This window comes from Muscardinus avellanarius (genome assembly GCF_963383645.1).
Source record: "Muscardinus avellanarius genome assembly, chromosome: 16".
NCBI classification, from domain to species: Eukaryota; Metazoa; Chordata; class Mammalia; order Rodentia; family Gliridae; genus Muscardinus; species Muscardinus avellanarius.
The window spans coordinates 54,508,974-54,621,384 of record NC_137802.1 but is presented as its reverse complement, the minus strand read 5'-3'; the positions used below and the strand labels follow the sequence as shown (position 1 = coordinate 54,621,384).

General features: G+C 46.0%; 3 protein-coding genes across 3 annotated transcripts; 2 read left to right on the top strand and 1 right to left on the bottom strand.

Annotated features, from left to right (window-relative positions):
* Nucleotides 1-5,812: 5,812 nt before the first annotated feature.
* Nucleotides 5,813-50,948, top strand: EFTUD2 (elongation factor Tu GTP binding domain containing 2; the record flags this gene model as incomplete). The annotated part of the gene is given in 27 exon segments (XM_080713548.1): nt 5,813-5,917; nt 13,656-13,821; nt 14,917-14,995; nt 16,780-16,855; nt 17,338-17,403; nt 18,155-18,190; nt 22,338-22,428; nt 24,383-24,465; nt 28,929-29,095; nt 32,949-33,073; nt 37,773-37,836; nt 38,425-38,515; nt 40,818-40,953; nt 42,431-42,558; nt 43,115-43,308; nt 44,222-44,333; nt 44,982-45,125; nt 46,126-46,221; nt 46,828-46,910; nt 47,848-47,934; nt 48,149-48,275; nt 48,702-48,789; nt 49,348-49,466; nt 49,593-49,687; nt 50,103-50,256; nt 50,408-50,515; nt 50,853-50,948. Coding segments are annotated over 27 exon segments (2,916 nt in total).
* Nucleotides 50,949-51,701: 753 nt separating this feature from the next.
* Nucleotides 51,702-53,425, bottom strand: HIGD1B (HIG1 hypoxia inducible domain family member 1B; the record flags this gene model as incomplete). The annotated part of the gene is made up of 3 exons (XM_080712723.1): nt 53,313-53,425; nt 52,657-52,791; nt 51,702-51,766 (listed from the first exon to the last, which is right to left on the bottom strand). The coding sequence occupies exons 1-3, from the start codon at nt 53,410-53,412 to the stop codon at nt 51,702-51,704; spliced, it is 300 nt and encodes a 99-aa protein (XP_080568849.1). The 5' UTR covers nt 53,413-53,425.
* Nucleotides 53,426-73,375: 19,950 nt separating this feature from the next.
* Nucleotides 73,376-104,016, top strand: GJC1 (gap junction protein gamma 1; the record flags this gene model as incomplete). Its single annotated transcript, XM_080714249.1, has 2 exons — nt 73,376-73,448; nt 102,806-104,016. 2 exons carry the CDS (start codon nt 73,376-73,378, stop codon nt 104,014-104,016), a joined length of 1,284 nt encoding a protein of 427 aa, XP_080570375.1.
* Nucleotides 104,017-112,411: the final 8,395 nt, after the last annotated feature.

Below are 112,411 nucleotides of genomic sequence, written 5' to 3'. Positions count from 1 at the left end.
TAATTTTGTTCCTTCATTTGAGGAGGTACTTGGGTCTCAGAATTCAGGCTTTTCCGTTTTCTACACAGGATTGCTCTACAGCACAATGTCGCCACAGAGGACCTTACACAAAAGCAGGACTCGTGTTAGCTTGAACCCAGGCACAACATTTCACTCTTCTTTAGATGGCTTTAATGGGAAAGAAAACTTTTCACTCAAGCCACAGGCAATGATGGAGCAGGAAATTAACAAATGGCAGAGGAAGGAGCTCAATGATGCCCATCCCCAAAGCGCCCTGTCTAGCCTAGTGCTGGGCATCGGTCTGTAGGTGTGTGGGCAGTCCTAGTGTGGGCTCTGGCATTTACTATGTGTGTGTGTGTGTGTGTGTGTGTGTGTGTGTGTGTGTGTGTGTGAGAGAGAGAGAGAGAGAGAGAGAGAGACAGAGAGACAGAGAGACAGAGAGACAAACAGACAGACAGACAGACAGACAAACTGGCAGACTAAGGATTGGACCTAAGGGTATTTTACTTCTGAACTACATCCCCAGCTCTATTTATGTATGTATGTATGTATGTATGTATGTATGTATGTATTTATTTATTTATTTATTTATTTATTTTTGGTACTAGGGGTGGAACCCAGTGGCTTTTATACCTCCAGGCTATACTCCCAGACCTATTTTATACTTTATTTGGAAACAGGGTCTCACTAAGTTGCTGAGATCCTCACTAAGTAGCTGAGGCTGGCTTCAAATCTGTGTGATCCTCCTGTCTCAGCCTCCCAAGTGCTGGGATTACAAGCATGCGCCAACCACGCCCGGATTTTTGTTTTGTTTTGTTTTGAAAGAGGGTCTCATTAAGTTGCTAAGAGTCTTGCTAAATTGATGAGGCTGACCTCAAACTTGCAATCCTCCTGTCTCATCCTCCCAAGTACTGGGATTGCAGGTGGGCCACCATGCCCAGCTTTGGCATTTACTCGTGAGATCTCACTGAATCTCAGATTCCTGGGAGGTTGAGCTAAATTTGATTCAATCATGAACAGCCCTAGGGCAGTAAAGCAGGAGGTCTGTAACCAAACCCATTTCCACCCCTATTCACACCCCCACTTCAACGTGGAGAACCTGAATGAGTCGGCTGGGTGGTGCACACCTGTAATCACAGTACTTGTGAGGCTGAGAAAAAGAGATCGCAAGTTTGAGGCCAGCTGGAGGCAAATCGGTGAGACTCTGTTTAAAATAAACAACAAAAAGCGCTAAGGGGTGTACAGGGGTAGAATAACTCTGGGTCCAATCTCCAGTACTACAAAAAAGGGAGAGGAGCCGGGTGTGGTGGCGCACGCTTATAATCCCAGCATTTGGGAGGCCGAGACAGGGGAATCGCGGTTCGAGGACAGTCTCAGCTACTACTTAGTGAGGCCCTTTGCAACTCAGTGAGACCCTGTTTCAAGATAAAGAATAAAAAATAGGGCTGGGGTATAGCTCAGAGGTAGAATGCCCCTGGGTTTCGTCCCCAGTACCTCAATAAATAAATTAAAAACAATTAAAAAGGGAGGGAGGCTGGATTGGTCAGGAACTGAACTCAGGTGTCCTGGTTTCTGTCTTTTTTTTTTTTTTTTTTTTTTTTTGGCAGCGTCTGGCTATGATACCCAGGCTCCCAGACTCTTGATCCTCCGGCTGAGCCTCCCGAGCGGTTGAGACCACACTCGTGCGTAACCGCTCCTGGCCTCCAGCTCAATTCTGAGCCCTCTCCCAAGCATCGCATGAATAAAACAACCTTTCCGTCCCCCTTACTCAGTCTCCAAAACCTCATCGGCCTTGGTCCCCTTCTTTTCTTTAGGGATTCCCTAATACGCTAGAAACTAGATGATAGCTCAGCGCGTTCCAGGCTAAACAGCCGTGGTTGCCTAGCAACGCCATCAACAGCCGACCCACGTGGCCGTCCCGAAGGCCCCTTCCAGGGCGGTCCCGAGGCGCCTGATCAGAGTCAGGCGTCCTCAGACCTCACTTTCCTTGGGGCAGCCCGCGCCTTGGTTTGGGAACCCACAACTCCACTTTGCCGGGTCCGGTCTCCGCCGCCGTCAGCCCGGGGAGCCGGCGCGCAGGCAGGGGGCTGTCCTCCGAGGCGGCGACGCGACCGCGGCGTCCGCGGGGTCCTTGCTGGCGGCCGGCGCAGGCGGTGACGCGGCGTGGGGCGGAAGCGCGGTCTCTGCGGCGGGCTGGAGGCTCAAGACTGAACCCGCGGCAGGTGAGCTGGCTCGGGCCGCGGCCCCGGGAGGTTGCTCCGGGTGGGAGGGGACGTTAAGGGACGTCAGGTCTGGAAGAGGCCTTATATGCCATCTGCCCCTTTCGTTTCACGGATAGGTAAATTGAGGCTTGAAGTGGAAAAGGGAAATGAAAGACCCCCGCCCCCAACACACGCACACCGATCCCGTGGGTTCCTCGAAATCTTCCCTGGGTAACAACCTGTCCAGAGCAGAGGCTCTGCTCTGACTGTTCAGTTCACGTTCTGACGCTTCCATACGTACCGCCATCACCCCTTCTCTGCCAAACGCTCTCCTTTCAGAGATTCGGCATCCTTTTGAGAGCCTGCGTTATAGCGGGGAAGTGCAGGTTTAGTACCAAGACTCACTAGTTTTGTGCTCGTACGGGCACGGCTTTATGTGTCGTGGTAGCTTATTGATACTTATTTGTAGCTTGTTTACTTGATAGCTTATTGATTCGTTAAACAAATACTTATTGATTGCTTGTTTTGTGCCAGCCACTGTTCTAAGTATGTAAAACAAAGCCCTTGCTTTAATCGTAGTTGGGGAAATGGGCACTAACAAATGAGTAGACTTATATCGGCTGCTGATAAATGTCAGTAACAATAAAATAGTGCAAGTGAGAGTTGGGGAGTGTTTGGGATACTTCTTTGAGTGATAGAAAAGGTGATATTTAGCCGGGCGTGGTGGCGCACACTTGTAATTCCAGCGCTTTGAAGCTGAGACAGGAGGATCGCACAGGTTCGAAGCCAGCCTCAGCTACTTGGTGAGGCTCTCAGCAACTTAGTGAGACCCTGTTTCCAAATAAAGTACAAAATAGGTCAGGGACTATAGCCCGGAGGTAGAAAAGCCCTTGGGTTCCACCCCCAGTAACAAAACAACAACAAAAATAAATAAATAGTAGCTGCAAGTGGTTGCGTTGGCTTGTAATCCCAGTACTTGGGAGGCTGAGACAGGAGGACGTGCCAGTTCACGGCCAGCCTCAGCTACTTAGTGAGGTTGTCCACAACTTAGTGAGACCCTGTTTCAAAATAAATTAATAAAGGGCTGGAGGTGTAGTTTGGAGGTAGAATGTCACAGGGTTCAATTCCCAGTATGGCAAACAAAACAAACAAAAAAATTAACATCACCACTAATGGGCCAGATTGAAACCATGTACTACATGATAGAAAAGATACCAAGAAGAACACAGTATCATGTCTGATTTTTTTGGTGGTACTGGAGGTGGAACCCAGAGGCTTTCTACTTATGGGCTATACTCCCAGACATTTTATATTTTATTTGGAAACAATCTCACTAAGTTGCTGAGAGCCTCACTAAGTAGCTGAGGCTGGTTTAGAACCTGTGCAATCCTCCTGTCTCAGCCTCCCAAGTGCTGGGATTACAAGGATGGGCCACCATGCCTGGCTTGCTTGTAATCTTCAAATGTCATGAAAGGAACACTAAGGAACGGCTCTAAATGGAGAGAATTAAAAACATGACAAGTGTAAGCCATGACCTTGGATTAGATTCTTGGGCATGCAGAATATTATTGAAACAATTTGCAAAACTTGAAGGCGGCATATTTGGTGGTAATAAAAAGCCAGTATTAATTTTCTGATTTTGATGGTTGTATTTTAATCATGTTGGTATTTAAAAAAAAAAACAAAACGTTGGAGCCAGGCGTGGTGGCTTATGCTTGTAATCCCAGCATTTGGGAGGCTGAGACTGTAGGATCGCGGTTCGCGGACAGCCTCAGCTACTTAGTGAGGCCCTCTGCAACTCAGTGAGACCTGTTTCAAAATAAAGAATAAAATACAGGGCAGGAGGTGTAGCTCAGAGGTTGAATGCCCCTGGTTCCATCCCCAGATCCGCAAAAAATAAAAATAAAAAAAAGTTGGTATTAAAAAAAAAAAAAGAAAGCCGGTCCTGGTGGCCCATGCTTGTAATCTCAGCATTCAGGAGGCTGAGACAGGAGGATCATGGTTCACCGACATCCTCAAATACTTAGTGAGGCCATCCACAACTTAGTGAGACTCTTTTTCAAAATAAAGAATAAAAAATAGTGCAGGGGGTATAGCTCGGAGGTCAAATGCCCCTGGGTTCCACCCCTAGACCCGCCAAAAAAAAATGAGCCTGGATGCAGTGATACATGCTTGTAATCCCAAACTTGGGAGGCCAAGACAGGAGAATTATAGCCAGCCTTAGCAATTTAGTGAGGCCTTACTTCAAATTAAAAAGTAAAAAATTGGCTGGGGGTGTAACTCAGAGGTAGAATGTCCCTGGGTTTAATGTCCCAGTACTACAAAAATAAGTGGAAACCTAGCATGATGACACATGCTTGTAATCACAGACAGGAGGATCACAGTTCAAAACCAGCCTCAGCAACCTTTTTTTCTTTTTGGCTAGAGGGGGAATTGAACCCAGGGGCATTCTCCCTCTGAGCTACACCCCCAGCCCTATTTTTTATTCTTTATTTTGAAACCGAGTCTCAATAAGTTGCAGAAGGCCTCACTAAGTAGCTGAGGCTGGCTGTGAACCCATGATTCTCCTGTCTCAGCCTCTGTACTGGGATTGCCAGTGTGAGCCACCATGCCTGACTTTTTTTTAAATGGTACTGGGGATTGATTGAACCCAGGGGTATTCTACCTCTGAGCTACTACACCTCATACCTATTTTATTTAATTAATTAATTTATTTATTTATTTTGCAGTACTGGGGATGAAACCCAGGGGCATTGTACCTCTGAGCTACACTTCCAGCCCTATGTTTTATTTTTTGAAACAAGTCTCACTGAGTTGCAAAGGGCCTTGCTTCTTAGCTGAGGCTGTTCATGAACCACAATCCTCCAGTCTCCACCTCCTGAATGCTGGGATTACAAGCATGTGCCACTACGTCCAACGTTATTTGTTATTTTGAAACAGGGTTTCACTAAGTTGTGGGGGACCTCAGTACATAGTTGAGGCTGGGCACGAACCTGCAATTCTCCTGTCTCAGCCTTCCTTGTACTGGGATTACAGGCATGCGCATCATGCCTGGCTTCAACCTCGGCAACTCAGCTACCTAGTGAGACCATATTTCAAAGTAAAAAATAGGATGGCACCGCATAGTAGAAAGCCTCTGGTTTCAATCCCGAATGTCACACACACACACAGAAAAGTGGAGGCTGAGCGTGGTGGCGCAAGTTTGTAATCCCAGGATTCGGGAGGTGGAGACCAGAGGATCGCAGTTTGTGGACAGCCTCAGCTACTTAGTGAGGCCCTTTGCAATTCAGACCCTGTTTCAAAAAATTAAAAAAGACGAAAAAATAGGGTTGGGGGGGTATAGCTCAGAGGTAGAATGCCCCTGGGTTCCATTCCCAGTACTGAAAAAAAAGTGGAGGGGAAAGTATGTAAATAGAGACAGTGAATAGGGCAGAGAGGAAGGGGAAGTGCTGGGCTTTGGGGGGACAATGAATAGGTTGATCAGTCAGTAGTTATGTCTGGATAAGGAGTCTGTGAGGGATATAGTCAATCATAAAGCTTGTAAGATGAGGATATCACTGAGTCTGTGCTGACCTTGCCAGAACCTAACTCTTTTACTGAATTTTAGCATCATGGATACTGATTTATATGATGAATTTGGGAATTATATTGGACCAGAGCTTGATTCTGATGAAGATGATGATGAATTGGGCAGAGAAACCAAAGATCTTGATGAGGTAAAACAAATATATTACTTTTTTCATCTCTTTCTCTCTATGTTTGTGTGTATTTGTGTGTTTGTGTGTTTTATTGGGTATTGAACCCAGGGATTCTACCACTGAGCCACACCCCCAGCCCTATCTTTATTTTTATTTTGAGATAGGGACTGCCTGGTGTGGTGGCGCACGTTTGTAATCCCAGCATTTGGGAGGCTGAGACCGGAGGATCACAGTTCGCAGACAGCCTCAGCTACTTAGCGAGGCCCTTCACAACTCAGTGAAACCCTGTTTCATAAATAAAAGGACTAAAAAATAGGGCTGGGGGTGTAGCTTGGCGGTACAATGCCCCTGGTTTCCATCCTCAGTACCGCCAAAAAAAAAAAAAAAAAAAATAGGGACTCACTAAGTTAATACAAGCTGGCCTTGAACCTGTGATCCATTGTCTCTACCGTCCAGGCAATGTGTATGTGTGTATGTGCTGCTGGGGATTGAAACCAGGGTTATTCTACCTCTGAGCTACACCCCAGGTGTATTTTTTTTTTTTTTTGTGATACCGGGGATGGCACCCAGGGGCGTTCTACCTCTGAACTATACCCCCAGCCCTATTTTATTCTTTTGTTTTGAAGTAGAGTGTCACTGAGTTTCTGAGAGTCTCACTAAGTTGCTGAGAGTGGCTTCAAGTCTTCGGTCCTGTGGGATGTGGTAACACATGCTGGTCATCCTAGTACTTGGCTGGCTAACACAGGAGGAAGGCAGATTCACGGCCAGCCTCAGCAACTTAGTGAGACCTTGTTTCAAAATAAAGAATAAAATAGGCTGGGCGTGGTGGCGCACGCTTGTAATCTCCGCGCTTGGGAGGCAGAGACAGGAGGATTGCGCAGGTTCGAAGCTAGCCGCGCGCGCTGGCTTAGGAGACCCTGTTTCCAAATAAAAATGTAAAAATAGGTCTGGGAGTGTAGCCCGGAGATAGAAGGGCTTCCAGGAACCCCAGTACCACCAAAAAAAAAAAAAAAAAAAAAAGAATAAAATAGAATTGGGGGAGCTCGGTGCGGTGGCACACGCTTGTGATCCCAGTACTTAGGAGGCTGAGCCAGAGAATACGGGTTCACAGCCAGGGTTGGTGGGGTGTAGCTTGGAGGTAAAGTGCCTCTGGATTCAATCCCCAATACTAAAAAAAGCAAGAAACAAAACTGTTTTCCAGTCTCTGCTAAGTATTGGGATTATAGGCATACACCACCATGCCTTGCTATATTTGTAATTTTTAAAGTATTTCTTTTTTTATGTGTGGCACCAGGGATTGAACCTAGGGGCATTCTACCTCTGAGCTACACCCCTAGCCCTATTTTATTCTTTATTTTTTGAAATAGGGTCTCACTAAATTGAGGAGGGCCTCACTAAATAGCTGAGGCTGGCCAAGAATCTTCGATCTTGCTTTCTCAGCCTCTCAAATGCTGAGATTACAAGTGTACACAACTGTATCTGGCTCTGGCTTTTTTTTTGTGTGTGTGTGTGTGTGTGTGTGTGTGTGTGTGTGTGGTTCTGGGGGTAGAACCCAGGGGCTTTTCTACCTCCAGGCTATACTCCCAGACCTATTTTATACTTTATTTGAGAACAGAGTCTCACTAAGTTGCTGAGAGCCTCATTCAGTAGCTAAGGCTGGCTTTGAACCTATGTGATCCTCCTGTCTCCGCCTCCCAAGTGCTGGGATTACAAACGTGCACCACCACTCCCAGCTTAGTCTTTTTATTTTGAAACAGGGTCTCACTGAATTTCAAAGGGCATTACTAAATAGCCGAGGCTGTTTTCGAACTGTGGTCCTCCTGTCTCAGCCTCCCAAATGCTGGGATCAAGCCAAGTGTGCACCGCCACGCTTGGCCACGCCTGGCTTTTAATGTGCTTCTACGTAGTTAACGTTTTCATATTAAATACTGTCAGATTGCTACTTAAAATGGTCAAACTTACATATACACCTTCTAGCAGAATAAAGGTTCTGTAGTCTAGTTCACATGAGATTCATAGAATTATTTAAAAAATTTTTTGAGGAGCTGGGCATGGTGGGGCATGTCTGTCATCCTAGTATTTGGGAGGATGAGGCGAGAGGATCACAGGTTCTAGGCCAACCTCAGCAACTTAGCAAGACCCCAATTCAGGATCAAAATAAAATAAAAAGCCCAGGTGTGGTAGTGCATCCTTGTAATCCCAGTACTTGGGATGCTGAGACAAGAGGATCGCAAGTCCTCGGCCAGCCTCAGTTACTTAGGCCCGCTGCAACTTAGTCAGACCCTGTTTTAAAGTAAAGATAAAAATAGGACTGAGAATATAGCTCGGAAGTAGAATACCCCTGGGTTCAATCTCGAATACTGCAAATCAGTAACTATAAAAAGGCTGAGGATGTAGCTTGGGTAGAATACCCCTGGATTTAATCCCCAGTACCAAAAGAAAAAAAAAAATTTGGAGTATTTGTCAGTAAATAGATGCACAGAATTCTAATAATGTAAACAGGAAAGAAGGGAATCCATTCTAGAGGGAAGGAATATAGTGAACGGGGCCAGAGGTAGGTGGTATGTAAAGGTGGACCGATTTTTAATTTAGATCACCAAAGCATAGTCCCAGATCACTAGCGGTAGGTGTTATGCAGAGGAGGTGCAGCCAGACAGTAGAAGGGCTTGAATAGACCTGAGAGTAAGGGTGACGTGGTCAAAGCAAGAGGCTGGGATCCCTCCAGTAGTGAAAGAGGGTGGGGAGGCCTGGAGACTAGCCTGTAATTCAGTACTGTGATCCCAGCAAGCACGAGATGGAGAGTCAGTCCACTGTTTGAATGCAAGGAGAGAAAAAGACTGAGGGATGCTGGGGTGTCTAGAGGAACACTGGTTATCAACAGCAAAGGGAAGTGGCTAAAAGATGCTTGTTTACTTTTACTTTATTTATTTTTGTGGTACTGGGGATGGAATCCAGGGGCTTTCTATTCCCAGGATACACTCCCAGATCTATTTTATATTTTATTTGGAAACAGGGCCTCACTAAGTTGCTGAGAGCCTCACTAAGTAGCTGAGGCTGGCCTCGAACCTGTGCTATCCTCCTGTCTCAGCCTCCCAAGTACTGGGATTACAAGCATGCGCCACCATGCCCAGCTGTAGTTTTACTTTAGATGTGTCAAATTTGAGCTATTGTCAGGATACTCAGATAGAGAAGATTATAGGCAATCAAAAGTCATTATGTATGCGGGCGTGGTGGTACACACTTGTAATCCCAGCATTTGGGAGGCTAAGACAGGAGGATTGTGGTTTGAGGCCAGCCCCAGCTATTTAGTGAGGCCCTTTGCAACTCAGTGAGACCCTGTTTCAAAATAAAGAATAAAAAATAGGGCTGGGGTATAGCTCAGAGGTAGAATGCCCCTGGGGTCTATCCCCAATACCACACACACAAAAAAAAAGAACAAGAAAATCATGACATAAGCCGGGCATGGTGGTCCATGCTTGTAATTCCAGTACTTGGGAGGCTGAGACAGGAGGATCGCAGGTTCAAGGCCAGCCTCAGCTACTTAGTGAGGCCCTCTGCAACTCTGTGAGATCCTATTTCAAAAAATAAAGAATAGCCAGGCATGGTGACACACACTTGTAATCCCAGCATTTGGGAGGCTGAGACAGGACAATCACAGTTCTCAGATTGCCTCATATACTTAGTGAGGCTCTTTGCAACTCAGATCCTGTTTCAAAATAAAGAATAAAAAATAGGGCTGGGGTTGTAGCTTGGAGGTAGAATGCCCTTGGATTCCATCCCAGTACTAAATAAATAAATAAATAGAAATCGACACTGAGTGTGGTGGTCCATGCTTCTAATTCCAGCATTTGGGAGGCTGAATCAGGATCACGGTTCATGGACAGCCTCACCTACTTAGTGAGGCTTTTTGTAACTCAGTGAGACCCTGCTTCAAAAAAAAAAAAAAATGGGTCTGGGAGTGTAGCTCAGAGATAAAATGCCCCTGGGTTCAATCCCCAGTTCAACAACAAAAAAAATTATTACATAAAATTCTATCGTTAGATTCATAATGTATTCAGCAGTACAGAGCAAGAGAAAGCTGGCTCGATGGCTGTTTTTGAGCCGCCATCAGTGGAATGTGTGTGGCTGCCAAAACGTCTCCGTCCACTTTACAGAAATGGAGTGTACAGATGGTAGGAGGCAGCCAGTTGGCTTACCACTGAAGGGTTTGTGTTCTTTTTAAGTAAGAGTTTAACATGCTAGAATTTGTGTGAAGGAAAACAAGTGCCCACAACTACATCTACCCACCTCCCTGCATCTGTAACCTTGATGCAGCGCCTTCTCTCTCGTTCCTACGGATAAGTTATTCGTGTTTCTATCTACTGGGTGGTGCACATCCCTCTTAACCACTCAAGACCTTCACCTACCACTTCTCCCGCCCTTGCCTGCGTTATCAGTTTTTCTCTCTGTAGGGTCATTCCTGTCAGCATACGCACGGTTCATCTTTTCTTTCTTTCTTTTTTTTTTTTTTTTTTGTGGTACCTAGGATAGAACCCAGGGGCATTCTGCCTCTGAGCTTCACTCCCAGCCCGGTTGTTGTTGTTGTTATTATTGTTATTATTTTGTGGTACTGGGGCTGGAACCCAGGAGCATTCTACCTTTGAGCTACACCTTCAGCCCTATTTGATTTCTTTATTCTGAAACAGAGTCTCACTAGGTTGATGACAGTCTCCCTACTAGCTAAGGCTGTCCTCGAACCTGTGATCCTCCTGTCTCAACCTCCCAAGTACTGGGATTACAAGCGTGTGCCATCATGCCCAGCTTCCAGCACCCCCCCCCCTTTTTTTTTTGGTACTGGAGATTGAATCCAGGGGCATTCTACCTCCAAGCTACACCCTCAGCCCTATTTTTTATTCTTTATTTTTGAAACAGGTTCTCACTGAGTTGCAAAGGTCCTCACTAAGTAGCTGAGGTTGGCCTTGAACCACGATTCTCCTGTCTCAGCCTCCCAAATGCTGGGATTACAAGAGTACTTTACCATACCTGGCTCCAGCCCCCTCCCTCCCTCCCTCCCTCCTCTTCTTTCTTTCTTTCTTTCTTTCTTTCTTTCTTTCTTTCTTTCTTTCTTTCTTTCTTTCTTTCTTTCTTTCTTTCTTTCCTTTTGGTGGTATTGGGGTTCCTGGAAACCCTTCTACCTCCGGGCTACACTCCCAGACCTATTTTATACTTTTTTTTTAAATTTGGAAACAGAGTCTCTTAAGCCAGCAGGGCTGGCTTCGAACTTGCATGATCCTCCTGTCTCTGCCTCCCAAGCGCGAGGATTATAAGCGTGCGCCACCACGCCCGGCTATTCTTTATTTTAAAACAGTCTGTCACCGAGTTATGGAGGGCTTCACTAAGTAGCTGAGGCTGGCTGAGAACCTGTGATCCTCCTGTCTCGGCCTCCCAAGTACTGGGATTACATGCGTGCGCCTCCATGCCTGGCCGACATGTTTCACATCTTAAAACCCTCTCTTGACTCCATATCCTGCTTCAGTCACCTCCCCATTTTCCTGTTTTCCAATACAGCACATCTCAAACAACCGTTTACCCAAGCTGTCTCCAAATCCTCTCCTCTCGTTTTCTCCCTAACCGTCTTCCATCCTTTTGCTTCTCCTGGTCCTCAGGCTGCTCAAGTAGCAGTGTCTGATCCAGCTGATCATTCCCTCCTTAAACACTTTCAGAAAATCCCTGGCTCTCCTGCCCACAGCCATTTCTTCTTGTCTTTGCTGCTTGTTCCTCTTCTCTGGTCCTCCAGACATCAGCAGGCCCCAGGGCGCCATTCCTTATATATCTTCTCTGCATACACTCACTGCACTAGGAGCTCTGAGATTTGTAACTCCAGCTTTTGTCTTGAACTTCAGGTCTGTATGTTCAGCCTTCTATTTGGCATCTCTGTTTGAAGTCTAATAAGACTCTCAAACTTAAAATATCTAAAACCTAACTTCTGAGCTCTTTCCCTTAGTCTGCTCTGGCAGACCTTCTCACCTTAGTAAAGACAAGGTCGTTCTCCAGTGGCTTAGGGCAAAAACCTTTCCTTGTCAGGCACGCTGGCACACGTCTTTAATCCCAGAACTCCGGAGACTGAGCAGGAGCATCTCAGGTTGGAGTTCAGTTCAAAAACTTAAAGGCCCTCAGCAATTTAGTGAGACCCTGTTTCAAAAAAAAAAAAAAAAAAAAATTGCCCTTGCCTCCTTTTCTTTTTTTTTTTTTTTTTTTTGTATATGGTAGTGGAGATTGAATTTAGAGGCATTCTATTCCTGAACTATACCCCCAGCCCTATTTTGTTTTTTAACTTGGAAACCGACCTCATTAAGTTGCTGAGACTGGCTGCGAATCTGAGGTCCTGCTGTCTCAGCCTCTCCACTACTGGGATTATAGACATGTACTCCATACCCAGTAAGCATTCTTTTTCTTTCCTTTCTTTCTTCCTTGCTCCCTACTTCCTTCCCTTCCTCTTTCTTTTCTTTGTTTGTTTGTTTGTTTCAGCTTGGTACTACAGAGAGAACCTGGAGTTCTACATCTGGCTCCTGCTTTTTGCCATTAGAGAAAGTTATTATTTTTTTCCATCCCTTAAAAAAGAGATGTGCTGTGATGAGCCTTCGTTTTTTTCCAGTTTCAGTCTACTGTGGCCAGGGGCCCACATTCATAAAGGGGTAAGTTTGAATCAGAAGAGTGCAGGCATGTAATCCCAGTACTTGAGAGGCTGAGACAAAAGGATCACAGGTTCAGGGACAGACTCAGCAAGTAGTGAGACTTTCATCAACCTGGTGAGACCTTGTTTCCAAATAAATTAAAAAAAAAATAGGACTGAGGTTGTAGATTGGAGGTAGAATACCCCTGGGTTCAATCCCCAGTACAAATAAATAAATAAATAGATAAAAAATGAAGCAGGAGAGCTATGGCTCAGAACTTGAAATAAGAAGCCAAGCCAGCCTACCTCTGAGCCACACACCCCCCAGCCCTATTTTTCTTTCTTTTTTTTTAATTTTATTTCTTTTTTTGGTGGTGCTGGGGGCGGAACCCAGGGGCTTTCTACCTCCAGGCTATACTCCCAGACCTTTTTTATATTTTTATTTGGAAACAGGGTCTCAATACGTTGCTGAGAGCCTCACTAACTAAGTAGCTGAGGCTGGCTTCGAACCCGTGTGATCCTCCTGTTTCAGCCTCCCAAGCGCGCAGATTACAAGCGTGCGCCACCACGCCCGGCTTATTCTTTAGTTTTTAAACAGGATCTCACTGTTGCAAAGGGCCTCACTAAGTAGCTGAGGCTGGCCTCGAACCACGATTCTCCTGTCTCAGCCTTCCAAATGCTGGGATTACCTTGTGCTATCATGCCTGGCTGCAGTCAGTGCTCTTACTTGGGTGGTATAGTCAGTCGATTTTTTTTTTTTTTTTTTGCGGTACTGGGGATGGAACCCAGGGCCATTCTACCTCCGAGCTACACCCCCAGCCGTATTCTTTATTTTGAAACGGAGTCTCACTGAATTGCAGAAGGCCTCACAAAGTAGCTGAGGCTGTCCATGAACCATGATCCTGTCTCAGCCTCCCAAATGCTGGGATTACAAATATGTGCCACCATACCTGGTATCAGTCGACTCTTTTTTTTCAGTGCTGGGCATGGAACCTAGGACCTCATGTGTGCTAGGCTAGTGCTCGACTGCCAGCCCGCACCCCCAGAGGCAGCCTGTCACTGAGCAGGAGCAGCTGTGCCTGTCTGTCCTCATCTGTCTTTCAGATGGATGATGACGAAGATGAGGACGATATCGGCGAGCACGATGACGATCACCCTGGCATGGAGGTGGTGCTGCACGAGGACAAGAAGTACTACCCCACCGCCGAGGAGGTGTACGGGCCTGAGGTAGAGACCATCGTGCAGGAGGAAGACACCCAGCCTCTCACAGGTGTGTGTCAGAAGGCGCTGGATATGAGAGCGAAATCGAACCTTGAAGTTTTGTTTCATAGCCATCAGCAAACATGAAAAGTCCAGTGAATAAACTGATTGGTTTTTTTTTTTTATTACTTTCAGATACTGTGTCTGAATTTCAGTTGACTCTATTTGAATGTTAAGTAAAACTTGTATAGTTTGTTATTAAGCAAACAGGAGTTATTTCTTTAATTCCTGTTTTGGTGCCTAAAGACCATTATTAAGTTCTCTCTTTTTCCATCCAAATAATCCCAACCCTTTTTTATCATCCTCACAATGCTTATTGGTCCACCTCTTTGTGTTTATTGGTCTCCTGAAAAGTTACTGAATTTTGTAAAATAGGAGGAGGATTTTGAACCGACATTGACCTCGGTGTATATTTATTCTTTTCCCCATTCTCCCACCAAATAAGTCTGGATTCCTCAGTCCATGCTTTAGGATCATTCACTGTTGCGGGCCAAACACTATTCCCAGAACTTCCTCAATATATGGGTGATCCTTGAGAATAAAATAAATGGATGTTGCCAGGTGTGGTGGCGCACGCCTGTAGTCCTAGTACTTGGGAGGCTGAGATTGAGGATCACAGGTTCGAGGACAGCCTAAGCAAGTAGTGAAACTCTCATCAAGCTAGAGACCTTGTTTTAAAATAAAAATAAACGCCAAGCATGGTGGCACACACTTGTAATCCCAGCTCTTGGGAGGCTGAGACAGGATGATTGCGGTTTGCAGCCAGCCTCAGCTACTTAGTGAGGCCCTTTGCAACTCAGTGAGACCCTGCTTCAAAATAAAGAATAAAAAATAGGGCTGAGGGTGTAGCTTGGTGGTAGAATGCACCTGGGTTCCATCCCCAGTACCCCCCCCCACACACACACACAAATAATAATAGATAAAATAGGGCTGGGGGTGTAGCATGGAGATAGAATGCCCCTGGGTATTCAGTCCCCAGCAGCACACACACAAATCGATGCTACATAGCATAATACATTTTGAAAACTCAGTCCAATGGAATAAAGCACTGTCTTTTAATGGTTTATGACTATCTGCTCATTGCTCTTTTTTGTTTCCTCCCCAGAGCCCATTATTAAGCCAGTAAAAACCAAGAAATTCACCCTGATGGAACAGACATTACCTGTCACCGTGTATGAAATGGAGTAAGTTACAGCTTCTCTGCAGCTATAATGTAGGTTGTTTGGGGTTGAAGTAGCCAGATGATTCTGGCAGTAATTCTCTGCAGTTTGCCAAAATTTCTCTTCAGCTTATTTGGCTACTGGAATATTTAAGCTCAATCCTAACTTTCCTCTTGGCTCATTCAGTCTTCATCGGCTTCCTCTTCTTCCACACCCTAGTTTAGTCTTAAAAGCCTGAAGTGAGACCCTGTTTCAAAGTAAAGAATAAAAAATAGGGCTGGGGCCAGGCGAGGTGATGCAAGCTTGTAGTCCCAGCATTGGGAGGCTGAGACAGGAGGATCGCTGTTCACGGACAGCCTCAGCTACTTTGTGAAGCCCTTTGCAAGTCAGTGAGACCCTGTTTCAAAATAAAAAAATAGGGCAGGGGATATAGCTCAGAGGTTGAATGCTCCTGGGTTCCACCCCTAGACCCTCAAAAAAAGAATAAAAAATAGGGCTGGGAATGTAGCTCGGAGGTGGAATGCCCCTGTTCCATTCTCAATACCACCAAATTAAATAAATAAATAAATAATAAAAATAAGGCTGAGAAGCCAGGCTTTGAGACAGAATAAGAATGTTTGTTTGTTTGGGGTGGTACTGGGGACTGAACTTAGAGGTGTTCTACCTCCAGGCTACAATCTCAGCCCTATGTTATTTTATTTTTTATTTTAAACAGAGTCTTGCGAACCAGGCATGGTGGCGCAAGCTTGTAATCCTAGTACTTGGAAAGCTGAGACAGGAGGATTGCAGGTTTGCGGCCAGCCTCAGCTACTTAGTGGGCCCTTTTATAACTTAGTGAGACCCTGTTTCAAATTAAAGAATAAAAAATAGGGCCGGCAGGCCGTGCGTGGTGGTGCACGCTTGTAATCCTGCGCTTGGGAGGCTGAGACAGGAGGATCACGCAGGTTCGAAGCCAGCCTCAGCTACTTAGTGAGGCTCTCAGCCACTTAGTGAGGCCCTGTTTCCAAGTAAAATATAAAATGGGTCTGGGAGTATAGCCTGGAGGTAGAAAGCCTCTGGGTTCCACCCCCAGTACCACCAAAAAAAAAATAGGGCTGGGGATGTAGTTTGGAGGTAGAATGCCCCTGGGTTTAATCCCTGGTACCACAAAATAAAGAGTCTTGCTAAGTTGCTGAGGGCCTCTAAGTTGCTAATGTTGGCCTTGAACCTGCAATCCTCCTATCTCAGCCTTCCAAGTACTAGGATTACAGGTGTAATTGAGCCTCAGAACAAGGTATTATAATTATCGGTGTTGGGTGAGCTGGGTGGGGTGACGCATGCTTGTTATCCCAGCACTTGGGAGGCTGAGACAGGAAGATGGATTATAGATTCAAAGTCAGCCTCAGCAACTTAGCAAGACCCTGTTTCCAAATAAAAATAAAATAGGGCTGGGGGTATAGCTCGAAGATATAATGGCCTGGGTTCAATCTCTAGTATCACATTAAAAAAAAAAAAAACCAAAATAAATAATTACCAGTGTTGGGACCACCAGAGCCAAAATTGATTCAGTAAGACCAGTGAGTATTTTGGGACTATATTAACTCTTTTTTTTTAAGCATAATTTTATTGGTGCACTGTAGTCTCACATGAAAATATATCAACTCTTTACTTTGAAAAGGAGTGTTACCAGTGGGTAGATGTTTATGTAGTTATCTAGTCTCTTTTTACTTCAAACTGTTCCTGGCCCAAAATACCTGAAACACCTTTGCACCATCCCTACTTGAAAACTTTTGCCAAAATCTCTTTTGCTGTTTTCTTTCTCCTTCCAGCTTCTTGGCAGATCTAATGGATAACTCGGAGCTCATCAGAAATGTGACCCTTTGCGGCCACCTCCACCACGGCAAGGTTAGAGAACTTGAGCATTTTGGGGTCAGGATTTCTCTTCGTACCTGCTCATCTTTTGAGCTCTCAGTCATAGAGGTGGAGGTTTGGGTTCATAGGGCTGGCTGTCCTGACTTGGGGGTCTCCATGCTTCTGATAAAATTACTGTAAAATTCTAGCTTTTCCTGAGCTGTGGGTGGAGCCTGTTTCTAAGCCTCTTGCATGCCTGAGCCCTGTGTCTACATCTGGACAGAAAAAGGGAAAATGAGCCTTATTCTGATTTATAAGTTTTCATTTCCTGGGGGATGCCTGTCCAAGAAAGATTTCATCTTTCATTTAAAAATAATCCTATGGCTTCTGTGTTAATCCTTTGCTGTCCCATAATCCTTCTTGCTCCCTTCTTCCTCTTCTCATCCCTAAATTACATGGTGTATTGAGAGCTCTGGGGAGGGCACAGTAGATTTTCTTCTGCAGCTGGGAGGTCTTAACCATGTCTTTCCTTTTAGACATGTTTTGTGGATTGTTTAATAGAGCAGACCCACCCAGAAATCCGAAAACGTGATGACCAAGATGTAAGTAGCACTTCTATTGAGGTTTTAAGATGAATCATTCAGAATACAGAGGGATGTGTCTCTTCCCCTGTCTTTACTCTTCCAACTCTTTATAAACAGTGACACCTACAGAGTACTGCTTTATAATTATAATCTCTATTAATAGGTTATAAGAAGAAAATTTTAATTTTTTCAGGAGCATAGAAAATATTAACCTGTAGTATTTTTAGATGATCTGTTCTGCACTTGGAATCCCTTCTCAGTTATGATCTATCCTGACTTTTGTAGTCTGTTCTTTCCTGTCATAGTATTAATAGCCTGCTCTATAAATACACAATTGGACCTTCTTGTTTTTGTGGTAAATTTAAATGCCTGTGAATGAGGCCAACTGTGGCAGCAAGTCTCAGTGCAATAAATGTTCAGTCTCTGCCAGATTGACTGTTTTGACGTGTGGGGCCCTTGGAGGCTGGCATGCGTCTGCCTTTACCACTCTTAAGATTCATTGTATTAGATACAGTTTAGCTCTCTAGCCATACCTGGTCTTCAGTGACCCCCAGTCCCCGAAAAAACCAACTCCGCACAGCCTGGCCCATTTTCCAGCTTGGAGGGTATGGGTCTCATTGTCAGAATTGCTGAGTGGCACCTGCAGTTTTCATCTCCTCTCCTGAGACAGAGACCCCTGAGCTGGGAGGTGGTGAGGAAAGGTGACTGATGGTTGGTGTGTGGGAGAGGAGTCTGAGTTCAGGTGGTAATAACACTTAATTTTTTTCAGCTGTGCTATACTGACATCCTCTTCACAGAGCAGGAGGTAAGTGTATCTTGGGAAATCAGATTGTTGGTCCCACAAGACCCACCAGTAATGCTTTTGTAGGGAATGTAGAGAGGCCCTTATTTTATTTATTCATTCATTCATTTATTTATTTACTTATTTTGTGGAACTGGGGATTAAACCCAGGCATTCTACTCTCCTATTCTTAACTAGATTTAACTTGGCCTACTAAGGCAAATACAAAGAGGAGATATCTACATTTGTGAAGCTCAGCATGAGTGTGTGTGTGTGTGTGTGTGTGTGTGTATTAAATTGCACCCAGGGGTGTTCTACTACTGAGCTATAACCCAGCTCTCTTTTTAAATTTTTTTAAATTAAAATTTATTTATTTATTTATTTTTGTGTGTGTATGTGTGATACTGGAGATTGAACCCCGGGGGGTTCTATCTCTGATATACACCCACCCCAGCCCCGGTTTTTTTTTTTTTTTTTTTTTTTTTTTTTTTTTTTTTTTTTTTTTTGTGGTACTGGGGATGGAACCCAGAGGCTTTCTGCCTCCAGGCTATACTCCCAGACCTATTTTATATTTTATTTGGAAACAGGGTCTCACTAAGCTGCTGAGTGCTGCCTCACTAAGTAGCTGAGGCTGGCTTTGAACCTACGTAATCCTCCTGTTTCAGCCTCCTAAGTACTGGGATTACTAGCATGTGCCACCACACCCAGCTCCCAACCCTAATTTTTATTATTTGTTTATTTATTTATTTATTTATTGTGGAACTTGGGATTGAACCCAATGACATTCTACTTCTGAGTGAACCCCCAGCCCTATTTTTTACTCTTTATTTTGAAACAGGCTCTCGCTAAGTTGTGGAGTGCCTCCCTAAGTAGATGAGGCTGACCATGAACCTGCGAGTCTCCTGTCTCAGCCTTCCAAGTACTGGGATTACAAGTATGTGCCACCACACCTGGCTTTATTCTTTATTTTGAGAGAGGGTCTCACTAAGTTGTAGAGGGCCTCACTAAGTAGTTGAGGCTGGCTGTGAACCTGCAGTCCTCCTGTTTTAGCCTCCCAAGTACTGGGATTACAAGCATGTACCACTATGCCTGGCTTTCTTTTTTTTATTTTATTTGCTAAATTGCTGAGATTGGCCTTGAAGTTAATATCCTCTCTCAGACTCCTAAGTACTGGGATTATAGGTGTGCATCACTGCACCTAGCCCTATTATAGCTTTTATTTATTTTTTGTAATCAGATACTAAACTCAGGAACATTCTACTTCTGAGCTATACTACTAGCTCTATTTTATCTTAGTTTTTTCATTTTCTTTTTTTTTTTTTTTTTTTTTTTTTTTTTTTTTTTTTTTCAGTACTGGGGATGGAACCCAGGGGCATTCTGCCTCCAAGCTACAGACGCAGCCCTCTTTTTTATTCTTTATTTTGAAACAGGGTCTCACTGAGTAGCAAAGAACCTCACTAAGAAGCTGAGGCTGGCCGCAAACTGCGATCCTCCTGTCTCAGCCTCCCGAATGCTGGGATTATAAGCCTGTGCCACTATGCCCGGCTCTTATTTTTATTTTTATTTTTTTTATTTCCACAAGGTTTTTTTTTATTTTTTAATATCATAGCAATTTATCCAAAATTAACAGTGATAATCTTACATAACAGATTCATTTGTCTGATATCAAACTTTTGATGACTTAGAGATAACATTTCAATATTTCTTTCTTGTTTTCTTTCTTACCAGAGGATATTTTTTTCTCTTTTTTTAAGATGAAACTATTATACATTTTTCCCAGAAAAAAATTTAGCCTAATATGAAATATGAACTCTAAATACCCAAAACAATCTCAAAAAATAACACAGGAGATGTACATTTTCTGATTTCAAACCTTATAAAGCTATAATAATCGAAACAGTGTAGTACTGCTATAAAGGCAGATATATAAACCAGTGGAGTAAAATAAAAACCCTAGAAATAAATTCTTTCGTATATGGTCAAGTTATTTTTGACAAGGTTTCCAAAAACATTTGGTGAAGGAAATAATAATCTTTTCACTAAATATTGTTAAAAAAATGATTACATGAAAAAGAATAAAATTGGACCCTTACCTAACACCATATACAAATATTAACTCAAAATAGATAAAAGACCTAAATGTAAATCTTAAGACTATGAACTTTTAGAAGAAAACCTGGGTCATAAAACTTCATAACATTGAAATAGGCAGTGATTTCTTGGATATGATTCCAAAGGCACAGGCAACAAAAGAATAAACAAACTTCATAAAAAATAAAAACATATTGTACATCCAAAGACAATGTAAACAGAATTAAAAGTTACTGATAGACTGGAATAAAATATTTCCAAATGCTATATCTGAAGGTATATTGATATTCCAAATAAAAATCCTAAAAATTAGCAACAATAAAAGCAAACAATACAAGTTAGATATAGGTAAAAGACTAAAATAGATAATGACTCTTCAAAGATTTTTATATGACCAATAAACACATGAATATCACTCATCATTATTCTTATTTTTAAACAGGATCTCACTAGGTACATGAGCATCTCACTACTTGTTAAGACTGTCCTTGCTGGGCGTGGTGGTACAAGCTTGTAATCCCAGTACATAGGAGGTTGAGAGGAGGATCACAAGTTTGCACACAGCCTCAGCTACTTAGTGAGCCCCTCTGTAATTTAGTGAGACCATGTTTCAAAATAAAGAAAAAAAAGTAGTAGCTTGGAGGTAGAATGACCCTAGGTTCAATCACCAGTACCATACACACACACACACACAAAAAGACTGTCCTCAAATTCTTCTGTCTCAGTCTCTTAAGCACTCGGGTTATAAGCATGCATCACCATGCCAGGCTTCTATTACAGCTTTTATAACAGCTATATTTCTTTTTTTTTTTTTTTTTTTTTTTTTTTTGCCGCCCTGGGGATGGAACCCAAAGGCGTTTGACCTCCAAGCTACATTCCCTGCCCTATTTTTTTATTCTTTATTTTTTGAAAGCATCTCACTAAGTTGCAGAGGGCCTCACTAAGTAGCTGAGGCTGTCCGCAAACCGCGATCCTCCAGTCTCAGTCTCCTAAATGCTGTGCGCCACCACACCTGGTTTATATTTCTTTTAAAAAAGGGGGAAAAAAGAGCTGGGCTTGGTGGGGCATGTTTATAATCCCAGCATTTGAGAGGCTGAGACAGGAGGATCACGGTTTGTTGACAGCCTCAGCTACTTAGGGAGGCCCTCTGCAACTTAGTGAGACCCTGTTTCAAAATAAAGAATAAGCCAGGTGTGGTGGCACACACTTGTAATCCCAGTGTTTGGGAGGCTGTGACAGGAGGATCACACAAGTTCAAAGCCAGCCTCAGCTGCTTAATGAGGCCCTGTTTCCAAATAAAGTATAAAATAGATCTGGGAGTATAGGCCAGAGGTAGAAAAGCCCCTGAGTTCCACCCCCAGTACCACCAAAAAAAAAAAAAAAAGAAAAGAAAAGAAAAGGAATGAAGGAAAAAACAAAGAAAAAAAATAGGCCAGGGGATGTAGTTCAGAGGTTGAATGCCCCTGAGTTCCATCCTCAGATCCACAAAAAAAAAAAAAAAAAAACAAAAGAAAAAAAAAAACTAAAATGCCCAGATTGTGTATTTTTATTTTTAAGGCACCAGTTATCTTTGTTTCCAATGTATGAAGAGGATAAGATTTCAGAACCTAGATTCTCTGTTAAGATTTAATACTTGCTGTTTTATTTTTTACATTTAAAGTAATGCCCAAGCCAGGTGTGGTGACGCACGCTTGTAATCCCCGTGCTTGGGAGGTGGAGACAGGAGGATCGCGCTGGTTCGAAGCCAGCTGTGAGCGCCGGCTTGAGACCGTGTTTCAAAAAAAAAAAAAAAAGTATAAAAAATAGGTCTGGGAGTGTAGCCCAGAGGTAGAAGGGCTTCCAGGAACCCCAGTACCACCTAAATAAATAAATAAATAAATAAAGTAATGCCCACACACACACCAAGAAAATGCTGTTTAAGATAGTTCCATCTTCAAGGTCATGCGAGTTAGAGGCTTAGATAAGAATCACACCCACTGTAAGGAGAGTCATCAGTGTAATTTGCTGGCAAGCCCCAGAGCAGAGGGAGCCTCTCCGGCACTGGACAAAGTCTTGACCATTCTCCCTTTGTGACTTTCAGAGAGGTGTTGGCATTAAGAGCACTCCTGTGACAGTGGTCTTGCCAGATACCAAAGGAAAATCTTACCTCTTCAATATCATGGACACTCCAGGTAGGACTTTTTACTGTTAGAACCTTGTCCATTTGGGATTTTGCATTCCTTCTTACCTGAGCTACAGAGTAGTACATAATTGTCTTTACATTCTTTTCACCTTCATTGAGAGTTTTTGTTTTGATTTTTTGTTTATGTGTTTGTTTGTTTCTTTTGTGGTACTGGAGATTGAACCCAGGGACGTTGTACCTCCGAGCTACACCACCAGCCCTTCTTTATTTTGAAACAGGGTTTTGCAAGGTTACTAAGGGTCTTGCTAAGTTGCTGAGGCTGACCTCCAACCTGTGATCCTCTTGTCTCCACCTCCCAAGAACAGGATACAAGCCTGTGGCATCATGCCCAGTGAGAGTTTCTTTCTTTCTTTCTTTCTTTTTCTTTTTTTTTTTTTTTTTTAAGGAAATTCTTGGCTTCTTACTAACTAGTAGCACTGTGTTCTAGGGCTTCTATTTCATACTACTCTTTATTCTCCTGTAGAGAATTTAAATTTTAGGGAACTTGGTACATTTATTGACTTCAGCCTGTGTCAGGCCCCATGCTAGCTGCTGGAAAAATAAAGGTGAACCAGAAATGGCCCCTGGCCCCTGGCACTCTCCGTCTTTTTTTTTGGGGGGGGGGGGGGCTGGTACTGGGATTCCTGGAAGCCCTTCTACCTCTGGGCTACACTCCCAGACCTATTTTTACATTTTTATTTGGAAACAGGGTCTCCTAAGCCAGTGCGTGCGGCTGGCTTTGAACCTGCGTGATCCTCCTGTCTCTGCCTCCCAAGCGCAGGGATTACAAGCGTGCGCCACCACACCCAGCACCACCATGCCCGGCACTCTCCGTCTTTTCAAGGAGACTAGTGAGCAGAGTCTACCCAAGAGCAGTGCATCTTCCCCTGCGGCTGACTCTTGCGGAAAGACCAACTTGCTTTCATCCCCAGTACCACTAAAGAAAAAAGAGAAAGAAAAAGAGCTAGGCATGGTACACACGGCTGTAATTCCAGTACTTGGGGACCTGAGACAGGAGGATTGCAGGTTCAAAGCCAGCCTCAGCAACCTAGCAAGACCCTGTTTCAAGCCAGGCATGGTGGCACATGTTTGTAATCCCAGTATTTGGGAGGCTGAGACAGGACAGCCTCAGCTACTTAGTGAGGCCCTTTGCAACTCAGTAAGACCCTGTTTCAAAATAAAGAATAAAAATAGAGCCGGGCGTGGTGGTGCACGCTTGTAATCCCAGCATTCGGGAGGATGAGACAGGAGGATCACGGTTCGAAGATAGCCTCAGCTACTTAGTGAGGCCCTTTGTGACTTAGTGAGACCCTGTTTCAAAATAAAGAATAAAAAAACGGGTGGGATGTGGCTCAGAGGTAGAATGCCCCTGGGTTCTATACCCAGTACTGCAAAAAAGAAAAAAGAAAAAATAGGTCTAGGGGAGTCGGGCGTGGTGGCAAACACTTGTAATCCCAGCATTTGGGAGGCTGAGATAGGATTGCAGTTCAAGGACAGCTTCATCTACTTAGTGAAGCCCTTTTGCAACTCAGTGAGACCCTGTTTCAAAACTAAAGGCTAAAAAATAGGGCTGGGGGTGTAGCTTGGAGATAGAATGCCTCTGGGTTCCATCCCCAGTACCGGGCGCCCCCAAAAAAAAAATCCTTGGGGGTATAGCTTGAAGGTAGAATGAATAAAATGAATGCCCCTGGGTTCTTCCCCCAGTACTACAAAAAAAAAAAAAAAAGCTGGGGTTGTAGTGGAGGTAGAATGTCCTGTGTTCAATCCCTGGTACTACAAAAAACAGAAAAGCTTAATCAAGGGTGTGACTGATGCGAGATGTTTATATATACCCTGCTAGGAGCACTAGGGAGAAGGGAAAGGGGATATTTGGAGGCTGACAAGCGTGGCATGCCACTCAGAACCCTGAAGTTATTGTGCTTCATCCTGCACCAGGTGTGACTGACTTGGAATTTGCCTTTCAGGACATGTGAATTTTTCTGATGAGGTCACAGCTGGTTTGCGCATCTCAGATGGAGTGGTCCTTTTCATCGATGCCGCAGAAGGGGTAAGTCAGGCTCTGCTCGGTTAGAATCTCTTCCCCTTTTGTGCCTTCACACAGCCCAAAGGACCACCTGAGCTGGGAGTAAGGATTTGGGATTAAGGCTCAGATTTACTCTAAAATTAGGACAGCAATGAAGTTTTTTTGTTTCTGTATTTTTTTTTTTTTAATTGCATTATTGGGGATAGAACCCAGTGCCATTCTACCTCTGAGTGATACCCCCAGCCCTATTTTTTATTTATTTATTTTTTTTCGGTACTGAGGATGTAACCCAGAGGCATTCTACCTCTCATTCTTTATTATGAAACAGGGTCTCACTGAGTTGCAAAGGGCCGTGTCACTAAGTAGCTGAGGCTGAACGCGAACTGTGATCCTTTTGTCTCAGCCGCCCAAATGCTGGGATTACAAGCCTGCACCACCATGCCCAGTTTATTTTTTATTTCTTTATTTTTTGGGGGTGGCGGGTCTGGGAATGGGACCCAGGGGCATTTGACCTCCGAGCTATACCCCCTGTCCTATTTTTTTATTCTTTATTTTGAAACAGGGTCTCACTAAGTTACGGAGTGCCTCACTAAGTAGCTGAGGCTGTCTGCGAACTGCAATCCTCTGGTCTCAGCCTCCCAAATGCTGGTATTACAAGCGTGCACCACCACGCCAGGGTTATTCTTTTTTGGTGGTACTGGGGCTCCTGGAAACCCTTCTACCTCCAGGTTACACTTCCAGACCTATTTTTATGCTTTTTAAATTTGGAAACAGGGTCTCTTAAGCCAGTACGGCTGGCTTCGAACCTTCACAATCCTCCTGTCTCCGCCTCCCAAGTGCGGGGATTACAAGCGTGCGCCACCACGCCCGGCCACGATATCTTTTTAATATTTCTAAATTGAAACACTGGATAATTTGGCTATTTGACTAATCTCATTCCTATTGTTAGTGGTTAACCAGCAGAGGGAGCCAGAGTGGGTTGGTGTTTTGTTTTGTTTTTGGTGGTATTGGGGATTGAATCCAGGGGTGCTCTACCACTGAGCCTCATTCCCACCCATTTTTTATTTTTTGAGACAGGATCTTGCTAAATTATTGAGGCTAGCTTCAAACTTGTGATCCTCCTGCCTTAGCCTCCCAAGTAGCTGGGAATACCAAGAGCCACCATACTCTGATCATAGTGCGTGTGTGTGTATATGTCTGTGTGTCTATGTGTCTATCTGTCTGGGGATTGAACCCAGGAACATTCTACCTCCAAGTTACATCCCCATCCCTTTTTATTTTTTGTTTTGAAATAGAGTCTCATTATGTTGATGAGTCTAAGTTGCTGAGGCTGGTCGCAAACCTGCAACCCTCCTCCAAGTGCTGGGATTACTGGTGCATACCACCTCACCTGGCTCTTTAGTGAGTGTGTCTGTCTGTCTGTCTCTTTCTCTCTATTTTTCTCTCTCTCTTTTTACAGTACTGGGAATGGAACCCAGGGGCATTCTGCCTCTGAGCTATACCCCCAGCCCTATCTTTTTTTATATTCTTCATTTTGAAACAGGATCTCACTGAGTTGCAAAGGGGCTCACTAAGTAGCTGAGGCTGTCTGTGAACTGCAATTCTTCTGTCTCACTAGTCTTTTTTTTTTTTCTTCTCGTGTCTGGGGATGGAATTCGGGCATTCAACCTCTGAGCTATACCCCCTGCCCTATTTTTTATTCTTTATTTTGAAAAAGGGTCTCACTAAGTTACAGAGGGCCTCACTAAGTAGCTGAGGCTTTCAGCGAACTGTGATCCTCCAGTCTCAGCCCCGAATGCTGGGATTACAACAAGTGTGTGCCACCACGCCTGGCTCACTCAGTCCTTTTTTTTTTTTTTTTTTCCGGGTCTGGGGATGGAACCCAGGGGCATTTGACCTCCGAGTTACACCCCCTGCCCTATTTTTTATTCTTTATTTTGAAACCGGGTCTCACTGAGTTGCAAAGGGCACCACCATGCCTGGCTCTACTCAGTCTTTTTTTGATACTGGGTATTGAAACCCAGGGCAGTTAGCCTCTGAGCCCACCACCCCCCACCCCGCCCCCCTTCTTTTTCTTCTGCGGTATTGAGGATAAAACCCAGGGGCATTCTAACTCTGAGCTATACCTCTAGCCCTATTTTTTATGCTTTATTTTGAAATAGGGTCTCACTAAGTAGCAGAGGGCCTCACTATAGCTGAGGCTGACCATGAACCTGCAGTCCTCCTGTCTCAGCCTCCCAGGTACTGGGATTACAAGCATAAGCCACCATGTCTGGCCCAGCCTCCCTTTTTTTTAAACTTTTTATTTTGACACTAAATTCACTAAGTTGTTAAGACTGGCCTTGAGCCTTTGATCTTACTGTCTCAGCTGCCCAACTATGGGGATTATAGATGTATGCCATTGGCATTTCTTTAAGTGTATAGGGTATTTATTTTGTAGAATTATATCTCAATTTGTATTTGTCTAATGTTTTCTCAGGAGTAGTTTCAGGTTTTTTGTTTATTTGTTTGTTTATGTTTTGGGTTTTTTTTGTGTCTGTCTTACTGAAGATGGAACCCAGGGACTTTCTGCCTCCGGGCTATACTCCCAGACCTATTTTATATTTTATTTGGAAATAAGTTGCGAAGAGCCTCAATAAGTAGCTGAGGCTGGCTTTGAAACTGCGCAGTCCTTTTGTCTCAGCCTCCCAAGTGGGATTACAATCGTGCGCCACCACGCCCAGCAAAGGTTATTTTTTAAATTCTATAGAAATAATTAGTCCATCATATCAGGAGGTACATGGTATTACCTCATCCCATCATTGATGGTGCTAACTTTGAACACTTGGTTAAGGTGGGTTGGCCAGGTTTCTCCAGTGTGAAGTTCCTATTTTGTGGGAGATACATTGAGTGTTCTATTCCTTATCAACTTTACCTAATTGTTCTGTCATCCATTGATAGTTCTTGGCATTTATTTATTTATTTATTTATTTTGCATTACCAGGGATGGGACCCAAGAGCATTGTATCTCTGAACTACACCCCCAGCCCTATTTTTTTTTCTTTTTTTGGTGGTACTGGGGGTGAAACCCAGGGGCTTTCTACCTCCGGGCTATACTCCCAGACCTATTTTATATTTTATTTGGAAACAGGGTCTCATTAAGTTGCCGAGAGCCTCACTAAGTAGCTGAGGCTGGTTTCGAACCTGTGTACTCCTCCTGTCTCAGCCTCCCAAGCGTGGGGATTGCAGGCATGAGCTACCACGCCCAGCATTATTATTTTATTTATTTATTTTTATTTTATTTATTTTGTGTGTGTGTGTGTGTGTGTGTGTGGAACTGGGGTTCCTGGAAGCCCTTCTCCCTCCGGGCTACACTCCGAGACCTATTTTATACTTTTTTTTTTTTTTTTTAAACAGGGTCTCTTTAAGCCAGCGTGGCTGGCTTCGAACCTGTGCAATCCTCCTGTCTCCACCTCCCAAGCGCGGGGATTACAAGTGTGCGCCACCACACCCGGCTATTCTTTTATCTTTGAAACAGGGTCTTACTGAGTTGTGAAGGGCTTTAATAAGCAGCTGAGGTTGTCCGTGAACCACGATCCTCAGTCTTCACCTCCCAAATGCTGGGATTATAAGTGTGTGCTACCACGCCTGGCTTCTTGGCTTTTATTTTTATGATAGTTGCAAATGATGATTTTTCCAACTCTTTATTTCTTTGGTAGTTATTGGTTGGACTTTTTAAAAAGAGGCCCCCCATACACCATTTGCTTATTTATTATCAGCAGGAAGGAATATCTGGGTTTCATTTAGTTACTGGGTTTTAACTCATTACTATCCATAAATGTATATGTGTATGCATTTGTAATTTTTTTTTATGCTCCTGTCCTGGCGATTCAACCTAGAAGCATTTAACGTCTGAACTACACCCTAGCTCCCAGAATTATCAGTGATTGCGCATTTCTCAGTCCGCAGGGTACCTTCTTAAAACTCCTACATCTTGCTGGGCATGATGTAGCACACACTTACAGTCCCAGCGCTCAGGACGTGGAGACTGGAGGATCACGGTTCATGGACAACTTCATTACTTAGTGAGGCCCTTTGCAACTCTGTGAGACCTTGTTTCAGAAATAAAAAGACTAGCCGAGCCTGGTGACGCATGCTTGTAATCCCAGCATTTGGGAGGCTGAGACAGGAGGATCCAGGTTTGTGGCCAGCCTTCACTACTTAGTGAGGCCTTCCATAACTTAGTGAGACCCTGTTTCAAAATAAAGAATAAAAAAAATAGGGCTGGGGTGTATTTTAGAGGTACAGTGCGCCTGGGTTCCATCTCTGATACCAAAAAACAGAACACTCCTGCATCTCTCTTTGGTAGCGTTCACTCGCTTTTACCCAGCAGTCTTTCCCCATGCTCTCTTCTCCCTGTGCTTCATGTTTTGAAAGTTTAGTGCCGTCTTTGGCTCTGGACGTTCTGCTCTCTGCGCCTGTCACCACCTGCGCCTTGTGTTTCTCAGGTGATGCTGAACACGGAGCGGCTGATCAAGCACGCAGTGCAGGAGAGGCTGGCAGTCACCGTGTGCATCAACAAGATCGACCGGCTGATCCTGGAGCTCAAACTGCCGCCAACTGATGCTTATTACAAGCTGCGCCACATTGTGGATGAGGTCAATGGATTAATAAGGTAAAAGACTCCTGGAAGTGGATTTACTGTCCTTGGAGACTTTCTCTCTCTCTCTCTCTCTTTCTCTGTGTGTGTGTGTGTGTGTGTGTGTGTGTGTGTGTGTGTGTGTGTGTGTGTGAGAGAGAGAGAGAGAGAGAGAGAGAGAGAGAGAGAGAGAGAGAGAGATGGAACCCCAGGGGCAGTCTACCTCCGAAGTACACCTCTAGTGTGTGTGTGTGTGTGTGTGTGTGTGTGTGTGTGTGTGTGTGTGTGTGTGTGTGAGATGGAACCCTTAGGGGCAGTCTACCTCCGAAGTACACCTCCAGTCCTATTTTTTATTCTTTTTTTAAATTATTATTCTTTTTTTTTTTTTTTTTTTTTGCGCAGTACTGAGGATAAAACTCAGGGGTATTCCATCTCCAAGCTATACCACCAGCTCTATTTTTTATTCTTTGTCTTGAAACAGGGTCTCACTGTGTTTCAAAGGGCCTCACTAAATAGTTGAGGCTGTCCATGAATTGCGATCTTCTTGTCTCAGACTCCCAAATGCTGGGATTACAAGCGTGGGCCACCATGCCTGGCTCTGTTTTTATAAATCTTAATTTTACCCTCCAATACCTCTGGAAGCAACTCTGGTTTATTTATTGACACATATTAATGAGCTGGTTGGATAAGACCCATGACATATTTCATGTCTCCCCAAGGATTGACACCACAATTTAGCCTCATTAACCTTGTGTCTTAACCAGTTGTGCAACTTCACGTGTCTGTAAAATCATGATCAGAACCTTGGAATATAGATCAGTCTTCACTGCATACCAACCATGTAAAATTGAGGTGTGTGTGTGTTAGTGAGGATGGAACCCAGGGAGACATTCTACCTACAAACTATACTCCCAGCCTTGTTTTTTATTTTGAAACAGGGTCTCACTAAGTTGCAGAGGGCCTCAGTAAGTTGCTGAGGCTAGCTGAGAACCTGTTGCGATCCTTCTGTCTGAGCCTCCCAAGTACTGGGATTACAAGCATGTGCCACCACACCTCTGACCGGGGAAATTATTTAAGCTTAGTTTGCTCCTAGATAAATAAGTAATAATGCCAGTTGTGGTGGTGCACATCTGTAATCCCTGTACTTGGAGGCTGAACAGGAGGATCGCAGATTTAAGGACTGCCTCAGCAGGTAGTGAGACTTGCATCAACCCAGCAAGATCCCATTTCCAAATAAAACATAATATCAGGCTAGGGGTGCAGATTGAAGTTAGAATGCCTCTGGGCTCAATCCCCAGTATGACAAAAAAAAAAAAAAAAAGTAGTAATATTTGCTTATTGAGGTGTTACAAGAAGTTGAATAATTATTTGATGTCTACTTAACATGGTGCTCACTGTATGGGAACTAATTACTGAGTAATATTGGCTGTTAATGTGTGTGTGTGTGTGTGTGTGTGTGTGTGTGTGTGTGTGTGTGTGTTTCTGGAGATTAACCTAGGGGCTCATTCTATCTCCTATTGGCTGTTAATATCTTTTTTGCGTGTGTGTGTGTGTGTGTGTGTGTGTGTGTGTGTGTGTGCGTGCGGTTCTGGAGATTAAACCTAGGAGCTCATTCTGTCTCCTATTGGCTGTTAATATCTTTGTGTGTGTGTGTGTGTGTGTGTGTGTGGTTCTGGAAATTAAACCTAGGGGCTCATTCTATCTCCAAGCTACACCCCCAGCCCTATTTTTTATTATTTTGAAGCAGGGTCTCACTAAATTGCGAAGGGCCTCACTAAGTAACTGAGGCTGTCCATGAACTGTCAATCTTCCTGTCTCAGCCTCCCAAGTACTAGGATTACAAGTGTGGGCCATCACTCCTCGCTTGTTATTATTAACACAAATTAAGTAAATTAAGGAGCCGTTTACTGTGTTTCATTGGTTTTGTTTTGGTACTGAGGATTGAAGCTAGGGCATTCTGCCTCCGAGCTGCATCTCCAGCCTTATTTTCTTTCTTTGATAATAGGGTCTTGCTACATTGCTGAGGCCTTCCCTAAATTGTTGAGGCTGGCCTTGAACCTGCATTCCTCTTGCCTCCGCCTTCCAAGTACTGGGATTACAGGCATATATCACCATTCCTGGCTTGATAAACTTTCAGTACTGGGGATGGAACCCAGGGGCATTATACCTCTGAGCTACACCTCCGGCCCTATTTTTTATTCTTTATTTTGAAACAGTCTCATTAAGTTACAAAGGGCCTAAGTTGCTGAGGCCGTCGGTGAGCCACGACCCTCCTGTCTCAGCCTCCCAAATCAAAATGCTGGGATTATAAGCATGTGCCTATAACCTAGGTTATATCTAGGTGCCATTACACCTAGCTTGATAAACTTTTTTTTTTTTTTTTTTTTTTTTTTTTTTTTTTCAGTACCAGGGATGAAACCCAGGGGCATTCTACCTCCAAGTGACACCCCAGCCTTATTTTTTATTCTTTATTTTTTGAAATAGGGTCTCATTAAGTTTCATAGGGCCTCACTAAGTAGGTGAGGCTGTCCACGAACTGCAGTCCTCCCGTCTCAGCCTCCCAAATACTGGGATTACAAGTGTGTGCCACCACACCTGGCTCAATAAACTTCTTTAAAAAAAAAAAAAAGTCAAGCATAGTGGGCACCCCTATAATTCCAGCAGTTTGGAAGGCTGAAACAGGAAGATGGCAAATTCAAGGCCAATCTGGACAATTTAGCAAGACCCAGCATCTAAATAAATAAATAGCCAAGTATATTGGTACACATCCATAATCGTAGTACTTGAGAGGCTGAGACAGGGGAATCACAGGTTTGAGGCCGGCTTCAGCAACCTAGCAAGACTCTTAGCAACTTAGTGAGAGCCTTGTTTCAATATAAAAAATGTGTGGCTAGAGGTGTAGCTTTGAGGTAGGAGGTCCCAGGGTTCAACCTCTAGTACCAAAAATCAAAACAAACAAACAGTAAATAAGAGCAGGGAATAGAGCTCAGTAGTTGAATGCCCATAGGTTCAATTCCTAGTAAAAAAAAAAAAAAAAAAAAAAGTTTGGTGCTGGGGATATAGCTAGGTAATAGAGCACTTGCCTAGCATGTGCACCTGCCTGGATTTGATTTCCCAGCATCTACAAAATGTAAACAAATGAATAGTAAATAATAAAATACAATTTAACATGAAGTTGTAAAACAAAGCCAAACAAAACAGAATAAAGAGTAGCCAGGAGGCCGGGCATAGTGACACATGCTTGTAATCTCAGTACTTGAGAGGCTAAAACAGGAGGATCACAGGTTCACAGCCAGCCTCAGCAACTTGTGAGGCCCTGTTTCAAAATAAAGAATAAAAAATAGAGCCAGGCGTGGCGGCGCACACTTGTAGTCCCAGGATTTGGGAGGTTGAGACAGGAAGATCCAGGTTTGCGGACAGCCTCAGCTACTTAGGCCCTTTGCAACTCATTGAGACCCTGTTTCAAAATAAAGAATTAAAAATAGGGCTGGGGATGTAGCTCAGAGGTAAAATGCCCCTGAGTTCAATCCCAGCACTACCAAAAAAAAAAAAAAAAAAAAATGTGCTTCTCTCTGTATTAAGTTTCTTTTTCGTGTTCCGAGGTCTTTGCCTCTGTCCTCCAGGTTTCTCCTTGCCTGTCCTGTGTGGTCAGCTTTTCTAAGATTGTGCGGAATGTTCCCAGCTCTGAGAATTCAGCTTGTTACTGCGAGTTAGGGAACAAGTCCATCATGTCACTTTCTTGGACCAGGCTGTTGGCAGAGCTGAGAGTCTTATGCAAACCCCTCCTGAGGGCTGGAGATGGCTGTGATGGAGTTCCCGCCGTCCCCCTTGGCAGTGCGTCTGGGCTGCTGCACAGCCTGGCGTTGGCTCACCCTGCTCTCTCTTTCAGCATGTATTCCACCGATGAGAACCTGATCCTGTCTCCGCTTCTGGGCAACGTCTGTTTCTCCAGCTCCCAGTACAGCATCTGCTTCACGCTGGGCTCCTTTGCCAAGATCTATGCCGACACCTTTGGTAAGCGCTGGCTGGCTCTGTCTCTCCCATCTCCCCAGAGTCCGGCGTGCATTTCCCACTGAATGGCTCAGAACTTGGCTTCTTGTCACAGTACCCTGCTGAAGGGGGAGCATTTCATCACTTATGTTGTCACATCTGGGACTCTCTGGCCTCCAGACCTCTTTTTCATTTTAAGTAGTTTCTAATGATAAGAAAATTAAAATGAAGCTGGGCGTGGTGGCGCACGCTTGTAATCCCTGTGCTTGGGAGGCTGAGACAGGAGGATCGCACGGGTTCGAAGCCAGCCTCAGCTACTGAGTGAGGCTCTCAGCAACTTAGCGAGACCCTGTTTCCAAATAAAGTATAAAATAGGTCTGGGAGTATAGCCCGGAGGTAGAAAGCCTCTGGGTTCCACCCCCAGTACCACCAAAAATTAAAAAAAGAAAGAAAGAAAAGAAAAATGACTTGGAAGAAATGGAAGAGAAAGTTCATTTTAGAAATAAAAATCTCTCCTAACGTGAGACAGTTTATAAAATGGGAATTATCTATGCCCACAAAGCACTTTCAGACTTCCTTCTTTTCTTTCTTAATGCCCCTGGGGATTGAATGCAGGAGCATTCTACAGCCAAGCTAAATCTCTAGCCCTTTTTTATTTTATTTTGAAGCAGGGTCTCGCTACTTGCAAGGCTGTCCTCTAACCTGCAGTCCTCCTTTCTCAGCCTCTCAAGTACTGGGATCGTAAGCATGCTCCACCATGCTCAGCAGCAGACTTCCTTCTTAAAGGTAGAATCTTCTCACTATTAGTGTTGATAGGCCTAATTGAGAACCCATATTGAACTCAGACTTAGCAGTACAAGCCATTGTTGGCAGATCCAGTTGAAAGATTTATGGGTATCTAGGGCCTCAACACCAGATCCTTGGGGCTGGCTTCCCTTCCCAAGGGGCTCCCCAGCCTCCATCTCTGTACCTCACCAGTTACTCCTGTTGCCATAGGAACCATATCCTGCTGATAGCCGCCTATGTGTCAACAGAGTACATACTTAAAAGAGAGTTATTACCCTATGTTTAGAACTAAGGAGATAGGCCCTATGAGAGGCCTCATGACAGAAAGGCATGGAGCACCAGCACGTCTGTGCTCACTATTGGTTACCTCACCTCACTCTGTGGTGGGAAGGATGCCTTTTAACTAAGTCCTTAGAGCCGGGTATGGTGGTACATACCTGTAGTCCCAGCACTAGGGATGCTAAGACAAGAGGATCACAGGTTCGAGAACAGCCTCAGCAAATAGTGACACTTTCATCAACCTAGCAAGACCCTGTTTAAAAATAAGAAATAAAAAATTAGGCTGGGGGTGTAGCTAGAAGGTAGAATATTGAATACTCTGGGTTCAATCTCTAGTATCCCCCCGCCCCCAAAATAAAACTTGATTCTAGCCCAGTGTGGTGGTGCATCCCTATGATCCCAGTATGTGGGAGGCTGAGACAGGAGGACAACATCAGCATCATAACAAGACTCTCGGTAACCTAGTAAGACCGTCTTAAAACAAAAAAAATAGCCTGGCATAATGGCACATGCTCGTAATCCCAGGATTTTTTTTTTTTTTTTCTCCATACCAGGGATTGAACCTGGGGGCATTCTACCTGTGAGCTATACCCCTAGCCCTATTTTTTATTCTTTATTCTTTATTTTGAAACAAGGTCTTACTGAGTTGCAGAGGGTCTCACTAAGTAGCTGCAGGTGGCTGTGAATCTGTGATCCCCCTATCTCGGCCTCCCAAATGCTGGGATTACAAGCATGCACCATCACGCCTGGCCCCCAGCCCTATTTTTTTATTCTTTATTTTGAAACAGGGTCTCAGTGAGTTGCAAACGGCCTCACTAAGTAGTAGCTGAGGCTGTCTGTGAACCACAATCCTCCTCCTGTCTCAGCCTTAATGCCTGTATTACAAGCATGCGCCACCATGCCTGGTTTATATTTTTTATTTGTTTATTTATTTACTTACTACTTACTTTGTGGTACTGGGAATCGAACTCTGGGGCATTCTACCTCTGAGCTACATAATCAGCCTTGTTTTATTTTTGTTTTTGAAACAGGATCTCACTAGGTTGATGAGAGTTTCACTACTTGCTGAGGCTGTCCTCAGACCTGCCATCCTCCTGTCACCGCCTCCTAACTACTGGGATTACAAATATGTGCCGCCATGCGTGATTGAAGATCTTGAATTTTAAATGCCACAATTGCTTAGTTCAGTCTGACCGGGTTTGACAGTTGCAGTCAAACTAAAAATATTGATGGGTAAGAGACAAAGGCTGCTGGGCACGATGGCGCACGCTTGTAATGCCTGTGCTTGGGAGGCGGAGACAGGAGGATCACGCAGGTTTGAAGCCAGCCACACTGGCTTAAGAGACCCTGTTTGCAAATAAAAATATAAAAAATAGGTCTGGGAGCGTAGCCCAGAGGTAGAAGGGCTTCCAGGAACTCCAGTACCACAAAAAAAAAAAAAAAAAGAGAGAGAGAGAGAGAGACAAAGGTCGGCTTTGGTGTTTTCTCTCGAGGGCTTGGAGCTCGTTAGCTCTATGCTGACACTGTACCTGGAAGGTGGCCTATACCAGCAATAGAGTAGAACTTCTAGATAGGTCAAAAAAGAAAAAATGATGCACCAGGCATGGTGGCGCACGCTTGTAATCCCAGCATTTGGGAGGCTGAGACAGGAGGATTACGGTTCACGGACTTAGTGAGGCCCTTTGCAAGTCAATGAGACCCTGTTTCAAAATAAAGAGTAAAAAAATAGGGTTGAGGGTGTAGCTCTAGAGATAGAATTTGCCTGGGTTCCATCCCCAGTACCGCAAAAAGAGAAAGAAGAAAGAAAGAATTGTTTTATTGTGATAGGGTCTTACTTGGTTGGTGAGCCTTACTACTTGCTGACAGTGTCCTCAAACCTGTGATCCTCCTGTCAGCCTCCCACGCACTGGGATTATAAGAGTATGACACCGTGTTCTGCTCCAAGCCCTTTATTTCTTATTTTTGTGTGTGGGGTTTGAACCCACTGGCGTTCTACCTCCACACCTGTTTTATTTTTCAGTTTGAAACAAAATCTTGCTAAATTGCTAAGACTGGCTTCAAATCCACAATCCTCCCATCTCAGCCTCACAAGTACTGAGATTACAGGCAGGTGCCACCATGCCCAGCTTTTCGATTCTTTTTTTCCCAGTACTGGGGCATTACCTCCGAGTTATAACCCCAGCCCTGCTTTTTTTTTTTTTTTTTTACGGTTCTGGGGGTGGAAGCCAGGGGCATTCTACCTCTGTGCTACACCCTAAGCCCTATTTTTTATTCTTTATTTTGAAACAGGGTCTCACTGAGTTGCAAAGGGCCTCACGAAGTAGTAGCTGAGGCTGTCTGCAAACCGTAATCCTCCTGTCTCAGCCTCCCAAATGCTGGGGTTACAAGCATGTGCCACCACGCCTGGCTCTATTTTTTATTCTTTATTTTGAAAAAAAGGTCTCTCTGGGTGTGGTGGGAGTACAATCCAAGTGCTGGGATTACAAGTGTGGGCCATTACACCCAGCGAAAATTTTCTTTTAAAAAGAAAATTAGGCCGGGCGTGGTGGTGCATGCTTGTAATCCCCGCGCTTGGGAGGCAGAGACAGCAGGTTCGAAGCCAGCTGTGCTGGCTTAAGAGACCCTGTTTCCATATAAAAAAGTATAAAAATAGGTCTGGGAATGTAGCCCGTGGGAGTGTAGCCGGAGGTAGAAGGGCTTCCAGGAACCCCAGTACCACCAATAAATAAATAAGTAAATAAATAAATAAATAAATTAGGGCTGGGAATGTAGCTCAGAGGTAAACCCAGAATGCCCCTGGGTTCAATCCTTAGTACCACAAAAAAATAAAAAATAAAAAAAGAATAAAAGGCCATAGATATAGTTCAGTGTCAGAGCATTTGCCTAGCACGTGGCTCAGCAACACACACACACACACACATACACACACACACACACACACACACACACACACACACAGAGAGAAAAAGAAGGAAAGAACCATTAAGCTTTGCTTTTAGAAATGATGGGGTTTAGATCCAGACAGAGGATGTGTATAGGCACTTGAGCCTGTTCCTTCTGGAAAAGACACACACCATGCCTCAGCCCATTTCTAGTGCTTGCCGGAAGGGAGATTCACGGGTTCTCGCTTTGGCTTTAGCACAGCCTTGTCAGCTTTGTGCCTTTCTGCCTGTCAGTTAGAAGGAAATGCCTAGCAGGGTGTGGTGGTGCACACCTACAATCCCAGTGCTTGGAAGGCTGAGACAGGAGGATCACAGGTTCCCAGCCAGCCTCAGCTACATAGTAAGGCCCTCTGAAACTTAATGAGACTCTGTTTCAAAACAAATAATAAAAAACAGGGGCCAGGCCTGGCGGTATACACTTGTAATCCCAGTATTTGGGAGGCTAAGGCAGGAGGATCGTGGTTCACAGACAGCCTCAGCTACTTAGTGAGGCCCTTTGCAACTCAGTGAGACCCTGTTTCAAAATAAAGGAAAAAATAGGCCTGGGAGTGTAGCTTGGAGGTAGAATGCTCCTGGGTTCAATCCTCAGTACCACAAGAAGAAAAAAACAAAGGTCTGGACCCTAGAATTCCTAAATTACGAAACCACTTGTGGTCCCTGAAGCAGAATTTCAAACATGTTGCTAGGTAGATTGTAATTCTGTGGCTCTTTTGCAGGTGACATTAATTACCAGGAATTTGCTAAAAGACTCTGGGGTGACATCTACTTCAACCCTAAGACGTAAGTAGAGTATAGTTGTGGCTCTGGAGAAGTGAAGGGGTGATGTATTTTCCCGGTAAGCAAAGATAGAGAAACAGTCCTAAGATTCAAACTACTTAAAACACAAACTGCCATCCTTCCTCCCAAGTGGGTTGCTTTTATGATCTCTGATTGGGTGAGAGACTGTCCTCCTGAGGCTTTCAGGCCCCTCCCAGGCATGCAGGAGTGTCATCACTCTGTGTCCTCTTAAGAATCTCTTTGAAGCCAGGTCTGGTGGTCCACACTTGTAATCCCAGTACTCGGGAGCCTGAGAAGGGAAGGTTGCAGGTTCGCAGCCAGCCTCAGCAACTTTGTGAGGCCCTCCACAACTTACTGAGACCCTGTTTCAAAATAAATAATAAAGTAAGGCTGGGGGTATGGCTCAGCGGTAAAATACCCCTGGGTTCAACCTTGAGGACCAAAAAAAAAAATCTCTTTGGAAACTATAGTCATATAGTCATATATACCTTAACTTGGCTCCTACTCAGTCAGAATTTAGGCAGTACATTCTTGGGGTCAGTGACACTGCCTTTTCCCTCTTGGGTCACTCAGAATTCTTTTTCTCTTTAGGAGAAAGTTCACAAAAAAGGCCCCGACTAGCAGCTCCCAGAGGAGCTTCGTGGAGTTTATCTTGGAGCCCCTTTATAAGATCCTCGCTCAGGTGAGTGTCAGTCAGGCCACTTTGGGGTTGCCCTTCTAAGCACAGGTGGAAACACTGGACTCAGACTCCTCTCCCCTCGACCTGCTCAGTTGTGTTTTGCTGTCCCCAGCTGTTAACTAAGGAATCTTTTAGATTTAGAAAACTGTCATACCCTTCTAATTTACATAGTGCTAAGAAAGAAAAGGCCTACCCTAGAGAAGAGTTGCTAAGGCTGTCCTTGAATCGATCCTTCTATTTTAACCTCCCTAGTACTGAGATTACAGGAGTGTTTCATCATGCCTGGCAAAATGAAATATTTTTAGCCACTGAAAGAATAGCTATACAAACCAGTGCAGAACCACATTCCTGTAATCCCAGTGTTTAGAAGGCTGAGACAGGATGATTGCAAGTTCAAGACAAGCTTCAGAAACCAGGTCTGGTATTGCATGCTTCTAATCCCAGTACTTGGGAAGCTGAAACAGGAGGATCACTGATTTGCAGCCAGCCTTAGCTACTTAGGCCCTCCACAATTAAGTGAGACCTTGTTTCAAAATAAAGAATAAAAATAGGGCTGGGGGTATATAGCTCAGAGGTAGAATGCCCTTGGTATTAATCCTCAATATCACACATATACACAAAAAGAATATAAAGTAGCCAGGTGCAGTGGTATAGACCCATAATTCCAGCTCCTTGGAAGTCTGAGGCAGGAACATTAAAATTTTAAGGCAGCCTGGACAACATAATGAGCCCATCTCAAAATAAAAAAGGGCTGGGGATATATCTCAGTGGTAGAATATCACTGGATTAAAATTCCCAGCATTGCAAAAAATAGAACAGAATATATGAATTTTATGCCACCAGAAGTGCAGGATTAAGCCTGGTGTGTGGTGTACACCTGCAGTTCCAGTATATGTATGGGAGGCTGAGACAAGAGAATCACAGGGTTGAAGCCAGCTTCAGCAAATTTAGTAAGACCCTTATCACCCTAGTGAGTCCCTTTGTAACTTAGTGAGACCATGTTTCAAAATAAAAAATAAAGTAGGGAGCTGGGCCTGGTGGCGCACACTTGTAATCCCAGTACTTGGGAGGCTGAGACAGGAGGATCACAGGTTCGCAGCCAGCCTCAGCTACTTAGGTCCTTTGTAACTTAGCGAGACCTTGTTTCAAATAAAAGAATAAAAAAAGGGCTGGGAGTGTAGCTCAGAGGTAGAATGCCCCTGGGTTCCACCCCCAATACCAAAAAAAAAAAAAAAAAAAAACAGGGCCAGGGGTATAGCTCAGTGGTAGAATGTTCCTCCTGAGTTCCATCCCCAGAACCAAAAAAGAAAGCTAAAGAGAGAGACAATGAGATAAAGAAAGAAAGAAAGCGAATGAACTCAGGCGTGGTGGCACATACTTTTAATTCTAGTAGTTGGGAGCCTGAGACAGGAGGATTGTAAGCTCATGGTCAGCCTCAGGTACTTAGTGAAACCTTCCACAATTTAGTGAGACCCTGTTTCAAAATAAAGGGCTGGGGGTATAGCTTGGAGGTAGAATGCCCTGGGTTCAATCCCCAGCTCTGTAAAAAAAAAAAAAAAAAAGGAAGGGGCTGGGGGTCTAGATCAGAGATAGAGCACCCCTGGGTTCAGTCCCCAGTACCACAAAAAAGTACAGGACTAAAATAGTAAAACTGTTTTACAGAATGTTTATACAGACCTTTCTCTGATAACAGTTGCAGGTGATTAGTAATCACCTACACAGTGGACATACACGCAGAGAGGATGTGTGTGGCTGCTCCTGCCGACAGAAGCAGAACGGCAACACGACAAAATAACAATGAGATTTTATCAGTGCCAAAAAGTACTTAGTATCTTGTGTCAGACTGGAACTGATTAATAAAAGAAATTTACCGTCTGCCTCAGTAGAGACCTCCAGTCGGCTGAGGGTGATTTATCTGGCCTGTCCTGGCGGGTGGACTGCTATGCTAGGTGGCCTTTTTTGGTTCCTTCCAGTGCAGTGATCTAAATCTGAGCAGTCTTGATTAGGAGGGGTGAGGAATTTCCTGAGTGGAAGTAATGCTGCTTTCTAGACACGAGGGGGCAGCACTGACAGTTGCCTAACCGAGTGTTTGATTTATTGGTGGATGAATTTAAAGTAGGCTTCGCTCCAGTTCAGTTTAAAGGATAGGTGCCATAGCTCCCTGAAACCAAACTGTTGCCCCTGAAGAGCTCCCCCTGGAGAAGAGAGCCGAGTGCAGAGGCTTTCCAGATTGCCCTGTGCCCTCCCCCTCTGTAGCACCACACCCGGGCTCTCACTACAGCTCACTCGTGTCTCTGCGTCGTAGGTGGTGGGTGATGTGGACACCAGCCTCCCCAGGACCCTGGACGAGCTGGGCATCCACCTGACCAAGGAGGAGCTAAAGCTGAACATCCGCCCGCTGCTCAGGCTGGTCTGCAAGAAGTTCTTCGGGGAGTTCACAGGTGATAAAAAGTCATGGCCCCTGCAGTAACCTTCCCCTGTCCTGCCACAAGTTTCACAGGAACTCTTCCTTAGCCTGCAGTGATGGTCAGAGTTCTGAACCTGAAACCTTTGTGTGCAGGACTGGGGGTTGAACCCAGAGGCATTCTGCCTCTGAACTACACCCCTGGGCCTGGATTTTTGTTTGTTTTTTGTTTTTTGTTTTTGGTGGTCCTGGGGATGGAACCCAGGGGCCTTCTACTTCCGAGCTACACTCCCAGACCTATTTTATATTTTTATTTGTAAACAGGGTCTCTTAAGCCAGCGCGGCTGGCTTCAAATCTGCACGATCCTCCTGTCTCAGCCTCCCAAGCGCGGGGATTACAAGCGTGCGCCACCACGCCCAGCTCCTGTATGGTTTATTAATTTGTAAGGAAAACAGGAAAGCTTATTGAATAGAAACATTAAGTAAATACAGAGGGAAAGAGTCAGTTTAGGGCTTGGGTATTTTAGTTGTTGTTGTTGTTGTTGTTGTTGTTTTCTTTCTTTTTTTTTTGTTTTTGTTTTGTTATACTGGGGATTGAACCCAAGTGCATTCTGCCTCTGAGCTACATCCCTAAACCCATTTTTTTTTTTTTTTTAATTTTTGAAACAGGGTCTCACTAAATTCCCAAAGACTGGCCTTGAAACTGCAGTCCTCCTGTGTCAGTCTCCCAAATACTGAAATTATAAGCATACACTATAATGCCCATCTAGTTCAGGGATTATTTTAGGTAGGTCTAGAAAGAAGAGCTGGAATGCTTAATGCTTAATAGCTCAATGTAAGAGCTCAGTAAATGCCTATGTTCAATAACAATATGAGAGCCAGGTGTGGTGGCACTCGCTTGTAATCCCAGCATTCGGGAGGATCGTGGACACCCTCAGCTACTTAGTGAGGCCCTCCACAACTCAGTGAGCCCCCGTTTCCAAATAAAGAATAAAAAATAGGGTTGGAGGTATAGATCAGAGATAGAATGCCCTGGGTTTCATCCCTAGCCCACAAAACAAAACAAAACCAGTATGAATCTCTGGCCACGGATTGCTATGGAAGCTTTAAACTGTCTTGTCACCTGGGTTCAGAGGAGTCGTAACGCTGAGGCTTGCTTCTTGCTTTCCCCTGATGCCAGTGTGACTCCAGATCTTTCAGCATCATCCTTTTAGGAAACAGCATCACTTCCCTAGAATCTTAGTTCCACAGTTTTTTGTTTGTTGTTTGTTTTCAGTACTAGGAACAGAACCCAGGGACATTCTACCTCCAAGCTACCCCCAGCCCAATTTTTTATTCCTTATTTTGAAACAGGTCCTCACTAAGTTGTGCAGGGCATCACTAAGGAGCTGAGAGTGTCTGTGAACCGCGATCCTCTGTCTCAACTTCTCCAGTACTGGGATTACAAGCATGCGCCACCACACCCGGCTTAGTTCCAGTGAGTATAGTAATGACTTTCTCTTTCCCCCCCACAGGCTTTGTGGACATGTGTGTACAGCATATCCCATCTCCAAAGGTGGGCGCCAAGCCCAAGATCGAGCACACCTACACCGGCGGCGTGGACTCCGACCTTGGCGAGGCCATGAGCGACTGTGACCCTGACGTAAGACGCGGCCCTACATCTCTGTGTGGGCATACTGATTCCTGGTCACAGGAGTAATGCCTTCTTCCCCATCCTTGCCTGCCTCCCCACGAGCAGGGTCAGGTCTAAATTCAAAGCCTAATGTTGCCAGTATAGTGGTGTGACCCTGGGAATATTACTCATGCTTCCCAGATCTCTAGGTCTTTTTGGTCTGTTATATGAGGATGTTAATATGTGAGTTGTTAGGAGAATTAAACAAGATTCAGGGAGTATCTGCCGTCCTAAGCCTGCTTGTCTTCTCCATTGCCCTCATTACCCTAGAGAAAGGAAAAGGTTTCTGTTTTGTTTTTTGGGTTTTTTGTTTTTTGTTTTTCTGTTACACCTGTGCTCCTGTTAACCCTCTCTACAGGGAGGGTCAAAGAATGGTTTTGAATTTTCCTGGGAGAGCGCCACATCTTCCTCTGTGAGGTCCCAGCTCTCTCCTCACACAGCGTGCGCCGTTGCCGTCAAAGAGGGTGGAGCGGTGGTACTTAGCACGGTGGATGTGGTTGAAGCTGCACTCTGTCCCCTCCTCCAGGGCCCCTTGATGTGCCACACCACTAAGATGTACAGCACAGATGACGGGGTTCAGTTTCACGCCTTTGGCCGGGTGCTGAGTGGCACCATCCATGCTGGGCAGCCCGTCAAGGTACTGGGGGAGAACTACACCCTGGAAGATGAGGAGGACTCCCAGATATGCACCGTGGGCCGCCTTTGGATCTCTGTGGCCAGGTACTGCCAACCAGAGCCACAGGGGCAGGCCCCCAGAGAGCGGGGGAGGGGGGGGTCCTCTTAGGGAACACAGGAGCTGCCTGCTCTGTCCAGTGCAGGGTAGGATGGCGCTCTCTCAGCACATGTATGGACTTCTTCCTGCTCAGGGTTCCAAGGGCCAAAGAGCAGCCATGTTGGGATAATGCCAAAAGCCTTTCCTCTGCATTTTGGAATGAACTTCTGTAGCAAGATTTCTATTTTTACTCTTCTTAAGCCTTTCATTTCTTCTTCTGTGCTCCTTAAGTTATAACCTTCCTGTTTCTTTCCAAAAGAAATTGTATCCCAACTTCCACTGCCTGTGAGGTAGAAGACTTCACTGGACTCCTTGTAGCATCCCCGTGGCTGAGTCAGGCTTAGCCGGGCCCTGGCTGCTTGTCAGTTATGAGTTTGGCATCTCAGTCAGCAAGCAGAGCCACGGCAGTCCTGCTCCCTAATGTGGCTGCTCCGCCTCAACGGGCCCTTTCCCTCCTCCAAGTCCACCGTGTTCTCTAGAAGGCAGGCACCCCCTTACATTCAGCACCTTGGGCAGTGGCTTTCTTACCTGAACCTCTGATTGGGATTAGATTTCCCATTACATCATCTCCTCTTTTGTTTGGTTTTGGTTTTGTTTTTGTTGTAGTACTAGGGATTGAATCCAGAACATCCTACCTCTGTGCTACACCCCCAGCCCTATTTTACTTTTTAGTTTGAAACAGGGTCTCTTAAGTCTGAGTGACATTCTGAGTAGCTGAGGCTGGACTTCAGCCTGCAATCCTCTTGTCTCGGCTTCCCAAGTACTGGGATCGCAGGCATGCCCCGCTGTGCACGGCTCTTGGTGCCTCTTTGGAGCAGTGCTCTGCCTAAGTTCGTGGCTACTTACTGGATGTTGTTTCAGGTACCACATTGAGGTGAACCGTGTTCCTGCTGGCAATTGGGTTCTGATTGAAGGTGTTGATCAGCCAATCGTGAAGACAGCAACCATAACTGAACCCCGAGGCAACGAGGAGGTAGCGTTTCTGAAAAAGACCAACTGGAATGGCTTAAGCTGCATAGATTCTGAAATGTACCGGTTTAATGCCCTCTTTTCAGAAAAAAAATTACTCAGCACCTCCATACGCACTTCTACCACCCCTTTATTTTTATTCAGTACTCCAGTGGGTAGCGTTTTCACTGATTTGGGCATTCTGTGAAGAAGGTCTCAAGGAACTGCGGCACAGGGAGCACTAAGCTGCGGGCACATGGGGTCCAGCCCTGGGCGCTGCCACTGCACTGCTGCTTCCTGGTTCCAGACCCGGCATGGACTCAGCCTTCTAGTTCTGACCCTGCCGGATTCTCTGTGTACTCAGCTCAGCTGCTAGGAATAGTTTGTTCTCTTCCACTTCTCTTTGTTCTGCCAAAATATGTGGGGATGAATGGCCCGTTGAGTTGCCCTATGTGACACCGTGGCTCCTGAGTGGGGATACCTGACCGTCAGCCAGTCCTCAGCCCTCATATACTGTCCTGGTTTTTGTGTATTTTATCTGTGGCTGGGGGTGGAGTCTGGGCCTTGTGCACACTGGTCCACAGCTTCGCCGCTGAGCCATGGCTAAGTCTGCCTGTGCCTTCTGTGCTTACACAAGCCAGACGCCCTCACTGCTCTGCGTTTTGAATCTCAGGCTCAGATTTTCCGGCCCTTGAAATTCAATACCACATCTGTTATCAAGATTGCTGTGGAGCCAGTCAACCCCTCCGAGTTGCCCAAGATGCTCGACGGCCTGCGCAAAGTCAACAAGAGTTATCCATCCCTCACCACCAAGGTTTGTGGGGATCTACACTAGCAGCTGGGCCCGGTCTGCCCGGCAGGCCACTCCACACCGCCTGCCACTTCACGTTCGTCAGGCAGTCCTTATCTGTTGCTTTCAACAGACTGTCAGGAGCAGTCCCTGCCTGTCACTGTGACTTGATGGCAGAACAAAACCTGTGCGTGTGTGTGTCCCAGATTGCTAGACAGAAAGAGTGCTTTCCTTGGGGAATATGCCTTGAGTTGGTGGTCCGGAAATGTGAATTTTCCTGATACACTCTTAGGCCTGCCCGCATACCTTTCTGAGTTGCTGGCCAGAGCTGCAGGGCCAGCTGTGTCCATGGACGTGGGGGAGGGTTTTCCCTAAATGGCTAAGACAGGAATGAAATCAGTGACTCCATACCTAGAAGCACTACGCTGAGTGGTTCCACTGTTTTTTTTGTTTGTTTGTTTTTGTTTTTTTGTGGGTCTGGGGATGGAACCCAGGGGCATTTGACCTCCAAGCTGCACCCCCTGCCCTATTTTTTATTCTTTATTTTGAAACCGGGTCTCACTGAGTTGCAGAGGGCCTCACTAAGTAGCTGAGGCTGTCCGCGAACTGTGATCCTCCAGGTCTCAGCCTCCCAAATGCTGGGATTACAAGTATGCACCACCACGCCCGGCTCCCACTGTTTTTTTGTTGATTTTTGTTTTGTTTTGTTTTGGTACTTGGATGGAACCCAGGCATGCTACCTTCAAACTATACTTTTTTTTTTTTTTTTAAACAGGGTTTCTCTAGGTTGCTAAGGGTCTCACTAAGTTGCTGAGGCTAGCCTTGAGCCTGTGATCCTCCAGTCTCAGCCTCCCAAGTACTAGGATTATGGGCATGTGTTACCGTGCCCGGTTTGGAATAGTCACTGTTTCTGACAGTGGGCCAAGGTACCTGTCTCAAGTCCTGGCTTGCATTCTGTACGTATCTGCAGTTGTGGGCACAGGCGTCTAGGCTGTTGTGACCATGGTCTGTTGTGTTTCAGGTAGAAGAGTCTGGTGAGCATGTGATCCTGGGCACTGGGGAGCTCTACCTAGACTGTGTGATGCATGATCTGCGCAAGATGTACTCAGAGATAGACATCAAGGTAAAGCAGTGGCCCTTTCTTGAGCCCCTGCCTGGCCAGGGATTGTTCATTGAAGGGCAGTGGATGGATGAACAGATGTTGAAAGCTTTCTTAAAGAGTATAAGGTCCTAATTTGAACCCCTACTTTGTGCTTGGGAGTAAAATTTCTTTACTAAGTTTCTTGGCCTCTTAGCCACAGTATGCACAGCTTTTCTTTTTTTTTTTTTTTTTTTTTTAAGATTTAAAGAAGTTTATTAGAAAGATAGAAATACAGAAAATAGAAATACAGCTCCATACCAAACTGGCATGGAGGGGTGACTCGAAATGAATACACCCTATGCACAGCTTTTTAACCTGCTGTGCACCTGTTAAGGCATAAGGATTTCTTGCAAGGTAGAGCCAAATGCACTTCAGAATTCCTTTAGACAGAACTTGTCCTTCCAGCAAAATTAGACTTTGAGGGGAGTGGTGAATTGGCCTGGGCCACCCTCCCCCTTCATGCCATTTTGGGATGGGGCTGTAACTATTTTCTGTATTTCTATTTTCTGTATTTCTATCTTTTTAATAAACTTCTTTAACTCTTCAAAAAAAAAAAATTAGACTTTGACCTAACACTTTGTTTCCCAGGTGGCTGACCCAGTTGTCACGTTCTGTGAGACAGTGGTGGAAACGTCTTCCCTCAAATGCTTTGCTGAAACGCCCAATAAGAAGTAAGCTGGAAGCTGGGCACCATGCACCGACCTGTAACCCACGCCACTTGAGGCTGAGGCAGGAGGCTGAGCACAGTGCCCCTGGACTGGCAGCCTCCAGGACACCCTCCCCATATGCTCACCCAGTTCCACCCCAACCCAGCACTGTGAACGGGCAGCCCTCCAAGTCAGGATGCAGAAGGGGAGGATGTTTGGGATACCTGGGTGTACCCAAGCTCACCTCCATTTTGGAGAAGATGGGGTGGGCTCCTTTGCCTTTGTTGCTCTCAGGAGTTGCTCCTCAGTTCCTATTTCTCCTCTCTCATGATCATCTACAAAATTTTGCCCCAAACCTTAGTTTTTATCATTTTGTTTATTTGGTGCTGGGGATGGAACCCATGCCTTATACATGCTAAGTACACGCTCTACCCTGAGCTATACCCCTAACCCTAAACTTACTGTTTAAAGAACTGACGGTAGCCGGGCTTGGTGGTGCACACTTGTAATCCCATCTGGGGATTACAAGTGGGAGGCTGAAACAGGAGGATTGCGGTTCGCGGACAGCCTCAGCTACTTGGTGAGGCCCTTTGCAACTCAGAGAGACTCTGTTTCAAAAATGAAGAATAAAAAACAGGACTGGGTATAGCTCAGAGGTCAAATGCCCCTGGGTTCCATCTCTAGATAGACCCGCAAAATAAAAAAATAAATAAATAAAAAAGAATAAAAAATAGGGCTAGGGGTATAACTCAGAGGTAGAATGCCCCTGGGTTCCATCCCCAGTACCACACACACAAAAAAAAAAAAGAACTGGTGGACTAAAATGAAAGACGGATAAGCCCTTTGTACCACCTGCCTCTGAGGCTCCCCCTGCTATTACTGCCTCGGCTGTCGGCTCTGTTTAGGAACACGCCCTGCTGTCCTGTGAGCCCTCCTCACTGCCTGTGTCATTTCTGACTAGGAACAAGATCACCATGATCGCTGAGCCGCTTGAGAAGGGTCTCGCAGAAGACATAGAGAATGAGGTGGTCCAGATCACGTGGAACAGGTAGGCGCGGCTCTGCCTCCAGGACTGACACCACCGCTTCCCTGCTGGCTATGGCGTGCTGTGGTCTTTCTGGGAAGCGATTGTGCATGTCATCCCCTACCCTCCTGTATTGTTGTCCTGAACACTTTGTGGGTTCTCCAGAAAGGGAGAATCCATGGCTCGGGGAGCCAGCAACACAGAGCTGTCTGACACCTCCATTTTCTCCTTTCCCCAGGAAGAAGCTGGGAGAATTCTTCCAGACCAAGTACGATTGGGATCTGCTAGCTGCCCGTTCCATCTGGGCTTTTGGCCCTGATGCCACAGGGCCCAACATCCTGGTGGACGACACCCTGCCCTCTGAGGTACAGCAGGGCTGATGGTGGCCGCGCACTCTGAGCTCCTGAGTGGAAGAAACTGCAAAGTGTTCTTTCTCATTTCTCAAAAAGTATTTTGTGAGCCGGGCGTGCGGCACACGCTTGTCATCCCAGCATTCAGGAGGCTGAGACAGGAGGATCGCTGTTCATAGACAGCCTCAGCTACTTAGATCCTTTACAACTCAGTGAGCCCCTGTCTCAAACTAAAGAATAAAAAATAGGGCCAGGGGTGTAGCTCGGAGGTAGAATGCCCCTGGATTCTATCCCCAATACTGCAAAAAAAAAAAAAGAAAAAAGGTATTTTGTGTCCTCTAGTGAAGGAGAATCCTCTTACAGCCGCACCCATCTCCTCTTCCCTCTAAACTTTCGGCTGTTGCCGGGGTCCTGCTAAGGAGCCCTCATGTTTCTCTGCAGGTGGACAAGGCTCTTCTTGGCTCAGTGAAGGACAGCATCGTTCAAGGTTTCCAGTGGGGAACCAGGGAGGGGCCCCTCTGTGACGAATGTAAGTCTGTCAGCACCCCCATCAAGGGCCCTTGCACGTGGGCACATTAGGCTCCCCATCCGTGAGACTCGGCAGGAGAAACAGGGTCCCCCATGTCCTAATGCCTCCATTGGTATATCCTGGGGATTAAATTATTTCTAGACTGGTAGTTGCTCCTCATTCCTGGAAAGGATCTGTCCTTGGGTGTGTAAAAGGAGAGATTTGAAAAAGACAATGAAATTGAAATGATTTGTTGACCCAGACTGGACTTCATGGGACTAAATGGGAATTCTTAGAACTTAAATTTTAAGTATCTGCAGAAGCAACACATGAGCTTGTAGAAAAGCTCTACTTGTCCAAGCCTGGCCTGATGTAAACACTAAGAATATATGCTTAGCTGCTCACCTCATTGCCACAGGCCTTGCTGATCTGATCAGAACACCACCTCCAGCGTGGTTTTTGTATCATGTCTGTCGTGGCTGCAAGATAGCGGTGATGTAGCAGGATACGCGCTGCCCTGCTGTGGCCTGTGACTAGCCCAGGACTAACCTCATGCAGCGGTCCCCATCTCCTTTGCAGTGATTCGCAATGTCAAGTTTAAGATCCTGGATGCAGTAGTTGCCCAGGAGCCCCTGCATCGGGGCGGCGGCCAGATCATCCCCACAGCCAGGAGAGTCGTCTACTCCGCCTTCCTCATGGTAAGGAGTGGGGCTGCTTCCTGGACGGGGCGTGCGTGGAGGACCGAGCTTTGGCTGCCTGGAAGCCCTTCACCAGGTTGCACTTCTCAGTCCTCCCCAGGCTGAGCCTTTCTTGCTCTGTTGCAGGCCACGCCTCGTCTAATGGAGCCTTACTACTTCGTGGAGGTCCAAGCCCCCGCAGACTGTGTGTCTGCTGTTTACACCGTCCTGGCCAGGCGCAGGTGAGCACCCACAGGTTAGGGAAAGTGCTCAGAGCGCGGCCTCGGTGGAGAGCGTGGCCTCCCGCCCTGTCCACTCCAGAAACCCGGGGGAAATAGGGCAGAAGGGAGGCAACCCCAGCCTGGCCACAAGCGCAGCCTGAGACTTCCTGGGCCCTCCCCAGAAGGGAGGCGGGGAAGCTCTTGCTGATCAGCGAGGGACTCACTCCTGTCCTCTCCAGAGGTGGCGCCCTGTGACTTCTGCTGGGAGTTAGGCTGAGAGCCCCAAGCCTTTTCTGTCCTTTATACAGCATTCTTGGTTTTCTTTCTTTGATGGTAGTTCCAGGTGAGGATGTACTTGGAAGCAGCAAAAACCAGATTGCTCCTTGGCTTTTGGCCCCTGTATGTCTGGGCACTGAGCTTGTGTCTTTCTTCTCAGGGGACACGTGACTCAGGACGCACCCATCCCAGGCTCCCCTCTCTACACCATCAAAGCTTTCATCCCAGCCATCGACTCTTTCGGCTTTGAGACTGACCTCCGGACTCATACCCAGGGACAGGCCTTCTCCTTGTCCGTCTTCCACCATTGGCAGGTGAGAAATGTGGCGGGGCAGCCTCTTCCCACCTCTACAAGCTCGTCCCCTTCCAACCCGACTGAGATGTCCAGCCTCCTGGGCAGAGTCCTGCTTCGTTCCCCAGTCCCGCGGAAAGCACCTAGACCTTCAGGAACCCTTTGCCTTCCAGATTGTACCTGGTGATCCTCTGGACAAGAGCATTGTCATCCGCCCCCTGGAGCCACAGCCAGCTCCTCACCTGGCCCGGGAGTTCATGATCAAAACCCGTCGTAGGAAGGTATGTGTCCCTCGGGTCCACTGCCACCCATCAGCGCCCAGGGTCTCGGTAGGAGTTGGGTTCCTTCACTTCTTCCTTTGGGACCTTTCTTCAGGCCCTGTAGACTGTGAACCCTTACTGCACATGCAGAAAGATGCCACCCGTACATTCCTCAGGCAGCCGGAACTAGGGCCACCCACGGGGAGAGGGGGGCTTCTCAACTGGGATGGTACCCAAAAAGCACAGCTTCTGGAACAGTCCACCTGCATTCCGTCCTCCACCAACCTCCCCTCCGTGCGGGCCTTGCACGGCCCCACTCGGCCGCCCGGAGCTCACGCCTGCGCTGCCCCCTCTGCAGGGCCTGAGTGAAGACGTGAGCATCAGCAAGTTCTTCGATGATCCCATGTTGCTGGAGCTCGCCAAACAAGACGTCGTGCTCAATTACCCCATGTGAGTGCAGGGGCTCCGGGCCCTCCTGCCCCCGTGTGGCTGCAGCGCCTGGGCTCACAGGGGAGACCTGCATGACTCTGCCGTCACGTTGTCAGAGAGTGTCCGGGAGCTGCTGTGGCCGTTCCCACAACGCGTGAGCCTCCAACCCAGAGCCCCAGTGAGGAAGGAAGGGGCATTCGGCCTCCCAGTTCCTTCTACGGTCTCTGCCTGATTCTGTTTCCAAGAAACAGAGGCACTTGGGCCCAGGGAAGGGGCAGGGGGTGAAAGTATTTAACCTCAAGAGACCCTGTCTTCAGGATTTAATGGAATTTTATTTTTTATAAGTTCACCCTTAGCTGTGTCTGTAAATGAACAAAACATTCTGACCTCTGCCTTGGCCTGTTTCTTTCATCTGTCCCCCGCCCGCCCACCCTGGTGCTTACATTCTGGATATATGTCATCTCCCATGAGGGGTCACTGCCTCTGTCCAGCTGCAGCCTCCTTCCTGCCCGGGTCCCCGGGGAGTGGTGGGAGGGACGCCGCCCCTCAGTGCAGGGTTCCCTAGAGCCTCGAGGCCCGCTACGGCGGGGCTGTTGGGTGGGATGCAGCGCTCCCGGCGGCCTCCCTGTCCCTGGAGCTGGGACAGAGCTCTTGGTTTTTACCCTTTGCTCTACACCGCCGCGCCCTTACGCTGCTGGTGAGGACGACACTTGGCTTTCTCAGCACTGCTTTATTGGGGATACAGAGACGGCGGGGTCCAGCTGCCCCTGCAGGAGGGCTACTTGTCCCCAGCATCCCGCGCCGTCCTCTTGCTGTAATCCCTGTACATGGTGTACACCGCACCTGTGAGGGAGAAGAGCACCTTGGCATCCGGTCCCTGTGCCCGTCCTCAGCTCAGCCAGCTGTCTTGGTGCTTCCACCGAGTCCATCCCTGAGTCCAGCCTCCCGCTCATCTTCCTGCCCCGGCTCCCAGCGCTCGCCAAGTACCAAACCACAGGCTGGGGACACACCCTGCCTGACACACCCCACCAGGCACTCATATTTACCCTGTGCCTGAGAGGTGGGCAAGACGGGTGATTATTGTCATGTTTTACTTGGGGAAACTGAGGTTCGGTGAGGGGATTGGTCCACCGATGTAACTAGCAAGTCGGGGGGTGGGGGGGTGGGGGGGGTTGGGGGTGGAACCCAGGGGCATTCTACCTCCGAGCTACACCCCCAGCCTGATTTTTTATTCTTTATTTTGAAACAGGGTCTCGCTAAGTTACGGAGGGCCTCACTAAGCTGAGGCTGGCTGCAAACCTATGATCCTCCTATCTCGGCCTCCCGAGTATTGGGATTACAATGGTGTGCCAACACACCCAGCTAGCTTAATATTTTATTTGGAGACAGAGTCTTGCTAAGTTGCTGAGATTGGCTTCAAACCTGTGATTTTCCTGTCTCAGCCTCCTAAGTACTGGGATTTTAAACGTGTGCCACCACGCCAGGCTCTGCTAAATTATTTCCTACCTATAGAGTAAGCTATCCTGAAACAGGCTACACACCTTCCTATTAGCTGGGAACAGAAGACCCAATGGGGAGTCCTGTAAATACCTCAGTATAGGGGCTTCATGAGAGACATGATGTCGCTCCTAGTTTAGGGACAGGGACTTAAGGCAGGGCCCTTCAGCTGTGAGGACTCAGGCTGCCCAGTCTGTCCTGCCCTCGTTCTCCTGCGACCCCGCCGAGCTGCTTACCTAGCATAATTGCACCCACAGCACAGGCCTGTGCTGCCACTCGGGTGTGAATCAGATGTATGGACATCTTAGTGGGACCACGAGCCTTCAGCCGGAAAATCCTGTACGCTGCCACCGCCAGGCAGGCTCCTAAGCCTGTGGGCAGAGAACATGACCCCTGGGTCTCAGCCTCCAAGCCCGGTGCTCCCCAAAGAGGGGTCCCTCGCTAGACTGGCGGGGAACTGGGATAACTGCTTTCATACAGCTTGAGAGGGGCAGGGATATTGTTGGATTCCTTGTTCCTACAGTGGCCATCTCCCTCTCGCCACGCCCCTTCCCCACCCACTGGCTCTGTTTGGGGCCCTTCTCCGACCACTGCCGGCTCCCGCATCCTGATACAACTCTTTTCCTACTCTCCCAGGCCTTGGGGAAGGAATCCTGGGAGATCCCAAACTGTAATTTGGCCCTCTCCATCCTGGGGCTGCTGGGGGTGCCCAAGTTTCCCTGTGCCCCATCCACTGAGTTGCCACCCCCACCATCCAGACTCAATTCATGGTAAGGGTTTATCCCCTGCACAACAGATAGGACCACTCGAGTTCTCTGGCCTCTGCCTCGTTCTCATTTGGAAGGACACTGCCTGAGAGGAGGCCCCCACCCTTCTTCCCTCCTCTACTCACCCACGGGCACCAGCGGAGACTCCCTGGTCTTCCTTAGGAGCTTCTCGTACGCGCCGTCCTCACCCTCAGGTGGCTCCCACCAGCCCTTGTTAGCGGACATGGTCCTCACCCCAGATGTTAATAGCTGGGGCTCCTAGGTTTCAGCCCCGGCCTGGAAGTAGGCACCACACAGTATGAACTGGTTACTTAGCTGGGCATGGTGGCACAGAGCCTATAATCTTAGTACTTAGGAGGTGGGACAGGAGTGTCACAGGTTTGAGGGGAGCCTCAGAAACTCAAGACCCTCAGCAACTTAGACAATGTTTCTTTGTGTGTGGGGATGGAACCCAGGGGCCTTCTACCTCCAAGATACACCCCTAGACCTATTTTATTTTTTATTTGGAAACAGGGTCTTACTAAGTTGTAGAGGGCCTCACTAAGTAGCCAAGGCTGGCCATGAGCCTGGGATCCTCCTGTCTCAGCCTCCCAAATACTAGGATCACAACAATGTGCCACCATACTCAGTTTACCATGTTTCTTTTTTTCTTTTTTTCTTTTTTTTTTTTTTTGGCGGTACTAGGGATGAAATCCAGGGGTATTCTACCTTCGAGCTACACCTCCAACCCTATATTTTATTCTTTTTTTTTTTTTTTTTGTGGTACTGGGCATGGAACCCTTCTACCTCCGGGTTACACTCCCAAACCTATTTTATATTTTATTTGGAAACAGGGTCACTAAGTTGCAGAGGGCCTCATGAAGTGGCTGAGGCTGGCTGTGAACCCAATCCTCCTGTCTCAGTCTCCCGAATGCTGGGATTATAAATGTGCGCCACCACACCTGCTATTTTTCTTTTCTTTTCTTTTTTTTTTTTTTGTACTGGGAGATTGAACCTAGAAGCATTCTACCTCCAAGCTACACCCCCAGCCCAATTTTATTATTATTTTTTTTTTTTTCAGTACTGGGGATGGAACCCAGGGCCACTGTATCTCTAAGCTACACCCCCAGCCCTATTTTTTAGCCTTTTTTATTTTGGAAACAGGGTCTCACTGAGTTGCAAAGAGCCTCCCTAAGTAGCTGAGGCCGTCTGTGAACCGAGATCCTTTAATCTCTGCCTCCCAGAATGCTGGGATTACAAGTGTGTGTCACCACGCCCAGCTTTGATTTTATTTAATAGAAACAGGGTCTCACTAGGTTTTTTTTTTTTTTTTTTTTTTTTTGGTGGTACCGGGGGTGGAACCCAGAGGCTTTCTACCTCCGGGCTATACTCCAAGACCTATTTTATATTTTATTTGGAAAAGGGTCTCACTGAGTTGCTGAGAGCCTCACTAAGTAGCTGAGGCTGGCTTCGAACCTGCGCAATCCTCCTCTCTCAGCCTCCCAAGCGTAGGGATTGCAAGCATGCGCCACCACGCCCGACTCTCCCAGACCTTTTTTATATTTTATTTAGAAACAGGGTCTAAGTTGCTGAAAGCCTCACTAAGTAGCTGAGGCTGGCTTTGAACCTGTGCGATCCTCCTGTCTCAGCCTCCCAAGTGCGGGGATTACAAGCATGCTCCACCACGCCCGGCTCTCACTAGGTTTCTGAGAGCTTCATACACTGCCAAGGCTGGCTTTGAATTGGACATTCTCCTCTCTCCCAAGTACTGGGATGACAAGAGTGTGCCACCAAGCCTAATCCCACCATTTAAGAGGCTGAGACAGGAGGATTGCAGTTTGCAGACAACCTCAGCTACTAAGTAAGGCTCTTTGTAACTCAGTGAGACCCTGTTTCAAAATAAAGAATTAAAAATAGGGCGGGCATGGTGGCACACGCTTGTAATCCCAGCGCTTGGGAGGCTGAGACAAGAGGATCACATAGGTTCAAAGCCAGCCTCAGCTACTTAGGCTCTCAGCAGCTTAGTGAGACCCTGCTTTCAAATAAAGTATAAAATAGGTCTGGGAGTATAGCCCAGAGGTAGAAAAGCCCCTGGGTTCCACCCCCAGTGCCACACACACACACACACACACACACACACACACACACACACACAAATAGGGCTGGGGGTAGAATGCTCCTGGGTTCCATCCCCAGTACTGCACACATAACAAAAAAAAAAGTAAAAAACAAGCTTAGTGTGATGGTACATGCCTACAGTTCCAGTACTTGGGAGGCGGAGACAGGAGGATAACAGGTTCAAAGACAGGCTCAGCAAGTAATGAGACTCAACCTAGCAAGATCTTGTTTTGAAATAAAAATTTAAAAAAATAGGATGGGGTGTTGCTCAGAGATAGAATGCCCCTGAGTTCAATTCCCAGTACCCAGTAACACACACACACACACACACACACACACACACACACACACACAGTAAAAATATAGAATAGGGCTGAGGGTCTAGCTCAGAGGTAGAACACTCCTGAGTTCAATTCCCAGCACCAAAACAAATACAAACAAACAAAACTGTAACTGATTATCTCAGTCTGGAGTGGAAAGGCGAGGGGCTTACCTGCTTGGACCCTCTTCCCATGCCTGGCACAGCCTCTACTTGAAAAGATGTCCCTCCCAGGTGTCCTGTCTCAGGTGTCTGAGACACTAGCAGCCACTTTCTCCATGTCCTTCCTGACATCTGCCTCTTCTTCAGCTCATTCTGACTTTACTGTTTTCTTGGCTTCCCTCTCTCCCTGCTGCATCCCTATGGGGGTGACCTTAGGGCCAAGAACAACAGATGGAAAAATCCACAGAGGAGACTGGGAGGAACAATCCTTGAATCTTGGGGCCCCCACTGTCTTGGGCCTGTGACAGTTGGTCCTGGGGGACTAGGAATACAGCTTCAGGAAGCCAGAGCCGTGCCAGACAGTTGCAGCACTGACTACCAACTCATCAGAAGCAGAAATCCAAGGGATGGAGCTGGGTGTGGTGGCGCACACTTGTAATCCCAGGACTTGGGAGGCTGAGACAGGATCACAGGTTCTAGACCAGCCTCAGCAATTTGTTTAATTTATTTATTTATTTATTTATTTATTTATTTTTGCGGTACTAGGGATGGAACCCAGGGGCATTCTACCTCCAAGCTACATCCCAGCCCTTTTTTTTTATTTTTTATTTTGAAACAGGGTCTCACTGTATTACAAAGGGCCTCACTAAGTAGCTGAGGCTGTCCACGAACTACCATCCTCCTGTCTCAGCCTCCCAAATGCTGAGATTACAAGTGTGCGCCACCACGCCTGGCTAGCCTCAGCAGTTTAGTGAGACCTCAGCAGTTTAGTGAGACCTTGTTTCAAAATAAAATAGGGCTGGGATGTAGCTCAGGTAGAATGCCCCTGGGTTCAATCTCTAATACCAAAAAAAAGGTAAGAAATTCAATGTGATGTGACACTGATTTGTACATAATTAAGCACACACACACACACACACACACACACATTTTTTTGGGGGGGGCTACTGGGGGTGGAACCCAGGGGCTTTCTACCTCCGGACTATACTCCCAGACCTATTTTTAATATTTTATTTGGAAACAGGGTCTCACTAAGTTGCTGAGAGCCTCACTAAGTAGCTGAGGCTGGCTTCGAACCTGTGCGATCCTCCTGTCTCAGCCTCCCAAGCGCAGGGATTACAAGCATGCGCCACCACGCCCGGCTTAAGCATATATTTTGCACGTTAACAAATTCCAGCCCCTGAGCTGGTTTCCAACCTGCCACCTCCATGGTACCTTCCCTGGGCTGCAAATCCCAACTGCTCTACTTGCCAACCCCTGTAAATATCTCCTCTGATCACACACTAGACAGAGTCCTGTTTCCAGAGCAGGGTTCTGCCAGTGGGATGCCTTCGAAAGTCCAACCAAGAGACAAGTACTCCCTTCTTGGGTCAGCTTCTCTTCCCAGCTGCCCCTCCCCTTCTTCTGGCCCCACCGGTCCTCGGCATGCTGGTGCTTACCCATGCTGGTGCTTACCGTAGGAGACGAGAGAGGAGCAGCCCAGCCAGGGCTCAGCATCCGCTGTTTTGAGCCCGGCAAGATCTGATGTTCCGAGCTGCCACTATGGGGTCAGGGAAGCAGTCACTTGGGCTTTATGGAGACTTTGAAGTCAGGGAAGGGAGGGGAGGAGAGAGTATCTACAGGGCATCAGTCCTTTTTTCTTTTCTTTTTTTTTTTCTTTTTTCTTTTTGGTACTGGCAATTGAACCCAGAAGCATTCTACCTCCAAGCTACACTACCAGCGTGATTTTATTTCTTATTTGAAATAGGGTCTCACTAGGTTTATGAGGGCCTCCCTAAGTGGCCAAGACTTTTTTTTTTCTTGTGTGGTACTAAGGATGGAACCTAGGAGCATTCTACCTCCAAGGTACACCCTCAGGTCTTTATTCTTCTTTATTTCTTTATTTTTTGTGTTGTACTGGGGGTGGAACCCAGGGGCTTTTTCTCCGGACTATACTCCCAGACAGACAGACATACATATATACATATACATATATATACTTTATTTGGAAACAGGATCTCACTAGGTTGCTAAGAGCCTCACTCAGTAGCTGAGGCTGGCTTTGAACCTGCACAATCCTCCTGTCTCAACCTCCCAAGTGCTGAGATTACAGCGTGCGCCACCAAGCCCAGCAATATTCTAATATTCTTTCTTTCCTCCTTTCTTTCTTTCTTTCTTCTTTCTTTCTTCTTTCTTTCTTCTTTTCTCTTTCTTTCTTGTGGTACGGGGGGTGGAACCCAGGGGCTTTTCTACCTCCGGGCTATACTCCCAGACCTTTTTTATACTTTATTTGAAAACAGGGTCTCACTAAGTTGCTGAGGCTGGCTTCGAACCTGTATGATGCTCCTGTCTCAGCCTCTCAAGTGCTGGGATTACAAGTGTGTGCCACTACGCCCAGCTTCTTTAATTTGAAATACAGTTTCACTAAGTTGCAGAGGGCCTCACTATATAGCTGAGGCTGGCCATGAACCTGTGAACCTTCTGTCTCAAGCCTCCCAAGTACTAGGATTACTTGTGCTACCACACCCAGTTTAGTGTATCAGTCTTAACCCCCAATCATTTGCTGAGTTCCAGAGGCTGGAAAGTAATGTTAGACCAGTCATAGGTTCCCAAAGTGGGCAATACTGCCTGCTGGAAGATGCTGAAAAGAAATATAGATACATAAAATAATGCAAACTTAATCAGGCATGGTGGGTACACTTGTAATCGCAGAACTGGGGAGGTGGAGACAGGAGAATCCCAGGTTCAAAGCCAGCCTCAGCAACTTAGTGAGGCTCCCAGCAATTTAGGAAGACCCTGTTTGCAAATAAAAAAATAAAATAAGTCTGGGGGTATAGCCCAGAGGTAGAAAGCCCCTGGGTTCCATCTCTAGTACCAAAAAAAAAAAAAAAAAAAAAGCAAACATCTCTATCTTCCTGTTTATTTCTTTAAAGAAAAAGGTGGTAGCTGGGCATGGTGACTACATGCCCTCACTAAGTTGATGGAGAGGAGCCCTTAACTGATGCAATCTTCTGGTTCTGGTGGATATATGTAGCTATTTTTTGTTTGTTTTTTGTGGTACTGGGGGTGGAACCCAGGGGCATTCTACCTCTAAGCTACACCCCCAGCCTGATTTTTTATTATTTATTTTGAAACAGGGTCTCACTGAGTTGCAAATGGCCTCACTAAGTAGCTGAGGCTGTCCATGAATCACAATCCTCCTGTCTCAGCCTCCCAAATGCTGGAATTACAAGTGTGCTCCACCACGTCGGCCTATTTTATTTTATTTTATTTTTTTATTTTTTATTTTTTGGTGGTACTGGGGTTCCTGGAAGCCCTTCTACCTCCGGGCTACACTCCCAGACCTATTTTTTACATTTTTATTTTGGAAACAGGGTCTCCTAAACCAGCGCGCGCGGCTGGCTTCGAACCTGCGCGATCCTCCTGTTTCTGCCTCCCAAGCGCGGGGATTACAAGCATGCGCCACCACGCCCGGCAGGTCGGCCTATTTTAAAAAATAGGGCTGAGGGTATTGCTTGGAAGTAGACTGCTCCTGGGTTCAATCCCCAATCCGCCCCCCACAAAAAAGGCTAAACCAGGCATAGAAGTACACACTTGTAATCCCAGTACTTGAGAGGCTGAGACAGGAAGATCACAGGTTTGGAGCTAGCCTTAGCAACTAAGGCTATCTACAATTTAGTGAGACCCTGTTTCAGAATTAAAGAATGGTCAGGCATGGTGGCACACGCTTGTAATCCCAGCATTTGGGAGGCTGAGACAGGAGGATTGTGGTTTGCAGACAGCCTCATTTACTTACTGAGGCCCTCCACAACTCAGTGAGACCCTGTTTCAAAATAAGAATAAAAGAGCCGGGCGTGGTGGCGCACACTTGTAATCCCCGCGCTTGGGAGGCTGAGACAGGAGGATCACACAGGTTCAAAGCCAGCCTCAGCTACTTAGTGAGGCTCTCAGCAACTTAGTGAGACCCTGTTTCCAAGTAAAATATAAAATAGGTCTGGGAGTATAGCCTGGAGGTAGAAAGCCTCTGGGTTCCACTCCCAGTGCCGCCAAAAAAAAATAAAAAAAAAAATAAGAATAAGAATAAGAATAAAAAATAGGGCTGGAGGGTGTAGCTCAGAGGTAGAATGCCCCTGGGTTCCATCCCCAGAACTGCAAAAAAAACAGAGAGAGAGAGAGAGAGAGAGAGAGAGAGAGAGAGAGAGAAGAAGAAGAAGAAGAAGAAGAAGAAGAAGAAGAAGAAGAAGAAGAAGAAGAAGAAGAAGAAGAAGAAGAGGAGGAGAGAGGAGAGGAGAGGAGAGGAGAGGAGAGGAGAGGAGAGGAGAGGAGAGGAGAGGAGAGGAGAGGAGAGGAGGGAGGAAGGAGGGAATAAAGTAGGGTTGGGAGTGTAGCATGGAGGTAGAATGCCTTTGGGTTCAATCCCCAGGACCAAAATTGGAACACAACTGGCTAGGAGAAGAAAAGGCACTTTTTAAGTAAATCGAGGAAGGTCAGGATGCGCTGTGGAGGGTCTCACTCTGTCCCGGGTCTTTGTTCTTTCCCTAGATTACTCACAGCCCTGTGCGTGTCCTAAAGAGGCCTTTTGAGCCCTGGAAATTTGTCCGGCAGCTGATGTTCCTCTTTTCTCTCCCTAATGCTCACTGCTCTATGAAAAGACTCAGGGTCACAGCAACTCCCCAGGGCCTTCACATGCCCCAGCGTCCATGGGAACGCTCCTCCTTGTCTTTCACACACGCACACCCCTGCGGTGCCTCTCCAGGTCCCCACAGTGGCCGGAATTCTCAAGAGATGGATGATATATGCCCTTGCTCATCTAGGCCAGAGGAGGGAACTGAAATGTGTGGGTAAGACAGGACAGGAGTCAGGAGCAATTCCAGGTCCTGGGAGGAACAGGGGCAAACCTATGGAGAGTCAAGTTCAATTTATTCCTATTAAGATTATGTTGAAGCTGGGCTCGGTGGTGCAAACCTGCAATCCCAGTACTTGGGAGGCCGAGACAGGAGGATGGCAGATTCAAGACCAGCCTTAGCAGTTAGCAAGATTCTCAGAGACCTAGTTAAAAAAAAAAAAAAAAAAAGAGTCTGAGGGTATAGCTTGGAGGTAGAATGTTTTGTCTCTGGGTTCAATCCCCAATATGAAAAAAAAAATGTCAATCTGCTGATGTACCCATTACAATGCTCAGTTCTACCACTGAACCTAATCCCCAGTACTTGGGAGGCTGAGGCAGGAGGGTTGCAGTTTCAAGGACTTAGTAAGGCCCTGTTTGAAAATAAGAAATGAAAAGGTTTGGGGATTATGTATCTCAGACACAGAATTCCTCTGGGTTTAATTATCGGTACCACAAAAAAAAATGAAGACTGAGGAGGAGGAGGAGAAATTATGGTTTTTTATTTCATTTATTTATTTGTGCGTGTGTATTTATGTATGCGCACATGCGCATTACTGGCGATTGAACCCAGGTGTATTCTACTTCTGAACTACACCTCCAGTCCTTTTTTTTTTTTTTTTTAAATTTTGGATCAAAGTCTCACTAAATTGTGAAGGGCCTCACTAAGCTGCTGAGGCTGACTGCAAACCTGAGATCCTCCTGTCTCAGTCTCCCAAGTACTGGGATTACAGACTCTGTGCTACTCACCCAGACCAGAAAGGATTATGTTGATGTACCTTAGAATTTCATACCAGAGCTAAGATAATAATAACTGGTGCTGTGATTTTTTTTTTCCATACTGGGGATTGAACCCAGAGGCACTCTACCGCTGAGCTACATCCCCAGCCCTTTTCATTTATTTTGAGCCAGGTGTGGTGGCGCACGCTTGTAATCCCCGCGCTTGGGAGGCTGAGACAGGAGGATCGCGGTTCGCGGACAGCCTCAGCTATTTAGTGAGGCCCTCTGCAACTCAGTGAGACCCGGTTTCAAAATAAAGAATAAAAAAAATAGGGTAGGGGGTGTAGCTCGGAGGTCAAGTGCCCCTGGGTTCCATCCCAAGACCCGCAAAAAAAAAAAAATTTATATATATATATATATATATTTTAGGTCTGGGAGTATATCCCAGAGGTAGAAAGCCTCTAGATTCTACCCTCAGTACCACCAAAAAAATAAAATAAAAATAATTTGTTTTGAGACAATTTCACCAAATTTCCCAGGCTGACCTTGAACCTGCAATTCCGCTTCAGCCTCCCAGGCAGCAGGGATTATGGGTATATGCCATCACCTGTCAGTTGCTGTGACTTGAGTACCTTCCGTAGGCCAAGTGGTATGTTAATTGCTTTATATAGTATTTTGCGTTGTTTTCCTGGTAGTGCCAGGAAATAAACCCGGAGCCTGGTACATGCTGGGCAAGTGCTCCAGGCTGAGCTGCACCCCCAGTCCTGGAGATCTGTGTGCGGAGGGCGGAGGGGGCACTGGCAACTGAAGCCAGTGAGTTCTCTCACTGAGCTATATCCCCACCCCTTGTAATCCCGAGTAGCTGGGGTTACAGGCATGTTCCACCTTGTCCAGCTCGTAGAGATTATTTAATCCTCACAATAACTATGCGGCAAGTACGTACTATTCCCACCATTTCACGAATAAAAAATAGAGGCTCAGTTAGATGTCTTGCTAAAGGTTACAGCAAATAACAAAGAAAAAGAACTAGACTTCTAATTATTCCTAAAATCAAATCTCACTGCTCTGAACTGCATTGAGAGAACATATATAAAGTGAATGAAAAACCTTTTTTTTTTCAGAACCAGAGACACCCTAGCCCTATTTATTTATTTATTTGTTTGTTTATTTGTTTATTTATTTATTGTAGGCCTGGGGATGGAACTCAGGGGCATTCAATCTCTGAGCGACACCCCCTGCCCAATTTTTTATTCTTTATTTTGAAACAGGGTCTCACTAAGTGGCTGAGAGCCTCACTAAGTAGCTGAGGCTGGCTTCGAACCTGTGCGATCCTCCTGTCTCAGCCTCCCAAAAGTGGGAATTACAAGTGTGAGTCACCACACCTGGCTTTTAATCCTTTATTTTGTAACAAGATTTCAATACATGGGAAGGGCCTCACTATTTATAAGTTACTGAGGCTGGCCATGAACCTGCTATCCTCCTGTCCCATGTTCTCCCAAGTACTGGAATTACAAGCCTGCACCACCAGCCTGGCTTTGGCAGCTTTTTTATTTCAACATACAAATTATCTTGTATTTCAATAACTTCCGAGAACATATAGTAACTGAAACTAGAAAGAACACATTTCTGTAGAGTCCTACTTTAGTAAAGAGATAAGAAAAAAATTATGATAGCGTAGTTTTTGTTAATATGCCAAGTTTTTTTTTTTTTTTTTCCCCTGTGGTATTGGGTTTGGAGCCCAGGAGCATTCTACTCCTGAGTGACATGCCCTGCCCTAAATTTTTATTTTTTAGTTTTAAAACAGGGTTTCACTGAGTTGCAAGGGGCCTCACTAAGTAGCTAAGGCTGTCCGCGAACCACGATCCTCCTGTCTCGGCCTCCCGACTGCTGGGATTACAAGCACACGCCACCATGCCCGGCTCCGTTCTCGTTTTCTTTCTTTCTCTCTCTCCCTCTCTCTCCCTCTCTCTCTCTCTCTCTCTGCAGTACTGGGGATGGAACTTAGGGGCATTGTACCTCTTAGGTACACCCCAACCCTATTTTTTAGTCTTTTTATTTTTTTATTTTTTTATTTTTTGCAGGTCTGAGGGTGGAACCCTGGGGCATTTGACCTCTGAGCTACATCCCCTGCCCTATTTTTTATTCTTTATTTTGAAACCGGGTCTCACTGAGTTGCAGAGGGCCTCACTAAGTAGCTGAGGCTGTCCGTGAACTGCGATCCTCCAGTCTCAGCCTCCCGAATGCTGGGATTACAAGCGTGAGCCACCATATTCGGCAACTGTAAAGGCCAAGTGAGGGAGCACCGGATTTGAACTGGGGACCTCTTGATCTGCAGTCAAATGCTCTACCACTGAGCTATGCCCCCTCTGCTGAAATATTTGTTTATGTCACTGTGTCTCTTGGAGCCTCGGTCCTCCTCTGTAAAATGGAGGCAGCGTCTGCCCATAGGGTTACTGTGAGGGTTAAACAGGATGCGCCTCAGAATTCCTCTGTACAGGGCCTGCTGCTCTCCCTCCTGCAGAATGAAGAAGCAGCCAGGAACAGGAAGCAGGCTGGAAATTCCCGACAATAAATTGGGAAAGTTACCACATTCTGTGTGGTCCCCAAGTCAGCATCCTTCTCCTCATCCTGCCCTGGTCCCCATTGTTGGGCTGCCTGACTCTGGGAGCTTCAAGCAAGTTCTCTCCCTGCTGCTGAAGGGGAAAGGACGGGGGCGGGGGCTGGAATCTCGAAGCTCTGAACCCAATCAGAGGCACAGCTGTGCTATATATAGCCCAGGGGAGCTGAGTGGCCAGACAGCCTCGAAGCCTGTGCCTTGAGCTGGGGAGAGTGCGAGTGAGGGGATGATGAAGAATGAACCAGACAGGGAGCAGAGGATGCTCCCGGTGGGGTTGCAACCGGAGGAGCAGGTTGAAGGGCTGCAAAGTGAGGAGAAAATATCAAGCCAGAAAGTAGTATCTGGGGAATCTGAGAAGCTCAGCGGGGGCAAACAGGACCAGGCAGGGGCAGCGGAAGCTTCCAGATGATGTGGTTGCATTGAGGTTGCCTCTGGGAGGTGCCTAGGATGGGGAGGGTATAACACCTCCACTTCTTTCAACAAGTACAGAGGTACTGGGAGGCCAGTACCACCTGGAAGGCTGAGACAGGAGGATTGCAGGTTAGAGGACAGCCTCAGCAATGTAGCAAGACTCTTTTTAATTTTTAACCCTAGTGAGACTCTGTTTCTCTGTGTGTGTGTGTGTGTGTGTGTGTGTGATACTGGGGGGTGGGGCCCAGGGGCCTTCTACACCCCTAGCCTTTTATTTTTAATTTTGAAATGGGCTCACTGAGTTGCTGAGACTGACTTTGAACCTGCAATCCCCCTGTCTCAGCCTCCCAAGTACTGGGATTACAGCATGCCCCACCATGCCCAGCTGAGACCCTATTTCAAAACAAAAATAAAAAAAAGGGCTGGGGAATATAGATCAGAGGTAGAATGCCCCTGAGTTTGACCCCCAGTACCATATAAAGTAAATAATAATAAAAACAAGCTCTGGGTTTCGAGGACTTTGAGCATTTGCTCAAGAACAGCACCGAGAGCTATAGACCTGGGGCCAGTAAAGTGCCTTTGGTGCCCATTAATCTTTCTGTTCACATATTTTAACAGGACATTGATAAAGCTGGGCGTGGTGGTGTGTGCCTCTAGTCCCAGCTTCTCAGGAGGCTGAGACAGGAGCCCAGGAGATCCAGACTAGCCTTAGCAAATATAGTGAGATTGTTTCAAAAGAAAGAAAAAAAATGGCCAGGCATGGTGGCGCATGCTTGTAATCCCAGCATTCGGGAGGCTGAGACAGGAGGATCGAGGTTTGAGGACAGCCTCAGCTATTTAGTGAGGCCCTTTGCAACTCAGTGAGACCCTGTTTCAAAATAAAGAATAATTAAAAAAAAATAGGGCAGGGGGTGTAGCTCGGAGGTTGAATGGCCCTGGGTTCCATCCCCAATACTGCAAAAATAAATACATAGGAAAAAAAATGAGCTGGGTGTGCTGGAACATACCTGTAATCCTTATACTTGGGAGGCTGAGACAGACAGGAGGATTGCAGGTCTGAGGCCAGCCTCAGCAACTAAACCAGGCCCTCCACAACTTAGTGAGACGCTCTTTAATAAGAAATAAAAGAAGGTTAGAGGTGAAGCTCAAAGGTAGAATGCCCCTGGGTTCAATTCTCAGTATCAAAGGGGGAGGCATGGCTAGTAGTGACTGGAAGGCTGGACCTGGCTATAGTAATCCTGGTGTCAGAGATGGAGCAGTCCTGAGATGCAGAAGATACCAGGAGGGCCCATCTGAAGTGACTGCTGGGGCTCTAGACAGCTGAAACGCTTTGCTGAGGTACTTGTGTTGAGTGCTTTTATTTTTATGTGTTGGTGCTGGCGCTTGAACCCAGAGGCATTCTACCTCTGAGCCTTATTCCCAGCCCTTTTGACTTAATTAATTTTTTGTGGTATCGGGGATGGAACCCAGGGGCATTCTGCCTCCAAGCTGTACCCCAGCCCTTTTTTGTATTCTTTATTTTGAAACAGGGTCTCACTGAGTTGCAGAGGGCCTCACTAAGTAGCTGAGGCTGTCCTGCGAATCGCGATCCTCCCGTCTCAGCCTCACGATGCTTTTGTGTTGGCCACCATTCCCGGCTGTTCTTTATTTTTCCGAAGCAGGATCTCAGTTTCAGAGGGCCTCATTAAGTAGCTGAAGCTGTCTGCAAACCTGCGATCCTCCTATCTCAGCCTCCCAAGTACTGGGATTACAAGTGTGAACCACCACGCCTGGGACTAGCCATGTTTTTGAATTTTTTTATTTTGAGACAGGGTCTCTTAAATTGTTGAGGGTCTTGCTGTGTGGCTAAGGTTTTAATCCTCCTGTTTCAGCCTCCCAAATACTAAGATTACAGGTATACACCACCAATCCCAGATCAAAAAAAAAATTTTTTTTTATTTTTCTGACACTGAGGATTGAACCTGGAGGCATTCTATTTCTTAGTTACACCTCCAGTCTTTTTTTACTTTTTTTTTTTTTTTTTGGTTATACTGGGGTTCCAGGAAGCCCTTCTACCTCCGGGTTACAGTCTCAGACCTATTTTATATTTTTTTATTTGGAAACAGGGTCTCTTAAGCCAGCGCGGCTGGCTTCGAACCAGCGCAGTCCTCCTGTCTCCTCCTCCAAGCGTGGCCACCACCCCCGGCCCTTTTTACTTTTATTTAATTAATTTTATTTATTTGTTTGTTTACTGTGGGTCTGGGGATGGAACCCAGGGGTATTCAACTTCCGAGCTATACCCCCTGCCCTATTTTTTATTTTTTTATATTGAAACAGGTTCCCACTAAGTTGCGGAGGGCCTCACTAAGTAGTTGAGGCTGTCTACAAACCACAATCCCAAACTGCGATCTCCCTGTCTCAGCCTCCCGAATGCTGGGATTACAAGTGTGCGCCACCATGCCTGGCTTTCTATTTTAATTTTATATTACTTGGGATTGAACCCTGGGGCCTTCTACCTCTAAGCTGCACCCCCAACCCTATTTTATTTTGAAGTAGGCTCTTGCTAAATTGCTGAGGGTCTTACTAAGTTGCTGAAGCATTCTTCAATTTGTGATCCTCCTGTCTCTGTCTCCCAAGTACTGGGATTAAAGGCGTGCACCACGGTGCCTGGCTCTTAAAAAAAAAAAAATTTTTTTTTGACAAAAAAATCTGCTTCTGCTAACATCCCTCTAGCAAAGGCAAGGGAAAAAAAAAAACTATAATGTGTCTCACAGGTTAACTGAAACAGCTGGGAATTAGTGGAGAAGGAGGAAGGTTGTGCTACTATTACTCCTGTCCGGTGAGTAGGAGGAATTAAGAACTTCCTAGACAACTCTTTCTCCCCATCCAGCCTGGGGCAGGCAGGACTCCCTGCTGCCAAGAGCGAGAATTCCCAAATCCTACCTCTCTGGGCCTCGGCGCCCATCCTCCAACACAGAGGAATCTGTTCAGAGTTTACTGCCAAGTGGGGACCCTGGAAAATGTGTAATGGAAATAGTGACACACTGAGGCCTTTAGGTTGACCTTGCTGTTCCCAAACCACAGAGCCCCAGGGTGACTTCCAAGTTCTCAAACTGGATTTTGATCCTTCCCTCCCTCGGCCCCTTGTGAATAAAAAGTAATGTGGTTCTCACAGCGCTGGGCTCTGCGGCCGCCTGCCACGGCTGGAAACCACGCTGTGGAGCTTCCCTCTCCCTTTCCTCCAGTAGCCTGTCTTCTTCCCAGGAACGAGAAGCCTCATTCACTCTGCACAGGCCTCCTCACCTCCTCAGTACCTGCTATGTGTTGGGACTGAGAGTTCCTGCCTAGAAAGCTCATAGTGTGTGTGTGTGTGTGTGTGTGTGTGTGTGTGTGTGTGTGTGTGTGTTTTATAGGGCATTGACCCTGGGGGCATTTTACCACTGAGCTAAAATCTAGTCTTTTTTTTTTTTTTTTTTTTTTTTTGCGGTACTGGGGATGGAACCCAGAGGTATTCTATCTCCAAGCTACGCCCCCATCCCTATTTTTATCGTGTGTGTGTGTGTGTGTGTGTGTGTGTGTGTGTGGTACTGGGGATGGAACCTAGGGGTTTTCTATCTCCAGGCTATACTCCCAGACCTATTTTATATTTTATTTGGAAACAGGGTCTCACTAAGTTGCTGAGAGCCTAAGTAGCTGAGGCTAGCTGTGCAATCCTCCTGTCTCAGCCTCCCAAGTACTGGGATCACGCCACCACACCCGGGTTATTAATTATTATTTTTTTGTGTGTGGTTCTGGGGTTCCTGGAAGCCCTTCGACCTCTGGGCTACACTCCCAGACCTATTTTTTTTATTTGGAAACCAGTTCTCTTAAGCCAGCAAGGCTGGCTTCGAACCTGCGCAATCCTCCTGTCTCCACCTCCCAAGCGTGGGGATTACAAGCGTGCGCCACCACGCCCAGCTATTAATTCTATTTATTTATTTATTTATTTTCTTACTTACTTACTTACTAATGCAGTACTGGGGATAAAACCCAGGGGCATTCTACCTCCAAGCTATACCCCCAGCCCTATTTTTTATTCTTTATTTGGAGACAGAGTCTCACTGAGTTGCAGAGGGCCTCACTAAGTAGCTGAGGCTGTCCGCGAACCATGATCCTCCTGTCTCAGCTTCCCAAATGCTGGGATTACAGGTGTGCGTCACCACACCCTGCTCCTGCCTAGTTTTTTGTTTTTTGGTACTAGAGATGGAACCCAAGGGAATTCTACCTCTGAGCTACACCCCCAGCCCTATTTCATATACAATAAAATGTTTTCACATCATTTTATTTATTTTTGTGGTGTTGGGGACTGAACCCAGGGCCTCACACATGCTATGCAAGTGCTCTAATGCTGAGCCACACCCTCAGCCCCCTTAAATTTTTTTTTTTTTTTTTTTGCAGGTCTAGGGATGGAACCCAGGGGTGTTCAACCTCCGAGCTACACCCCCTGCCCTATTTTTTATATTCTTTATTTTGAAACGGGTCTCCTTAAGTTGCAGAGGTCTTCACTAAGTAACTGAGGCTGTCTGCGAAACGCCATCCTCCTGTCTCAGCCTCCCGAATGCTGGGATTACAAGCCTGTGCCACCACGCGTGACTTCCTCATAGGTTCTTACAGAAGTCTTAATATACCATAGGAAAGTTGCACTGTCAAAAGTATACAGGTAAAGGATGGGAGTGTAGTTCAGTGGTAGAGTATGGCTTAGTGCCTGCACGCTCAAGGACCTGGATTTGAGCTGTAGCATCTCAACAATAACTAAATAAATAAATAAATAAAATGGGAAAAAAAACTCACAGAATCTACAGCAAAATGCACCAATTAAATATAGCTGTGTGTTCAGCATCCAGATCAAGCACAGAACAGGACCAGCCTCCTCATTTTCCTTTCCAGTAACTGGCCTGCCCATTAGGTAAACATTAACCTTACCCAGGGCGTGGTGGCGCAGGCTTGTAATCCCCGTGCCTGGGAGGCTGAGAAAGGAGGATCACACAGGTTCAAAGCCAGCCTCAGCTACTTAGTGAGGCTCTCAGCAACTTAGTGAGACCCTGTTTCCAAATAAAATATAAAGTAGGTCTGGGAGTGTAGCCTGGGGGTAGAAAGCCCCTGGGTTCCATCCCAGCAACACACACACACACACACACACACACACACACACACACACTCCTTACATCTTAGCACAGATTAGGGTTTTTTTTTTTTTTTTTGTGTGTGTGTGTGTGTATGTTTCTAGGGGTTGCACCCAGGGGCATTCTATCCTCCAGCTATATCCCGGCCCTATTTTATTCTCATTTTGTTTGTTTATTTATTTATTTTGTGGGTATGGGGATGAAACCCAGGGGCATTCTACCTCCGAGCTACACCCCCTGCCCTATTTTTTATATTCTTTATTTTGTGGTACTGGGGTTCCTGGAAACCCTTCTACCTCCAGACTACACTCCCAGACACCTATTTTTTTATACTTTTATTTGGAAACAGGGTCTCTTAAGCCAGCAAGGCTGTCTTTGAACCTGCACAATCCTCCTGTCTCCACCTCCCAAGTGCGGGGATTACGAGAGTGTGCCACCACGCCCGAGTGTGTCACCACGCCCAGCTATATTCTTTTTTTTTTGAAACAGGGTCTCACTAAAAGTTGCAGAGGGCCTCACTAAGTAACTAAGGCTGTCCACGAACCACGAACCTCCGGTCTCAGGCTCCTGAAAGCTGTGATTACAATCATGTGCCACCATACCCAGCTTTATTCTCTCTCTCTTTTTTTTTTTGGTGGTACTGGGGTTCCTGGAAGCTCTTCAGGCTACACTCCCAGACCTATTTTATACTTTTTTTTTTTTTAAACAGGGTCTCTTATGCCAGCGCGGCTGGCTTCGAACCTGCGCCATCATCCTGTCTCCGCCTCCCAAGCGCAGGGATTACAAGTGTGCGCCACCACGCCCAGCTTTATTCTCATTTTGAAACAGGATTTCACTAGGTTGATGAGTCTCACTACTTGCTAAGGTTGTCCTTCAACTTCTGATCCTCCTGTCTCAGCCTCCCAAGTACTGGGATTACAGGTGTGCGCCACCATGCCTGGTCCTTTTTTCATTTTTAGAAGCCAGATATATGAATTTTAAAATTTTGGTGATTAGCCAGGCGTGGGGGCACATGCCTGTAATCCCAGTACCTGTGAGCCTGAGACAGGAGGATCCCAGGTTCAAGGACAGCCTTAGCAACATAGTGAAACTCTCTGGGCAACCTTGCAAGATCCTGTTTCCAATCAAAAGAAAACAAAAAGAAGAGCTGGGAAGCCCAGCTTGATGGCACACGCTTGTAATCCCAGCATTTGAGGGGCTGAGACAGGAGAATCTCCATTTGCAAACAGCCTCAGTTACTTAGTGAGACCCTCTGCAACTCAGTGAGACCCTGTTTCAAATAAAGAATAAAAAATAGGGCTGGGAGTGTAGCTTGGAGGTAGAATGTCCCTGAGTTCCATCTCCAGTACTGCAAAAAATAAGTCGGGGGATGTAACTCAGAGGTAGAACATCCCCAATACCACACACACACACACAAAAGGTTTGGCAACTAGTTAATAATTTGGAAAACACCAAACTGGCCAAACAAAACTTGTCAGTGGACCAGATTTCCAGCCCTGAAGATCTCAACCTCTGGACTAGCCCTTAGGGCTTGGCTTCCTGTGCAGGAGTTGGGCCTGAACTTTGTTTATTAGAATTTAATTTCTTTTCTAATCAAAAGGAAAAATAGCTGGGCATAGTGGAGTACGCCTGTAATCTCCATACTTGGGAGGCTGAGACAAAAGGATCACAGGCTTAAGTACAGCCTCATCAAATAGTGACACTCTTATTAACCTCATGAGAGACCCTGTTTCAAAATAAAAATAAAATAGGGCTGAGGGTGTAGCTCCCAGGGTTCAATCCACAGTACCACCTCCCCCTACCCCCCAAAAAAATAAAAAGGAAAAACATCTGGGCATAGTGGGGCAGCAAGCCTGTAATCCCAGTACTTGGGAGGATGAGACAGGAGGATTGCAGGTTTGAGGACAACCTCAGCACTAAGTTGCAGAAGACTTCGCTAAGTAGCTGAGGCTGGCCAAGAACCTGCGATCCTTCTGTCTCAGCCTCCCAGGTACTGGGATTACACACCAGTGTGTCACCACGCCCAGCTAGCAAGATCCTGTTTCAAAAGGAAAAGGTTTGGGGGGTGTAGCTCAAGCTAGAAAGCCAGTGGCTTCCGTACGAGAGAGAGAGAGAGAGAGAGAGAGAGAGAGAGAGAGAGAGAGAGAGAGAGAAAAGAAAAGAGGGGTAAAGTAAAAGCCTATCTATTTTATGGTGGTGCTCAAATCAATGAGGTAATTCAAGAGCACGGGAACTGAGGAACGCGCGGCGCGCTCTCTTTAGTAACCCTTTAGTTAAAGCAGCTCACTTTACTTAGAGCTTTTGGGGAGCTTTTAGTTCCTTCACGGGCAGTTTAAGAGAATGCCTCGGCACGCACATTCTTAAACAGTTCTTTGGGCTCCTGCTGGGATGTAAGGAGTTAAGAGGAAACAGCCTATTAGGGTCCTGCTAATCCGAGAAGTACCGGACCTCAAAGTTCCCAGCACGCCGAGAGCCGGCTCGGAAGGCGGGGATGCAGGCGCGCCCGAGGGCCCGGGGCACCCGGAGCCGCGGCCCAGCAGGACCCAGGGCGGCCGCCCGCACCCCGAGGCTCGCCGGACCCAGGCCCTGAGCCAGAGCGCCGCGGGCCCGGCTCGGGCGCCCAGGTGAGGCGCGGGGACTCCGCCGGCCGGACCCCACCTCCCCGGGAGCCCGCCACCCCGGGAGCCCTCCATCCCCGGACCCCGCCACCCCGGAGCCCCTCCACCCGGGAGCCCTTCATCCCCGGACCCCGCCACCCCGGGGCCCCTCCACCCGGGACCCGGCCACGCGGGAGCCCGCCATCCCCCGGGAGCCCGCCATCCCAGGAGCCCGTCAACCTGGGACCCCGCCATCCCGCACCCCGCCACCCCGGGAGCCCTCCATCCCCGGACCCCGCCATCCCGGAGCCCCTCAACCCGGGAGCCCGCCACCCCGGGAGCCCTCCATCCCCGGACCCCGCCACCCCGGGGCCCCTCCACCCGGGACCCGGCCACGCGGGAGCCCGCCATCTCCTGGGAGCCCGCCATCCCAGGAGCCCGTCAACCTGGGACCCCGCCACCCCGCACCCCGCCATCCCGGGAGCCCGTCATCCCCCGGGAACCCGCCACCTCGGGAGCCCGCCACTCCGGGAGCCCGCCACCCCGGACCCGGCCACCCCGGGAGCCCGCCATCCCCCGGGAGCCCGTCATCCTGGGATCCCGCCACCCCGGGACCCGGCCACCCCGGGAGCCCGCCATCTCCCAGGACCCCGCCACCCCGGGACCCCTCCATTCCCGGACCCTGCCACCCCGGGACCCGGCCATCTCGGGAGCCCGCTATCCCCCGGGACCCCGCTACCCCTCCATCCCCCGGGACCCAGCCCCGGGGCCCCTCCATCCCCGGACCCCGTCATCCCCGAGACCCCGCCCCCCCCTCGGGAGCCCATCATCCTCGGACCCGCTGTCCCGGACCCCGCCATCCCCGGATCCCGCCATCCCGGGGCCCGCCATCCCAGGACCTCTCCATCCCGGGGCCCGCCATCCCAGGACCCCTCCATCCCGGGGCCCGCCATCCCGGCCCCGCCATCCCGGGACCCCTCCGCCCCGGGCTCCACCATCCCAGGACCCGTCGCCGCGGGCTCCACCATCCCGGCCCCGCCATCCCCGGATCCCGCCATCCCGGGACCCCTCCATCCCGGCCCCGCCATCCCGGGCCCGCGCGCAGCCCAGCCCGCGCCCCCGCCCCCCGGGCGGCCCCCGCCCGGCCCCGCCGCACTGCGCAGGCGCCTCGCGGGCGGCGGCGGGAGCGGCGAGGGCGGCGGCCCGGGCTGCACTCGGGCGGCGGGCGACGCGGAGCGCGGCGGCGATGGCGACGCGGGGCCCATGAGGCGGCGGCCGGCGGGGCGGGCGGAGGCCCGGCGGAGGCGGAGGCGGAGGCGGCCGCGGGGCCCGCCCGGTGAGCTCTGGCGCCGCCCGCGAGCGCCGCCGCTTTGTCCCCGCGCGCGGTCCAAATTGGGAGGGAAACGGCCGCGGGCGGTTGGCGGCGGCTTTGTCCCGGCCTCGCCGAGGCTGCGGCGGCCGCGGGCGGCGGCGGGGTGGCGCGTCCCCGACTTCGGAGGACTTCCCGACTTCGGGAAACTTCGCGCCCCTCCTCCCCGGGCGTCCCCGGCGGGGCCGGGTGCGGGCGGCGGCTCGGCCTCCGCGGCGCGCGCGGGCGTCGGGGGCGAGCGGGCCGCGGTGCGGGGGGCGTCGGGGGCGAGCGGGCCGCGGTGCGGGCGTCGGGGGCGAGCGGGCCGCGGTGCGGGCTTCGGGGGCGCGCGGGGCCCGAGGTGCGGGCGGCGTCGGGGGCGAGCGGGCCGCGGTGCGGGCGTCGGGGGCGAGCGGGCCGCGGTGCGGGCGTCGGGGGCGAGCGGGCCGCGGTGCGGGCGTCGGGGCCCCGCGGCCGGCGCGTCGAGCCGGTGGTGACGCCGCCGTGAACATGTGCGGGGAGTCTCTGGAAGCGCCGCCAAAACCACACTCCCTACAGGAGAGGGATTCTCTGTGGTCAGAGCAGAAATAGGTCTTTCGAGTACGTTAGAAAAAGGAATCGTGGCGTAATTTTGGAACCGAATCCTTTTCCCCTTAAAGAGGTTTTCGGTATTACTCAGAATAGTGCAAATTAAAAACCCTTAGTTCTTAGAAATGTTTGACGCACTGAAAATATTTGAATTGTGGCTGTTTGCCAGTTTCTTTTTGGGGATGGGAATTTGTACTGCCGTAGCCTTAGTTGCCTTTTTCTTTCTTTTCCCGCCTTTATATGTTTGCGTGTGGTACCGGGAATTGAACCCAGGGTCAAGCTACAACCTCCAGCCCTATTTGAATTTTATTTGGAAACGGGGTCTTGCTAAGTTTGGTGAGAACTTCGCTAATTTAGACTTTTTAAGTGCTGTGTAACGGCAGAAGGAAAGAAATAGGAACACTTTTGGGTAAAAGGTAAAAAGCGCTGGTAAACAAATCTGTGACTTAGTTTTCACCCACCAATTTTTTGTTGTTCAGACTGCTATGCGGAGCAGTTTGTGAAAAAGATCCCTAGAAGTTGTATGAGCTACATGAGGTGCACACTTGTAATTCTAGTACTTGGGAGGCTGAGACAGGAGGAAAGCAAGTTCACAGCCAGCCTCCGCAACTTAGTGAGGCCCTCCCCAGTATAGTGAGATCCTGTTTCTGTGTGTGTGTGTGTGTGTGTGTGTGTGTGTGTGTGTGTGTGTGTGTGTTACAAGGATTGAACTCAGGGCATTCTTCCTCCAAGCCACACACCCCCAGCCCTACTTTTTTTTAACCTTCATTTTGAAACAGCCTCACTAAATTGCTGAGGCACCCTGTGAACCTACAATCCTCCTGTTTCAGCCTCCCAAGTATTGGGGACTACAAGTATATGCCACCATGCCCTGCTTATAGAAATTGTTTTCCTCCATACTTTGGTAATACTTATCAGTTTTGATTGAGTATGTTACTTACCTGATAAATTGTAACATATCTATTGGAGATATTCAGAGTAAAGTGCAGTTGGACTCTACTTTTTAGGGGATTCCCTTTAGACTCATTCTTTTTTTTTTTCCTGGTCTGGGGATGGAACCCCGGGGCACTCCACCTCTGAGCTACACCCCCTGTTCTATTTTTTATTCTTTATTTTGAAACAGGGTCCCACTAAGTTGCAGAGGGCCTCACTAAGTAGCGGAGGCTGTCAGTAAATCATGATCCTCCAATCTCTGCCTCCCGAATACTGTAATTGCAAATGTGTGCCCAGCCTAAAGTAACTTTTTCTTGCAGTACTGGGATTGAACCCAGGGGCATTCTACCTCGGAGCTACACCTCCATCTCTATTTTCAATTCTTTATTTGGAAACAGGGTCTCACTAAGTTGCAGAGAGCTACGCTAAATTGCTAAGGCTAGTCTTTAACCTGTGATCCTCCTGTCCCCCAAGTACTGAATGCTGGTATTACAAGCGTGCACCACCACACCTAGCTGCCCAGCTTATGTTTTAAACTTTTTTGGTGGTATTGGGTCTTGAACGCTGGGGCATTATATCTTCAACTATACCTTCAGTCTCCCCCTCCCCCTTTCTTCTTTCCTTCCTTTTGTAGTACTGGGGATGAAACCCAGGGACATTCTCCCTCTGAGTTACATTCCCAGCCCATTTTATTTTATTTTGTTTTTTTGGCACTGGGGATTGAACCTAGTGGTAGTCTACCTCTGAGCTACACCTCCAGCCCTGTTTCTTTTCTTTTTGTGGTACTGGGGATTTTAAACCCAAGAGCATCCTACTTCCAAGCTATACCCCCACCCCTATTTTTTATATTTTATTTTATTTTTACGGGTCTGGGGATGGAACCCAGGGGCATTTGACTGCCAAGCTACAACACCCCTTGCCCTTTTTTTTTTAATTCTTTTTTTTTTTAAACAGGGTCTCACTGAGTTGCAAAGGGCCTCACTAAGTAGCTGAGGCTGTCCGTGAAACGCAATCCTTCAGTCTCAGCATCCCAAATGCTGGGATTACAAGTGTGCATCACCACGTCTAGTTTCCTATTTTATTTCTTTATTTTATTTATTGAAATGAGTTACAGGCATGTGCTACCACATCCCGCCGAAGCAACATCATTTACCCTGTCCCTTACTCATATTTTTTCCTGCCTATTATTGATAATGCTTCAGTGACTATTGTACATTATACTATATGTCTTTGAGCAAGTTTGGTAGATAACATATTAAAAATTGGAATTGGTATGTCAAAAGGTGTATGCTAGTTGGGTGTGGTGGCGCACACTTGTAATCCCAGTACATGAGAGGTTGAGACAGGAGAATCACAGGTTCCCAGCCAGCCTCAGAAACTTAGTGAGGCCCTCTGCAATTTAAGTGAGACCCTGTTTTAAAAATGAAGAATAAGAACAATAAGACAAGGGAGCCGGGCTTGGTGGCATACTTGTAATCCCAGTACTTGAGAAGCTGAGACCTTGTTTCAAAATAATAAAAAGTCAGGTTGGGGGTGTAGCCCAGAGATAGACCGTCCCTGGGCTCCATTCCTAGTAACACACACACACACACACACACACACACACAAAGATAGGACTAGGGATATAGCTCAGAGGTAGGATGTCCCTGGGTTTAATCCCTAGTACCATAGGCCACAAAGAAAAGGTATTTGCCATTTTTATTTTGATGGATATTCCAAATTGTCATTTGTCTATTTACTTATTTATTTTTTTGGTACTAGGGATTGAACATAGGAACATTCTGCCTCTGAGCTGCACCCCCAGCCCATTTTATATTTTTATTTTGAAACAGAGTCTCCCTAAATTGCTGAGGTTCCCCTCTAACCTCCTGTCTCAGCCTCCCAAGTACTGGAATTACAGGTCTGGGCTACCATGCCTGGCTTTAGTTTTTATTTGGAAACAAGGTCTCAGTAAGTAGCTGAGAGTGTGGTTAAATTGCTGAGGCTGGTTTTGAACCTGTGAGCCCTCTGTCTCAGCCTCACAACTACTGGGATTACAGGTGTGCACCTCTATACCTGGCTCCAGATTGTTTTAAACAGAAGCCATACCTACTACCACCAGGAAAGCCAAGAGTGCCTCTTTCTGTGTACCCTTCCTTATCAGTTCTCTGGCACTACTTCTTTAATGTTTTCCAGTTGAATAAATGCAAATGGTATATTGGTGTAGTTTCAATTTGTAAATCTTCATTAAGCTGAGCCCAGGTGATGGTACATGTCAGTAATCCCAGTACTTGGGAGGTTGAAACAGGAGAATTAAAGGTTTGAGATTCAGCAACCAAGAAAAAAACCCTGTTGTAAAACAAAAAATAAAAAGGGATGTGTCGAGCCAGGTGTGATGGCACATACTTGGTAATCCCAGTACTCAGGAGGCTGAGAGGAGGATCACAGGCTCATAGCCATCCTCAGGTACTTAGTGAGGCCCTCTACAACTCAGTGAGACCTTGTTTCAAAATAAAGAATAAAAAATAGGGGCTGGGGGTGTAGCTTGGAGGTAGAATGCCCCTGGGTTCCATCCTCAGTACCGGGGGAGCCGAGAGTGTATCTTGAAGGTAAAATGCCCCTGGTTTCAATTCCCAGTACCAAAAATAAATAAAATAAAGAATAAAAATAGGGTTAGGGATGTAGTTCAAAGGTAGAAAGGTGGAATGCCCCAGGGTTCAATCCCTGGTACTATACATTAATTAATGAGCTTGGGAGGCTGAGACAGGAGGATTGCACAGCCAGCCTCAGCTGCTTAGTGAGGCTCTCAGCAACTTAGTGAGACCCTGTTTCCAAAATAAAGTATAAAATAGGTCTAGGAGTATAGCCCAGAGGTAGAAAAGCCCTTGGGTTCCACCCCCAGCACTACATACATACAAAAAAAATCTCCAGTACCACAAAAAAAGAGCTGTGCTGGGGGTATAGCTCACAGGTAGTACTTGTTTGGGTTCAATTCCTAGTACCAAAACAAAGCAACAAAAAATCAAGGGGCGTAGCTCAATAGTGCAGCCCTTCTGTTCATCAGGCTCTAGGTTTGATCTCCAGCACCTCACACACAAAATTAACAAGGCATTTCTATTTCTTTTCCTCTTTTCTCTTGTGATACTGGGGGCAAACCCAGGAGCATTCTTTATCTTTCCCCAAACTCAAGGGCATTTCTCCCTTCCCTTTCCTTCCCTTCCCCTCCCCCCCTTCTCTGTATGTGTGTGTTGCTTGAACCCAGGGCCCTTCTGCCTTTGAGCTATACCACCAGTCTATTATTTATTTAGTGATACTGAGGATGGAACCCAGGGGCATTATACTTTAGAACTACACCTCCAGCCCTATTTTTTTTTTTTTTTTTTGAAACAGGGTCTCACTAGGTTGATGAGAGTCTCACTACTTTCTGAGGCTGCCCTTGAACCTGTGATCCTCTTGTCTCAGCTTCCCTAGTACTGGGATTACAAGCATGAGCCACCATGCCCGGCTTCTATTTTATTTTTTAATTGGAAACAGGGCCTCACTAGGTTGCTGAGAGCCTCACTAATTTGCTGAGGCTGGCTTTGAACCTGCTGTTCTCAAGCTAGGCGTGATGGCACATGCTTGTAATCCCAGTACTTGGGAGGCTGAGACAAGGGTCACACAGGTTCAAAGCCAGCCTCACCTACTTAGTGAGGCTCTCAGCAACTTAGTGAGACCCTGTTTCCAAATAGAATATAAAATAGGTCTGGTGGTGTACCCAGAGGTAGAAAGCTCCTGGGTTCCATCCCCAGTACCATATATACACAATAAAAAAAAAAAAAGAAAGAAAAAAAGAAAGAAAAGAATGAGCCGGGCGTGGTGGCTCACACTTGTAATTCCAGCATTCAGGAGGCTGAGACCAGAGGATCGTGGTTTGCGGACAGCCTCAGCTACTTAGGCCTTCTGCAACTCAGTGAGACCCTGTTTCAAAATAAAGAATAAAAAATAGGGCAGGGGTGTAGCTCCGAGGTCGAATGCCCCTGGGTTCCATCCCCAGACCCGAAAAAAAGAAAAGAAAAAAAAAAAAAAAGAAATGAACCTGCTATTCTCCTGTCAGACTCTCAGGCACTGGATCACAGGTGTACACCACCACACATGCACATTCGACCTCTGAGCTGTACCCTCAGCCCTGTTTTATTTTGAAACAGTCTCACTAAGTTGCAAAGGGTCTCACTTAGTTTCTGAGGCTGGTGTCAAAAGGGCATTCCTGTCTTCGCCTCCCTAGTATTGGGATTACAGGTAAGCGCCACCATCTCTTGCTGATTCTCAGTATTTTCTGAAATAAACATGCATTAATTGAGTTGGCAGAGCTTTACTATGTAACAAAAGCCCTCAGAAATTTTAAGAGTAGGTTAGGGTACAAATTTCGCAATATTTGCCTATATTCATAAAGACTTAAGTAATAAATTGCAGAAGAGTATAAATATAGTTCCTAATCCTTGATAGAGACCAGATCTTGGTATTATAAAATAATCTCATTGAATGATAGTATAGTCACTATATATCCCTTAGATATAGGGATCCAAGACAGAATTTATGTAAAATTCTACTCCAGAATAAAATAGGTGATGGTGACTCTGGAGAGCAATTTTTTTTTGTGTGTGTGTGTGTGTGGTACTGGGGGTGGAACCCAGAGGCTTTCTACCTCCGGGCTATACTCCCAGACCCATTTTATATTTTATTTGGAAACGGGGTCTCACTAAGTTGCTGAGAGCCTCACTAAGTAGCTGAGGCTGGCTTCGAACCCGTGCGATCCTCCTGTCTCAGCCTCCCAAGCACGGGGATTACAAGCGTGCGCCACCACGCCCAGCACTGGAGAGCAATTTTTAATTTGTAAGAATATATTAAAGGATACTACTTTGAGCCAGGCATCATGGCCCTCACCTATAATCTTGGGCTGAGACCAAAGGATCTCAGGTAGATTTCCCCTAGATTCAGTCCCCAGTACCACAAAAATAAATAGAAGGATACTACTCTGAAGTGAATTTATAGCAGCATAGTATCACACCACCTCTTTCTCATTCCTTTAGAGACCTAATATAAATTGTTCAGAAGCAACAAAGAAAATTAACAAACCCAACATTTCCTTGAAAAACTGTTACCAACATTCCTTACTGGTTGTCATCTGAGGTACCCTGCCCATCTCTACATGGCTTTATTGCGGGTGTGATGGTACTGGAGATTGAACCAGGAGGCGTTCTACCTCTGAGCCATACCCCCACCCCTATTTTATTTTTTGAAGCAGGTGCTAAGCATCTTGCTAAATTGCTGAGGCTGTCCTCAAGCCTGCTGTTCTCTTAAGTACTTGGATTGTAGACACTAACACGCCCAGCAGGGTTTTTTGTGTGTGTGTGGTGCTGAGGATGGAACCTAGGGGCATTCTACCTCTGAGCTACACCTCTAGCCCTGCTTTTAATTTTTATTTTGAAACAGGGTCTTACTAGGTTGAGAGTCTCACTACTTGCTGAGGCTATCCTTGAACCTGTGATCTTCCTGTCTGAGCCTCCCAAGCTAGGATTGTAGGCATGTACCAGCACCCAGCAGATTTTTAAACCCAAAATATTCTGCTACTTTAAGAGTCTGAAGATTAAGTAAATTGGAATCAAACTGTTCCAGTGATCTCTTATCTTCATTTTCTTATGTCAAAAACTGTGCTGATGCCAGGCATGGTGGTGCACGCTTGTAATCCCAGCATTCGGGAGGCTGAGACTGAAAGATCGCGGTTCGCGGACAGCTTCAGCTACTTAGGCCCTCTGCAACTTAGACCCTGTTTCAAAATAAAGAATAAAAAATAGGGCAGAGGGTGTAGCTCAGAGGTGGAATGCCTCTGGGTTCCATCCCCAGACCGGCGGGGGGGGGGGGGGCGGGTGGTAAAAAAAAGACTGCTGATGCTGTGCGTGGTGGCACACACCTGTTATCCTAGTACTTGGGAGGCTGAGGAGGATTACAGATTCAAGGACAGCCTCAGCAAATAGTGAGACTCAACAGCCTAGAGACCCAGTTCAAAATAAAAACGAAATAGGGCTGGGGATGTAGCTGGAAGGTAGAATGACCTGGGGCTCAATCCGTAGTATCACGCATATTCACACAAAAAGCTGTGCTGGTATATATGTATGTTTGGATGCATTTATTTATCTGCGGTACTGGAGATTTGATCCAGGGGCACTCTCCCTCTGAGCTATACCTGCAGACCTATTTTAGTTTCTATTCTGAAACAGGGTCTCACTAAGTTGTGGAGGGCCTGTCTGATTTGCTGAGGCTGGCCAAGGACCTGAGTTTCTGCTGTCTTAGCCTCCTAAATACTGGGATTACAAGTGTGTGCCACCATCCCTGGTTCTGTGTTAATATATATGTAATTTCTTTTTGTGGTGTATGGTACTGGGAATTGAACCCAGGGGCATTCTATCTTTGAGCTATACCCCCAGTCCTATTTTATTTTATTTTTTTGTGGTACTGGGGAATGAACCCAGGGCATTCTACCTCCAAGCTATACCATTTTTTTTTAAAATTTGGAAACAAGGTCTCAGTGGTAGAGGACTTCAGTAAGTTGCTGAAACTGGCTGTGAACCTTTTGACCTCCCTGTCTGAGCCTCCTAAATATTGGGGTTACTGGCATGCTTCACTGTGCCTGGCTAGTTTTCTTTTCTTTTTTGTGGTACTGGGGGTGGGACCCAGGGGCTTTCTACCTCTTGGCTACACTCCCAGCCCTACTTTATAATTTACTTGGAAATAGGGTCTCACTAAGTTGCTGAGGCTGGCTTTGAACCTGTGCAATCCTGGAGCTGTCTCAGTCTCCCAAGTACTGGGATTAGTGTGTGCCACCACCAGGATCAGCTGGCTATTTTTATTTTGAAATAGTATCTTGCTAGGTTGATGGGAGTCTCACTACTTGAGGCTGCCCTCAGACCTGCAATCTTCTGTGTCAGTCTCTAAAGTACCAGGATTAAAGATATGCATCACCATCCCTAACTATGTGTAATGTCAAACAAGGATAGCAAAAAATGTTTTCTTGGCTAAAATAAAGAGCAGTAGAAAAGTTTCTAACTGTTGAGAGCATTTTACCTGCAATTTAAAATGCTAAAGCAAGCCTGGTGGCGGCACACACTTGTAGTCCCACTACTCGAGAGGTTGAGACCGAAGCACTGAAGGTGTCTGAGCGGCCTCGGCTACTTAGTGAGGCCCTCTGAAGCTTAGTGAGACCCTGTTTCAAAATAAAGAATAAAAATAGGGCTGGGGTTGTAGCTCAGAGGTAGAATGCCCCTGGCTTCCATCTCCAGTACCAAGGGGAAAAACAAAGAAAAAAACCTAAGGCTGTCGTAAATTTCTCATTGTACTGGTAACCATAATTGACGAGTAACCAAAATAAATCTATCTAATAGCATGCTTTGCAATTTGAACATAATAGAATTTTTCTTCCAGAAAATATCTTGAATCATAAACATATTTTCTATCTTTTTTGGGTTCAAGCAAATAAAGGATGCAATGGCTTAGATATACAATGCAATTTTAAGAATTTGAGACACTAATACATAAGAATTTTTACATTTAAAAGAAAGCATTCCTGGTCTGGTGGAGTAGTATCTCAGTGGCAGAGCACTTGCGTAGCATGTGTGAGGCCCTGGATTGAATTCCAGATGGGGGAAAGGGGAGGGATAGCTTGGAAAGGAGGAATAGCTTTCCTTTCCAAGTGAATCTGAAAAATGAACGTCTGCTTGAACCTACAATAAATACAAAACTTCCGTTCTGAATAACATGAACATCCAATACTGAATTGGAATGTGAGGCCAAAGTAAACTATTTGAGTTAGACACACAAATAAAAAATTCCATTTTAGAAAATACTACATGACCTCCCACACTAAAGCTATTGGGGGGGGGTAGAGTATTGGTGGGTGAACCCAGAGGCATTCCTAGCCCTTTTTATTTTGAAACAGGGTCTGGCTAAATTGCTGAGACTGGCCTCCAACTTGCAATCCCCCTGCTTCAACTTCCAAGTACTGTGATTACATGCATGTACCACTGAAGCATCGCCACCGAAGTGTGTGTGTATGTGTTACTAGAGATTGAACCAGGGACTTCTGCATCTCTACACCTCTAGCTTTATTTTATTTTGAAACAAGTATTAGGGATTATAAGCATGCATTACCCCACCCAGCTAAAGCATTTTTATTTTTATGTTTTTGAGGTACTGGGGATGGAACCCAGGGGCATTCTTTCTCCTAGTTACACCGCAGCTCTTTTTTTTTTTTTTCTTTGTGGGTCTGTGGATGGAACCCAGGGGCATTCGACCTCCGAGCTACACCCCCTGCCCTATTTTGTATTCTTTACTTTGAAACAGATTCTCACTAACTTGCAGAGGGCCTCACTAAGTAGCTGAGGCTGTCCATGAACTGTGATCCTCCGGTCTTAGCCTCCCGAATACTGGGATTATAATCGTGCACCACCACGCCCATCTTGCAGCTCTATTTTTAATCTGTTATTTATTTATTTTATTATTATTATAATTTTTTTTTATTTTGGTGATACGGGGTTCCTGGAAACCCTTCTACCTCCGGGCTACACTTCCAGACCTATTGTTTATTTTTATTTGGAAACAAGGTCTCTTAAGCCAGCAAGACTGGCTTCAAACCTGTGCGATCCTCCTGTCTCCGCCTCCCAAGCGCAGGGATTACAAGCGTGCGCCACCACGCCCGGCCCTTATCTTTTATTTTGAAACAGGGTCTCACGAAGTTGCCTAGGGCCTCACTAAGTAGCTGAGGCTGGCCATGAGCCTATGATCCTCCTACTGCAGCCTCTGAAGTACTAGGATTACAAGCACGTGCCACCATGCCCGGCTCCATTCATTCATTTATTTATTTATTTGCAGTACCGGGGCTGGAACCCAGGGGCATTCTACCTCCAAGCTACACCCTTAGCCCTATATTTTTATTTTTTATTTTGAAACTGGGTTGAAACTTTGAAACTCACTGCGTTGCAAAGGGCCTAAGTAGCTGAGGCTGTCATCAAAATGTGATTCTCCTGTCTCAGCCTCCCAAATGCTGGGATTACAAGCATGTACCATTACACCTGTTTTTTTTTGTTTGTTTTGCGGGTCTGGGGATGGAACCCAAGGGCATTTGACCTCCGAGCTACACCCCCTACCCTATTTTTTTTATTTTTTTTTATTTTTTTTTTATTTTTTTATTTTTTTGGTGGTACTGGGGTTCCTGGAAGCCCTTCTTCCTCCGGGCTACACTCCCAGACCTATTTTATATTTTTGAAACAGGGTCTCTTACGCCAGCACGGCTGGCTTCGAACCTGCGCGATCCTCCTGTCTCCGCCTCCCAAGCGCGGGGATTACAAGCGTGCGCCACCACGCCCGGCTATTTTTTTTTTTTTTTATTCTTTGAGACAGGATCTCACTAAGTTGCGGAGGGCCTCACTAAGTAGCCGAGGCTGTCCACGAACTGCGATCCTCCAGTCTCAGCCTCCAGAATGCTGGGATTACAAGTGTGCACCACCACACTCGGCTGACGCCTGGCTGTTTTTGATAAATAGTGCCAAAATACTTTCCAGAAATCTAAACTAGAAATATACATTTATTTTTGCTTTATACATTTTCAGTTTTGTATTCTGAGCAATATTCAGAACACTGGTTTGGCATAAGCCTTTAGGCTATTTTGGACATGTGTACCAATACTGTCCTTTTTGTATGAAGACAGTCCTACTCGTGAGGCGCTGTGAAGGAATGCGTTATCCCAGGTTCCCCATACTTCTCTAGCTGGTTCCTGAATGTTCTTAAATTCAAGTAGAGTGGCTCTTTGCCAGTGCAGATTAGCACTTCAACTCACAATGGTGTGTTTTATTTCCTTGTTGATCAACAGAGAGCCAAGATTTTATACTACTCTAGGAGATTTTATAATTTGATTCACTATGAAGTATATTTCGTGTTTCTCAAATATTGTTCATAACCAGGAGCTCTTTTGAAAACCAGTTGTTTTCATGTTTACAATACAGAGATTACTGTTTGCTAGTTAGCTACTGTAATGCATTTGCTTAGAAATTGTCACCAACTAGTTATTAAACATCTATTATCACTCATGTGGAATTAACTTCCACTTAAAACGTTCCACTTAAACAAAACTTCATTGTAAACCCTCCCATTGATTCTCTGTCTCTGTACATAATGCAGACTCATTCGGGGATGTGAGTCACTTGCATAATTCTTTGTGGATTGCTCAGTCCATGGTCGGAGACACCAGAGAGTTCATGCTTAGAAATGAATCAGTATTGAAATGTTTTAGTTTAGTCCCATTGCAGATTTTCTGGGATGACGATGTGGGAAATGTCTTTTTGAAAATCTGACATTTTGTTATTGTCTCATTTTACTGCCCTTACTTCGCTTCCTTCCTGTCCCTTAGAGTGCTGAATTCCACATAATTTTTTATTTGTTTTATGGATTTTACTGTTCCAGGGATAATTTCATCAAATTTAAAGTTAGCATAAGGGACCGTAGAAATCATCTAATATGATATTCTCCATTTATTTCACAAATGAAAATATGAAAAGAAAGAATTTAGTCCTGAAATGCCAGGATCATGTTGTAGAATTAGGTTCTCTTGGTGCTTGTTCTGTCATAATTTTATGAAATTTAAGACTAAGAATCACTTTTCTAGAAAGTTAATTTTAGTGTGGATAGAACCCAAGGGCATGTTACCTCTGAGCTATACCCTCAGCCTTATTTTGTTCTTTTTAAATTTGAAACAGGGTCTCAGTAAGTTGTGGAGGGCCTAAGTTGCTGAGGCTGGCCATGAGCCTGTGAGCCTCAGCCTCTTAAGTAACTGGGTTTACAAGCATGAACTATCACGCCTGGTTTAGTTCCTTCCTTCCTTCCTTCTTTTTTTTTCTTTTGTGGTACTGGGGGTGGAACCCTGGGGCATCCCACTTCTGAGCTACACCCCCAGCCCTATTTTTTATACTTTTTTTTTTTTTTTGGTGGTACTGGGGTTCCTGGAAGCCCTTCTATCTCCGGACTACACTCCCAGACCTATTTTTACATTTTTATTTGGAAACAGGGTCTCCTAAGCCAGCGTGCGCGGCTGGCTTCGAACCTGCGCGATCCTCCTGTCTCTGCCTCCCAAGCGTGGGGATTACAAGCGTGCGCCACCACGCCCGGCATATACTTTTTTTTTTAACAGGGTCTTACTAAGTTGCAGAGGGCCTCACTAAGTAACTGAGGCTGCAATCCTCCTGTCTCTGCCTCCCAAGTACTAAGATTACATGTGTGCCACCATGCCCAGCCTTAGTTTTTATTGTTTAAAGAACAAATTAATTTTTTTGTGGTACTCCCCAGTGGTACCTCCAAGTGACACCCCCAGCCTTATTTTTTATTCTTTATTTTGAAACAGGATCTCACTGAGTTGCAAAGGCCTCACTAAGTAGCTGAGGCTGTCCTCAAACTGAGATCCTCCTGTTTCAGCCTCCCAGATACTGAGATTACAAGTATGCCCCCTACTGCGCCTGGCCTATTTTCTTTTTCTTTCTTTCTTTTTCTTTTTCTTTTTCTTTTTTTTAACGGTACTGGTGATTGAACCCAGGAGCATCAAACTATACCCCTAGCCCTATTTTATTCTTTATTTTGAAACAGGGTCTCATCATGTTGCAGAATAAGGCCTCAGAAGTTGCGGAGGCTGGCCATGAACCTGCAGTCCTCCTGTCTTAGCCTCCCTAGTGCAGATATTACAAGTGTGCACTACCATGCCTGGCTGAAATTAAAAATTTAAAATATGGACTACCAAGTATGAGTTTGGGGTTTTTTCAAATTATAAAATGTATTTATTTTGCAGTTGCGTTAAGTTTTTTATCTGGACTTATTGAGTCAGGTTAATAAAAGTTCAAAACAACTTTTAAAGTAGTTCTGTATCTCAAGCATTTTTTAATTATGAGACTAAAACTTGACACTGGTCCATTTGTATTTAGTTATACACTTACAAGACATTTAGAACACTATTGCTTAATTTTATTGTTTCCTGACTATTATAGTTTAGTGAGCAGGAATATTGACAGGAAGATTATGAAAAGATAGAGGCCAGGCATGGTGGCACACGCTTTTAATCTCAGTTCGGGAGGCGGAGACCAGATGATCACGGTTCCGTTCGCGGATAGCCTCAGCTACTTAGTGAGGCCCTTCACAACTCAGTGAGACCCTGTTTCAAAAATATCGAAAGACTAAAAAATTAGGGCTGGAGGTATACTGCTCCTGGGTTCTATCCCCAGTACTGCAGGAAAAAAAAAAAAAAAGAGTAGAGAGTAGAAAGCACCAGGAAGTCAGGTATAGTGGCACATGCTTGTAATCCTATGTAATCCCAGTACTTGGGAGGCTGAGCCTGGAGGATACAGCTTCGCAGCCAGCCTCAGCTACTTAGTGAGGCCCTCCTCCGCAACTTAGTGAGACCTGTTTCAAATTTTTAAAAAATAGGGCAGGAGAATAGCCTAGAGGTAGAATGTACCTGAGTTCAATCCCCAGTGCTGATTTATAAAAAAAAAAAAAAAAAGTACCCCCTGGAAACAGCATCTTACTAAAATTGCTTTGCTAAGTGCCTCACTAAATTGCTGAGGCTGGTTTCAGACCTGCAATTCTCCTTTTCAGCCTCCCTAGTACTGGGATTACAAGGTATGTACCATCATGCCTGGCTCCATCTCCTCCCGTTTTTGGGTTGGTCCTGAGGGTTGGACTTGGGGGCATTCTATCTTTGAGCTACATTCCCAACCCTTTTTTTTCTTCTTTTTTTTTAAGATTTAAAGAAGTTTATTAAAAAGATAGAAATACAGAAGACAGTTACAGCCTCATGTTACCCAAAGGTAACAAAAGGGGGTACTTTGAACAAAATCACCGCCCCTTTTGTGTTTTGCCTTGAAATAGTCTCACTAGGTTTCTGAGAGTCCTACTATGTAGCTTAGGCTGTCTTCAAGCCTGTGATCTTCCTGTCTCAGACTCCCAAGTGCTGGGAGTACAAGTATGCACACCATGCCCAGCCAGATGTGTATGTGTTCCTGAAGCAGCCTTCGAAAGCATGCAATAGCTGCTTGGGGAAAAATGCACCCTGTCCTCCAAATATTAGGGAACCTTGCTCTGATCACTGATACTGCGTCTGATCATAAAGGTATAGACAAAAGGCAAATAGCCATTGTGCAGGCCCCTTCTAGGTGAAGTTATCCTGAAGGACTTAAAGTACCCCTACATTCATTTTTCCATATTTGGGAAACAGGCATTAAATGCTAGGACATTTTAAAATAACCCACATATGCAGAGGAAATTTGAACCTGACCATGCATATCCATTCAAAAGTACAGGCACAAAGCTGGGTGTGGTGGCACACACTTGTAATCTCAGCATTCTGGAGGCCAAGACAGGAGGATCACAGTTTGAGGCCACCCTGAGCTACTTAGTGAGGCCCTTTGCAACTCAGTGAGACCCTGTTTCAAAATAAAGAATAAAAAAAATAGGGCTGGGGGTGTAGATCAGAGGTAGAATGCCCCTGGATGCCATCCCCAGTACCACAAAACAAAACAACAAAAAGTGCAGGCACAGAAAAGACCTGAGGAGACCATAATGCATATCTCAGTATATACTTCCGGCTGATTCTTGGCAGAGACAGCCTACAATAGTAAAAGCAAAAGCAGGACAATAACAAAAAGTAGGTGAGAATTTTATTTCTATATTTTTTTCACATGGTTAGATTCAAGTGTCCAGTTTTCAACAATAAAAAAAGTATACAAAGAAACAGAAAATATACGGGGAATGGTGGTGCACACTTTTAATCTCAGTACTTGGGAGGCTGAAACAAGAGGATCATAGGTTCATGGCCAGCTTCAGCAACTTGTGAGACCCTCTGCAACTTAGACCCTGTTTTAAAATAAAGAATAAAAACAGGACTAAGGGTGTAGCTTGGAGTTAGAATGCCCCTGGGTACAATCCCCAGTACTGCAAAAAAATAAAACATTTGTGTTTGTCTGAGTGTTACTAGGGATTGAACCCAGGGCCCCCGCGTGTTGGGCAAGTGCTGTGCCACTGGGCTGTATTCTCAGCCTTTTTATTCTGAGATAGGGTCTTGGTAAATTCCCTAGGCTGGCTTTGAACTTTTGATTTTCCTGCCTCAGCCTTTGGAATACCTGGAATTACAGGCATGCACCACCATTCCTGGCTAAAACAGCTGTGGTGGCGCACGCTTGCAATCCCAGGGCTTGGGAGGCTTGAGACAGGAAGATCGCACAGGTTTGAAGCCAGCCTCAGCTACTTAGGCTCTCAGCAACTTAATGAGACCCTGTTTCCAAATAAAATATAAAAAATAGGTCTGGGGGTAGAAAAGCCCCTGGGTTCCACCCCCAGTAACCCCCCTCCACACACACAATGGGAACTAAAGCAAGATATGGAGAAAATCAAGAAAATGATGTTGAAGCCGGGCATGGCAGCATATACCTTTAATCTTACTAGTTGGGAAGCTGTGACAGGCGGATTGCAGGTTTGAGACCAGTCTCAGCAATGTAGCAAGACCCTGTTTCAGAGGTGTAACCCAGAGGTAGAATGCCATTTGGTTCAATTCTCAGCACAAGGGTGGGGGGAAGGAATGATGTTGGAACAAAATTAGAGGAGAGACCGAAAACCTAAAAAATGTTGAAGTAACACATGAAATAAACAATTTGTTAAAGGGATCAAAGTTAGAAGAAGATAAATCAGCTTAAAGATTGGACAATAGAAATTATCACGTTTGAGGAACAGAAAGAAAAGAACATAAAAGAAAGACGAACAGTAGCCCAAGAGATTTGTAGGACACTGTGAAGCAAACCAGCATCTGTATTCTGGAAGTTCCAGAAGAAGAAAAAGAGACAGAATATTTGAATAAATAATGGCTGAAAAGTTCTCAGATGTGATGGATGAATATAAACTCAAGTATTTAAATGAATTCAAAGTAAGATGAACATAGACCCACACCAAGACACAGTTAACTTTTAATTTTTTTATTTTTTTGCGGGTCTGAGGATGGAACCCAGGGGCATTCGACCTCCAAGCTACACCCCTGCCCTATTTTTTATTCTTTATTTTGAAACAGGGTCTCACTAAGCAGCTGAGACTGTCCGCGAACCGCTATCCTCCAGTCTCAGATTCCAGAATGCTGGGATTACAAGTGTGCGCCACCACGCCCGGCTCATAGTTAACTTTTTGAAAAACAGCTTTTTGTGTGTGGTTGTTAGGACTGCTTTATACATGCTGTGCAGATGTTCTACCACTGAACTTCATTCCCAGCCTCCAAAGAGAATCTTGAGAGAGAGTAATGGCTCTTCACATACAAGGGAATCTCAGTAAGTTTGTCAAGATATTTCTCATCACAAACTTTGGAGGATGCTCTAGGTGTGTTAGTACGTGCCTTAAATCCAGTACTTGGGAGGCTGAGATAGGAGGATCTCAGGTTCAGGTTCATCTGTGACAAGTTATCGAGTCTCTTAGCAACTTAGTGACGCTATTTCTAAATAAAATCATATAAGGGTGGGGTGTAGCTTGAAGGTAGAATGTCCCTTGATTCAATTCCCCAGCACTGCACACATGCATATGCACAAATACACACAAAAAACACTTTGGGGATACAGAAGGGCTAATATATTTAAAGTGCTAGAAGAAGAAGAAAAAAATGTTAACCAGGAATCAAATATGTTAAAAAAATGGCTCTTCAAAAGAGGAGAAATTAGCTATGCATGGTGTATGTACACTTGGTACACATGGTGTATGTACTATGCATGGTGTATGTACACTTACAATCCCAATACTTGGGAAGCTTGAGACAGGAGGAGGATGGAAGATTTGTAGCCAGCCTCAGCTACTCAGTGAGACCCTCCACAACTTAGACCCTGTTTCAAAATAAAGAATACAAAATAGGGCTGGGGATGTAGCTTGATGGCAGAATGGTCCTGGGTTCAATCCTTGGTACCCTAAGAAAAAAGAAAAAACTTATCCGGGCATAGTGGCACACATCTGTGATCCCAGTACTTGGGAGGCTAAGAGAGGATCCCAGATTCAAGGCCAGCCTCAGCAACATAAGGGAGGCTCTCAGCAAACTAGTGAGACCCTGTATCAAAACAAAAAATATGTGTGCAGCAGTGCACACGTGTAATCCCAGTACTTGGAAAGCTGAGATAGGATTGCAGGTTCAAGACCAACCTCTACAATTTATTAAGATCCTTTGTAACTTAGACCCTGTTTCAAAATAAAAAGTAAAATAGGGCTAGGGGTATAGCTCAGAGGTAGAATGCTCATGGGTTCACTTCCCAATGCCACACACAAAATTATATATAGGGCTGGGAGCTGGGCGTGGTGGTACAGACTTGTAATCCTAGTACTTGGGAGGCTGAGATAAGAGGCTGTCCACTTCATGACCAGCCTCAGCAACATATCAAGACCCTGTTTAAAAGAAAAAATCAAGCTCTGGTATAGCTTAGAGGTATAATGCCCCTGGATTCAATCCCCAATACCAAAACCAAAAAAATAGGCATGGTGGTACACAGTTGTAATTCCAGTACTTGAGAGACTGAGATGGGAAGATCACAGGTTCACAGCAGCCTCAGCAATTTAGAGAGGCCCTTTGCAACTCAGTGAGACCCTGTTTCAAAAATAAAAGAATAAAGCTGGGTGTGGTGGTGCATGCTTGTAATCCCCATGCTAGGGAGGCTGAGACAGGAGAATCGCACAGGTTTGAAGCCAGCCTCAGCTACTTAGTGACGCTCTCAGCAACTTAGTGAGACCCTGTTTCCAAATAAAGTATAAAATAGGTCTGGGAGTATAGTCCAGAGGTAGAAAATCCCCTGGGTTCTATCCCCAGTACCACTAAATAAATAAATATAAATAGGGCTGGGAGTATAGCTCAGAGGTAAAATGTCCCTGGGTTCCATCCTCAGTACTTCAAATAAAATAGGACTGGAGGGTGTAGCTCAGAGGTAGAATGCCCCTGGGTTCAATCTAGTACCACACAAAAAGAAAAGAAAGAAGGCTGGAGATGTAGCTCAGAGACAGAAGGAACCAACTTTTAATTTCTAGTACCAAAGAAAAGAGGCATTCCCCATTAAGTACTTTAAGGGAGCTTGTTAACACTAGTCCTGCCTTGTGAGAAATGCAATACACCAGACAGTACCTTGAAACTATGTAAAAAGTAAACATTTCAATAGCTTGTAATCCCAGCATTTGGGTGGCTAAGACAGGAGGATTGAGGTTCACAGACAGCCTCAGTGACTTTGTGAGGCCCTCTGCAACTCAGTGAGGCCACGTATTAAAATAAAGAATAAAAAATGGGGCTGGGATGTAGCTCAGAGGTAGAATGCCCCTGGGTTCCATCCCTAGTACCACACACACAAAAAAAATAATAATAATAAATAAATAAAAATCAGTAAAGCTAAGTAATTGGGCAGTTGTAAAAGTCAGTATAGTAACGTTTTGTAACTTTGCTTATTTTTTTTTACATAATTTTAGGACACCTAATTCATTTTTTCCCCTTTTGATACTGGTAAATTGAAAAAGAATTTCCAAGACAAAGGAGAACTACAGACAAGTGTATTTAAGAAATACTCATTTAAGGGAGAATATGGGTCATCTCGAGTGAGAGAATTGCCTTCAGGGTTTCATTGCCCTTTATTTTATTTTATTTTTTTTGTGTATGTGGTGCTAGAGATTGAACCCAGAGGCATTCTACCTCCGAGCTACACCCCCAACCCTTTTTATTTGATTATTTGGAAACAGGATCTCACACTAAGTTACTGTGGCTGGCTTTAAACCTGTGCTTCTCTTGTCTCAGCCTCCCAGGTACTGAGATTACAAGTGTGAGCTATCAAGCCTGACAGACTCTTCTGTTTTGATCGTAAGTCAGCTGCGTGTGTATCCTTGGGATTGCAACATGGCAGATAGGGCTTTGGGGTCTGTGGTTAGAACTCTCATTCTTGGGACTTTCCCTGAAGCTGCTCTTTGGCCAGCTCCCAGGGTTAAGCAAGGCACCACAAAGACCATCAAAAACACTTGCCTTGGAAATGTCCTTTATGGCTGCAGCTTCTACCATGTTTCAAATGATGAATTACTAATTTTTTGATACTGGGAATCAAACCCAGGTAGGCCCTACCTCTGAGCTACCCCCGGCCCTTTTTATATTTATTTATTTGTTTGTTTATTTACTTATTTTGCAGTACTGGAGATTGAACCCAGAGGCATTCTACCTCTGAACTACACCTCCAGTCCTACTTTTGATTTCTTATTTTGAAACAAAGTCTCACTAAATTGTGGAGGGTCTCACTAAGTAGCTGAGGCTGGCTGCAAACCTCTGATCCTCCTGTCTCAATCTCCCAAGTACTGGGATTACAAGCCTGCGCCAACCAGCACTCCCTGCTTGTCTTTTATTTTGAAGTGGTCTCACCAAGTTGCTGAGGTTCTAAGTTGCTCAGCCTGTCACTAACTTGCTGAGGCTGGGTTTGAACCTGTGATCCTCACATTCAGGCCTCTCAAGTACTGGGATTACAGGCATGTGCCACCATGCCTGGCAAATAAAATTCCTTAAGAGTGGTTAAGTGTCTAAACTGTAGAGCTAGACTGACTGGCTTCAAATTCTGTCATTACCACCTAATGACTGGATGAGCTTGGGCAAATTATTAGCTTCCTGGACCTCAGTTTTTCATCTTTATAATGCTTTAATAGTATGCTCTACCTTCTGAGATAATCTAATGTGCCTTAGACTAAAAAAATCGTCAGAAGTTCTAAAACTATAGTAAGTTTGACTTGAACCTGTTAAAACGGATAGAAGAAACTATATTATTATTATTATTATTATTATTATTATTATTATTATTATTATTAGTGGTGGTGGTGGTGGTGGTACTGGGGTTCCTGGAAACCCTTCTACCTCTGGGTTACACTCCTAGACTTTTTATTTTATTTTATTTTTTTATTTGGAAACAGGGTCTCTTAAGCCAGCATGGCTGGCTTCGAACCTGTGCGATCCTCCTGTCTCCGCCTCCCTAGCCGGGGGAGAAGGGGGGGGGATGACAAGCGTGCACCACCACGAAGAAACTCTTTAAAAAGTTTTATGGTGCCAGGCGTGGTGGTGCACGCTTGTAATCCCTGCGCTTGGGAGGCGGAGACAGAAGGATCGCACAGGTTCAAAGCCAGCCCCAGCTACTTAGTGACTTAGTGGCACAGGTTCAAAGCCAGCCCCAGCTACTTAGTGAGGCTCTCAGCAACTTAGTGAGACCCTGTTTCTAATAAAATATAAAATAGGTCTGGGAGTGTAGCCCGGAGGTAGCAAGCCCCTGGGTTCCACCCCAGTGCCACACACACAAAAGTTGTATGGTCTTGGATTTAGTTCCCTAATGGAGCTTGCCTAGTATGTATGGGGCCCTGGCTTCAATCTCCCCCCTTATAAAGAGGAAGTTAGTTGTGAATTATACAGTTTATTACCAAGTTGATGTCGGCTACTTTCTAAAATTCTGTTTTCTGGTGCAATAAAAGGTAGAGTCATCTCTTTAGTTATTTGGAAAATAGACTAAAAATAGCACATTTGATTTCTGTCCAGTAACTGTTCCATAAGTGCACATGATTTGCTCTGGTGCGTGTGTGGGGTGTACAACTCTTTTTGTGTGTATATGGTGGGGCACTGGGGACTGAACCCAGAGGCATTCTTCCCCTGAGCTACACCCCCAGCGCTATTGTATTTTTAATTTGGAAACAGGGTCTCATAAGTTGTGGAGGGCCTCACCTAAATTGCTGTGGCTGGCTTCAAAGTTGCAATCCTCCTGTCTCAGCCTCCCAAGTACTGGGATTACAGGCATGTGCCACCATGCCTGGCTGGCAGGCTACTAAAAGAACACTTTTAAGTCAAGTGGTGGTGTATGCCTATAATTTCCAGTATTTGAGAGGTTTGAAGCCAGCCCCAGCAACTTAGTAAGGTTCTCGACAACTTAGGACAGCCTCAGCAATTTAGCAAGACTGCTTGAAAATAAACATTAGAAAAAGAGATCATCGGAGCCAGGCATGATGGTACACATCTGTAATCTGAGTATTTAGGAGGCTGAGATAAGAGGGTCACAGGTTCAAAGCCAGCCTCCTCAACTTAGACCCTGTTTCAAAATAAAAAATAGGGTAGGGTTTGGGGTGTAGCTGAGAGTTAGAACCTCTCTCTGTTCAATCCTGAGCAACTGCCTACCCATCAGTTTTATTTAGTTTACAGTTCTGGAGGTCAAGGGCATGGTGCCCGCCTCTGCTTTGCTCTGGTGAAGGTCTTAGGGTAGATGGCACCACAGTGGTAGGAGCCCATGTAGGAGATCACATTGGCAGATAAATTCAGGGGTCAGACTCAGTCTTTGTAGCTTTCCCTCTTCCAAAAACTCAGTGCAAAGCCAGGCGTGGTGGTGCACGCTTGTAATCCCAGCAGCATTCGGGAGGCTGAGACCGGAGGATCGTGGTTCACAGGCAGCCTCAGCTACGTAGTGAGGCCCTCCGCAACTTAGTGAAACCCTGTTTCAAAATAAAGAATAAAAAACAGGGCTGGGGGTGTAGCTGGGAGGTCAAATGCCCCTGGGTTCCATCCCCAGACCCGCAAAACAACAACAACAACAACAAAAAACTCACTGCAAGCGACTGGCATTCCCTTCTGAGGGCGGTGCTGCCAGTGACCTGCGTGTGAGGCACTGGGTCACACTTAAGGACCAAGGCTCCAACGGGTGAAACTTAGGGAGACACACCCAAGCCATCTGCAAACAACCGTGTAGTAAGCGATTGTGAGACAAACTCATTCCTACTGCTAAGGCCTGCTGTAAGTTAGTCATTTTACACTTGGGGAAGTATTCATGTGGACAAAGATGAGAAAAAGTAATGGGTAAACAAACAATTGTTAAGCGGCTGTAGTCGGGGGCATTCTTGGGGTGTGTGTGTGTTTAGTACTGAACTCAGGGGTGTCCTACCTCTGAACTATACCACTGGCCCTATTTTACTCTTTACTTTGAAACAGCGTCTCACTGAGTTGTTGAAAGCCTCGGTAAGTTGCTAAGGCTGGCCTCAAACCTGCGATCTTGTCTCAGCCTCCCAAATAGTTGGATTACAAGTGTGGGCCACTACGCTGACCTGTGTGTACGTGTTTGTTACTGGTTTATTCCTCCCCCCAGAATTATATTAAGAGAAGCAAAATAAAATTATACATGTATATCCTCTATAAAGAAGACCACATATTCAGATTACCTCCTTCCATGGAACATTTATGGTCAAGACCACAAACTGTTCGGGATGCGTCCTCCAGATTTTCAGAGTGGGTGTGGGCTGCTGTGGCTCTTACAAATGCCGACGGGGACTGACTGACTGACTTGGCACTGGGGCTGGGACCCAGAGGCGCTCTGCCTCCAAGTGATAGCCCCAGCTGGCTTTTTTTTTTTTTTTTCCACCCCCTGCCCTAATTTTTATTTTGAAACCGGGTCTCACTGAGTTGCAGAGGGCCTCACTAAGTAGCTGAGGCTGTCCACGAACCATGATCCTCTGGTCTCAGCCTCCCAAATGCTGGGATTACAAGTGTGCGCCACCACGCCCAGCTCCCAAATGGTTTTATTTCTTTTTTTTTTTTTCTTTTTTTTGGGGGGTCTGGGGATGGAACCCAGAGGCATTTGACCTCCGAGCTACACCCCCTACCCTACTTTTTATTCTTTATTCCTTATTCTTTCTTTCTTTATTTTTGTGGTACTGAGTTCCTGGAAGTCCTTCTACCTCCGGGCTACACTCCCAGACCCATTTTTTACATTTTTATTTGGAAACAGGGTCTCCTAAGCCAGCATGCGCAGCTGGCTTCGAACCTGCGCGATCTTCCTGTCTCCGCCTCCCAAGTGCGGGGATTACAAGCGTGCGCCACCACGCCCGGCCTTATTCTTTATTTTGAAACAGGGTCTCACTAAGTTGTGGAGGGCTTCACTAAGTAGCTAAGGCCGTCAGTGAACCGCGATCCTCCAGTCTCAGCCTCCCTAATGCTGGGATTACAAGCGTGCATCACTATGCCCGGTTCCGATTTTTTTTGTTGTTTTTGTTGTTGTTGTTGTTGGTACTGCGGTTCCTGGAAACCTTTCTACCTCCGGGCTGCACTCCCAGACCTATTTTATGTTTTTTTTTTAAATTTGGAAACAGGGTCTCTTAAGTTGCAAAGGGCCTAAGTTGTTAGCTGTGGCTGTCTGTGAACCATGATCCTCCTGTTTTAGCCTCCCAAATGCTGGGATTACAAGCGTGTGCCACCACACCTGGTTCCCAAAGCATTTTTTTACTCGGAAAAAAAAGGGGGGGCTTGGAGTATAGCTTGAAGATAGAATGCTCCTGGGCTCATATTCTTTACTTATTGTTTTGTGATTTTATAATTTGTGTCTTCAGTGAGATAATACACAAATTGTAAAGGTGGGCTTAGTTGAAGCTTCAGGGCTAGAGATGGCATCTGTACTTGAGTCCTGCAGTGAGGGCATCCGTGTGTGGGTCCTGGGGTTTGAACCCAGGGGCATTCTACTTCAGAGCTCCACCCCCAGCCCTATTTTATTTCGGAACAGTCTCACTGAGTTGCTGAGCGGCTCACTAAATTGCTGAGGCTGTCCTTGAACCTGCAATCCCCCTGCCTCACAGCTTCTCCTGTCCTAGGATTACAGGCTGGCTTGTTTTTGTTTTCTTTTTCAATCACAGTAGAGGTGCAGGTGTTTTCTTTCTCTGACTTGGTGAGCGAGTGAGTCTGTAAATCACCTCCTGTGCAGCCGGGCGTCTGGGTGCCTGCGCCAGCTGTTGGGTGTTTGAGCTCAGCAGCTCGCTCCTGCTCCACAGCTCACATTTCAGTGAGAGGTGTTGGCTGCTTGAGGGAACCGCGCAGGCAGGGCGAGGGCTGCGCGAGGCCTCTGGTGACCTGGTTTAAATTTGCTGGGATTCTTCCACTTTAGCTTGCTGTAGGTGTTAGAGTTCATGGATGTTGCGTTTACACAAACAATTCATCTTTGTCAGATTGTCTTGGATTTCAATTATTTAAGACCTTTAGGGTCACTGTCACATAGTTCCTCCTACCACATGTGTTGGGAGGAGGAAACAGTGGAATTCCAAGCCAAGCTGGTTCCATCTCATTCTGAGTAACTCCTGTAGTATATAGAAAACCTTGTTTCTTCCTGAAAATGGCATTTTAGCATTTTCATTATTTTCTTAGGGAGGAAGCTTATGACCTTCTCTATTTTTTTTTTCTTCCAGAGGGAATCTGGGGAACTTGCAAGCAAAACATCATTTCTCTAAGAGAACTTTGGGTAACAGAAGATCTGGATAACAGGTAAAGTATTTAAATTTCATTGGTGGTGCTCAGAAACCTCCTTTTTCTGTGTACGTGTGGTACTAGGGATTGAACCCAGGGCGTTCTACCTCTGAGCTACATCCTCAGCCCTATTTTCTATTTTCATTTCAGGCAGGGTTTCTAGGTTGATGAGTCTCACTACTTGCTGGGACTGTCCTTAAACCTGTGTTCCTCCTGTCTCAGCCTCCCAAGTACTAGGATTACAGGCATATGCTACCATACCTGGCTCACAAATCACTTGTAATCTGCAGAACCAAACTGGCCGAGGGAGGAAAACTTAAAACAGTTAAATCTACTTTGTGTCAGGGTCTATATTAGGAATTTTACATATATTTGATGTAAATGGTTTTATTTATTTATTTATTTATTATTATTTTTTTTTTGGTGGCACTGGGGTTCCTGGAAGTCCTTCTACCTCCGGGCTACACTCCCAGACCTATTTTTATATTTTTATTTGGAAACAGGGTCTCCTAAGCCAGCGCGCGTGGCTGGCTTCGAACCTGCGCGATCCTCCTGTCTCTGCCTCCCAAGCGCGGGGATTACAAGCGTGCGCCACCACGCCCGGCGATGTAAATGGTTTTAATCTGGATTTTGGGCATAGATCTAAGACTCTCAGAATCTTTAAAATGCTCCCCCTCCCCGTACTGGGAATTGAATTCAGGGGCATTCTACCTCCGAACTACACCCCCAGCCCTATTTTGTGTGTGTGTGTGTGTGTGTGTGTGTGTGTGTGTGTGTGTGTGTGTGTTTTACTGGGGTTGGAACCCACGACCATTCTACTCTCACGCCTAGCTCCCAGCCTTATTTTTTATTCTTTATTTTGAAACAGGGTCTCGCTAAATTGTTGAGGCCTCACTAAGTAGCTGAAGCTGGCTATGAACCTGTGATCCTCCTGTCTCAGTTTCCCAAATTCTAAGATTACAAGTGTGCTCCATCATGCCTGGCATATAAAATGGCTGCTTTGAATGAGCCAAGCACAGTGGCATATCCCTGTAAACCCAGTATTTGGAAGGCTGAGGCAGAAGGATTGTAAATTCAAGGCCAGCCTCAGCAATTTAGCAAGACCCTGTTTCAGAATTAAAAATAAAAAAGGCTGGGGTGTAGCTTGCTCAGTGGTAGAGCGCCCCTGGGTTTAATCCTCAATAGCACTTAAAAAAAAAAAGATTTGCTTATTGATTATATTTAATGCTGTTATAATTCACCTTAGCAAACATTTTTCATATCTACTACTATAAATATAGTCAAGGGGTTAAAATGTGTGTCGCAAGAGCATTCACTGTGGGCTTTTAAGTAAAGCCAGAATCTGCTCTGCTCTTCAGCCCAGCCAGGGAGTGCCTTCCTAGTTCCTTTCTGTTCATTGTTCCAGTCCAGCACTTTGTCAGCTGGTCCAAAATTTAAGCTTTCTAATAAGCTAACCCTTTACAAAGGAATTCAACCCAGAGGTCTCTTGTGTGTGTGTGTGTGTGTGTGTGTGTGTGTGTGTGTGTGTGTGTTACTGGGGGTGGAACCCATGGGCTTTTTTGCCTTTAGGCTATACTCCCAAACCTATTTTATTTCTAAACAGGGTCTCACTAAGTTGCAGAGGGGCTCACTAAGTAGCTGAGGCCAGCTTCGAACCTGTGTGATTCTCCTCTCGGCTTCCCAAGCGTGGTGTGTGTGCCACCACGCTCAGCCCAAAGGTCTCTTTTATTAAACGCTCAGTGATGGCCTCCCTGTGTGACTAGACAAAAAAGCATATTTTCTTAGCTGTATCTCATAAAATTCTGAAGGTATCATAAAATAATATATATCAACAACCCAGTGTCCTGCATCTGAGAAATACATCTCAGTAAATGAGACCTAAAATTTTATCTATTCTTTTTTTTTGTACTAAGAATTGAACCCAGGGGTATTCTACCTTCAAGCCACATCCCCAGCTTCACTTTATTTTTTATTTTGAAACAGGGTCTTTCTATGTTGTTGAGATTCTCAGTACTTACTGAGCTGTCCTCAAACCTATGAACCTCTTGTCTCAACCTCCCAAGTACCTGGGTTGCAGGTGTGTGCCACCATGCTCAGCCTTTCGTGTGTGTGTGAGGAGGTATTCAGGATTGAACCCAGGAACATTCTACCTCAGAGCTATATCTCCAAGCCCAATTTTAATTTTATTTTGAAATAGGGTCTTGCTAGGGTGATGAGAGCCTCACTACTTGCTGAAGCTGTCCTCGAACCTGGGGGAACCTATGATCTGTGTCTCAGCCTCCCTGGCACTGAGATTCCAAGCATGTACCACGTACCCAGCTCCAGCTTACTTATTATTTATGTATTTATGTATTTGTTTGTTTATTTTGTTTTTGTGGTCTTGTGGGTCAAACCCAGAGCTTCATGCATGCTAGGCAAGCAATCTACCACTGAGCTACACTCCTAGCCTTACGGTTTTACTTATGTGTGAGTATTATTGGGAATTGAACCTAGAGGCATTCTACCTCTGAACTACACCCCCAGCCTTATTTTATTTCTTTATTTTGTGTGTGTGGTCTTGGGGATGGGACACAGGGGCCTCTACCTCAGGGCTACCCCCCTGACCTATTTTATATTTTATTTTGAAACAGGGTCTCACTAAGTTGCTGAGAACCTCAGTAAGTACTGGAGGCTGGCTTTGAACCTGTGTGATCCTTCTGTCTCAGCCTCCCAAGTGCAGGGATTACAAGCGTGTGCCATCACGCCCAGCTTATTTTTATTTTTGAAATAGGGCTAGGGGTATAACTTGAAGTTTGATGACAGCCTAACTACTTGTGATCCTCCTGTCTCAGCCTCCCAAGTACTGGTATTACAGGCATGTGTTGCCATGCCCCACTTACAATTTTACTTTTTTTTTTTTTTTTTTTTTTTTTTTTTTTTGGTGGCACTGGGAATGGAACCCTTCTACCTCCAGACTACACTCCCAGACCTATTTTTTTTATTATTTATTTATTTATTTATTTATTTATTTATTTATTTATTTATTTATTTTTGGTGGTACTGGGGTTGCTGGAAGCCCTTCTACCTCCAGGCTACACTCCCAGACCGATTTTATACTTTTTTATATTTGGAAACAGGGTATCTTAAGCCAGCGCGGCTGACTTCAAACCTGTGCGATCCTCCTGTCTCCACCTCCCAAGTGCGGGGATTACAAGTGTGCGCCACCACGCCCGGCTATTTTTTATATTTTATTGGGAAACGGTCTCTTAAGCCAGCAAGGCTGGCTTCAAACCTGCGTAATCCTCCTGTCTCCGCCTCCAAAGCTTGGGGATTGCAAGGATGTGCCACCACACCCGGCTACAATTTTACTTTTTTTTTACTTTTTACTTTTTATTTATTTTTAGCCGGGTGTGGTGGCACACACTTGTAATCCCAGTATTTAGGAGGCTGAGACCGGAGGATTACAGTTTGCGGCCAGCCTCAGCTACTTAGTGAGGCCCTTTGCAACTTAGACCCTGCTTCAAAATAAAGAATAAAAAATAGGGCAGGGGGTGTAGCTCAGAGGTTGAATGTCCCTGGGTTCCATTCCCAGATCCGCAAAATATAAGTAAACAAATAAAAATTTAAAAATATTTATTTATTTATTTTTATTCTTTTATGGTACTGGGGATGGAACCCAGGGGTCTTCTACCTCTGTGCTACACTCTCAGACCTATTTTATATTTTGTTTGGAAACAGGATCTCACTAAGTTGCTGAGAGCCTCACTAAGTAGCTGAGGCTGGCTTTGAACCTGCACTATCCTCCCGTCTCAACCTCCCAAGTACTGTGATTACAAGCATGGGCCACCATGCCCAGCTACAATTTTACTTTTTTAAATTAATTAATTAATTTATTTATTTATTTTTGTGGTACTGGGGTTCCTGGAAACCCTTCTACTTCCAGGCTACACTCCCAGACCTACTTTTATACTTTTTTATTTGGAAACAGGGTTTCTTAAGCCAGAGCGGCTGGCTTCGAACCTGCGGGATCCTACTGTCTCCGCCTCCCAAGGGTGGGGATTACAAGCCTGGGCCACCACGCCCAGCTTCTTCTCTGGTTTAAAAAGTAAACTTGTTGAGGGGCGTAGTGGTGCCTGCGCTTGGGAGGCTGAGACAGGAGGATCATGCAAGTTCGAAGCCAGCCTCAACTACTTAGTGAGGCTCTCAGCAACTTAGTGAGACCCTGTTTCCAAGTAAAGTATAAAATAGGTTTGGGAGTATAGCCTGGATGTAGAAAAGCCCCAGTACCACCAAAAAAAAAAAAAAAAAAAAAAAAAGAATAGTCCTGAACTCAATCCCCTGTTCTGGAAAAAAAAAATTTACATTAGAATTTTAATTATTGTTGGAGCTGAGAAAGTAGTTCAGTGGTAGAGAATGAGTTTAACATGTGTAAGCTCATTAAATATGGGTTTGGTTTCCAGCACTGAGTGAAAAGAAAATTTAATATTTTTTAAATTTTCACTTGATATTTCCACTTTATCAGGGCAAACCGATTCAATCACCATGAGTTGGAGCTTCCTGACGCGCCTGCTAGAGGAGATCCACAACCATTCCACATTTGTGGGGAAGATATGGCTCACAGTGTTGATTGTCTTCCGGATCGTCCTCACAGCCGTGGGGGGAGAGTCCATCTATTACGACGAGCAAAGCAAATTTGTATGCAACACGGAGCAGCCCGGCTGCGAGAACGTCTGCTACGACGCCTTCGCCCCGCTCTCCCACGTGCGCTTCTGGGTGTTCCAGATCATCCTGGTGGCCACGCCCTCTGTGATGTACCTGGGCTACGCCATTCATAAGATTGCCAAAATGGAGCACGGTGAGGCGGACAAGAAGGCAGCTCGCAGCAAACCCTACGCCATGCGCTGGAAACAGCACCGCGCTCTGGAGGAAACGGAAGAGGACCACGAAGAGGACCCCATGATGTATCCAGAAATGGAGCTGGAAAGCGAGAAGGAGAGTAAAGAGCAGAACCAGCCAAAGCCCAAGCATGACGGCCGGCGGCGGATTCGGGAGGACGGGCTCATGAAGATCTACGTGCTGCAGCTGCTGGCAAGGACGGTGTTTGAGGTGGGCTTTCTAATAGGGCAATATTTCCTTTATGGCTTCCAGGTCCACCCATTTTATGTGTGTAGCCGACTTCCTTGTCCTCATAAAATAGACTGCTTTATTTCTAGACCCACTGAAAAGACCATCTTCCTTCTGATAATGTACGGCGTCACAGGCCTCTGTCTGTTGCTTAACGTGTGGGAAATGCTTCATCTGGGGTTTGGGACCATTCGTGATTCACTAAACAGTAAGAGGAGGGAACTTGAAGATCCGGGTGCTTATAATTATCCTTTCACTTGGAATACACCATCTGCTCCCCCTGGCTATAACATTGCTGTCAAACCAGATCAGATCCAGTACACCGAACTGTCCAATGCTAAGATCGCCTACAAGCAAAACAAAGCCAACATCGCCCAGGAGCAGCAGTACGGCAGCCACGAAGAGCACCTCCCTGCCGACCTGGAGACTCTGCAGCGTGACATCAGGATGGCTCAGGAGCGCTTGGATCTAGCGATCCAGGCCTACAGTCACCAAAACAACCCCCGCGGTCCTCGGGGGAAAAAGGCCAAAGTGGGGTCCAAAGCCGGGTCCAACAAGAGCAGTGCTAGTAGCAAGTCCGGGGACGGGAAGACCTCCGTCTGGATTTAATCTTGGCGGGGCTTACAACCTGGGCCTTTTACAGTTTGTGGTAAGCAGCGGCTCACTGAGCAGTGACTCCACTGAGTAAGCACTTGGCTCTGGTTATCTTCAGGGGATCCACACTCAGGGGACTCCGGAGGTGGGGCCGGGGTGGCAGGAGAGGGAGACACAGTGTTCCAGGGCGCATGTTCTCAGCAATAATACAGTTGGAGAACTTTACCTTTGTGTCTTCCAGATCCAGAGAAGAGCAGTTAGATTTAAATCATTCTTGTTGAACAGTTTTTGTACAGTATTATGGTACTTTTTTTTAGTATGAAAACTTTTTTGTATTTGTACATTGAACTGCTGTAGTTAACACTTTTTTATATTAAAGGAAAAGCATCCTTGTAAGTAATGCCAATGAGGCTAGTGTTATTACTTTGTTTAGCATATTCTACCCTGGTTTAGAGTTTTGATAGATGCTACACTTAATAAAAGTGCCTCTCATGTTGCAAGAAAGATTTCAAATATGTAAGGAGACTGAGGAAGAGATAACCATTTTTCAGTCTTGGAAAGAAAGTTCACATTAGAAAGAGACTGAGATCTCTCTTCTGCCTGAGAAATCTTGGAATCTCATTCCTGTGACCAGAGTTGTAGCCATTCTTTAAAAACATGTTTCCAAAGGAAGTAAATGATTCACTGCAGAATTTCTATCAATATCAAACATTGCCAGTATGTGCTTTGGTGTGTATGCAATTTAAGTTCTTTCAAAAGACTGGTGTGCAAAGGTATGTCCAGTCCCGCAGCCGTGTGAAGCACCTGGCTGGAGTTGATGCTAAGCTGTTTCTCTCAGCACAGCCAAGCCTGGAAAATAAGCCCTATTGGATATTTTGTCGTGAACCTGTTTGATTTGCCTTAAGCCTCCATCCAGAAACCTGCCTCTCTGGTTTCTTAAAAAACCAGTAATATTTTCTATATTTGTTAATGTTAGAAATATAAAAATTCCCTTGTAGATTAATATGCAAAGCTACCTGGACTGAAAATGTCAGAAGTTCTGAATCCAGATTATTTATTTTCATAATGGAACTTATGATTTACCTGTTTCTGTCTGAATGGGTATTCTGACTTGGTATTCTTTCTGTACATAGACCAAAAGAGGTGTTCAGTATTTATTCCCTGTTGGCATATGTATTTGTTAATGACAAACATTAATGCTCATAAAGTTAATAATTTTTAGTGTTTTATTACCACCACCCCCCAGTGCAGTACTAGGGGTTGAACCCAGAGCCACACGCGCTAGACAGCTGCTCTACCCCTGAGCTGCATCCCCTGCCTTTTTTATTTTGAGAGAGCTTCTTGCCAGGTTGTCTCGGCTGGCCTTCACCTGTGATGCTTCTGCCTCGGCTGCCGACCAGCTTGGATTGTGCTCATGTACGATCCCAGTGCCATCTTCAGCCCTATGTGATGTTCAGGAACTTTGCTCTCCTCTCATGCTTTTGTGGTTCATTTTAAAAGTGTTGAGCAGAAACTTGTAAAGAGGGTAAAGATGTAAAGGTAACGATGCTCCATTGGGGAGCATTTCATTTGGGTGTCGTGCCCTTTTCTGACATATGGTGAGCCACCTCCAACTTCGAAATTCTGTGAAAGTATTAGACTTTTTCTCTTCATTTTAAAATGCCATTTCTTGGCTGGCGGTAGTGGCGCACGCTTATAATCCCAGTACTTGAGAGGCTGAGACAGGAGACCGCAGGCTTACAGCCACTCTCAGCAATGTAGTGAGGTCCTCTGCACCTTAGGGAGACCCTGTTTCAAAAAATAAAAGAATAAAATAAGGCTGGGGGTGTAGCTCAGAGGTAGAATGCCCCTAGGTTCCATCCCCAGTAACACACGCACACACATGCACACACAATGCATTTCTCCACTATTTAGAAGAATACTTGAATAGCATCCTTTGTACAGTTGTTTCTGCATTTTCATTCCTTCCTCACTACCAAAAAATTTTAGAAAATTTAACCTGGCCATTCATTTACTTAAAAATTTGCTTTTGCTTTTTTTTTAATGCCTTTAAATTTTAGCTTAGAGAAGTTCCTTTGGACCTGACCCCTAAGCATTTTATGCAGAAAGTAAACTTGGGTGAAACTGAGGGGCAGATTTCAGAGAATGATATACATGTAAATCAATAATTATCATGGATAAGCCGGGTGTGGTGGCGCACGCTTATAATCCCAGCATTTGGGAGGCTGAGACAGGAGGATCGCGGTTCACGGACAGCCTCAGCTACTTAGTGAGGCCCTTTGCAACTCAGTGAGACCCTGTTTCAAAATAAAGAATAGCTCAGAGGTCGAATGTCCCTGGGTTCCATCCCCAGTACCTAAAAAATAAAAAAAAAATTATCATGGATAATGGACATGCAGTTTCTTTCAAACCAAATGGTTAGTGAGAAAATTCATTAATTCTAAGAAAGCAAGCAAGATTTTAACCACCCAGGCCTAGACAAGGTACATTACCAATTCTTAGGTTGCTAGAATTTTCCACAGATTTCTTAATTGAAGGACAGAAAATCTACACACACATTTACTCACTGCCATTTACCCAGAGCCCGAAGGAGGAGAAGGTAACCAGGAAGAAAGGTTGGGGATGTGAGTGATAGAGAAGGAAGGATCGAGTGGAGAAAGCATCCAGGAGGGACCGGCAAAGGCCTCCGGTGCTGGGAGCCTCTGCTTAGCTCTCACAAACAGTGCCCCTGGGATTGACTTTGGCCTGTCCTGATGAGACTGTTATCTTTGGTGTCTAGCTAATTCTTCAACTTTGTAAAATATATAGAAAGATAGTCTAAGTCACCTCTTCACATGCACACTCTAAAATCTATTTTTGGCCAAGTATGGTGGCACAGACCTATAATCCTAGTACTTGGGAGGCTGAGACAGGATCACAGACTTGAAGTCAGTCTCAGCAACCTTCTTGTTAAAGTTTTAATTATGACAAGAATCTCCCAGCCCTCACTGTCATCTTAGCACATTCCAGCTTTCAAATGTCGGAGTTTGCCAAGGCCGTTTACCTACTTCTGTATTTGTTCATTTAGAGCCCCAAGTGTTATTTTAGTTAAAAGTCAGTTTTCCAGTGATTTTGCTTGGCCAATATCTATAGAATTATTTACCCTTGATAAAAATGAACATTGTTGTCTAAAATGGTTCTCATAGTTGAGGGTTTTTTCCTATCTGTGTTTTTTAGAGGGGTCCTTTAAGCTGGGCATGGTGGCGCACCCTTGCACTCCCAGTACTTGGGAAACTGAGACAGGAAGATCGCAGGTTCTCAGCCAGCCTCAGCCACTTAGTGAGGCCCCCCTGCAACTTAGACCCTGTTTCAAAAGAAAGAATAAAAAATAGGGCTGAAGGTGTAGCTCAGAGGTAGAATGCTCCTGCGGTCAATCCTCAGAACCACAAAAATAATTTTTAAAAAAATAGAGAGGCCCTTTATCTTTAAAGCAAAAAGAAATCAGTATTAGGTAACTTAGCTTTTTAAGTTAAGCTAAGTTATGAAATTGGGCAAATCACTCTTTTCTAGATTTAGCAGCCACTTGCCTCTGAGTGTTAACAATAGTTAGATCCTCTGGTAAAAGGTGCTTTTAAAAACTGCTATGGGGGTGGCTCCGTGGTGGAGTGCTTGCCTTGGCCTGAGGCCCTGACCTCCCTCCCTAGCACTGTATGGGGATCACTTGTGTGCTTCAGAACGGTGCTTCAGAACCCGCAGCTCAAGTGTGTGGTGACTGAGGCTGTGTCAGGCTCTTTACCGTGGGCACCAGGGCTGGTGTAAAGTGCTTGCTCTAAGCAGTTTATACCGTGAAAGGTCTTAGATGTTCCTGTTAGTCAGACCTATGATCTGCCCACTCAGATGGCCATGCTTTATGCTGTTCGTTTAAGAGGAAATCTACTTCCAAACAGACCTAGTAGTTCAGGCCTAAATCCCAGGACTGGGAGATTGAGACAGGAGGGTTAGAGGTATGAGACGCCCCTCAGCAACTTAGACCCTGTTTCAAAGGAGAAAAGGGCTGGGGATGGAGCCCAGACTTACAATGACCCTGGGTTCAATCCCTGGTACAAAAAATAGTCTACTTCTAAAAATTACATCTGTGGATGACAATTTTTGGCCAGATTTTGCTAAAAAGCAAGTATGTTATACTTGAATCTGCTTTAATAAATGCCTTCTTATTTATAACTCAAAGGTCTTTCTCAACTGAAGAAAATATCTGAACTCAAGGATACACAGCTGCTGGACATTTTGATTGGAAGGTTGCAGGGATTAATTTTATCTGTAAAATCATGTAATTCCCCAAAGAATCATCCCACCTTACAATAATAGTAAAGCCTCTTCACCTATGCAGTGCAATTTGGAAATAGAATTTCAGCTCACCTATATATCCTAAATCTAGTGATTCGGTCACCACCAAAGATTAGAATCATAGGTTGAATTACATATCACTCCTTCTAGCCACACATCATGGACACTTTAAAAGGTTTTCATTTGTTGTTGTTCCTTCTCTAGTCTTGTTATTGTTATTTATAATAACACTATTAAATGGGTTTGGTTTATGCACATTCCACATTAAAGAAGCAACCTGCAGTATTCTAAAATCTAGGCGTTCAGATAAGAGAAAGTTCAAACTCCAGGGCAAACTCCTACACAAATAGGAAGAAATGAGGTGTTCCTTTCATGGTTGGCTTGTTGAGCCAGGCAGACGGTTGACTATATGCTTCCAAGATTGAAACGATTTTTTAATCTTTCACTTAATTATGTTTTCATAGTAAATCTCTCACAGAAGTCTCTACCTCAGGCACTGAGTGTTGTGATATGACTAGTGTATCCATACTGAAAAACTTAGCTAGGACTTTCTAACTTTTTAAGAAAATTGAAATGTAAAATTCATCTGTTAACCAGGAATCAAATGTCATGTGATGTGCAGTTTGGATATTGCATGAACAGCTAAGGAATTATCTGTTTTAGTGCCAAAGATGATTCGTTGCTGATTTTGTCCTGTACAGTTTATGTAAAACTTTCATGGTAGAGACGGGCTCTGTGCTCAGGGCCTCGTCTCTGGGAAGATGTTGTTGGTGCAAGTGTTTTGTCAGTTCCAAATACACTTTAGAAGATTCACTCGTGGTCTGTGCGTCCTTTCTCAAAACTCGAAACCCACTGAAAACTAGGCTGTCAGGAGATTTCACATTGACCATTTTACCCCATTCTTTGTATGAAATTGTACCCTGAGCTCAGTGGTGTGCACAGGAAACCTGAGGCCAAACTCTCCTCCTAAGATCAGCGGTAAGTTGATCTTATTGAGAAGCAAAAGCAGAGGGATTTCCAGCGAGAGATTTGGTCTCTGAAGAGGCCCTTTTTTGTAGCAGGGCTCAAATGGGACTAAGTAAATTGGCGTATTTATGGTGTCACCATCCGGGAAGTATAGGTGGCCTTGTGTGGGAGAAAGGGGGCGCTGGGGTCTAAGCTGGGGGAGCTGGGAACACCCTTCTCTCTGGGCTCCCTTTGTCTCTCAGAGACCTTTCCTGGGGGAGGGGGAGGGGAAGGAGGAGGAGGGTCTGAGACCTTTCCTGGGGGAGGGGGAGGGGAAGGAGGAGGAGGGTCTGAGACCTTTCCTGGGGGAGGGGGAGGGGGAGGGTCTGTGTACTTAGAGCAGTGCAGGCCTGCCGAGCCCTCCTCCCTAGAAATGGGCAGTGGGAGAGGGGAGCATTTGTCCAGAACAATGCCCTTTATTCCCACAGACAGGATAGCTGTGTTGCTCATACGCACACACACATCCTCACCAGCAAGGATTGTAAACTGGTCAGCCAACCATATTTGGTAATAAACTTGGGAGTCATTTGAAAATGTTGGAGCTGTTAAATCACCCCGATTCTTATTTTAAGCATGGATTTAGAGCTGGGCACAGTGGCACATCCTTGTAATCCCAAGTTTGAGGCCAGCAGCCTCAGTAGCTTAGGGAGACCCCAGCAACTTTGCAAGATCCTGTTTCAAAATTTAAAAATGAACTGGGTGTGGTGGTGCATGCTTGTAATCCCTGTACTTGGGCAGCTAAGAAATGAGGGTTGCAGGTTCAAGGCTGGCTCCAGCAACTTAGCAAGGTCCTTGGAAACTTAGACCCTGTTTCAAAATAAAAAGACAAAATAGGGCTGGAAGTGTATCTTGGAGGTGTAATGCCACGGGTTCAATCCCAATACCAAAACAAAAAGTGGATTTGGTAGATTTGCCATCAGGACAAAGGTATTGGCTTTTTTTTTTTTTTTTTTGCAGTACTGGGGTTGGAACCCAGGGACATTCTACCTCCAAGTTATACCTCCAGCCCTATTTTTTTATTTTTCTTTTCTCTCTCTCTCTCTCTCTCTCTCTCTCTCTCTCTCTCTCTCTCTCTCTGTGGTGGTACTGGGGATGGAACCCAGGGGCCTTCTACCTCTGTGCTACACTCCCAGACCTATTTTTTTAAAATATATTTTATTTGGAAACAGGGTCTCTTAAGCCAGCTAAGGCTAGCTTCGAGCCTGCGTGATCCTCCTGTCTCAGCCTCCCAAATGCTGAGATTACAAGCATGCGCCACCACGCCTGGCTGGCATCACATTTTAATCTGTATCTGGACTTGGCAGCACATGCTGTAACCCCAGCATTTGGGAGGCTTGAGACAGGAGAATCGCAGTTTGCGGACAGCCTCAGCTACTTAGGCCCTCTGCAACTTAGACCCTGTTTCAAAATAAAGAATGAAAAATAGGGCTGTATGTAATGTAGCTCAGAGGTAGAATGCCCTGGGATTCAATCCCCAATAAATAAGGAAAAAGGAGCCGGGCCTGGTGGCGCACGCTTGTGATCCAGCATTCGGGAGGCTGAGACCGGAGGATCGCGGTTTGCGAACAGCCTCAGCTACTTAGTGAGGCCCTCCGCAACTCAGTGAGACCCTGTTTCAAAATAAAGAATAAAAGATAGGGCAGGGGTGTAGCTCGGAGGTCTAATGCCCCTGGGTTCCATCCCCAGACCCGCAAAAAAATAATAAGGAAAAAGAGTGATGAGCATTCCTTAACCATCTCCTCGCTCTCCTCAGTTCTGAGGAAATGGCCGCCTCGCCCTGTCCTTGACACTCAGGGCTGCTTTAAACTCAGCAGAGGGGTGGGGGAGGGAGTTGTGAAAGAAAACCTGAGTGAGCCCCCTGCGCTTGTCAAGGAAAATCCAGACTCCCTCTTCTACCCTTTGGCCAAACCCCCCGCAAACGAGCATCCTTATTGGCTGTGCTCTCCCGGGCGGCCCAGAGGGCCCGGGAGGCTGGCAGCCTTCAACTCCAGGCAAGGCAGAGCCCAGCGACCATTCAACTGATTTCAGCACATGGCCAGTGACCTGAATGAGACCTGACCATGGGGAAAACGATATAGAACTAGATAGCGTTTTAAAATTTTTATTTTTAGTATGTGCAGTCCTGTGAAAGTGAAATGTTATATCTTTGCACCAGGAACACTGAGAAGCCCTGACAGGAGCTGCCTGGGCCTGGCCCATTTTTCTGCAGGCCCCTTGCAGCTGGGGCCCCTGCCCGGCAGGCAGGGCTGCGGTAGAGCCTGTACCCAGGTGCTGTGGACTGCCGAGGAGGGGGCAGGGGGACTGGGGCACCTTAGGTCACTTTTAACTGCAAAAGCTCTGGAAACAATAAATGAAAATTGTAGGGATTCTCCACTTCCCATTCAGATGGAGGAGCGATGGAGTCTTTGGGAAACATCAACCGGTTTGTAATTATGCTGCTTGATTCCAGTGGTCTTTCCGGGGCGAGGGGTGACCTAGGAGAGAGGTGGGGTGGGGTCTACTTAACCCACTGCCCCTCAGCAAGTAGCCCCTCAAGCCAGCTCTGCTGATTCGCTAAGCCATAGTCCCAGGGACCCTCGAGGACAGGCAGAGGAAAGCATGTGGGGGGAAGATTCCTTGGAAGGAGGGATGTGGGACATCCCAGTACAACCAGGTACTGCCCCAGAAGGGTGTGAATAAGCCAGTTCAGGTTGGCTTGGGGTAGAGACCTGAGCAGGTGCCAGATATAATACAAGATGCCTGGTTACTTCTTCATATTACATGGGCAATAAATACATCAAAATCATGTTTAGGAGCTGGGCATTGTGGTGCACGCTTGTAATCCCAGGATTTGGGAGGCTGAGACAGGAGGATCTCAGATTTGAGTCCAGCCTCAGCAATGTAGTGAGACTCTTAGCAAACAAGACCCTGTTTCAAAATTTTTAAAAAGGGCCCAGGCAGTGTGTAGCTTGGCAGTCCAATGCCCCTGGGTTCAATCTCCAATACCACACACAAAAAATAAATTTAAATTGTTTGGGCCAGACACAGTGGCACAGTCTTGTAATCCAGATGACTTGGAAAGCTAAGGCAGAAGGATCACAAG